Below are 139,078 nucleotides of genomic sequence, written 5' to 3' on the forward strand. Positions count from 1 at the left end.
TTTATGATTTAAAATGCTCATTAAAACATTGCTTATGATTATTTTTTTTTCTTTGCAGTGTATGCAGGAAAAGATGTGGCTTTCGTTTGCAAGATAGGACAGAGTTATGACGTTAATTGAGCAGTATGCATTGTTGCAACATGGTTCTGGTAAGAATTTTATTTTCTCTTTCTATAAAATAAGATTTTCACGCGTTATGACCCCAAAACAAAATGTTTTAACTTTTACCTTTTAGTTTTTATTGTAATTCCAGTAGAGGTATTTTTTATGCTTCTTTAAAAACTTTTGGAGCAAATTGTCAACATCGCTAAAACATTTTCTTCTCTAAACTGCCAATTTCAACAGACAAACACTTTGTCTTTAACTTCTACTCCAATAAACTTAAATTTTGATAAACATAATCTTTTTTTTAATTTTCATTAATTTAAAGAGAAATGACTCGAGCAGTTATTAAAAAAAAGTACTGAGAAAATCGCGTTGATTTTATGACGCTTCTCGAGTGATATGATCTGTAAATATTTTCTAAAAGTATTCGAATCAATATTTTCTCTCGTTAAATTCACGAAAAGTGTCTACTGATTGCTAGGAAACATAACAATTTTCATAGCAAACATACAAATATTTTCTTGATAGTTTATAAAATAAGTTTTAAATTACAGTAAATGTTGTAAGAAATTGTTAGTCCCCAGAAATTTTTATTTACCCTACTGCTAAAAAAATTCTGGACAAATAACTGAAAATTTGAATTTAATATCTTTATGTTATCCTTATTTAGAAAATCAGTACTTCAATAAATACTTTCGTTAATCTCACCACAAAAATAATGATAATAATACAATGCATATTATAAGTTATATTAATATACAAGTTTTAGAGCTTCATTGACAAAAGTAACCACAATATCAGTTTAGCCTTCAAACATAAGTTCTTTGTGTGACAAAATAATCCTTATAAGTTATTCGCTTTAAATTTGTCAAAGGAAAATGTTTTGAATTGATAAACTTTAAATATAATTTGACCTAGAAACAAGTTCATTTTTATCACTCTTAAGCTTTTCGTTTAACCTAACCGTCAAAAAAATATGGCTCAGGCAAGTTAATACGAATCTCTGTCTTGGAAACCGCAAGTTTGAAATTTTCCTCTAAACAAGTTTTAGCATATTTCTGTTTAAAAAAACAACAACATCAGTTTGAACTTTACCTCCAAACGCTAGCATAGTGTAGGGAATTACTAGTACATTCTAATGCAAATTAAAAATATTGTTAAAGAGTATGGCATGGCAAAAATAAGCTATAAATAATTGCTGTTCTTGCAACCTTAAATTCGAATTTTGCCTTCAAACATTAGTAGTAAGCCACCAGAATCTTTCCATAAATCAAAATGCTCGCTCTTATGCATTCGTTAGATCACTTGCTCAAGTGTAGTTGTTACTTTGAATGACAGAAATTGGTTGACTTCCACCGGTGAATGTTGACATTCACAATGTCCAAAATGTATACTAGGTCTAGTTAAGTGCCACTGCTCGGTATGCATTTTACCGGCACTCCGAATACTGGTGTTTCTCCCAATCTAACCTCAGCAGATATTAAAACATCGAATAAATATAATAATATCAACGAATAAATTAATATCAAATCAGATATAACAAATATTTCGGACATTCACCAAAGCGACTATGTGATTGTTGACATTCACCGGTAAAATAGAAATTCTATTGATTTAGGTCATGCACGGTAACATAGCTAAGACGAAAATTGGTTTTGCTTATTTTATGATTTACATAACATGCCTTTCAAAAATGGTCAAAAACAAGTTTTAATTACTCTTTGACTCAAAAACCACAATATTGAATGAGACCACAAAATGTTACTTTCTTGCGGAAAGAAATTTTGATACTCCAGAGAAACCCACCAAAAGAAGTTTGCCACGACAGCTAATATTTGATGAAGATTTGAACGAACGTTATCCTACTCGAAACGTTAACAAGAAATAACCTACCCTAATTTCTCGTCTACGAAAAAGAAAATTGTTGCAGTTTTTTATTGACTTAGAAACCACAAGTTTTGATTTTTTTCCGAACGTTAGATAATTGTAGAAAATAGTTACAGTTCAGAAATAACAATTTTAAAAACCAAAAACTAAGCATTTGAATTTTGCTTCTAAAAGTCCACTACAGATAGTTATTGCGATAGACACCCTACCGAAAAAAGTGTGGACCAAAACTACCTTTTGCTAATTTTTAATAAATCTAATAAGTTTTTTAATCGGAATTTCGAATTTTACAATGAAATCTATGTTTATAAAAGAAATGTGAGGCCCTAATTTTTTCTCTAGCTATCCCGTCAAAAAATTATGATAATGACTTATACAGCAAATTTTATTTTACAAACCACGAGTTTTACCTTAAAATTTAAGCAAAAATGTAGGAAATTTTAAACCTACCAAAAATTTTCGTTAGCCTACCAACTGAAAAGTAATAGTCAAAACAGATTTTAACTAATCTTTGTCAAAAATCTTCTAGTTTGAATTTTTCCATCGAAATTCGGCTTTGAATGAGCCTCTTCGTTTTAAACACTAAAATCATTTGAAATAAAATTCACAATAAAAAAAAAATTGATAAAGTTCACTGTCAAAAATTAAAGGAAATAATATGAGTTACTAACTCAAAAATAATTTATTTTTTAAATTTGAAAAGGACAAATTTTTATCTTATTCAGAATTCTGAGTTGAGCTCTGGTAATTAAAATATAATAAGTATCGAAATCATTTACAATGAGTGAAAAAAATGTGTCGGTCAGAAATTTATTTTTCAAACACAAATTTTTAAGAAATATTTTACCAAATTCTTTCCGTGTACAAATATTAATGTTGAAAAACTTTGTAGCGTAACTACCACTGCAATTATTCAACTCTCATTCATTAGTATATAAACATGTTTTGAGATTTTCGTTAACGTACTCCTCGCATAGGCCAACCGGCCTGTGTCAGGGTTAGGGAACTGCCCTTGCATCAGAAAGGTTCTGGGTACGAATCCCGGGCAAGGCCTTTCCTTCTCTGTACTATCTGTCCTTACTGTGGACAACGTTGGCTCACCTAATGTGGTGCCCTTGAAATAGTGACCCACAAGTCTGCCCTTCAGATGCCTGAATGAGGTAAGTCATTCTCCAAGTGGGCATTGGAGGAAAAAAGAAACTCATCGCATTGAAGACCTCCGGACGTGAACTTAACACGCCTATCTTGTCAGCAACGATCTAAACACGCCTGCTTGGAACAACACGTCTACCTCTCACTGAAACGATTTGAATACATCTAGAGTGATGGATAGAAGACAATGAACAGTTCACTTTTTATTTGTGATTGCGACATTATCCTCCTCGCTCTGTTGCTGCTCAGTCTCGATCACACGCAACGGGGATCCGTACACACTACTAATAGCAAGAGAGGAGCAATCCCGCACACACCAGTAATCTTATTACAGCTCTTACAATCAGCGCTCAAAATCTTGTGATCTTAATACAGTTCTTCTGGCCTCTCATAAAAACTGCAATAAATCATATAGTGATATCCATTCATCGAATTGTATGACAAATAAAATTCTGGTTGGGGAGTATTGTAGCGTAGCTACCACTACAATTATTCATACCAATTTACTGGTATAGAACTGTGCTTCCCAACCTTTTGTTTCAGTGCTATCACCAAGGTTAGGTCAACGTTTGATAATTATTACCACGGGAAGGAGGGAGCGAACGTTGTGTGTTATATTTTAGATGGTTTTGATTTAATAATTTTAATTTACTTTCTTTTAAACATCCTTCAAAACAACTACATTTGCGGTATGGGTGTGGCATAGGTGACTGATCTTAGTTTTGAGTTTAATACAGATTAGTGTGATCTCACCGCCTAGTCAACCTTAAGTTCACAGAAAGTCACACTAATCTGAGAGAAATACACAATAAAAAAGTGGAAGCAATTTTATGTTCCATATGGGGAGTACTATTTGATCCACGGACAGGAGGTTGCGAACGAAAACCGAGCTTATATTTGGAAGCAAAACTAACTAAAATTTGTCTCAGCTATAATTTTTAAAGTGTTTAATATAACAAAACAATTGATCAGGTATAGCTAATTAACCACAGTAGACCCTTAATCAAGTCTATCTGCAGCACCCCCTGTTAACCCACATGACGGATCATGTGATATGAAAAAATCCGTCATCTTTCTATTCATATAAATAAAAATTAATCGTAAAATGAAAAAACTCATTAATGCATATTAAAATATAAGAAAATATAGAAAACTAACCATTACGGGAACAGCACCAAAATCCCCATTAAAATATCAATTAAATCCCGATAATGAATTAATTTATATATTGATTTCTAAACGAGTTTGAGCAATTGCAGCTAATCCAAATATATCTAATTAGAATGTCTAATTAGTTTTAGTTCATAAAACAGTTACAATCTTAGGAAACTTTCTTTTTCCTCCCGAAACGATAAATGATAAAAAACACAATTGTTTCATTATCAGCATTTATTTAAAATAAATAAAACAGTCTTAAGCACCGTAATTTATTAATTTATGTAGGTATTTAGGTCGTAGATTCGATTCCCACCAGCCTATGACTCCCCATGTAGTAAATGGTGACTGATGCATTTTAAATCTGTCGATCACAATATCCTTAATATTCCCATAACAAATCATACCTCTGGGAGTACTGATCCAGGAGTTTCCTTGTCTTCTGGATTGGTTCAAAATTATAAGTGTTCGGATTTTATTACAAAATTATTAGTAGTCGTAGACCCAAAAATTGGGTCGGCTGTTCAACAATGGTTATCAAATATATTAACATGGTGCGTAGCATTTTTAAAAAGTGCTTAAATGTGCTTTTTTTACTTTAGTATTTTAAAATCCCTTATAGCTGCCTTTTTCATAGGGTGTTTTCAAAAATTTCTTAATTTTCCCTCTTCGAAAATGCGATTTTTTCTTCTTTACCATGTCGATTTTCGCAACTTATTATGCAAAAGCATGGTTTTCCAATTCATTCAACCACAATCCATCTCGGCGTACTGTCTGTCCGTAGCGTATGAAAGCGGCAATTATTTTATATGTTTGGTGGTTACTTATGTAGGTTACCAAAAATTATAATGGTTCATGATGGAATTATTGATGGTTACCGTCAAGATTATGTGGGTCCATCAATAGAAAACCATCAAAAACTTTGACTTTTGTATTCTCCGATTAGCAAACTGACCCCAAAAATTGCTTATTTAAATTAGAGAATAAATTATTTATTTCATGCCTACTATAGAAGACGGAAAATTTTAAAGTTCTAGGAAGAAATTCTTGAATATTAAAATAAAAAATTAATAGAATGCTAGTTTTAAACTGTTATTCTTTCTGAGTTCTTACCATAATTAGTTTATAGTAGCGGTTTGCGCGAAGTGTCCCTTGCACAGTAGATTGACCAATGAAAGGCAGATTGACCTTTGCCCAAGTATTTAGACAGGCATGCTGACATTAATCGTAGTAATTTTTATATAAAATTAATGCGAACACCACTGAATTATTTTTAACAATTATCTTAGAATTATGTTTGCGCAAAATTAAATACTTTTAACTACTAGATTTCATTTAAAATTAAAAAATTAAAAACTAATTTTAAAAAATATTCCTTTATTAAAATAAAGTACAGATCAATCGAAATAACTAAAACCCATAGGATGTTTTTAATTGCTTTACATAATAAAAATTTTCCATATAATTTTAACAATAAAAAAACTTTACTCTTTATAAAATTAAACTTAAAATGAATATGTTAGTAAGCAAAAGTAAATGCGTGTTAAATTCTTTAATTTACCTAGGATAGTTTTTAGGGCTTAAAATTATTAATTTTAGAACCAAATCATTGTAGTGCAAAATAAGTCTCAACATTTAGTGAAAAATATATTTCAATTTTAAGATATTTTTATTAAGTAAATTATAAGAGGTTTTACATCGCTTAAATATTTTTAAAGAAATTTCTAAGCTACAAATAATTTAAACGGAATCTATTTTTGTGAGTTGTAATAGTATTATGTTAAAATTTTAGAATTTTTGACACCATGTGCTCTCTTAAAATGAAAGAGTGATTTCCCCTACTCAAAAAAGAGTAAAAAATTTTAACTCAACTTGAGTGAAATACGCTTTTATTTGAGCGATTTTCTTGCTTTGCGTTCACTCAAACTTGAATGCTTTCTTTGAATTGCTTTTCACCAAGTTAAATTGCGTCCTTTGATAACAATTTGCAGTTGAAAAAGATCTCTCCTTTTCCTGTGTACTGCTATTTAAGCGTAAACTAATGGTGTGAAGGAAAAAAAAACTTTTGCAAGAAATATTTCTTACATTTTGTTTATATCACCGTGATTATTTGGGTAAAAGAAATGACTGAGATTTGTATTCAAAATTTAATTACAGACTGTATTTTTGTCTTATCAGTTATTGATTATGAATATCAAATAGCCGAGAGGTGGAATTAAGCAGGTTTCAGGCACCAGGCTATACCTGAATATCATTTGAGACACATACCTAAGGAGCGAGCATTCAAGTCACATAATCGTCGTGCTCCTCAATAAAAATTAGGGAAAATCTTCCGAAGTAAATCAGTAAAATGCTTCATTATAGGGAATAAAGGAAATCATTGTACTAATTGGTCAAGGGAAATTTAGCTTTCTCACGAGTTATCAAAGGGAAAAATGTCAAGGTTAATTAATGCATACTTGAACTAAAAATAGATTAAAAGACAGGTTTAAAAGAGAGTTTTAAAGTCTGAGAAAGAGAGTTTTGTTTTCATTAGAAAATTAAGAAAGAGATTTACAGAAAAGAAAAACAAAAAATGATTGGTTGAAGTTTTTTATGTTAAATATATATAGTAAATATTGTTGTTCTTTGAATTTAATAACTATTTTATTTAACTAGTTTTTGCAACGACTTTATTTTTCTTATAAAATTTTTTTTATCGATTTTAGATATGACAGCCTAAATTACAGACTTGCGCCAGCTTTTAGATTATTCTAGACTTTCTTCTAAGCTTGTTTTAACGCCATAAGAAGCTGGTAGCTCTCTACTATCTCGATCAACAGCTCCAGAAAGGTCTACAAACACAAAAAGCATGCATTGAAGAGACCTAGTTTCGATATACCTTTCTCCTACTGACACCAACAAAAACGATGTTAAAGTTGATGCAAATCCTACAGAATGATTAATGAGGAAATTCGTTTGTCGGAGGCTGAAATATCCATTATGAGAAAGATTCTAACGACCCATCTGTTAGTTTCATCCCATGAAGTTTTGCGAAAGAACGGTGACTCTGCTCTGTATTCAGTGAAAATTTTCGCTCCATCTGCCCGAAAATCTGTTAAGAATAACATATGCAATGGCCTTTTAATGTTCCCTCCAAGAGTCAAGAAAAAAACTCTTGCTAGCTGATCCCCCAGACAACATAATCGGACTGATTATGTTGACATAATCAGACAACATAATCAGCTTTCACTTTGCCTATTTTTATTTTCTATTTTATGACCGTCGCTGAACAGGCTACCCAATTTTCGGGTTTAAGACTACTAATGTTCAGCTACGTAGAACCCAATCTAGAAACAAGGGAACTCCTGGATCATGTTTTGGGAGAAATTTGCCTTCGTGGAGGACTTTTTGGTGGAACTAAACCGCATTTGCGTTACATGGAGAGAAAGACCACGCCATGGTTAGCTTGACAGCAAGGATACTCTAACCCATGATCCATCTACCACGGAGTATATTTCACGTCAGCACTGTGGTCGGTGCAAGCCAGATGCGGAATTCGTATCGACCGGCAATCGCCGGGGTTCGAGCCCGGTTAACCTCAGTGGAAGACAAACGCTTTATTCCCTGAACCATCACGGCTCTTTTGTCTAGTTAAGCAAGAACAGATCCGGACTTGCATCACCTACTTATGAGTTTGCCCTGCAGATTGGTGAGGTGGCGAAAAAAATGATGAAACATTTGTGAAGAGATTGAATTCCGAATGGCTGTTACAGGCGAGAACTTGCCAAGAGGTTCCACGATGATGGAGCATTTTGTGATCTGAACGCCTGGAAAAGTGTTTCATTGGACTGGGTAAAAGTGATTTTTCGATTTGGAAAAACTTTGAATTTTCGTTTTGGGTAAAGCTGAAGTCATGATTTCGACTTAGGGGCATCATAATCAATGTTCGCGTAATCACCGCATGGTGTCTAAAAGGTGTCAAATGATGCTGTTTTCTGCCAATTACTCACCTAATGTGTTTTGCAAAAATGATTATAACAGAACTCATAATATTGCAGCTGAAGACGGAACAATGGAGGCCAGAAAATGTCAAGCAGTTCTATGTTATGTGCCACACCTACGAAGGCAAATATTCAGAAGTGTCCAATATCTGTGGTTCCATATCAATCAATCAAGATATTATATTTTGCCGAACAAAAAGACCTGCCGCTTGGTTGGGAGCCAACTGACTGCTGATGGACATTCCATTGGTGATTTGTCCGGAGAATTAGAGCTCAACCAGTGACTGGGTGACCTGACTCGCTTCAGAGATGGGAAAGAAAAGGTACGTGACCTTTCTTTTTATCATTATTACATTATTAATTTTTCCCCTATTTGCTGGTAAGACAGTGAAATATCTTTTATTTAAATCTAAAAAATACACTTGATAACCTTTTTAATAGTTAAATTATTTCTAATTTTGAATAATTATTTTTTTACATAATTGTGTAAAATAATTATAATTTACAAAATAGAATGATCCTCTCAACATTGAATATATTTAAAACTGCGCATAAATTGTTTTTATGGTGGCCAATGTAATCAAGGAAAGAATTCCTTGTCAGAAACTAGTTATTTTATCGTGATCATGTAGCTTTCAAAATTATTTTGCATTTTGTTGACATAAATATAAAAAACTTTCAGCAATATGAAGGAGAAAAATTATTAGTGCACCTATCCTAATAATTAGATATTTTTTATAAGGTGCTTAAAAATATCTTTTGAGTTCTTTAAAAGTGCTTATTTTTTGTTGGAAAAATTTGGTTATTCACCCTGTATTAATAATGTAAATATTTATGTTTGGCTTTGTAATCATGAAAGTTGTAACATTTATTTTAACGTTAAAGTGAACGGTACAAATAAATTTACTATAACTTTTTTAAATTCTGTAATTTTCACGCGTTGATTTAACGTGCAGAATGCTCAAAATGAGGAACACAGTGTTCCAAAAGGTCGGTCAAAAATGAGTGTAGTAATTTATTAATCAAAGTACGTGGAAGTATTTCTAAATTTGTAACTACCTAAATTTACATAAATTTCTTGGCGTACTTATCAGATTTCTTTTTATATGAAAAGACTTCCTCAACTATTGTGGTGATCTAGAACATCTGGTGATAAATTTCAAAAAGCAAGAAACATCTTTTATAATAAGTATTTTGCTACGACTGAACAATTTGGATAGCTTTCGGAAAACATGGAAACTTTCGCAACAGCCAATTAATCTCTCAAAAACAGATAAAATTAAAAACATTCAGGCATGCTTGGTTTGTAAACAGCTTCAAAATTACATGAATTAAAAGATGGTAATTGCGATTTAAGTTGTAAAAATATTAAATTTAGAAGTAGTGACAATTTTATTTATTAAAATCCCTTCGTTTGAGAGCCTGCCCAACATAAAGCCTTAACATCTTCCGCGTTTGCGAACGCTTTATTTTTTTAATGTGTCTTTCCGTATGAGGGCTAAGCACTGTTAAGATTTAAGAAATAAACCCAATGCTTTCAAAGACTAACCTGTTTTTAAAATAATCCATTTAATATATTTTAAGAGCTTGAATAAGAGGCTTGAAAAGACGCTGAATTGATATCCGTTTAATTTTTTGCATTTTAAAAATCTTTATTCAGCTGCAAATAAAGATTTTGAAAATTTCACTTCCACGTTAGTGGAGCCCCATAGTATGAAAAGAATTATAATTTCTAGCTCATAATATGGAATTGATATTAACAATGTATTTCATGTCGCATTTCTAAAAGGCTAAGGGGATAAAAATAGGATAGACTGAAATACTATCTAGTATGATTTTTTTACGTTGAACGAAGAGACTAATAATATCGAAGTTATTTATGTTTTATGTATAAAAGTACAGTTTTTTTATTTATACCTATTTACGTATCTAACATAGCTAATTAGGCAAATAAGATATCGTTACCTATGCATATCATTACGCTAAATCGAATTAGAATGAAACCAAGCTGATTGATTTAATAGTTTAGCAGTTTGAAAATTTATTAAGGTTTTATGTGTAGAAAATACAATTTTTCTACTTTGACTTACACCACTTTATGCAACGAACACTGCTATCTAGACAAGTGAGGCATTGCTTCAAATTTAATTTTTTACTCTTAATCCAGTAAAATAGTCCTTTGATATAATTTTTTAGAAGAAATGAGGGTTTAATGCGTGAAATATAAAATTTTTGACTTACATTTTACTCATGAAATATTTAAAGCATTAAAACTATTAGATCTATCAAATCAATTCTAATTTTGTTTTTTAATTTGTCTAAAAAATACATATTATATAATGCTGGACTTGATTGTACAAAAATGACTCAAATTTTCATTGTTACGTAATTGTAATAAAATTAATTTACATTGCATTAGCTCTGATTATTATCAAAAATATCACATTTCCAAAAGACCAATTTTTAAAAAAGAAACATTTTTTAAATAAAAGAGGATTGGTTTTCATGAATTCAATGTCATACTTACAACTTATTATTGCAAAATTTAAGACATTAATTATTGGTATGAGATGATTTAATAAAAAATTACAGGATATATTTTGCGACAAATTTATTGTAACATATACTATATAAATTTATTAATAACTAGACAAAAATATGTTGTATTAAGAGAATTTTTTATGTACCCTATTTTTTTCTTATAGGCTTTAAGCGCATTTTACATTTTAAATAACACAAAAATCAGTGTAAAAATAAAACATTTACTATCAAGTGTATTTATTTTCAATTTTGAATTATTGTTTTTTAACTTCAATTATAAAAACAATATTACATCTCTTTCCTTTTACACCAGACAAACTTTACAGGGTTCCACAAAATACCTGAAATAAAAGAAATTACTATCATGATAAAATTTTACCAACACATTATTAGAATAAGTGAGATTAAATAGCACTAATTTGAAATCAGTTAAGCCTTCAGGTATCACTCAGAAACTCATTTTAAGTTTGATCGATATTTTGATGATAGTTCTAAGATTATTCTATACACTAATGAAAGATGGGAGGTATTATTGGTTTTATAGTTTTTATGATAGGACAGAAATTTATTTCATTTTAAAAAATAAATGGTATTTATAAATGAAGAGTATTGAAAATGAAACTATATTGAAAAATTAGTAATTTAAACTTACATTTTTACATTGTAGAAAAGTAAAGGATCAATAGATAAATGTAAAGTATAAATAAAAATTAAAATATGAATAGTTAACTTTGAAAAATAATGAACAAAATATTAAGCAAATCATCATACACCAATTAAAAGAGGGTTATGAATGTAAAAATAGATAGGGGTTTTGGGAATTTGTATTTTTAAAAATTACTGAAAAATGGGGTAACTTTGTGAGAGAGTAGGTAAATATTTGCCACACATGTTTCCTGAGTTCTCTAACTTGTTTTAAAATAAGCTTTTCTAAAATTAAAGTAATTCGTAAGAAAAAATAAATAATTATTTCACAAATTAAAAAAATTAAGCTTTTTCAAATAATCAAACACATGCTTTTACATTCAACAGGTACAAAAATTAAAAGCAAATATTAAAATTCTGAAAATAAGAAATACAATCTTCGTTATATTTTATACGTTATAACAATGCAACAAAAGTTTGTATTTATAAAACATTTTTCGTTCTATTGAAATGCTAAATGAAACTGTATTGAAAAATTAGTAAGGTAAACTTACATACTTGCTACCATTGTAGAAATGTAAAGTGTCTATAGATAAATGTATGTTAACTTTGAATAATATTAAACAAAATATTATGCTAATCAAAATATACCAAAATAAAGAGGAGATGAATGTAGAAACAGATAAGAAAATAAAAGGGAAAGGGATTGTGGAATATAGAGCAGTTTGAAGTGTGGAATCTTTTATTTTAAAAATTATTTTTATATAATATATTACTACCTTTTTTAAAAAAACTTTTCAATAATTACCGTAAAATAGGGTAACTTTGTGGGGGACAAGGTAAATGTTTACTAAACATGTTTTCTGAATTTTCTAACTAGCTTTAAAATAAGCGATTGAAAAATTAAGGAATTCTTAGGGAAAAATAAAATTAATACACAAATAAAATTTAAAAAATTCAAGCAATAGAACACATGTTTCTCTAATCAACAGAAATAAAGATTAAAAATTAAAATTAAGAAATGCAATCTCTTATGCTTCATATGTTAAAATAATAATGCAAAGTTTGGCTAGTTGCTTGGCGAATATTTTAATGTGAAATGCCCGAAAAATTCATCATCTATATTAATTTAGGAATTATTTCTCTCCAAAGTAAAGAAAATTTTGATTGGAACAAATTATAATAATAAGTTTTAATGTTATTAGTTTAAAGCGAATAAATAATTATTACATCATACTAATGAAACAAATTTGAATAATGGTTTTTTCTTATTATTCAAAGTTAACTATTGATACTTTACTTTTTATTTATACTTTACATTTATCTATTGATACTTTACTTTTCCACAATGGCAGTTAGTACGTAAGTTTACCTTACTAATTTTTCAATATAGTACTTTTCTTTTCAATAGTCTTAACTTACAAACACAATTTATTTTTTAAACGAAATTTCAGTCCAAACATAAAAACTACAAAACCAAATATACCTCCCTTCGTTCAAATCAAAATATCTATCTAAATAAATATCTATAATCAAAATATCTATCAAACTTAAAATTAGTTTTTAACGGATACCTGAAGGCTTAACTGATTTCAAATTAATGGTATTTATAATCTCTCTCATTCTAATAATATGTGGGTAAAATTTTATCATGATAGTAATTTCTTTCTTTTATTTCCGATATTTTGTGAAACCATATAAGATTTGTCTAGTGTAGAAGGGAAGAGAAGTAATATTGTTTTCATGATTGAAATTGAAAAATAAAATAAAAAATGTAAATGAATGAAGTTTTAAGTATTGATATTAAAAGTTTCATTTTTTAAACTGATTCTTGTATTATTTAAAATGCAAAACACGTTTAAAGAGCCTATAGCAAAAATAACAGGGTACATAAAAAGTATGCTATTAATAAAATATTGTTTTTTTTTCCTTCTAGTTACTAATAAATTTGAATTTATTTAGTGTGTAAACTAACATACAACAAATTTGTCCTAAAATAAATCGTGTAAATTTTAATTAAATTATCTTACATAAATAATGAATGTTTCAAATTTTACAATAATAAATTGTAAGTATGACATTGAAAATCTTGTATTTTTAAAAAGCAATTTTTAAAAAAAAATTGTTATTTCATGAAAGTGATATTCATGATAATATTTGTAGTTAATGACAATAAAATTCCGAGACATTATTGTATAGACAAGTCAGACATTATTTATTATATATTTTTTAGGCTAATTTAAAAAAAAATTAGAATTGATTTGATAGATCTAATGGTTCTGATGTTATAAATATTTTGTGACTTAAAGGTAAGTCACAATTGCATATTTCATACATTAAATCCTCATTTCTTCTAAACAATTGCTTCAAAGGACTATCTTATGAGATTAAGCATAAACATTTAAATTGGAAGAAAAGCCTCACTTGTCTAGATAGCAATGTCAGTTGCATAAAGTGGTATAAGTCAAAGTAAAAAAATTGTTCTTTCTACGCTGGAAACTTTTATAAATTTTTGAATTGCTAAAGTATTAAGTCAGACAGCTTGGTTTTATTCGATTTAACGTACACGATACCTCACTTGCCTAGCTAGCAATGCTAGATACGTAAATATGGATAAATAAACTTTACGTTAATAGATAAAACATAAATAACTTCTAGAATATTAGTCACTTGATTCAACATAAAAAAAAATACTAGATAGTATTAAATTCTATCCTCCTTTTACCCCCTTATCCCTTTAGAGATGCAACATGGAATTTATTTACATCTTAATGTCATTTTCATATAATGAGCAAGAAATCATAATCCTTTTTATACTATGCTGCTCCACTAATATGGGAGTGTAGTGTTCAGAATATTTATTTGTAGCTGAATAAAGACTTTTAAAATGCACAAATTTAAACGAATATCAATCAATATTCTACAGCGTCTGTGATTTCATTTTCCTCCTTTTAAAAAAAGAAATTGAAAAAGAATGAGATGATAGGATCACATGAAAAAAATAAAATGTAATTTAAAAGTTAAGATATGCAACAAAATATGATAACCGCTACCAACAAATGTTTTGGCAATTCAGCAACCCTATCAACAACTCTGCGAAATTGCCTTAAGAGTTGAGGTTCCGCTTATGGTTGCTCTTATTTTTCCCTTGTGTGATATCCGCTTAAGACACATTTAATTTATAATTATTTTGAAAAAATAATATCGTTGTAAATACTATTTCAACATATTTGTTTTTTAACGAACTCAAAGTGATAAAAAATCACTCATATTCTGTCAGAAAATTATTCCTCATAATTAGTAAGAAACTCCCTAGAATAAAACATATGCAGTCGGACCTCTATTTAACGAGGTCGCTAAATCCCGATAATGAGTTCGTTATAAGGAAAATTCGTTAAATAGAAAAATCACCTTTTGAAATACTTAAACGACTCAAAACGCATTTTAAATTCATAAACACTAGGCATAATTAAAAAAGCAATTGATACATTTTTATGTGGTAAACTAGTATCTACTGTTTTTTTCATAAATCTTAACCGCAAAATAAATCTGCATGGAAAGCAAGAATATAGCAAAACATAATCCAGTGTTATACTATCATTCTGCATACATTTTCAACTAAAAAAAAAGCTAAATTTATGTATAAAACTATAGCTGCATTTATTAAAGAGTAATTTTAAACATACATTACCACATGCGTTCATATAAGTTTAATGGCTACTGATAAAATCAGTTAATTTTATCTGCGTTTTTCGTTTGAAATGCAAACAAAAAAGGATTTCATTGCTTTCTCTAAAAGTTAAGCGGATTCAAAAATCAATTCAAGGTAATTTCCCCTATAAAATGCGTTAACAAGTTTAAAATGTTCTGAAATATTTTGGTAAATTGGGAAAGTGGATCTCGAAGAAAAGTTCGTTAAACAGAAAATTCACTTCGCTGTTTGGAAGTTATTTTTCGAAGAAATTTCCAAAATGTTCTTGGTTCCTCGAAAAAATTCGCAAAATACAGAAATTCGTAATGGAAGTTCGTTAAATAGAAGTCCGAGTGTAGTTCTAATTCAATAGAAATTAGGTCATTGTCTTTCTTTTTTTTAAAAAGCTAAATTTCATGCTTACTGAAGAAAACATCCTCTTAGTATAAATTCAATATTAATAGTATTTATCCATATATAAAGGTATATACCGTATAATAAAGGTATATTTACCAGATAATAAAGGTATGTACTTTTCTGTTTTACTATATACGAAGGTATGTACACAGTCTTCTCGGTGAGAAACAGGAAAGGTTTTACCTTCATTCTGACAAATCAAATGAGACTCATATTTATTTATTTATAAATTTTTTTCAAGCTAAGCGATAAAATATGAAGGGGAAAATAAGAATGAAAATATGAACTAAAATTATTATTTAATTATAAATGAAAACTTTGAAAACACACTCTTTTTCAAGCTCTTAAAATATATCAAATGGACTATTTCGAAAACAGGTTGGTTTTAAAAGCATTCAGATTATTTTTTAAATCTGAAAAGTGCTTATCTGACTTAAGAAAAGGGCACACTAAAAGAAATAAAGCGTTCGTAAACTCGAAAGGTGTTAAGGCTCAATGTTGGACAGGCTCTAAACGAAGAGATTCTTATAAATAACATTGTCACAACTTCTAAATTTAATATTTTGACTTCTGAAATCACAATTGCAATTTTTTGTGCAATATAAAAGCTGTATAAAAACTAAGCATGCCTGAATGGTTTCCTTCTAACTTTGTCCCATTTTCCTTTTAACTTTGCCTTTCCTTTTTTGAGTTTGCCCACAAAAAGAAACTAACGTATGGAAAATACCGAATTTAAAAAAGTGGTAATAAATTTATTTGTATCTTTCAGATTTACGTGAAAACAAATGCTACAACTTTCATGATTAGAAATATAAATTCGAATAATGATTTTTTTTTCACTTTTTTACTGTCTTTTAAGAAGACGCTAGGGCAGGAATGAGTTAATACGTTTGACAAGATTAGAGATAAATGAAATAAAATAGAAAGTTAAGATTCTTTTATCTGATCTTATGAAAATAATTTAAACTTTTATTTTCAGAATGTAATACTGCAGTTCTAATCATAAATACCTATATTCATTAATACATTACGGTGCGTAAGACTGCTTCATTTATTTTATATAAATGCTGATAATGAAACAATTTTGTTTTTATCATTTATCTTTTTGAGAGGAAAAAAAAGTTTCCGAAGATTATAATGCTGAGAGCTATCTGTTTTATGAACTAAAACTAATTAAACATTCTAATTTGACATATCTGGATTAGCTGCTCCCTTCTTCCGTGGGCCGTAGTAAAATTATCAAACGTTGACAGGACCGTGATGATAAAAAGGTTGAGAAACACTGCTATATACTAGTTAATTGGTATTGAATAAATGTAGTGGTAGCTACGCTACATTACTCTCCCGCCAGAATTTTATTTGGGATGGAATTCTATGAATAGATATCAGTGTACGATTTATTGCTGTTTTTAAGAGAGGCCGGGAGTGCTGTATTAAGATCGCCAGATTTTGATCTGTGATTTAAAGAGCTGTGTTAAGATCACAGTTGTGTGCGTGATCACTCATCTGCTGCTATTATCAGTGTTTGCAGCTCCCCGTTGTGCGCAATCTACACCAAGCAGCAAAAGCGCGAGAAGGATAACGTTGCAATCACAAATAGAAAGTCAACTGTTCACTGTGTTCCATCCATCAAACTAGACGTGTTCAAATCAAAGTGAATGCGACTATCAAGATAGGCGTGTTCAGTTCATGTCCGAAGGCGTCCAATGCGAGGAGTATGTTAACGAAAGTTTCAGAGTTATCTATCGAAACGAACCTCAGGATAGAATCGAGTTAACATGTTTTATATACTTGAGAATAGGTATTGAAAAATTGTAGTGGCAGTTAGTCTACAAAGTTTTTTAACGTTAAAATTTGTACACGGAAAATTATTGGTACAATTTTTTAAAAAAAAAATTGTGTTAGAAAAAAAAGCTTCTATGAAACGCAATTTTTTTCGCTGATTGTAAATGATTTCAAAACTTAATTATATTTTAATTATAAGAGTTCAACTAAATTCAGTAGCAAGAAGAAAAAAAATTTGCCTCTTAAATTTCTTATTAAAATTTTTTTGTTTACTTATTAAAAATTGAAGATTTTTAGAGCAAAATATATTTTAGATTTTACAATACCGAGTTAGCTTTATATGAGGATATAGGAAGCCTATGCTTGCTCACAAAAGCTTTTCATTACCCATCCCGCTAAAAAGTATTTTTTTAAAAAAATAGAAAACCTGCTATTTGTTTTTTTTTTTATCGAAAACACTTCTTTGCTAGGTAAACTAATTTTTTTAATTTTATTTTATAACCGGCGTTGAACAGCCGAGCCAATTTGTTGGGCTATCCATCACGACTACCAATGTTCAACTCCTTAGCCTTGTAATTTTGAACCCAATCCAGAAGACAAGAGAACTCCTGGGTCAAGTATTGGGAGAAATTTTGCCTCCGTGGAGGGCTTTTAAATGGAACTAACCCGCATTTGCGTTACATAGAGGAAAACCACCCACGGTTAGCCTGATGGCTAGGGATACAAGGGGATTTTTCCTCCTAGTTTAAGCTCTTTATTGAAAATGGTTAATCATCCAAAAGTTTTCGTTAGCCCTTGATCCGAAACAAGATTCGTCTTAAGAAAATTAGGGTTTAATTGTGAAATTGGCTACCACAAAACTAAATCTTACCTCCTAGTGTTAGTTCACCACGAGAAAATATTAGCCTACTCCAGAGTTCACAAAGTAGTCTATATAGACCCCCAGGGATCTTTGTAACAAAAGCGGGGGTTGATCTGAACCAGTGGGTCGAATGGGGGTCGATCCGAATCGGAAGGGTCGATTGGGGTCAAAGAAAAAACAGTTTTTAATACGCGAATCACACATACCTAAATCAGTATATAAAATTTGCGAATTTTTTTATAATTGACTTAATATCAGTTTCTTTATAAAACATAAATTAATAAACGTATATTTATTCGGGTGAAACAAGTATTTACGTACCAGTGGCACGAGCTCTGCACTATTATATTATACGAGCTCTGCACTAGTTTATAAGTCAATGTGCTCTTGTCCAAATGTCACGTGTGACGAACATTGACGTTACAAACGCAAATATCATACACAGTTTCAGTTATCTTTGCAAACTGTGTTGAATATTTGCAGTGTCATTATTAAAACTTTTATACATAAACAGGTAATCTTCAAAACTTGAGCGACGATTTTAAACTGCGCTTTGTTGATTTGGAAAACATTGACATCCCTGATTGGATTATTGTGCCATTTTCTGCTCAAATTGAAAACGTGGATATCAACCTGCAAGATGAGCTTGCTGAATTATTATCGGATCTTGAAGCAAAGACGCTTTTTAAAAGTTTAACAATAAGCAAGTTTTGGACAAATATAAATATAATGCAAAAATATGTAAAACTTTACGAAATAGCTCAGCCATTTATGCTAGAATTTACAAGTTCCTATAAGGTTGAAGCCGGTTTCAGTTACGCAAATTCAATCTTAACTAAGTACAGAAATATATGTGGAGTTTTGAGGGAATTTAAGATTAAAATTGACCAATTTTGAACCCACTATAGCGAACTTTGCAAAAAAACACTAGGCACACCCATCTCATTGATTCAGAAGCAATAAATCTGTAGTAACTTTACTTATTTTCTCATAAAACTATTGTTACACAATGTACTATTACTTTAATAAATGTTTAAAATAATAAAATAAATGTACAAACACCGTATCTAATAGAGTTTTATTTTAATTAACAGAAAATCACTTTTATGGGGGTCGATGGAGATTTCGGAAAATTATATAAATGCAAATAAATGCATATAAATGCAAATTCCATGATCAAAAAAGTTTGGCGAGCCATGGCCTACTCTAACCAAACAAAACCAAAAAGATTACCCAAGTCAAAATTTTTGATACTTTTCCCTTGATGGACCAACATAATCATGATGGTAACCAACGATAATTCCATCATCAATAACCATCAATAATTCCATTATATTTTTTGTTGGTAACCAACATAAGTAACAATAACCCCATTGTAGAAATTCTGATCGATCTATGATGGTCCAACACAAGAATAGCAACTTGTTTTGATGGTTTGTTCATCATAGTTTCTACCATAGTTCCTTAGAAATCAAATGTTGGAACGAACGTTTAACTATTTCAAGTATGGGTGTTGGGTGACTCGGGTCAATGAGAGAGAAAGAGAACCAGGGAGAAAAGGAGCTCCTTTATTCCAGGTGCACTATTTCTTGTTACCAAAGTAGCAGACTGCTGTAAACTTCGTGCCGAGGGGAGTTCTTTCTATAGTCAAACTATAAGTGCTAGTTCTTCACCTGACGGAGGATGTTTAACACAGAGTTGCCTTTCCCTCAAAAGTTATTCCCTGAGTCGCCGCGATGATTCAGGGAATAGAGCGTTCGCCTTCCAATTCGGCGAACCGGGTTCGAATCCCAGTCGATACGAATTACTTATCCGGTTTGTATTGTACCGACCACAGTGCTGACAGATCGGGTTAGAGTCCCCTTGCCGTCAGACTAACCGTGGGAGGTTCTCGTGGTTTCCTTCTCCATGTAACGTAAATGCGGATTAGTTCCATCAGAAAGTCCTCCGCGAAAGCAAATTTCTTCCTATACTTGATCCAGGAGTTTCCTTGTCTTCTGAATTTGGTTCAAAATGACAAGGCTACGGAGTTGAACATTAGTTGTCGTAAACCCATAAAATTGGGTGGGCTGTTCAACGATGGTTATAAAATAAAATTAATTAAAAAAAAACCTTTACTCGCCAAGCTGGCGGGAGTAAAAATACTGATGAGAGTGGCGAGCACTGCAAAGGAATAAATTAAGAAACTAAATATTTTTTTGTTTAAGATTATAAAAGCACATAAGAATGCAACTTTTAAATTATAAATGGAATTGTGACACACCATGCATTTTTTAGTGTGCGATATAGACTGCTTTTTTTGAAGTATGGTTCTACTATAGCACCTATTTTTGTTATAGGAAAGAGTTATGATGTCGATTGAGCTGAATAACGTAGAGCAACAAAATATAGGTAAGAATATAATTTTCATGTTTTATTTATTTTGATACCTTGACGTGTTTTGACCAAAAATTAAAATTTTTCAATATTTTTTTTTAAACTACAACACAAATGGGCAACTACTGCAGCTATTAACAAGAATTCGGATTTACAGTGTACAAAAAAATAATAAATGGACCACTCTGAATAATTTTTGATCTGATGATTGGATCTTCACTCTCTTGGTCTCAATATGAATGATTCAAGGGGGTCATTTCAAACATGCTAATTAATTTGTTCAAACAATAATTCATCCATTTTAAGTTACGAGATCAGACACAAAAACGTACTTTTTTTGAACGATCATATCGTCTGATTTGAAAAGGAGGTAAATCTTCCATATATACAGCTCGAAAGCCCAAGAGAATAGCCGGTAAGAAGGCTGACCAATGGTCTTGTGGCATAACTATAACTACGTTTATTAAGCATCAATTCACTGTAAGACATATTAACTCGATTGAATCTTGAGGTACTTTTGATAGATGAAAGCTGACATTGTCGATTTCTGCATTTCCCATATTTGTGACCTGCTGACGTGCTATGAAGAAGCATACCTTTATGTATGGTACGCATTAAAAAGTTGACTTTCTATTTATGACTGAGTCATCGTCCTCCTCGCGCTGTTGCTTCTCAGTTTCATTTACACACACAACGTGATCCTACACACTCTAGACCAGGGGTTTCCAACTGGGCCGCATCCGGCCTGTGGGGCCTTTTTTCGTGGCCCTTGAACTAAAATATATTAGTTGTCATTTTTTACGGACAATTTTCGTAAAAAATCTATGTGGGTTTAAAATACTTTTCTTGTTAATAAAAAACTTATTTCTTCGTTTCTGTGAAATTTAACATACCAACGGAGCAAAAAAAATTTATTTCTCAGGTTTTGCAACCAAGAAAATATTTATTCAAATGCAATATAAATATTTATTCAATAATTGTGTATGTTGCTCTTTTTTATTTAATTTCTTTTTTTTTTTTTGTATTTTGTGAATATAATTTAGCATGCGTGTATCAGAAATTTTCTTGAAGAAATTCTCCGATTTAACTTTTTGAAACCACTCATTTAGGACGAAAATATTTACACACACATTTGTAAATTTTAAATGTAAATATCTATTCTCTGCTGGTTGCAGCAGACAAACCTCAATTTTCTCATTGAATATTTTGTGTGCTACTATATAAGTTTTAATACTAACCTTTTTAAAGTTTTATATCTTAACAATTAGATATCTGTTGCACATAAATTGTATAATACATAGGTGCACATTAAAGTTAGTGTAGTCCGAATTTTTATGATTTATTTATTATTTTTAAAAATATTATTAATAACAATTAAATATTATTAAAAATCTACTTCTCATTTTAATTTGTAATTCAATACTTTTGTTTTGTACAACTTGGTAAAAATCTGACAGTAATATTTAATCTTCCTTCAAACATAAAAGAGTCCTGCATAAAATTATGTTGCGGCCCGCCAATTGATTTTTGCTTTTAATTGTGGCCCCCGGTTTTCATGTAAGTTGGAAATCCCTGCTCTAGACTGTTAATAGCAACACAGGAGAGACCACATACACTACCATGAACTGAATACAACTCTCACCACAAATGCTCAAAATCCGGGAAACTTAACACTGTCCTAGTAGTATCCATTCATCGAATTGTATCCCTGATAAAAGTCTGGTGGCGGCGTAGAATGGCTTAACTATTATTACGATTATCAAACATCAATTCAATAGATCCAATCTTGAGATACCTTTTGATAAATATGGGTTGGCATTGTCGATTTCTACTCTCCCCACAGTCTTTATTGTAGGCCTTGAGAGCAGCTGTCGAGGGTTGGTGCCATTGTTTGATCATTCCATTACTTTGAGGATGGAACAACTCTTTTCATGTCCACGAGATATACTAGAGTTTTGAAGAGTCTACTCTCGAACTGGTGACCCTGGTCGATCGTTATCACTGAAGGTCACCTAAACCGGGCAGTCCCGCAGATCGTAAAGATACCAGTACAACACCGAACTCAAGCATCACTCACTGCGTTCAGTAAGCGGGTGGGTGACCCATTTGACCTGCCTGCGTAGGAACCGAGGGTGTGCGGTATCGGTCCTCGTTAAACTGTTCTACCCTTAAGTGCTCTAGTTCGAGAGCAGGTCGTCGGGCTGCCAAAGCAGGAGAGCCACCAAATTTGTGATGGAATGTCTTCGGATCACCCTCAGAGAAGTTTTCCAGACCGTCGCCAATAGCTCGTTGTGAAGCTCTAGTGAGAGGTAAATAAAGTACCTACCTACCAAAGCGAGCAATACAGGTTTTAAAGAAAGCCTCAGTTACCGTCTTTTCTGTAATCAGCCTTAGACTGAGGATGTTTATCACAGGGTTACCTTTTCTTCAAAACCTTTACTCATGCGCCGCGATGGTTCAGAGGAAAGTGTTCGCCTTCCAATGAGGTGAACCGCGTTAGAATCACAGCCAGGGCTGGGTAATACGAACTCTGCATCCGGCTTGCACCGACCACGGGGCTGATCGATCATGAGTTAGAGTCCCCTTGTCGTCAGACTAACAGTAGAAGGTTCTCGTGGTCTTCCTCTCCATGAAACGTAAATGTGGATTAGTTCCGTCGAAAAGTGCAAATTTCTCCCACTACTTGATCCAGGAGCTCCTTTGTCGTCTGGAGTAGGTTCGAAATTACAGGGCTACGGAGTTGAACATTAGTTGTCGTAAACCCAAAATTGGGTCAGCTGTTCAACGATGGTAATAAAATAAAATGAAACTTTTTCTCGCCAAGCTTGCGGGAATGAAAATATTAGTGAGAAACTGGTTAAAACTGGTGAGAGTGGCGAGTACATCAAAGGAATAAGTAAATACATTAAGAAACAATATTTTCTTCTGAGCTTGAAGTTAGATAATGTAACTTTTAGATTATAAATTTTCATTATTCACATCATACATAATTTTGATAAAGTACTCAATGCAGTGTATAAAATAATTTGATGTTTAATTAGCATTAAATATACTTCTTCAGCAATAAATATATTTCATTATTTAATGCCCATTTAATTTTATCTATCTAATCCTATTTAATTCTATCTATTCCTGTTTTTGACAAAACTGTGTTACATTTGTGATATATTGCAAACACAGAAGAAAATTTGGTTTGAGAATTAATATTTTTTATTCAAAAATTAAAATTTTGTTTTGTCATTTTGCGCTGTAAGTAAACTGGTTAATACGTATACATACATAAGAACTTTTTTGAAATTCTTTCACGTGAAAGTTTGATTCTAAATGGTAATTAGGAATTGAAAATATTTAACATTTAGAATTTTAAGGAGGGTCAGGATATCCTGGTTGTTAGGACGTTGGGCAAATGTCCAAGTGGTCATGAGTTCGAGCACCGCAAGCAGAAGACTCCCCGTGTAGAAAATGGTGACTAATGCATGGTATATCTGTCGGGTCACAAAGTCTTCTATGTTCCCAAAACAAATCATACCTCTGGAAGTGCTGAATTCGAGATTGATCGTTCTCTGGTTCAGGTCAAATCTACGACCTGTGGATGAATAAATGCGTCCACTCTGTAATTGGGGTGTGATGTGTGTGTGTGATTGAATTCGTATCTTTGGCCATAAATGGCGTCACTGAAGCACAAGAAACGCACCTCTGCCTAAAATTCGCTTAGTTTTACCGCGCCGGCCTGTTGGTATTAGCCAGTAGCATTAGAAACAACAACAACAGAATTTTATGTTTTTTTACTGGCGATGCAAAAAATACTAAAAACTTTATTTATTTTTGCTTATCTTTTTTTTGATCCCTTCTGACTGAAAAGCTACAAAAAATAAATAAGTATAGTATAACCCGTAAGTATCACGGGCACGAGAAGTGGGAGACGAAAGCTGATCCCTTGATTTTGACGGGAAAGAGAGGGAAGGGGCTAAGCTAATTTTTGACCTAGGAACCACAAGTTTCGATTTTGCCGCTAAAGGTCAGTCCATTTTATAGTAAATCGTAAAAGCACGTTATCCCATTAAAAAATACCGTTTGCCTGACCGCTAAAAAGTTTTATATCCAAAATTAGTTTTAGCTCATTTCTGACCCAGAAATCACGAATGAATTACTCCTCAAAATGTTAAGCTTAGTATAAGATATCGTTAACCCATCAAACCGTTTCTCCAAAATTTTAATTTGGCCCATGCGCCGAAAAATTGTATGCCTAAAAAAATCTTACAGAATTTTTGTTCACTGCACCACAAGTTTGAGTTATGCCCTAAAATGTTAGCCCGTTGTATAAAATTGCTTTAAAAAAAATAACTTCCACCAGAATAAAAATTAGAGCCAAAATAGCTTTTAGTTTTTTTTAAAAAAATATGACACTTTGCCCTTAGGAAAATTTGACATAGGTTTGCCATAAGAAATGCCATAGCATTTTCCTATGGGGTTTTGCCTATGGCAAAATTTTGCCATACACTTTTGCCATACATGTATGGCAAAATTTTGCCATACGTATATGGCAAAAGTGTGTGGCAAAATTTTACCATAGGCAAAACCCCATAGGAATATCCTATGGCAAATTTTTTATATGGCAAATTTCTGCCATAAAACTAAGATGTGCTACAGCTTATGACGAAATATTTTTCCATAGGCTATGGTACACCTTTGCCATACAGCTATGGCAACATTTCTCGTTGATATTTTATCATACATCAAAAAATAGTTACTTACAAGAATCTTTCGCAATGGATATTAAAAATGCAAAACTTAATAATTGTAGAATAAATATATATCCAGAAAGCTTTTTTTTAAAAACATTTCTTTGATAAACTTCTCCTGTTTCACATGCAGCATCCTTTCTGAATGCTGTTCTAATTCAAATAAATTTTAAATGGTTAGTACTAACCGTTAGAAAATGGGTCCGGCCGTCGGAGCGAGTGGGGAAAGCATTGGTTATGTTGATTAGGAACAAAATATATTGAGTACAGGCAACCAATATTTGTTAAAACTGTAAAAAACAAGAAAATAGAAATTGAGTCTGGAGGTCGGAGCGAGTATAAAAAACGTTAATTTGGTTGATTGGTATCATAATTAGTTAGATAAGCGTCAGATATTATAGGAACCTAAAAGAAAGCAAATTTAAATAATGGTCCGATGGTCGGAGCGAGTATGAAGTTTTTTTAAATTTTGATATGTGATACTAAGCTAAAAATTAAACAGACTACTAAAACAATAAAATACTATGAAAACTCAAAAGATAAAGAGTGGGGCCGGTGGTCGAAGCGAAATTAGTTTAAAATAGACCAAACGGGACAAAAGCCGAATATGTAACGGTGCTACCAGTGGTGGCATGTGAACAAAATTTTATCTATAAAAAAGATGGTATTAGACTATGAAAGGCTAAGAATAGAAAACAGGCTAAATTAGTTGATCCCCTTCTAGTGAGGGATATAAAACTCAGAAAATTTATGTTGAGTTGTGTTAAGCACAGTTAGAAAAGAGAACGCAATATAGAAACATTGATAAATACAAAACATGTTTAAGACATGATTAAAATTGGTAAAATTAATAATTGCTATTGACAAATTGACACTTGGTCAGGGATAGTAAATAAAAATTAATTGAGTATAGGACATCGCTATGACGAAAAAGTTGTAAACTTAAGGAAAGATTAAATTGTTAAAAGCATTTTTGGTAACAGCAGCAGATGATATGGCCTGGGACTGTCCCGTTGATAATATTGTAGCAAAATAATTTTCAACCAGTAATCCAGCAAATCTAGTTAAGTGATGACCCTAAGCTATGTATAAATATGTAACAGAACATTGCACAAATGTATGTGGATAGTTAAGAAATATTAGTTGTAAGATAGTAAAACACAGATACATGATAAAAACAATTTAATGGCAAGCAAAAATTGAACCCAAAATAAAAATATAAAGCCCTAACGTATGTAAGATAATGTAAAAAAGCATTGCAAGAACCTAAGTGGAATTAAAATCAAAAACTAATAAGAATGTAAACACTGACTTTGATATTGATATATGACAGCAATAAAATGAAATTATCACCGAACAAGTTAAAAGAATTAAAAAATTTTAATTATTAAAGAAATGATGATCTGGCTTGATCATAAGCACTTAACCGCGTTTTTCATCATGAAGATAGTTTATAAATTGCTATGGGGAATAGAACACCATTAATAATGGAAAAGTGATGTGACTTTAAAAATTTATATAAAATCAGAGGGAGGGTGATAAAATAAAAAGAAAGACGTCGTTTAATCAGAAACAGTTGGGGGAAAGAAATATAAAAAATTTAGATAAAAATATAAACAGCAAGATATTAATTAAAGTGTACAAAGTCAACAAATGGCAAAATTTAACATAGCGAAAACCTATACCCAATCGCGACATATTTTAAAAAGATACAGATAATAAAAGTACCTGACTGCCGGAAATTAAAAACTTAATAAATTCAGAAGAATTGCAAACGCATCAGCAGAATTGCAAATGGCAAAATTTAACATAGCGAAAACCTATACCCAATCGCGACATATTTTAAAAAGATACAGATAATAAAAGTACCAGACTGCCGGAAATTAAAAACTTAATAAATTCAGAAGAATTGCAAACGCATCAGCAGAATTGCAAACGCATTTATTGCAAACGCATAGACGTTTGCAATAAAATGTTTTTGACCAAGAATGAGATTGAAAAAATATTAAAATAAGTCGCCAAAGTTAGCGAAAGATTCCACTTGAAGTGGATGACACGTTAACATGGCGGTCTGATACTCTAAGCCTAAAAGAATGGAACATCGGATTTCAAACACTCAAAAATAGCAAAATTGGCCACCCGGAAGCCGGAAAAGACTCACCAGGAATGCGTTGCGGGATTACATGTTGAATTTAATTAACTTCGGGGTGAAATAATGGATATTTATTTCTTTTAGAAGATGTTTTTGAAGACTCCATAGATGTTGTTGTTTCGTTGGTGGAGATCTAGATCAGCTTTTCTCTATGGTATACTGCCATACAAATCTTAAAGGCTACCATTGGCCTATGGTATACTGCCATACGAATTTCTGTGGTTGCCATAGGCCAATGGTGACGTGCCATACAAATAATCCTTATGGTTACCATTGGTCCATGGTATACTGCCATACAAATCTTTATGGTAGCCATAGGCTTTTGGGGTTTTGCCATACAAATCTCTATGGTAACCATAGGCGTATGGCATCTTGCCATACAAATTTCTATGGTAGCCATAGATTGCCATAGATTACCATAGGCTTCCCTATGGCAAATTTTCCTAAGGGGAAGCTCAAATTTTCTCCTCGTAGACCATTCCTTTTCCAAAACTTTTCAGCTTCTCAGTTTCATTTACACACAACGTGATCATGCGCACTCTAGACCAGGGGTTTCCAACTGGCGGCCCGGGGGCCGCATCAGGCCCACAAAGCCTTTTTTTGTGGCCCTCAAACTAAAATATATTAGTTGTCATTTTTTACGGACAATTTTCGTAAGAAATCTATATGGGTTTAAAATACTTTTCTCGTTAATAAGAACCTAATTTCTTTGTTTCTGTGAAATTTAACATACCAATGGAGCAAAAAAAATTTATTTCTCAGGTTTTGCATCCAAGAAAATATTTATTCAAATACAAAAATAATTGTGTATGTTGCTCTTTTTTATTTACTTATTTATTTATTTTTTCGTATTTTGTGAATATAATTTAGCATGCGTGTATCAGAAATTTTCGTGAAGAAATTCTCCGATTTAACTTTTTGAAACCACTGATTTAGGACGAAAATATTTACACACACATTTGTAAATTTTAAATGTAAATATCTATTCTCTGGTGGTTGCAGCAGACAAACCTCAATTTTCTCATTGAACATTTTGTGTGCTACTATGTAAGTTTTAATACTAACCTTTTTAAAGTTTTATATCTTAGCAATTAGATATCTGTTGCACATAAATTGTTTAATACATAGGTGCACATTAAAGTTAGTGTAGCCCGAATTTTTATGATTTATTTAATATTTTTAAAAATATTATTAATAACAATTAAATATTTTTAAAAATCTACTTCTTATTTTAATTTGTAATTCAATACTTTTGTTTTGTGCAACTTGGTAAAAATCTGACAGTAACATTTAATGTTCCTTCAAACGTAAAAGAGTGTTTGATAAAGTTGCTGCCCACCATTTGATTTTTGTTTTTAATTGTGGCCCCCGGTCTCATGCAAGTTGGAAACCCCTGCTCTAGACTGTTAATAGCAACACAGGAGAGACCACATACACTACCATGAACTGAATACAACTCTCACCACAAATGCTCAAAATCCGGGAAACTTAACACTGTCCTAGGTGTATCCATTCATCGAATTGTATCCCTGATTAAAGTCTGGTGGCGGAGTAGTATGGCTTAACTATCATTGCGATTATCAAACATCAATTCATTAGTATATAAGACCTGCTAACTCGATCCAATCTTGAGGTACCTTTTGATAAATATAGGTTGGCATTGTCGATTTCTACTCTCCCCACAGTCTGCATTGTAGGCGTTGAGGGCAGCTCTCAAGGGTCGGTGCCATTGTTCTATCATTCCATTACTTTGAGGATGGTAAGGTGAGGATCCCAGATGATGCCCACGAGATGTGCTAGAGTTTTGAAGAGTCTACTCTCGAACTGGTGACCCTGGTCGATCGTTATCACTGAAGGTGACATAAACCGGGCAGTCCCGCAGTGGACTGATCATAAAGATACGTTTCCCAGTAGAACACCGAACTCAAGCATCACTCGCTGCGTTCAGTAAGCGGGTGGGTGACCCGTTTGACCAGCCTGCGTAGGGACCGAGACTGTGCGATATCGGTCCTCGTTAAACTGTTCTATCGTTAAGTGCTCTAGTTCGAGAGCAGGTCGTCGGGCTGCCAAGCAGGAGAGCCATCCAATTTGTGATGGAATGTCTTCGGATCACCCTCAGAGAAGTTTTCCAGACCGTCGCCAATAGCTCATTGTGTAGCTCTAGTAAGAGGTAAATAAAGTACCTACCTACCAAAGCGAGCAATACAGCTTTTAAATAAAGCCTCAGCTACCGTCTCTTCTGTAATCGGAACAACTACCACCCATCTAGTAAGTCTGTCGATCATCGTTAAGCAGTATGAAAATCCTTTGGATGGTGGCAATGGGCCAACGATATCAAGATGAATAAGGTCAAAGCGGTTGGACTTTATTGGAAAAGAAAAAAAATAGGGGATTTAGTATGCCTTATGATTTTTGACATGGCATGCAGTAACTAGACCGCATATTGCAATCTCTACATAAGTTAGGCTAAATAAATCCATTAACAATCAGTTTATTAATTGCTTTCGTACTGGAGTGTGATAAGTAATGAATGCTATCAAATATTTGTGTACGCAATTGTCTTGGAATAAAAGGTCTAACATTTTTAGTAGAAATGTCGCAGTATAAAAAAAAGTGTTTGTATCAGCCATATTTACGTTTTTAAAATCTAAATCTTGGGAAATATTGATTAAACGATTAAATTCTTTATCATTTTCCTGAGCTTCTGCGATTTTGCTATAATCTATAGGATTTGGTATTGTTTATAGAAGCTATTTTTGATAACGCATCTGCTGTTATATTATCGGAACCATTTGGGTATCCTATATCAGTTGTAAACCGAGATAAAAAAATCTAATTGACGAGGGTGAACATTTATCTCACTTTTGCTTAAATGCATAGGTGAGTGGTTTGTTTTCTGTGAACAAAACAAAATTTCGAGCACTTAACTGAATTGCTTGATTACAACTCCCTATGATAAGCGCTATAGCGTTTTTCAATTTCGTATAGTTAGTACAAAAAATGCTAACAGTTGAAGAAGTACATTTTCTGTTTGAAATAAAGATTTTTCCGTTACAAAATCCGAGGCATACGCGCGGCAATTCTAAATTTGCATCGAGGTTAGGATGCGCAAGCTGCGAAGCGTTTGCTGAAAGGGTTTTGCAATTTTGAAATTCGCTCATGGCCTGTTCTGACCAGTTAATCACACGATTATCATTCCGCTCTTTGAGCCTTCCAAAAAATCATCTAAATAAGTTCAGGTAGAACACAAAAAATTAAGAAATCAGAGAAATCTTCGCAATTCTTAATTGCTTTTGTCTGCGGGTAACTTAAAATAGTGTATATTTTATCGGGTTGTGGTTTGTTGCTATCTTTAGTTATTAATTCTCCAAAAAGCGAAATTTCTGACACTCCAAACGGACATTTTGATACGCTTACCGTTAAAGCATATTCGTTTAATTTTTGAAATACGGCTCGAACATGCGTTTTGTGCTGTCAAGGTGCGTAGCGTTTTTAAAAAGTGGTTAAAGGTACTTATTTTCGTTTTTTAAAAGCCCTTAAAGGTGCTTTTTTCATTGGATATTTTTAAAAAGTGCTTCATTTTTCCTTTCGAAAATGAGATTTTTTCTTTACCATGTCGATTTCGCAGCGTATTATGCAAAGCCATGTTTTTCACATTGTTCTATTCAACATTCTCACAAATCATTCAGCCACAATCTCTTGTGATGTACCGTCGGTCCATAGCGTATGAAAGCGCCAATCATTTTACATGTTTGATGTAATACTTGCGAATCCGCATGTGCGTCTACTGAGCTGGGTTCGGTAAGATTATTGCACTCTTATGTGCAAATCTGCAACATTTTGCAAAATATTCCCCATTTCAGACATCATTTTCCACCTTCTGATATCGAACCGAAATCTATTTATCTGTTTATGGTATCTAATATAATCAAGAAAAGAGTCAGAAACTAGTTATTTTATCTTCATCATGTAAAGTCTTTGAAAATTATTTTGCATTTTCTTAAAGTATAGAGTGCTTAAAAATATTTTTTGAGTGCTTGATAAGTACTTAAAAGGTGCTTATTTTTTGTTGAGAGATTTGGCTACGTACCCTGGCTGTTCCTCTGATTCACTAAAAAAATAAAGATTTCACCGAGGTTAACGTAGCGATAAGGCAAATCTCCAAAAACGCAGATCTAATAAATTTTGCACTTATTAATGAACCTCTGAAAAGTTTGCGGCACAGACCAAAATTCGAAAAGCCAAAAAGGGTTCTCAACTTTTTGTTTGTCGTCTGGAGTGTACTGGAATATGAAAACAATCTTTAAAAAAATATTTGTTATGAAACGCGTGGGTGAAGTCTTATTGTTGGGGAATCGAGTACCGTCTTGTTGTTGCTGTGTTTAATTTCCTCTAGTCCCGAACTGGTTGAATATTTCCTAAGCTTTAAGTAGTAGAGACGACCATAGAGACACCGAGGGCTGGCGAATACCCTGCTCTAGCATAAACTGAAATTCTTGTTTTACAACATCCTATATTTTTGGACTAGGTTTACTCTGTGTAGGCGGACCAGTTGCATTGATGTAACGTGCAGTATACGCCTGCTTAATTTTTGAGGTTAATTTACTTATTCCCAGAAAATTTAATATGTGTCTCCTGAGACATGGTGGCTTAGGGAATAGAGCACTCGCCTTTCAACGAGGTGACCCAGGTTAGATCCCCGCAACAACTGGTTGATTCGAATTTTGCACGCGGCGCGATCGACCATAGTGCTGACGTAAAATATCCTCAGTGGTAGACGGATTATAGAGTTCCCTTGCCATCCATCTTACCAGGGCAGGTTTTCGTGGTTTTCTTCTCCTTGTAACGCAAATACGAGGTAGTTCCGTTAAAATAAGTCTGCCACGAAGGCAAAATTTCTCCTAATACTTCATCCAGTAGTTCCCTTGTCTTCTGGATTGGGTTCAAAATGACAAGGACATGAGTAGTCGTAAGCCAAAAAAAAATTGGGGTCGGCTGTTCAACGCCGGTTATAAAATAAAAAATATGCGTCACTTGAAATTTATTTTATTTAAAAAGTATCCATTTCGGTAGTTATGCCAAATAAAGAAAATGGACAATTAATTTACGCCATTTTTGGTCAATCAACAGCCCTAAGTGCTCTGAAAATAATTGGAATAGGCAACGGAGTAATTAAATTTTTTTTATTTGCAGTCCTTTCGTAATTCTGAATTACGAAGAACGATTAATGATGTTCAATAACTTACTTCCGTAGGTCAACATTTTTGAATTATTAGCTTTAAAAAATTCTAATGGTTACAAATTTCTAATCATTTTCGAGGCGGGCAAGTTACTCACGTCCAAACCTGAATCCACTAAAAAATTTTAATTCGTCTTTTTATCAAATACAAATAAACGACACGAACATCATTCGGCATTTAGATCACTTGTCGCCGTCCCAGCGACAACCGTTTTTAGTTCTTCTGGCTATTGTTGTAAGAACACGAGAAACCTAGCTTTTAACCTAGCTTTTTGACAAAATTTCGAATGATAAAAACTGAATTTAGACGTTTTTTCTTTTCCCCTATAGCTGGATCTATCTCTAAGAAAATTATTATATCTTGTTCGAGATCGATTGCGTGATCTCTCACGAGAAAATCTTTCAAATTGCTGTTATTTGCTGACGAAGTGTTATTACATCGATACCAGGTGTTACCTGTTATCGTTATCATCGATACGAAGTGTTGATATCCCAGGTTCGATGTTGAAAAATCTTTTCGTGGATTTATTTATTACACAAACATTTAGTAGGGGATCCGTTCTAAATTTGGCTATTTTATCAGCTGGTTGAGCTAAATTTTCGAGTTGCGCTAAGCTAACGGAAAGATTTGTTGGTATTGTATTTCTGCTGGCAAACGTTGTAGCCGTAAGGTTTTCAAAAAATGTTCATTTAAAGATGTACAGTGCACAAAAAAGGACCACCCTGAATAACTTTTGATCTACTGATCGGATTTTCACGTTCTAGCACTCAATCTTCATGGTTCGATGAGGTGACATCAAAAATGGTATTTAGTAAGTGCAGACGAATAGTTACGAAATTAGATACAAAAAACGTACTTTCAATGAATAAACATACCTTGTTAACGACGGATTCAGATTTCTGACCCCCAAAATATAGACGCAATTTTTGTCGTATGGTCCCAATAATTTGGTCAGGGAAGGGCTCCAAAGTTTGAACCCCTTAATGGCCCTTTTACTTTTAGCGTATTTTGCTATATCTCGAAAACTTTTTAAGTTAACTGAAATTTTCTTTGAATACAATTATGAAATTCGTTTCCGTATGTATAGTGAAATCCGCAACAAGTAAAATTAACATTAATTGGTCCATACCTTGGAGTGTTCTCCTGTCCAAGCTATGGGCCTCCTATATTTCGGGGATCAGAAATTCAATTCCGTCGGGAAAAAAGTATGTTTATTCAGTACGTATTTGTGTCCGATTTCGTAACTTAAAATATCGTCTGCACTTATTAATTAGCATGTTTGAGGTCACCCCCTCGAATCATCAAGATTGAGTTCTAGAATGTGAAGATCAATTACTATTAAAACTATACTATATTTATTACTATAATAACTATTAAAATCAATTATTACATTATTATCAAAAATTATTCAGGGTTGTCCGTTTTTTATTTTTTATTTATTGGCCTTCTGTGCCTGCAAGCGTTTGCATTTGTGACGGTTTTTGTCGTCCCCTAACTGCAATGCAGAAAGAAGTTTGCGAATTTGTTTATTTTCAGAGTCTGGAACCAAAGTGTGATATTATTCTGCCATGTTTAGTGGTAGTTTAAAAAGTATACTTGCAAATAGAGATTCAGTAAGATTCTGTTCAATTCCGTTTGCCATGTTCAACTTTAATATCAAGTTTAAACAAATTAAACGAATTAACGCACTAACGCAATTTTCACATGTATTTTCATTTTAGAATTAAATTTATATTAAAATTAATACTAACAATGAAAAAAGAATTTCTAAGGGGAACAAATTGCATAATTAAACCAAACGAATGACCTTAAAAACAAACTTGAACCGTCGCCACGTAGTATACAATCGCTACGTGAGTTAATTGCAATAACTCACGTAGTATAATCTAATTATTTTTCCAAGAAGGTTGCTTTTAGCGTGATGCGATGAACGCGGTCACCACTGGAGAGAATATAAAAGGTTAAACTTTCTCAGAACAATTTATTCAAAATATTAGTGTAACTTTATCAGAGGAATAAACATTTTTAACAAACTTAAACATTTTGCGTTCGTTATGCGACGAAGGTAAGTGCCAGTTATTAACTTCCCTGAGACTGAGGATGTTTATCAGGGGTTACCTTTTCTTCAAAATCTTTATTAATGAGCCGCAATGGCTCTGGGGATAAAACGTAAGGTGAACCGGGTTCGAATCCCAGCCACGGCTGGGCAATACGAATTCCGTATCCGGCTTGCACCGGCCACAGGGCTGATGGATCATGAGTTAGAGTCCCCCTGCTGCCAGGCTGGCAGTAGAAGGTTCTCGTGGTCTTCCTCTCCGTGAAACGTAAATGTGGATTAGTTCCGTCCAAAAGTACAAATTTCTCCCACTGCTTGATCCAGGAGCTCCCTTGTATTCTGGAGTAGGTTCGAAATTGCAGGGCTACAGAGTTGAACATTAGTTGTCGTAAACCCAAAATTAGGTCAGCTGCTCAACGATGGTTATAAAATAAAATGAAACTTTTTCTCGTCAAGCTTGCGGGAATGAAAATATTAGTGAGAAACTGGTTAAAACTGGTGAGAGTGGCGAGTACATCAAAGGAATAAGTAAATAAATTAAGAAACAATATTTTCTTCTGAGCTTAAAAGTAGCTAATGTAACTTTTAAATTATAAATTTTCATTATTCATATCATATATAATTTTCATAAAGTACTCAATGCAGTGTATAAAATAATTTGATGTTTAATTAGCACTAAATATATTTCTTCGGCAAGAAATATATTTCTTCGGCAAGAAATATATTTATTCGGCAAGAAATATATTTCTTCAGCAATAAATATATTTCATTATTTTATGCCCATTTAATTTTATCTATATTTATTTAAATAAAAGTAATTTTAAAATTTATTAAATGTGTACTTGTAAATACTTGTAACTTGTTGTCTACTTGTAAATAAGGAATAAAGACTTGTTCTACCAAGAAGAGTTTTTATTTAAAAATGTTTTCTCTTCTAAATTAATTTACTTTTCATTCGACAAGTTGGTTCTCTGTCTTTGCCATTCATTATTGCTTTGAGTTTGATTAAAAAAAAAATAACTGATTAAACTTATATATTCCATAATTAGTTTGCAATGAATAAATAATAAATTTTTTTATTGGTAATACTATTAAGAGTTTTAGTTGCAGTACCATTGTTAAATAATATTGAAAGTTACTTTTACATTTTGTCAGCGTTCTCTGATCGCTAAATGTGAAAACCTTTAAAAAAAATTAAAAAATATAATTGGAATTAAAAAAAAGACTTTTGTTTAATTTATACTTTGTTAAACAAATTCTGATTTTTATTAACCATGATAAAATGCCTCAATGTTTCTCTCAGAGCCGCTAAAATGTTTTAGTACGTTTCAGAATGTCGTAATATATTGAAAATATTTGAGTTTTAAATACCATGCAAACATGGTCTGAAAATTATTTAAACTATATAGATTTACGTAACGTGATGTGAGAAGAGGCAACTGGTACTAACATCACATCAAAATGTCGGAATTAAAACTTAATCCTGGCTGAAAAAAACTCGCTGACAAAATAAATTTCAAACAGTAATGGATTTCACGATGAATTTGGTACACTGATAAAAAAAGCGATTACCTAAATATGATATTTTGAATATGAAAACCCGAATGGGAGAATATTATCTATAAAAAGGTTATAAAAGCAGCAGAAAAACGATGTGGTTTTTCCATTAAATTGTCACTCATTGAGCTTGTAAAGTTATAATTTAAATTCATAGTATGCTCGTTATAATATCTTGGTATTGGAATTTGAAAAACATGAGGGAGTTATGTCTGGAGACGGAACCCAATCTTTTCCAACCCCCATAGGGAGTATAGTAGCATACCCTGAATTTTTAATAGTACTATTTAGACTGCTGTTATTTTTTAACTATGGTTTTACTACAGCAACAATTTTTCTTATAGGAAAGAGCTATGATGTGATATGAGCTGTATAACGTAGTACAACTAAATACAGGTAAGATTAAAATTCTCATTCTTATCAATTTTGAAATCTTTAAGTGTTTTGTCCAAAAATTTAAATTTTCTAATATCTGTTGCTTTTTTAATATCGCTATCTAATTTTCAATTGATAAACGGATTATGCCAAACCGAAACTTGTCTTACGGTAAAGTGATGCTGTTTACAGAGGTCTTTTATTCTATTCCTGTTTTTGACAAAACTGTGTTACCTTTTTGATATAATGCAAACACAGAAGGACACTTGGTTTGAGAATTAATATTTTTTATTCAAAAATTACAATTTTGTTACGTTGTTTTGCACTATAAGTAAACTGGTTCATACATAAGAAATATCTATACATGCATAAGAAATTTTTTTTAAATTTTCTTCACATAAAGGATTGATTCCAAATGGGAAATGGAAGTATTTAAGGTATAGAATATTAAGTACTGCCAGGATAGCCTGCTTGTTATGGTGATGGATCCATGTCCAAGTGATCATAAGTTCGATCATCGCCGACCGAAGACTCCACGTGTAATAAATGGTGAATGGTGCACGTTAAACCTGCCGGGTCACACAGTCATCTATGTTCACAAAACAAATCATATCTCTGGGGTACTGAATTAAAGATTGATCGTTCTCAGTTTCAGGTTAAAATCACGATCTGTGAATGAATAATTGAATATATGAATGTGTCCGCCGTGTAAAAGAAATGCGACGTACGCGTGACTGAATTAGTATTTTTGGCCATAGATGGCGCCACTGAAGCACAAGAAACGCACTTTTGCCTTAAATTCGCTTAGTTTCACCAAGCAGGCTTGCTGGTATTGTCAGGTGGCATTAGAAACAACAACAGAATTTTAAGTTTTTTACTGGAGATGCAAATAATTATTAACCCTTTATTTATATATTTTTGCAGAGATATTTTTTTTTTATTTTTTGAAACCTTTCCCAGTAAAACACTGCCAAGAAATGAATACTTATTGATTTATAATAAACTTTTCTTACGTATAATATTGAATCTAATCGGGCAGTAAACTGAAAAAGAAAGTTGTATTTATAAATTCGATGCTATTATTAGCTAAAATATGTTAGCAAATTGCATTTTGCGAAATAAAATTCACGCGAAATTTTTTTTTTAATAAATATAAAGATAGAATAGCAATTTTTTATCTGTGTTTATATCATAGATAGTTTAAAGAATTTAAAGAGTGACTTAAAAAAAAATACTACGTCTTGTAGAATTAAAATAAAGTATGATTTTTAAATTTTCCTTTTTCAAAATTTAAATATTGTTAAAACTGCAAATTTTGTTTTGAAATTCGCTGGTTTATCCACAAAGAATATATCATTGAATTTGATTTTGTAAAATTTCTAAAATTATGGAAACAAATTTGAAACATGGTTTTTGAAAGATTTTTTCCGGTTGAATAATTTTTAATGCTCACATGATTGTTACTAATATTGTTTAAGCGGAATTTATCAACTATATGTTTATTGTAAATCAATTCCAATAACTTAAAATAAATTGACATTTGATAGAAAATATTTCATTTACCGATCAATATACGAAATGCACCGTAAAATTGGCTATTAGTATATCACACTCGTTTCAAAAATATTTTACCAATTTAGTTCAATACCAAAATAACTTGAATGAAGTAAAAGTATCAAAACAAATTATTTAATACAAATTTTAAAAAATGCTTTTAAAAAAACCCAGAAGCAATACTTCTTTATGGTTATTTTTTTATGCATATTCTACAAAATTTTTTAATTTTTTTATAACCGTCATTGAAAAATTGACCCAATTTCGGGTTTACGACTACTAATATTCAACTCCGTAACCTTGTAATATTGAACCCCATCCAGAAGACAAGGAAACTCCTGGATCATGTATAGGGAGAAATTCGCCTTCGTGGAAGACTTCTCGATGAAACTAACCCGCATTTGCGGAACATGGAGCGGAAAAAAACGAAAGCCTTTCAAGATCCCTTGAACCCATTATCCGTCTACCACTAAGGATATTTTTACGTTAGCACTGCTGTCGGTGCAAGCCGGGTGCAGAATTCAACCAGCCACTTCATATGAGGGTGAGCGCTCTATCCCCTCAACCACCACGGCTATCCAAGATTTTGCAACATTTAATATTCACAGTTTTTTTACATAAAAAGAAATTAATTTTGTATTTTAGCAACATTAAACTTAAATCGATTCTAACGCGAGCATGTCTGATATTTTCTTAATTGATACCGGCCATTTGATAAGGAATAACGGAATCTTAATTTTAGACTTAATTATTGAATGATAATTCTAAATTAATATTGGAAATGCAGAAAAGAAATATTTAACAGAAAATAGTTTATTTACTATTTATTATATGATATATAACATGATTTAAATAACTATATTTGCACCTTAAATTGAAAACACCAACTAAGAGCAAAACATGATTTATTTTAATAACGCATAGGTTTGCAATTAATCTAAAACAATACTAATTTAATGGGATTTGAAAATCAACTATGAATTAAATTCAAGCGACACTAAGACTAATAATAAAACTAACTTCAAAAGATCGACATACTTTAAACTAATAAAGGAAACCCGCTTGACCTCATAAATAGAAATATATTTATCATATAAGCAGCGATTTCAATTTCGTTTCGTTCCTACATGACTACATTTTAATTTATAACTGTCGTTGAACAGCCGACCAAATTTTATGAGCTTACGACTACTAATGTTCAACTCCTTAGTCTTGTAATTTTGAACCCAATCCAGAAGACAAGGGAGCCCCTAGATCGAGTATTGAGAGAAAGAGTCATCTGTGGTCACGAATTCAACTTCTGCCACACCCATACGTCACACCCGTTTATAGAGCTGACCTATTCATACATTCATTCATTCATTCATTCACATACAGTAATTTTGATCTGAACCACAGAACGATCAATATCCAATCCAGTACCTTTGAGGCATAATTTGTTATAGGAACTGGAAGGACTTTGTGATACGACATATTTAACGTGCACTGGTCATCATATAACTATACAAATTCGTTGTTATACTAATGACTTGAAAATAAAATAAAAATTGAATATATATTCTGAATTAATAAATAAATTTTTAATATTTAGTAATGTTTATGCATACAAAAAGTAGAATTCGTATCTTTTTTTATCGAATAATATCGGAAGTATTATGATAATAAACCAAAAAATAATAATAATAAACCACTTTGTTCATATTTTTCACGTTATTATGAGTCATATCTGAGCTGATTTCTTACACAATTTTTATTCATTTGATCCCGTGTTAGAAGTTTAAAAAACTTTATTTAGATGGAGCTGTTCTCAGAAAGAGCCTAAGAAAGCATAATTGATTAGTTAACTAAAATATAAATTGATTAGCGCTGAAAAGAAAGACATAAATTTTTCTACTTCTACTTTTAAAACTCTTGTATTGTTCCAAAACCTTTAGATTAAGAGGAATTTCGGGGATGTAACAGCTAACTCTGGATGTTTCTGCATTTTACATTAATGGCTTTACAGTAATAAGAAAGCTATGTATTTATATATAAAAAAAATTATTTTATATTGCTCCCACTATTTAACTGAAATTTCTGAAATTTAATCAAAAGTCATTAAAGCAGAAAAATTTAGAAATAATGATTTGTTCAAAAACATTTAGACTATGATGAATTTCGGGAGTTATCTTAATGCGCATATTTCTAAAAAAATATTACCTATTAACTTCAGAAAATAATCTTTCAATTGGATTCTTAAATACTTATGTCTCTTTGTGTGACTCTGTCTTAAAATTAATAAGAGAATTCTTTTTTAAGCTTTTATAAATGTTTTTATAAAAATTATTTTTTTTCTAAATTTATTTTAAAATAATTAATAAATTTTGAGTTTTAAAGTATGCAAATCATTTTAAAAATTTACTTTATTTTAAAGTAATTTCAAATGAAAAAAAAATGGAATAAAATCGGTTGAATAGTTTCTGCAAAATCCAATCTTTAAAAATGCTTCGTTGAAATTTCTTAAATTTTGTATTCTAACATTTAAAATTAAATACTTCAAAATTATGTGAAAATCAGTATACCTTGCAATTCGAACGTTTTTAAACTGCTATTAAATAATATGATAAAAAATACTTAAAATTATTCTTTACATGCAATTATTTACGGATAAATTCGTTTTATATTTATGTGCAAAAATGTGCAATATGCTTAAAAAAATTATCGTGATTTATCGAATTATGCTAAGAAGTGAATCTGTATTAATGAGTCTTAAGTTTTTATTGTTCCCCTGTGAAATTATTAGGAGCAGTGTACTACTACCCCCATATTTTGGACGTCAAAAATCCAAATTTGTTTTAAAAAATACCTCTAAAGTTTTAAGTACTAAGGACCCGTTCATTGCAAATTCTAGCGCAATCCTTCTTATTTGCCTTAATTCGCTTTTAAATTTTTTTATCACTTTTAATCCTCTTAATTTTGTTTTTACTTTTCCCTAAAGTTTCGTGTGGTCTACACTTATATTCAATTAATTTTTACCCATTTTCTGCCAAAGTTGTGCAAACGCACCGTTTTAATAAATATTTTTTATTATCACTATGACGTATATTTCTCACTAATTTTATTTTTCTGCTATTATCAAGGATTCTTAAGAACCCCAAAAATTAATTGTAATTCAATTGGAGTGAACTCTTTCTGTTGGGAAATTTTTAAACTATTAAAGTTTTTTTAAACATAAAATGGTTATTGACAAATGAAATTTTTTGAAAAAGTCTAATTATTACTTTTGAGATAAATTATTATGATTTTATGATGGATTAAAGTTGCAAATCAGTAAATGAAAAAAATATTAAAAAATAAAAAAATTCATAAGAAAACAAGCATTCAACAAATGGTTCGTTCATTGGTTTGGTGTATAGTGTCTATACGCACCATTTTATTTCTTAAATAAAATATAATTAAGATATCCTAATGAATGTAATGTAAGCGTTCGACAGATTCCCTTAATTTTTAAACATAAGACTTTTTCAAACAATACGACTTATGCATTTTTAAAAAAATTCTCAGGAATTCGAATGATTTTCCTAAATTTTGTATTTCGTCATTTTAAATTGCATTTTTTATAACGATGCAAATATTGTATACCTTACAATTCATTCATTACATTTTATTCAAAAATTGCAATTTTATATCATTTTGCATTATAAGTAAACTGGTTTATACATAAGAAATATCTATAGTATCTATAAGAACTTTTTTGAAATTTTTTTCACAAAAAGGTTTGGTCCCAAATAGGAAATAGAAATATGTAAGATTTGGAATTTTAAGTAGGGCCTGTATAGCCTGGTAAACAATGCGTTGGGTTCATGTCCAAGAGCAAGAGGTCGTGAGTTCTATCACCGCCGACCGAAAACTCCCCGTGTAGTAAATGGTGAGTGGTGCACGTTAATTCTGTCGGGTCACTAAGTCTTCTATGTTCACAAAACAAATCATACCTCTGGGATACTGAATTAGAGATTGATTGTTCTCGGGTTCATCTTGAAATTACGATCTGTGGATGAATAAGTGGATATATGAATGTGTCCGCCCTGTAATAGGCTGTGACGTGTGTGTCATTGAATTCACAGTTTTGGCCAGAGATGGCGTCACTGAAGCACTTCTTCCTTACATTAGCTTAGTTACACTAAGCAGGCTTGCTGACATTGGTAAGTGGCATTAGATATAGCATATGGCAGCCATTATTTATCATATAGCATTATTTATCATGTAGCCATTATTTACAATAGAGCAGGCATTTCAATTTCATTTTTATAGATAACTATTATTTTTGTTATTGTCGTAGCCATTAAGGCACTGGGGGTGTGATCTTGTTCTCCAGTTTCGGCATCTATGGCCAAGAATTCGACAACTGCCACACACATACGTCACACCCACTTATAGAGCGAACCCATTCATACATCCATCCATTCAATCAATCATCTACAGGACGTAATTTTGACCTGAACTAGAGAACGATCAATCTCCAATCCTCAAAGGCATAATTTGTTAACGGAACATGGAGGACTTTGTCACCCAACAGATTTAGCGTGCACTAGTCACCACATAACTATACTAATTCATTGTTATACTAATTATTTTAAAGTAAATTTATGTAACGAAAAAATAATTAATATGTATTCTGATTTAATAATTTAAATACTTAGTAATTTTGATGCATACAAAAGTGGAATTCGTATCCTTTTATAACATAATAATATCGGAAGTATATTATAATTATAAAAAAAATAATAATAATAAAGCACTTTGTTCATATATTTCTCGTTATTATAGGTCGTATCTGAGCCGATTTGGGTCGGAGTTTTAATTCATTTAATCCAGTGTTAGAAGTTTTAAATCCTTTATTTAAATAAAGCTGTTCTCAGAAAGCGCCAAAGAAAGCATAAGTGATTAGTTAACTAAAATATAAAGTGACTAGTGCTGAAAAAAAAGATATAAATTATTCTACTTTTGCTTTTAAACGGCATTTTGGAATTCATATTTGCCCCGACAAAAATAAAATTATCTTTATGAATCTGATGAATATGAAGCATTTGATTAATATGAATCTGATTAATATGAATCCCTTGATTAATATGAATCCCTTCATTAATATTACAACTAATCTAGATATTTTAGTTTCAATATCTTATGAAATTATTACTGATTCAAAAACAACGGTATTTTTATATTTATCATAAATTATTTACTTTTCGTGTATATCTTAAAGTGAAAGTTTAATATTATGTTTGATAGGGACCTATTTTATTGGTAAAAAAGTTTTAAGTACTAAGGGCCAGTTCATTCTAAAGTCTAACGCAGTCCTTCTTATTTGCCTTAATTCGCTTTTAAATTTTTTTATCACTTTTAATCATCTTAATTTTGTTTTTACTCTTATCTAAAATTTCGTGTGGTCTAATTTTAGATTCACTTCATTTTAACCCATTTTCGGACCAAAGTTGAGCATACGCGCCATTTCAATAAATATTTTTTTATTAACATTGTGGGGTATTTTTTTCACTAATTTTATTTTTCTGCAATTGTCAAAGGCTCTTAAGACACCCAAAAACTAACAGTAATTCAATTGGAGTGAACACTTTCTGCTGAGAAAATTTTTTATGCTATTGAAGTTTTCTTTTAACTTAAAACGTTAAATGACAAATGAAATTTTTTGAAAATGCATAATTATTCCATTTGAGATTTATCATTATGTTTTTATGATGGATTAAAGTTGCAAGTCAGTAAATAAAATAAAAAAAATTAATAAAAAACAAGCATTCAGCTAAATGGTTTGTTCATTGTTTTGGTGAATGGGTGCCTATACGCCCCATTCTATTTCTTAAAAAAAAATTCATGCATGAAATTTTTTTGTGTCTTAATGAATGTAATGTAAGCATAGTTCAATGAAAATAACACCAAATTTTATAGAATTTCTTTGCTTTGCCTAAAATAGGAGAATTGAATGTGGTGTTTGTGGTAGGATAAGAAGAAATGTCTCATTCAGTTAAAAGAAATCTTCATTTGTTAAATAATCACACAAGCAAACTTTAATGCATACTTTTCAATTTATTTCAAAAGAAAATTGTCACAATTGGGGAAGCATAATACTTTTTTGGCAATGTATTTTTTTATTGCTGCTTAAAAACTCTTCATAAATTTATATTTATTGAACGTTGAAATTATAAATATTTCAGTTTTTTTAATTTTGAAAGTATTGCCCAAACGGGGCTATGTAGTTACTTTACGAGCATTGTAATGGTATACCGGACAAATGTAATCCAGGCAATGGCACTTGATCTTTAAAAATAAACATCATTGAAGGATATATTGAGCAAATGTCTGACCAAATCATTTAAAAAAAATTTTTTTTAATTGTTTTAAGTAGAGGGGCACAGCATACGACCTGTACAGCCGTATGTATAGCCTGCGGTAGCAACCTAAACATAATTTTAAAAATTAGCAATTTTAAAAAATAAATAAAAAAAAGTTCGGAAATTTTAACTTGCGCAATCAGGCTGGGATAGCCTGGTTGGTAGGGCACTGGGCCCATTTCAAAGAGTTCTTGGGTTCGATCCCAGCCTACAATGGTTACTGGTGCACATTAAATCTGTCGAGTCACAAAATCCTTCATGTTCCCATAACAAATCATACCTCTGGAGGTACTGATCCAGGAGTTTCCTTGTCTTCTGGATTGGTTCGAAATTAGGAGTTGAAGATTAGTAGTCGTAAACCCAAAAAACTGGGTCGGATGTTCTACGACGGATTTAAAATAAAATAATATTGCGCAATCAAATTTTTGATGCACAAAATCTCAACCAATGTAGTTTCTCAATGGTTAATGCTACGGATTTGCGCATAGTTTTGTAAATCCCAATACTTTAATTCGACATTATTATTGACCCTCTTCGTGTGTGGTGATTTCGTCGAAAATTCAATGACTTTTCGATAATTATTGCTACCCATTTTCACGTAGTTTCTGAAATCGCGATATTTTTTTTTTATGAAATCGAAATATGTTCGAAAGTCTTGAAAGTTATGAGACGCTTTAATTGAGTAAACAGCATCGTAAATCTAAATGACTTTTGATCATTTTTTCGGCAGTTATTGCTAGTTTTCAAAATCGCGATATTTTTAGCACGACATTATTGTGAATTGCGAGTAACGATTCACTCATTGAGCTAACCATTTTTTGAAGTGGTTTATTTGTGACGATTTTATCGCAAATCAAATTATTTATGAATCGTTATTTTGGCAATTATTATTGCTACACATTTCAACAAGGTTTCGAACGTCCTAATATTTTTTACGTGAATCCCGGGCATTTAAATACATTACTTTTTGACGCTAGTTATGCCGATTTCATCGTAAATATAAAGGGATTTTAATAGTTTTTTTCGGTAGTTATAACTATTAAAATCCCTTTTTATTTACGATGGGAACCTACGCCTTTCCCCACAGTTCAAAACATCCTCATATCTTTATCACTATATTTTCACGGCATGCGAGTTTTGAATCGCGCATTAAATTAATCACTCACTTGCTCTGTGTCGATATCAACCCAAATATAAGTATTTTTTCGCACGTTTATTTTTTGACAGTCGCAATTTAAAAGTCACACATCGTAATTCGTCTTCTCGCGGTCTGAAAATTGCATTTCATAAGAACATTAACGAGATTTCATACTAACATTAAAAATCATCTATCGCGATTCGTATTCTTGAGATTTAAAATCACAAATCGCGATTCATATTTTAGCGTTTAAAAAATCATGCGTTATTACTCTTCTCGCAATTCAAAAATCACACACCACGATTTATATTCACGTGATTTAAAAACCACATATCGCTATTCATGTTTACACGTTTTAAAAATTATATATTGTGAGTCTTCTCGCAATTTGATCACATATCTCGATTCGTATTCTCGCAATTTAAAAATCTGGAAAGGAAGAGCTCCATATGGGACAAATTCCCAAACTAATTAAGTTATATGCCCTAAAATTAATACTGACCACAACAGCTTCTGTATAAATGAATTTGTCATGTTCAAGGTTAAGGAGCAGTCTTTAAACAAAATCATTAAATTTTCATTTAATTACCCGAAAAAGCTATCACATGATCAAGTAGATCAAACCATCACAATATTTTAAAATGTTTCAAATTGTGGAATATGCCATTAAGAAAATTTTTTAACCATTTTACATCATTTATAATTATATGCTGAGAAATGATTTGTATATCATTAAATTTTAACTGTAAAAAAAAAAATAATAAATTTAAGTATCATAAAGTAATGCAAATTTTAATTTATTGCTAACACACGTGAATTAATTGTTAATAGTGTTATGCTTAAAAAGTATGGGTCATAAGGAATTGTAAGCAAGTATCTTATAGTTTTTTTATTTATTAAGGAAATAGTTCCTTCAAAATTAATGTTTTCTTTCTTTCCTTTCTCAGCCCTTTGCCCCTTTCTCAGCCAAAAATAAATCTTTCAAAGTTTAAGTATATTCCTTAATAAATGTTGAATCTTATTTTAAGCTGCAAGGGTTTCAATTTTAATCATTTTTAACGCTAAGAACTTTCTTTAAATCAAAGTATTTAATTTTCATTAATGTTGATAACTAGAATATTAATTTTTTTTTTATTTTTTATTTATTTTTATATATTTTTTATTTATTTTTTTTTATTTATTTTTTTTTTATAATAACAAATTTTTTATGTTAAAATTTATGATTAAATGGACTTAAGTATTATATAATGTGATTAAAACAAACATGAATATTCCCATTGTTTTTAATTTTAATTTAATCTGAATTTTTTTCCTGATAAGTTTATTCTGAATGTATTTTATTTTCTAAGTAATCAATTTCAAAGTTTTTATTTTTATTTTAAACGTTTAAAAATATTTAATTTTATACCAACGTATTATTACAAGGTTAACTGATAAAAATAATTTAGTGCCTTGAACAATGATGTTTATATAGTAATCACTACTTACAATTACTAAACATGTTTGTCTAAGTACTTTGGCTTGCAGCTCTTCGTTGGTTAATCTGCGGTCCATGTGGCCCTTCGTTCAAAAAGATTGTGCACCCCTACTAATATAATTTGAAGATGCTCATTTGTTATAAAATAAATTGAGTGAAGACGTATTTTCGGCTAATTATTTATCAAACTTTTTTTATGCATTATTGTATAGTTAAAAGTAATGTGAACTTTCCATTTTTGAATTATAACAAAGATTTTACAAGATTAAAAATTTCGTTCGCTTCAAAAAACATATTACTGGGAAATGACAGTCGGCATGTTTCAAGCGCTCAAAGCAGGCGCCCGTTTTCAAGACAAGCCGAACATGAATGATAAGAAACGTAAGTTTAAAATAAAACAAAAAGTTGTCCACGAAAAATGGAAAAAATAAAAGTGAGAAACAGAGCTAGAAAAAAACCACAGTACTCGAGAGAGATAAAAGATCCACAGAACAAGAGAAACCACAGTGACCGTGAGAGACAAATCAAGGAAAAATGCATTTCCACTCGTTATGGAGAAGTGGTGAGGATCTGATATCGTTGAGAGGGGAATAAGCATTTATTTGAATAAAATAAGATTCCAAGATGAGCTTATGTGGCAGTGATGGAAATAATTTCGACATCGTCGAAATTGAATTTATGCCCATAATTCCAACAGTTTGCTGCAATGGATGATGTTTTGATAGCAGGCAATTATGTTTCTTTAAGTCTAAATTTTAAAGCGCGTCTAGTTTATCCGATATAGCCAATCTCTCACTGACAATGAATATAGTAAATACCACAGTGATCATTAAAGCTAATAGAATCTGTAAGAGATCTAAATTTGGTTTTTGTTAAAAGGCCTAATTTTATAACGAACGGGGAAAAAACTGTTAAGTTCTTAAAGAAAGATCTCTGTAAGGATTTGAAGAAGTTTGAGTCTAGTTAGTTTAGCCAAGATGAACCCACTATAGAAGCGATTAAATCCACTGTCAACATCAAACGAGCGGAAGATGGTAAGTTCGGAGGTTAAGTAAAGTTAGAAGGTTGTAAATATTAAATGTGTGCAAAACGGAAATATGGAATGCAGAAATGTTATGACAATTATGGTGAATAAAATTAATATGAGGTGGCAAAAAGGCGACTATACGCTTATGAGAAACAGGGGTGGAAAAATGGTCAGGGTATCTTTTTTTTTTCTTTCTTTTTCTTTTGGCTTCTGTGGGTTTTTTTAACTTTTGTATCTTCCTGCTATTCATTCCATTTTTCATAAGCAGCTCTTCGTTTTATAATTCAAATCGCTTTTGTTTCTTCCGATTCACATCTGGCAAGTTTTGAAAATGGGAGCCTGTTTTTGAGTGTTTGAAACATGTATACTGTTATTTCTTGTTTGAATATTTTTCGAAGCGAACAAAGTTTTTAATCGAGTAATATTTTGCCGCTTTAGTTTCCTGAGATTATTTATTTAATGTAACAAAAATGTTTAAATTTTCAATATGCAATAATAAAAATTTACGTTTAATTTTTAAAATGAAAAATAAGTACAAAATTCTGGGACTAAAAATAAAACCATGCGTGCATAATTTAACTCTAATTTATTAAATAAATCAATTTGTTGCCCAATGCGAAGATTACATGCAAAGTATAAATACAAATATTGAATTGATGCAAATATTTGCTTACCACCAAATGAATCAATTCATTTTAAATGTTTAGTATCGAACAAAATGTCACAACTTATTTTTAAAAAAGATTAATTAATCAATGCAAAATGCGAATAAAAACTATTGCAAGTAAATATTAAAACGCATGATTAAAAAAATTTATTATATTATGTACTAAATATTCTTATTATTAATATATTATAATTGATAGAACTACTTTGCTTACGCAAAATAATTCCGAATAATGGAAATTTTTACAATCTTTTAAGAAGGCGCTAGAGCAAGACTGTTTCATTTATTTTATATGAATGCTGATTATGAAACAATTGTGTTTTTATAATTTATCTTTTCGAGAGGAAAAAGAACGTTTCATAAGATTGTAATGCTAGGAGCTAACTGTTTTATGAACTAAAACTTATTAGATATTCTAATTAGATATTAGATATTATATCCGGATAATAGATCATTCACCAGGAGTTGGCAGTTGTTTCCGCCTTCATCACGTGGTATCCGACGATACTATTTCTCTATCTTTGGGAGAAGGAAGTGAACAATCCTGACCAAGCTTGCTATTTGGCAATCGGATGACAAAAATATTTATTTAGCAATCTTTACGTGCATTTTATTAACATTAAATATTTCATAAATTTCATGATATTTCTCTCTTTTGAGTCTATAGTTTGTCCTTTTTGAGACATTTTGCTGTAATATATTTCATTAGAGTAACGAAAGGTAGAATTATAGATGATGAAGCGAAGTAAGTGACTGAAAAAGAATTCACCCTTTACGTTTGGCATGCATTAAGGGTTGTCTCAATTCCAAGCGCGGAGACTTTTCTCCTCTTATGCCTGCGCCGGAATAAACTCTTCGTCAGAATCGGTGGAGCCAAGTGCCAATTCCTGGTGAACGAACTGTAGCTACTCCCTCCTTTAGTGGGCCCTGGTAAAATTGTCAAACTTAGACCGGACCGAAGAAGGTTGATGAACGCTGTTATATACTAGTAAATTGGTATTGAATAATCGTAGTGCTACATTACTCTTACACCAGAATGTCATTTTGGATAGAATTCTATCAATGGATATCGCTGTATGATTCATTGCTGTTTTTATGAGAGGCCGGGAGCGCTGTATTAAGATAACCATATTTTGAGCGCTGCTTATGAGAGATGTTTTAATATCATGGTAGTGTGTTTGATCACTCCTCGGTTGCTTTTATCAGTGTGTGCAGCGTCACGTTGCGTGTGATCGAGACTGGGTAGCAACAACACGAGAAAGATATTGTCGCAATTACAAATCACAATCGTGAAAATCGATTTTTACATCAAATATTATTCAGGATGATCCGTTTTTTTTCGCACCGTACCATTCAGCGTTTGCATTTGTGACGGTTTTTCGTCCGATAATTATAATGCTGAAAGAAGTTTGAGAATTTGTTTATTTTCAGAGTCTATAAATTCCGCAATAAGACTTCCTATAAGAGTATTATATTTGTTAGCAGCTGGAAGATGAAACAAAATATCTGAAACTGCCGTTTAAGTCTGTGTCTATAGCTGCTATAATATTGCTATATTTCGTTTAGTCGTTAGTAATTCCTGATAAATCAAAATTCCTTAACAAACCAAAGTTTGATATTATTCTTCCATGTTAGTGGTAGTTTAAAAAGTATACATGCAAATAGAGATTCAGAAAGAGTCTGCTCAATTTCGTTTGCCATGTTCAACTTAAAATAATAAAAAGTTTAAGCAAATTAAACTAATTCATGTGCTAACGCAATTTTGACACGTATTTTAATTTTAGAAATAAATTTCTATTACAATTAATACTAACAACGAAAAACTTAGTTATTAAGGGGAACAAATTGCATATTTAAACAAAACGAAAGACCATTAAAACCAACTTGAATCGTCGCCACGTATTATACAATCTAATAATTCGAATAATTTTCCCAAAAAGATTGCTTTAAGCCAGCCACTGAAGAGAATATAAAAGCTTAAATTCTATCAGAACAATTTATTCAAAATATTAGTATACAGTCTTTAGCTACATTATTCGACGCAGTATTAAGATTCTGCCGCATCTTTTCTTTCTTTTCGGCCTCAATTGGTCTCCTGACTCAATTTTCTTTTCTATGCGTCGTTCGCTAACTTCAGAAACCTTCAATCTTCGAGATATTTCGAGGTTTGGAAATATTTTAGCATTCACGAGGGCCTTTACTTTAGCTTTTTTACTTCGCCTTTTTTTTCCACGAGTGACTTTATTTTATTTTATATCCGTCGTTGAACAGCAGACCCGATTTTGGGTTAACCATTGCTAACATTTAACTCCGTAGCCTTGTCATTTTGAACCCAATCCAGAAGACAAGGAAACTCCTGGATCAGAACCCCCAGAGGTATTGCTTTGTTATGGGAATATGGAGGACTTTGCGACTCCACAGATTTAACGTGCATCGGTCGCCATTTACAGCACAAGGAATGTTCGGCCGGTCAGGATCGAACCCACGAACTCTTGGACGTGGGCCCAGTGCCCTACCAACAGGCTATCTCGGCCTTTTTTTTCTTTACACGTGATTGAAGTTTTTCGATTTATTATATAAACACTGCACAAAATAAGCAAATAACTGCGTATTACAAAACTGTAAATCCTATAAGTACAGCACATAAAGTCACAGAAACACAACCGCAACTGACACAAGCGATAATGCACTAGAGTGCCTTCAGTGAACAAAATAAACAAGTAAACAGGTGAACAAATAAACAAGTGAAGGCACTCTAGTTTGCACTTGTTTACGGTCGTGTATCAATCGGTGTATATAAAGATTTCCGGAATAATCACATGTAAGTTTAAATATATAATTATTGCATACACATGTAATTATTAAAACACTACAGTGCTTTCCTGGGACTTTAAGAAAAGAATAAACATTATTACAGGCTTAAACTGGAGATCGTGCCGAGCACCCCAAAGGAATAAGTTAATAAATTAAAAAACAAAATTTTTTCTGTTTTGCTTAAAAGTGGATAAGAATGTAACTTTTAAATTATAAATTTTCATTATTCATTTCATATTTTAAAGCACTCATTGCAGTGTGAAAACTAATTTGCCGCTTCATTAGCAATAAATATATTTCATTTTATATACATTTATTTAAAATGATTAATTAATTATAAAATTTATGGAATGCTTAGTTAGACTATCAATGCTTGTAAATAAAGAATAAAGACGTGTTCTAAAAGAATAATTTGTATTTAAAAATGTTTTCTCATCTAAATTAATTAACTTTTCATTCGACAAGTTGGTTCTCTGTCTTTGTCATTCTTTAACAGGGGGTGTAGCGTTTTTAAAAAGTGCTTAAAGGTGCTTATTTTTGATTTGAGTATTGTAAAAGCCCTTAAAGGTGCTTTTCTTATTCAGGATTTGTGATAAGTGCTTAATTTTCTATCTTTTATAAAGATTTTTTTTTTCCTTTGCTGTGTCGATTGTCGTTCTAAATTACAAAAACTGCATGATTTTCACAATTTTCTCTGCAATATTTATCAGAAACTAGTTATTTTATTATGATTATGTAAAGTCTTTGAAAATGTTTTTGAATTTTATTAATTTTATGTTTATAAATTAAGAACTTAAAACGATATGGAAAAAAATATTCCTGCACAGATCCTAACTATGATTTTCTTTTTTTGGAAAGTCATAAAAAATGTTCTTTGTGTGCTTAAAAAGAACTTAGAAGGTGCTTGTTTTTTGGTGGAAAATCTGGCTACGCATCCAGTTTAATGTTTTGAGTTTTATTTGGAAAAAAAAATAACTGGCTAAGTAAGCTAATTTATTCAGTAATTAGTTTGTAGAGAATAAATAATAAACGTTTTTTATTATTATTACAGTTACGAATTTTAGTTAAATAATATTAAAAACTATTTATGCATTTTGTCAGATTTTTGATCGTTAAATACGAAAACAGTTTTAAAAAGTAAAAAAAAAATAATTGGAATAAAAAATTCTTACGTTTAATTTATTCCTTGTTAAACGAAATCTGATATTTATTAACCATGATAAAATGCCTCAACGTTTCGCCCGGAGTCGCTTAAGACCTTAAGTATGTCCCTGAGTGTCGTAATAAGTTTTATTACCATGTGAAAATGGTCAAAAGATTCTTTAATATTCTTTAAAGATTCTTTCTTAGATTCCTTTCGTGTTTTTAGCATGTCAGAATATGGTCAGCACTCAATTTCGAAGCGTCACATCATCATCATCATCACATCAAAATTTCTGAATTAAAACTTAACCATTTCTGAAAAAAATTAGTTGCCAAAGTAAATTTGAAATTGTAATGAATTCTGCGATGAAGTTGGTACAATGAAAAAACAGCGATTACTTAAATGTGATATTTTAAGTATGAAAAACCGAAAGAAAAAAATTGTCAAGAAAAGGGTTATAAAAGCAAATGAAAAACTATATGGTTTTTCGATTAAAATTTTACGCAGTGAGAGTGTAATTTGATAAATATGGAGTATGTGTTTTATAATATCTTATATAATGTCTTAATCAAAGTATCGGAATTTGAAAAACACGTAGGGGGTTACGTCTGGTCTAAATTTTTCTCAACCCTGGAAGGAGTCATTACATGTCCTGCCTTTTTGATTGTACTATTTATACTGCTGTTTTTTTCTTTCTTTCTTTTTTTTTTTTTGAACTATGGTTCTGCTAAAGCAACTGTTTTTCTTATAGGAAAGAGTTATAATGTCAATTGAGCTAGTACATCAAAATACAGGTAACATTATAATTCTCTTGTCTTTTCAATTTTGAAATCTTCACGTGTTTTGTCCAAAAATGTAAATTTTGTAATACCTGTTGCTACCTGTTTCATTTGCTGGATTTTTTTTTCTTTCAAAAATGCAACACAAATGGAAAACTTCTGTTGTATAAACAAGAATTTTGATTTGCAGTACACAAATATATATATTAATGGATTAACATAAATAATTTTTGATCTAATGATTGGATCTTCACGTTCTAGGGCTCAATCTGAATGCTTCGAAGGGGTTATATGTGTTTATTAATTTGTGCAAACGATATTTTAAGTTACGAAATCAGACACAAAAGCGTACTTTCTCTGAATAAACATATCATTTTCTTGGCGGATTCGAATAGGAGGTAGCGCAATCTGAGAAATAAGGTTTTAGTGGTTAGAACAGGAGAGTGGTCCTGAATATGGACCCCTTAATATTAACATTACTTTGTGCGTATTTCATCATAGCTTGAACTTTTTAAGCGAATTTTTCACACAAAGCTTCACATGAGCTTCGTTTATCCAGAAATAATTTCAAGCAAAATAAAACTCTCAGTAAATACTTTTTATCTTTTATTATTTTATTTAGTAGTAGTAAAGAAAATTGAATTCGTATACAAGTTTTGCATCAATTTGCAATTTTAAATGGTGAAATACGAAATTTGAAAGATATCGTTCGAATAGTTACTGAGAAATTAATTCTTAAACATAAGACTTACGCTGTTTTGAAAAAAAAACGACGTTTTCAGAATAATAAACTGAACACGAAAGTTGTATTTTTAAATTTTATGCTATTATTAGCTAAAATATGCAACCAAAAATGCATTTTGTAAAATAAAATTCATACAATTTTTTTTAAAAATAAATATACAATCACAATAGCAGTTTTTTGTGTGTGTTTATATCATAGGTAGTTTAAACTATTTAAAGTGCGGCGTAAAAAAGAAGTACTACTACTAAAGTAGTAAAAAAAACAAAGTATGATTGTTATATTTTCCTTTTTTAAAGTTTGAATATTGTTAAAATTGTAATTTATATTTTAAATTTGCTGGTTTATTGACAAGGATTATGTAATTGAAATTGTTTTTTAAAACTTCAAAAATTACGAAAATAAATTTGAAACATGATTTTTGAAAGATTTTTTTCCGGTTGAATTACTTTTTAATGCTTACATGGTTGTTGCTAATATTGTTTAAATAGAATTTCAACCATACTTTTATTGTAAATCAATTCCAATTGCTTAAAATAAAATTAAGAATGCAAAATTGACATTTGATACAAAATACTTCATTTACCAATCAATGTACGAAATCCAGTGTAAATTGGCTGTTAGTACATCACACTCGTGTAAAAAAAATTTTTTACCGACTTCGTTTAATAGCAAAATAACTTGAATAAAGTACAGGCATACAAACAAATAATGACATAAATAAAAGAAAATGCTATTAAAAAAAAACCTTAAGCAAACTTCTGTACAGTAATTTTATCATACATATTCTATAAGATTTTTTTTAATATTTTATATTATTTTATAACTGTCTTTGAACAGAAGACTCAATTATGAGCTTAAGACTACTAATATTAAACTCCGTAGCCTTGTAATATTGAACCCAATCCAGTAAACAAGGATCTCCTGAATCGAGTATTGAGAGAAATTTGCCTTCGTGGAGGACATTTTAATGGAACTAACCCGCATTAGCGTTACATGGAAAGGAAAACCACGAGAACCCCACACGATTAGCGTGACAGCAAGAGAATTCTAACCCATAATCCATCTACCGCTGAGGATATTTTACGTCAGCACTGTGGTCGGCGCGAGCCGGGTGCGGAATTCATATCGACCAGCCATCGCTGGGATTCGTTCCTAATATTTCCTATTCACATTTTTTGTTTGAACAATAATCTTAAATCGATTCTAACACATGACATTTCTTAATTGATATCGATAACTTGATAAGGTATTACGGAATCTTAATTTTAGACTTAAAGATAGAATTTTAATTTTAAATAAAATTATGAATAAAGAAGGTAAATAATTGTCAGAAAATATTTTATTTTCTATTTATTATGTGATTCATAACGTAAATTAAATAAATGTATTTGCACTATAAATGGAAGAGAACTAACTAAGAGCAAAAACATGATTAATCCTGATTAATCATAGGTTCGCAGTTTGTTTTAAACTTCTAAGGCCGTACAAATTTAAATGAATTTTTGAGACTTTCAAATCAACTATGATTTAATTTCAAGTGACACTAAGACTAATAATGGCCACAGTATATCACATTTAATATTCTAAAAAATAAAGATGATCCATTAAATCTTAGGTTGGCACAGGAATTTTTCATTGGGGTGGGGAGGCCACAAAACAAAATTTTCATAGAGATAGACATGAAATTTAAAAATTTTGATGTATGCATCGTATTAATAACTATTCGCTATAATATTATTAACTATTCATTTTAATTCTCGCATTAATAACTATTCGTATATATTTCATCGGTTATTTTTATTTTAAATTTATTTAAAAATAATAATTTTGAGTTGTACGGTATGCAAATCATTTTACAATTATGCATTATTTCAAATAGCAAAAATATTTGAATGAAATCGGTGAAAAAACTTTTGAGAAATCCATTTAAAAATGTATAGTTGAACTTTATTTCTCTATAACTTTCCAACCGATTTCCTTTAAATTTTGCATTTTGTCATTTGAAATTAAATACTTCAAAATTATGTAAAAATCCAGATTCCTTACAATTCAAACATTTTTAAACTGCTGTTAAATAATATAATAAAAAGGTATTTAAAATTATTCTTTACGTGTAATTATTTTCAGATAAATGAGTTTTATATTTATGTGCATTATGCTTAAAAAATTATCGAGATTTAGCGAATTATACAAAGAAGTGAATTTACATTAATGAGTCTTAAATTTTGATTGTTCCCCTGCGAAATTAACTGGAATAGAGTACGGCTACCCACATATTTTAGCAGTCAAAAATCCAAATTTCTTCTTAAAAAATACCTCTGCTCTACGTAAGAATACTACGTTAGGTAGGAAAGTGCTTTTTCGCATCTGATTTTGTAACTTAAAATATCGGGTTCTCTATATAATCAGCTTATTTAAAGGTAGACTTTCGAACCATTAATATTGAATCTTTGAAGGCGAGTAACCGATCATTAAATCAAGAGTTATTAAAGGAGTTCATTTTTTGTGTGCACTGCTTACAGTACACACCTCTATACTGCTTACAGTATAGAGGTGTCTGTGATAATGATGTTTTTTTTAATTACACAGTCAGAGTTATGAATGCCAGTGTAGTATAAAAAAAAGAAGTTTTGTTTCATATTAAATCCCACTGTTTAATATGAATCTGATCAAAATGAATCCCTTGATTAATATGAATCCCTTGATTGAAATGACAGCTAATCGGGATATTTTGGTTTTAATAGTTTATGAAATTATTACTGATTCAAAAACAATGGTATTTTTTTATCATAAAATATTTACTGTTCCGCTATATCTTAGAGTAGATATTTAATATTTTTAATAGGTACCTATTTTTGGTTAAAACGCTTTAAGTCCTAAGCACCAGTTCATTCATAAGTCTAGCGCAATCCTTCTCATTTGCCTTAATTCGCATTTCAATTTTTGTATCACTTTTAATCGTCTTAATTTTGTTTTTAATTTTGCTTTAAATTTCGTGGGCTCAAGATTTAGTTGACTTCAACCCATTTTCGGCCAAAGTTGCGCAAACGCATCATTTCAATAAATATTTTTTATTAACATTGCGACGTATTTTTTTTCACTAATTTCATTTTTCTGCTATTGTCAAGGGTTCTTAAGACTTCCTAAAATTAACAGTAATTCAATTGGAGTAAATACTTTCTGTTGAGAAATTTTAAAACTTAAAACTGTTATTGACGAATGAAATTTTTTGAAAATGTGTATTATTCCTTTTAAAATTTATCATTATGTTTTACTGACGGATTAAAGTTGCAAGTCAGTAAATAAAATAAAAGAAATTCATAAAAAAACAAGCATTCAACTAAATGGTTTGTTCATTGATTTGGTAAATATTACTCATACCCCCCCCCCCATTTTATTTCTTAAATAAAATAAGAAATTTATACACGACATTTTTTTTGTGTCTTAATGAATGCAATGTAAGTATATTTCAATGAAAATAATACTACATATTATAAAATTTCTATGCTTGTCCTAAAATGGGTTAATTGAATTGAATGTGGTGTTTGGTAGGATAAGAAAGATGTCTCATTCAATTACAAGAAAATTGCATTTGTTAAATAATCACACAAGTAAACGCTTAATGCATACTTTTCCATTTATTTCAAAGGCAAATTTTCACAATTATTTTTTTTTGTTAATGCATTTTTTTATTGCTGCTTAAAAACTCTTCTTAATTTTATATTATTTGATAAACTTTTAAATTATAAATATTTACGTTTTTTTAATTTTGAAATTATTGCCCAAATGGGTCTATGTAGTTACTTTACGAGCTTTGTAGGGAATACCGGGCAAATGTATGCTAAGCATCCTTCGAAAAAACATCATTGAAGGATATATTGAGCAATTGTATAATACACTCGTTTAACAAAATTTAATTTCAATTGTCTGAAGCAGGGGGTACAACATGCTCTCTATGTGCGACCCGCGGCAGCAGCCTGAGCAAAATGAAAAAAAATATTTATAGATTTTTTTTTTTAAATTGTATTTTTTTTGCGCAAGAAAGTTTTTGGTGTTCCCAATTTCAACCAGTGTACCTTTTCGATCGTTTTTTTCTCCGATGGTTAATGCTGCGGATTTACGCATAGTTTTAAAAATTCCAATATTTTTGACGCCCTTCGTGTGTGCCGATTTCGCGGTAAATCCAATGACTTTTCGTAATTATTGCTACCCATTTTCACGCAGTTACGGAAACCGCAATTTTTTTTATGAAATCGAACTAAATAGGGGAGAGCAGGGTCAATTGTAACAGTTTTTACTTAACTATTTTTAACTAACAAGAAATCCAATATATTATTAGTATTAATTGACAGACGAGTAAAGTAGACTATCCTCTACTAGGAAAAAAAATACCTAATTTTAAATGTTATTATATTAGTTATTAACAATTTTTGACAGTCGAGCACTTGTTACAACTGTCCCCACTTACGGGGTCAATTGTAACAGTTCATAAATTCAACTAAAACATAGTTAATTATACATATTATCATAGTTGTGATATATTTCTTTATTGATCAAAATAGTAGTGATATTTTAGGAGTAAAAATAATAATGAGCAGAGACCTAAAGGGTTAAGCTTTTAACTTTAAGGGGTTAAAAATTTTAATTTATGCTGTGAAAGGTGACAAATAAAATAATGCACATGCAACATAATATAAATGATATAGGAAACTATTGGTGGTTCTTAAAGACTTAAGTAATGGTTTGTAAACATAAGATTATTTATTTTCAGCTGTTACAATTGTCCCTTTACTTATTGTTACAATTGTCCCCAAGACTCCATTTCAGCTTCATTTGTTAAAAACAATGCTAGTTAATTAGCAAAACTAATCTTTTTTTTTATTGAAATGTTAATTAAGGTGTCCACTTACATATTCGGTTACTAATTTTTATTTGCTTAAACAAAATTACTTTGTTACAATATAATATTCTAATACCAAAAAAAGTACTTGCGTGGCGTGAAAATATCTTTTGTGATCTAACTCTTTCAAAAGTACATAAAAATGATTGCCATCAGGGGTGTACATGTAGATTTATTAAATACACCTTGTGCGCCACCTAGGAACCAAATCTAGAACCCGACACTCGAAATTTTTGCTCTGTTACAATCGTACCCTGTTACAATTGACCCCACTCTCCCCTACTAACGTCTTGAAAGTAATGAAAATGCTTTATTAAAGCTAAATATGCTTTATTATCGATTATTCTTTATTATTAAATGCTTTATAATGAAATGCTTTATTTGCGCAAACTTCATCTCAAATCTGAATGATTTTTAATCCTTTTTTCTGAAATTATCGCGACACATTTCGTATGGTTTTTAAACTTTGGATATTTTTAGCACGATATATTATTATGAACAGCGAATAACGAATCGCTCTTTTAGATAATCATTTTTAACATGGTTTATTTATGACGATTTTATCGCGAATCAAATTATTAACGAATCGTTACTTTGGCAATTATTGCTACACTTTTCTTCAAGGTTCAGAAAGTCCCAATATTTTTATACGCTATTGCGACACTTTAATTTTCGAATCAAGCATTTAAATACATCTCTTTTTGACTCGCTATATTTATGCCGATTTCATTGTAAATATAAAGGGATTTTTATAGTTTTTAGGGAAGTTCTTTCTACGATTCTCCCCACGGTTTAAAAAAATCCTTATATTTTTATTACTATTGTTTCAAGGCGCGCGAGTTTTGAATCGTTCATTAAAATAATAACTTAACTGCTCTGTGTTGATTTCAACACAAAAATAAGAACTTTTTCGAACTTTTATTTTATTTTTTTGGCCGTTAATTCTAAAAGCCACATGAATCGGAACTAATATAAAAGTCACACATCGCAATTCGTATTCACACGATCTAAAAATCGCATTTCGTATTCACATTAACGAGATCTAAAAATTATCCCTTGCGATTTGTATTCACGAGATTTAAAATCACAAATCGCGATTCATATTTTGGCGTATACAAAATCATACGCTGTTATCGATTCCCAAACTCGTTAAGTTATTTGCCTTAAGTTTAATACTGCTCATAATAATAGCTTCTGTCGAAAGACTGTTTTCCAAAATGAATTTGGCTTGTTCAAAATTAAGGAAAAGTCTTTTAACAAAATCATTAAATTTTCACTTAATGGTCCGAAAAAGCTATCACATGATCAAGTAGATAAAACCATCACACAGTTTTAAAATTTTGCAATTTGCAGGATAAGCATTAAGAATATTTTTAAACCATTTTTTTACCTACGTCGGCCATTTTATGCCAATTATGATGATGTGCTGATTTGTATATCATTAAATTTTAACTGTAAAAAAATGTAATCAAGATAAGTAACATGAAGTAATGTAAATTCTATTATATATAATTCTCTTACGTGGCTCCCAAATTTTAGCTGTATTTCTTTTCCGCCGGTGGCAACGTTTGCTTTGTTTTGTTTACGTTTTGAAAACACCAAAGCATTCTGCCTTTTAATGATGTGTTTCTGATCTAATATATATAATTCTTTTACGTGGCTCCCAAATTTTGGCTGAAGTACTTTGCACAACTAAATAAGATTCTTTTCACAACACTTAAATATTTACTTTATTTTCCTCATATATCAGTCAGCAAAGAATTCTGTTAGGTTAAAAAATATTTCGCTAAAAAATAACGAATTCTAAAAGAAATAAAAATAAACAACTTAAAAAATAAAAATGCTGTTGCCAGCCATAGAATTTTTTGAAAGTTAACTTAGCAACATAAATCAAAATGACATAGAAGCGCAACTAGATCAAAATTATGATACCTGAGCGCTTGACGTAACAAATCCTTCAATTCTATAAGTGTTGTATCGCCAAATGCCCAAATTAACAATTGTATTTTTAAAGAAATTCTATAAAAAGTTTTAAATAAACAACCTACTTCTACAACTGCTTCTTGAAGAACTTGGCTCATTGATTAAAAATATTGTTTTAATTTTACAGTACTAACTTTACTTCTACTTTCATTATTGCTATGACCCTCTTTCATTACATTTTATAACTTCATGCTAAATTTGAGGACTTTAAGTTGTTTTGTGGTTGAATACTGACATTTAGAAATGTGTACATAAAAAAGTAATATTTAGAGGTAAAGAGTTGCCTCAGAAAAATTTGAATTGTTAGAAATGACTTAAACAAAAAGTGTTATTTTAACTGACAAATACTATATTATAATTTTAACTTTTTCTATGACTATACTCATTTACTTACTCTTTTCTTTGTTTTTTATACATTTTATATTTTTGTGATAAAATAAAAAACTTATAGTTGTCCTGCTTTTAAACAGTGGTGAAAACACCAAATGATGGGCTTCATCAACAATCAAAAACATGAGTATTAATTCTAAATAGTGTTATGTAAAAGCATTGGTCCCAAAAAGTTGTAAACAAGTATCTCGTTAGTTTTTTACTATTAAGGAAAATAGTTCCTTCAAAATTAATGTTTTCTTTCTTTTTTTTTTCCTTTCTCAACCCTCGCCTCTAATAATTTAGTTAAAATAAATATTTTAAAATTTAAATATATTCCTTAATAAACGTTGAATCTTATTTTGAGCTAAAAGGGGTTTTTATTTTAATTTTAATCATTTTTAACCTTATGAACTTTCTTTAAATTAAAGTATTTAACTTGCATTTATTTTAATAACTAGAATATTTATTTTCTTGAATTTAATTTTATGAACAAATGCACTTTTGTATTATGTAATGTGATATAAAAAACATGAATTTTCACATTGTTTTTAATTATTTTAATTTGTTTAATTTTTTTCCTGAAAAATTGATTCTGATTGTCTTATATTTTCAAAGTAATCAGTTTTGAAGTTTTTTATTTTAAACGTTCAAAAATATTTGATTTTATGCCAACATATTACAAGGTTATCTGATGAGAATTTAGTGCAAACATTATTAAGCATTATTTAGTTGAAAGTAACGTAAACGCTCCATTTTTGAATTGCAACAAAGATTTTACAAGATTAAAAGTTTCATTCGCTTCGAAAACCATAATAATAGGAAAATGTTTCAAGCGCTCAAAACAGGAGCCATTTTCTAGACATGCCAAACGTGTATGAAAAGAAACAAAAGTGATTTGAAATATGAAACGAAAAGTTGCCAACGAGAAATGGAAAAAATAAAGATGAGAAATAAAACAAGAAAAAAAAATCACTCTAGCCGAAAGAGATAAAAAAAAATCCACAGAACAAGAAAAACCGTAGTGGCCGAGAAGAGCAAATCAAGGTAAAATGCATTTCCACTCGTTATGGAGAGGTGGTGAGGATCTGATATCTTTAACAGGGGAATAAGCATTAATTTTTATTTTATTTTATAACCATCGTTGAACAGCGGACCCAATTTTTGGGTTTACGACTACTAATGTTCAACTACGTAGCCTTGGTATCTTAAACCCAATCCAGAAAACGAGAACTCCTGGATAAAATATTCGGAGAAACTTTGTGAGGCTACTAACCCTCGTTTGCGTTACATGGAGAGGAAGACCACCGAGAACCTCCCACTGTTAGCCTGACTCATGATCCGTCTACCACTGAAGATATTTCACATCAGCGCTGTGGTCGGTGGAAGCCAGATGATTAATTCGTATCGACAAGTCATAGCTGGAATTCGAACCCTGCTCACGTCCATTGGAAGGTGTTAAGCGATCGCAGCTCAAGCATTCATTTGAATTAAACAAGATTTCAGGGCATCAAAATGAGCTGCTGATGTGACAGTGGAAATAATTTTGACATCGAAATTTAATTTATACCCATAATTTCCACACTTTGCAGCAATCGGTGATTTTTTGATAACGGACTATCGTATTCCTTAAGTCTAAATTTTAAAGGGCGTCTGGTTCCGATGTAGCCAGTGTCACGCTGACAATGAATGTAGTCTATGCCCCCAGTGATCATTAAAGCTAATAGGATCTTTAAGAGACCTAAATTTGGTATTTGTTACCTAAAAAGGACTTTAAAATCTTAGTTGTTATGTTACTTAGTTAGATGTTAATTTCTTAGGTTAAGTAAAGTTAGAAGATTGTAAAAGTTAAGTGTGTGCAAATCGGAAGTATGAAACGCAGAAATATTCTGACAATTAGGGTGATTAGAATTAATATGAGATGCTAAAACGCTTATGATAAGCAGAGGTGGAAAAATGATCATGCTATCTTTTTTGTTCTCTTTTGGCTACTGTGGTTTTTTTCTAGTTTTGTATCTTCCCTTTATTTATTTCATTTTTAAATAGGAGCTCTTAGTTTTATATTTCAAACCATATTTGTTTCTTCTGATTCACGTCTTGCAAATGGGCGCCTGTTTATGAGCGCTTGAAACCTGTATACTGTTTTTTCTTGTTTGAGTATTTTTTGAAGCGAACAAAGTTTTCAATCGGATAATAGGTTAATGCTTTAGTTTCTTGAGATTATTTATTTAATGTAATAAAAAATGTTTAATTTTTTGATAGACAATGATAAAAATTTACGTTTAATTTTTAAAATCGAAAATAAGTAAATTTTGGGATTAGAAATGAAATCATGCATGTATATTCAATTATATTTTATTTGATAAATCAATTTGCTTCCCAATGCAAATATTACATGCAAAGTATAAATACAAATATTGAATTAATAAAATATATTTTTTACCTCCAAATGAATCAATTCGTTTTAAATGTTTAGTATCTGATGAGATGTCACATTTATTAAAGAAAAAGATAAATTAATCAAAATATATAATGTGAATAATAACTATTACAGGTAAATATTAAAACGCATAATGAAAAAAACAGTTTCAGTTGAAATATTTAATAAAAAAATCAAATGATGGAAACTCCCATAAGAAAAAGATTTCAAACTAAAGATTTGAATTGGAAATGTTAAAGTTTACATTGAAAAGGTAAAAAAAAATCATCTCTTTTCAATGACAGAAAAAAATACGGACAGAATAGTTTTATGTTTTTAAAAAGTTAATAGATCTGTAGTTCTAGAAATTCTAGATGACTATCAATGAGATCAAATTATTAGCGTAAATCGAGCAAAGAATTAATTCCTCCTAAATTTTGAAAGGCCATAGATGGCAGTAAAAAAAAACTAATCCAAAGCCATATTGACAATAACTGTGACAATTTATCGAAGTAAACAAGATATAATGTAATATGGGCCGGCTTCTGAATAAAAGGGTGGTCGATAAAATTACATTTTCTTTGTAGTTAATTACAACTACTTAATTACAATTGTAGTTAACTCTAACTACTTTTCTTAAAAATATAGTTACTACTTCAATACTTTTCGCAGACATACGTACGTTACTGATTAGCATAATTCCCATAAATGTTTAAAATGTTTTGGAATAAAAAATTGGCCTGCATGAGAAGTTATTATGAAATGGTGATTCATCTATTACATGAGATAATTTTTTATTCTAAAGTACTTTTGACGAATTTATTTTTTTTAGCCTTTGAACTCTAAGTTCTTCTTGACAGTGAATATTTAATTAAGGAAATGAAAAGAAATCGTGAAATATCGTGAAATGGAACACCCTGAATAACTTTATATCTAATGATCGGATCTTCACGTTCTAGGACTCAATCTTAATAATTCGATTTCCAATTATTCCTTTGCTTACAAGATTTACAATGATAATGAACGAAATAATTTAAGAACATGAAAAAATAACTTCCGCCCACAAAAATAAAAAAAGAAACTTGCTTTGGAACATCAAACGAAGCAATTTTCAGGGGATAGAGCGTTCACCCTTTCAATGAGATGAACAGGGTTGGAATCCCAGCGATGGCTGGTTGATGCGAATTCTGTATCCGGCTTGCACTGACCACAAGGCTGATGTAAAATATCAGCAATGGTAGACGGATCATGGGTTAGAGTCCCCTTGCCGTCAGGCTAACCGTGGGAGATTTTCGTGGTTTTTCTGCTTTATGTAACGCAAATGCGGGTCAGTTCCACCAAAAAGTCCCCCATGATGAAAATTTCCACCCTACAAGAGTTCCCTTGCCTTTTGGATCGGGTTCAAAATTAGAAAAGCTACGGTATTGAGCATTAGTAAACCCAAAAAAAATTGATTTGGCTGTTCAACGACGAATGTAAAATAAACTTAAAAATACTTTTGCCAGAAATCGCTACAAACTGTTTTTTTCCTCTTCTTTTTTTCTCTATCGCACTTCACGCTACAACTTCCGTATTTAAGAAGTAGTGCACTACACTACAAACTACGAAAATAAAGTATCGACTACAGTAGTTTCGCTACTTGTAGCTCACTTTTTCCGACCACCGAGGGTGCATTATTTTGATTTTCTTACCTCTTTGATGAATTTTCAAAGGAAAAGAAAAACTGCTGATTGATGCAACGGTGATCAAAGGAATGGATTCGCAATTCAGGTTGTAAACATACATAGTTGGGTACGCTGCTTATTTCCAACCGCTATTTTATTCTTTCTTTCTTTTGAACTACCATGTTAAAATTTCAATGTTAAAATGTGTTAGCAGATTTAACTAACATGGGAGATATAACTGTATTTTCAACGAAAAATATTAACAGTAGAGTACTGCTTATTAATTGTGTAAAAATACAGAACAAACCAACGATAAAAAAAAATTTTAAAAAAAACTTCTGTTCCACAATGCTTCACTATAGCTCATTCACCGAGAGTTGGCACTTGTCTCCACCTTCATCACGTGGTATGCAATGGTACTTTTTTGCTATTTTTGAGAAAAGTTTATGAGCAATCCTGAACAAGGTTGCTATTTAATTTTATAATCGCCTTTGAACAGCCGACCCAATTCTATGGGTTTACGACTATTAATGTTCAACTCTGTAGTCTTGTAATCTTGAATCCAATCCAGAAGACAAGGGAACTGCTGGATCAAGTACTGGAGGAAATTTGCCTTCGTGGAGGACGTTTTGGTGGAACTATCTCGCATTTGCATTACATGGAGAGAGAAACCACGAAAACCTCCCACGGTTAGCATGACGCAAAAGGACTCTAACCCATGATCAGTCTACCATTGAGGATATTTCACGTCAGCACTGTGGTCAGTGCAAGCCGGATGCGGAATTCGTATCGACTGGGATTTGAACCCGGTTCGCCTCATTGGAAGGCGAACGCTCTATCCCCTGAACCATCGCTGCTCAGTCTTGCTATTTGGCGCGTTACGGCAAAAATATTTATTTCTCAAACTTCATGTTCATTTTTTTAACATTAAATATTTCCTAAATTTGATATTTCGCGCCATTATTTTAACGATATTTCTCTCTTTTGAGTGAATAGTTTGTCTTTTTTTGAGACATTTTTCTGTGAAAACAGCAGTTTTTAAATTTAAAATATATTTTAATTAGCTAGAGAAACGACAGCTGTAATAGCAGATGATAAAGCGAAGTAAGTGACTGAAAAAGAATTAACTGTTTGTGTTTGACTTGCATTAAAGGTTGTCTCAATTTCAAGCACGGAGATGCTTCTCTTCTTACTCCCGCGCTGAAATGAACTCTGCTTCCGAGATGGTGGAGCCAAGTGTCAACTCCTGAAGAGTGAACTATATTCCTAGTATTGGTTAAGAGGAGAGGATGGTTCAAACTCGTTTCAAAAACCTCTGCTGCTCTACCCCTAAATGTTGTTTTCTCCTTTATACACAAGAAGGCACCTAACATTGGGGAACTTGTTTACATCATGTCAATGAAAGCTAGAGTTCTTTCCCTATGTATATTCTTTGATACAACTACTCGTTCAGATTATTGAAATAGTTTATTTTCATGACATTGTTTTATATAATTTAAATTACTAAAAATGAACTCAATCTTTTCCCTAAATGTTTTTTTTAATTTATTGTGATACTTTACACTTTTACCAATTGACTTATTGGACGGAAGATACTTTTATATAATAATAAATAAATGGATTTTAAAAAATTATTTTTAATTTCTAATGCAAAAAAGAGAAAAAAAATCAACATTTTTATTTTTTTTAAATAGTTTTTAATTTTTTTACAGGTTATCAACAGAAGTTTAGAAAGACTATATGAGAGGATGATTCCATGTCCACACATACCAATGATTGGAGTTCTTTCTAAATGAGCGGTAATTCCAATATTCTTAGCTCCTTAAATAACCATTAGTTTATCATTTACCACTTGGTTGATCGTGTGACACTGTTGATGAAAAACTACGCGGTACTTTTCTTTTTACAGACAAAATTGAGTTTTAATTCATCTAAAAAATCAACGACATATATTTCTAAAATTATTATTTGCATTTTTGTCGAGGATAAAAGATTTTTCTTTAAGAAATAAGGACGTAATTTTTGCAAGTAGTATATCGAAATTTTTAACTGTGTTATAGTGATAGTACAGGGAGTTACATAGCATAGAGGGAGTTACGTTTAGTAACCCTCACCCTCGGTAGTGTTAACATATCTCGGAAGTAATTTTTAACATAATAAAGTGTTTTCTTTTAAACATGTTGGTGTAAGGTCATAAGATAACAATTTTTTTTTTAATTTCCTGATAAAGGAGTAATGAAATATTCACGAAAGTTTGAATGCTAAAAATGAGAGGAAAATTCACAAGTATTTTGCCCAGAATTTGCATATTAGAAAATATCTGCACTTAAAGCGACAATGGACTTTCAAAAAAATTTTTAGAAATTCTCAAGGGAATTTGAAATTTTTAGTATATTGAAATTCTCAGTATATATCTATATTGTAAAAACAATTTATATACAAAATTTCAAAAAAATATTTCAAAATTTCCGAAATTAAAAAAAAAACACGTCTGAAATTTTGTTAAAATGACAAAATTCCTTTAAAATATTACATATTAGGTAATATAAAAAATTGTTGGGAGTACTTTTTTTTAATTTTATTATTGAAACAAATAACAGAAAAAAAGCAATAAAAAGAACATCATTTTTAAAAAAAAATCATCTTACCGCTATAAAATATCATGTATAAAAATAATACTATTTACTTAATTCAAGAAACTTTTCCAACGAAATGTTAATAATATTCATAAATGTATAGCATCAAATTCTCAGGTTAATAGAATAAAAATTCATTTCGCTGGAGGAGTTTGAAATTTGTAAAAAAGACATTTTGAGAAAAATGACTTTTACTACTTTTTCATTGCAAGGCGCCAAAGGGGCGTGGTCAAACCAGAAATGGCCAAGACTTCGTCAATTTTGCTCTAATTCAAGATTTTTTTTTTCTAATGTTCAGTTAAATGCCTAGGTTTCGAAAATATAAAAAGTGAAAAATAAATTTTCTTGGCAAATTTTTGCTTATTTGAAAGTTCCTTGTCACCTTAACTGCTTATTTTGAATGTAATATAAAAAGAAATTTTTATCACACGAGACATTAACAAATTTAATCAAATTTGATGCATGCGTACAGACTTTTGCACCATACTTCAATACTTAAAAGTTTGAGAACTTTTTATCGTAGTGCATATGACTCTCCAAATAAGCATTACATCTTATTTATTCAACACAAGCAACACTTCAAAAACTTTTTCTTTTCATTGGTAAATTTTGTTCTGAAACTAAATTACAGATTTGAGATTGATAAAATGAAATAAAAAGAATAACCAAATTTATCAAGGCAATTCATTGTATTAAAAAGAAAGATTGTGCTAGGGAATTAACAGAATTCTGGAAGGATTGAGTAGTAAAGCCCGACCCTCATCGCCTCCTATAGTTCCGACGTCACAGCTATGGAGAAAAAGCAGGCGTTGCTGTATCCGTCCTCAGACTTTCTTGCGTAACAAGCAAAAATCTCTTTTACAGTGGATATATTAATTGCAACCTCTTTATAAAAACTAATTATTATTATTCGATACATCAGATCCGTTAGAGAAATTGAATCTTGGAAATTATTTACTCCAAATATCCTTGAAAATCATCGAATGTGAGGTAAAAGTCACGAAAATATTCGTGATCGGTAAACGCACTGGTCCTGCACATTTTAATTAATAACTTATAACCGTTGTTGAACAGCCGACCAGTTTTTTTTTCTTTTTTTATGGGGGGGGGGGGTTACAACTACTAATATTCAACTCCGTAGCCTTGTAATTTTGAAACTAATACAGAAGACAAGGGAACTCCTGTATAAAGTATTGGGAGCAAATGTACTATCTTGGAGGGCTTTTTTGGTGAAACTAACCAGCATTTGCGTTACATTGAGAGGAAATCCAAGAAAACCTCTCACGGTTAGCCTGACTGATATAACATTTATATTTCCTTAATGAAATTTATATCAAATACCATATAGCGATTTAATTTCAGAATAATCGATCCTTTAGCAATATTTTTTATTTCACTTTATAACCTTCTTTGAACAGCAGACCTAATTTTAACTTTACGTCTGCTAATGCTCAGCTTCGTAGCCTTGTAATTTTGAACACAATCCAGAAGACAAAGGAACTCCTGGATCAAGTATTGGGAGAAATTTGCCTTCATGGAGGTCTTTTTGATGGAACTAACTCGCATGTACGTTACATGGGGAGGAAAAACACGAAAAGCTCCCACGGTTAGCTTGACGGCAGGGGGACTCTAACCCATGATCCGACTACCACCGAAGTTAATTTACGCCAGCACTGCGGCATAAAATATCGGTGCAAACTAACCGGTCTGCGCAAGCCGGATGCGGAATTCGTATCGACCAGTTGTCGCTGGGATTCGAACCCGATTTACCTCATTGGAAGGCGATCGCTCAATCCCCTAAGCCATCACGGCTGAAATAAAGTATTATGAAAATTTTTAAAAAGCAACTTTTTTATGCACTAAAAAGTTATATTACGCGCAACTTATAAAAATTGAGATTACATTGTCTCGGCTGATTTTTTAAGGTATTATGTTAATTTCATATAAAGTTCGTCTTAAAATATGTTGCAAAAATATTTTATAAAATCTTTAAAGGAAGCAGATGAACGTTGGTGGGTTTTTTGCTTCATCAGCTTTTTGTTGGCCATCGTTCAAAATAATGGTTATAGTCAAAACAAGTGTTAGCTAAATTCTAGAAAACACAAGAGAGAAATTGTTAGCACACGCTACAAAAATTTCGGTCTGTACATGTTTTGACCGCTTTATGATTTAGAAAGATAAAAGTTTGAATTTGAACTCAAAATCAAACCGTTTTGACTATATCTAACAAAAAGAGAAGGTCATAAAAGGTTTTCACTCATTTTCGACCAAACAACCACGTGTTTAAATTTTTCTCCAAATATTACAGTTAATAGGAAATCGTTAACCTAACAATTTTTGTTGTTGCAAATGCCAAAAAGTTACGGCAAAACATTCTGTATCCAACTTCAGATAAATGGATTATGTTTGAGAATTAAAAATTTTGATTTGAAGCAACATTTGAAATCATTCTGCGATATGTAAGCACACCGAGGAAAATCTTTATCCAGCTAAACTTTTTCCTCAGTTAACCCTTAGAAAAAAGTTACGGTTGTAACAAGTTCTAGAGAACTTTTGATCAAATAAACCAGAGAACATATTACACATCGGCATCTGGAACTATACCTAACAGCAAAAGAAAATCTACACAATCCTGTATGTCATCTTTTTACGTGTTTTCCTTTTTTAATCAATCAGATGCAGGAGCTAAGTGAACGAAATACATATATATGGTTAGTGCTGAAATCACGTTTAAAATAAGCTGTTACATTGAAGATAATCTGGTGCAGCCATCTTGTGTGTAATAAAAGAATTTAAAAAAATTCGGGCACAACAGACGGATATGTTTAAACCTTTTTAGTGCTTTACTTTTGAACGCTCTATCCCGGAAGTATCACGGGCACGAGAAATGGGAGACGAAAGCTCACCCCATGATTTTGACGGGAAAGAGGGGGAAGGGACTTTGACCTAGAAACCACAAGTTTGGATTTTGGTCAAAAGGTCAGTTTGGTCTAAAGATCAGTCCATTTTATAGTAAATCGTAAAAGCACGTTATCCCATTAAAAAATACCGTTTGCCTGACCGCTAAAAAGTTTTATATCCAAAATCAGTTTTAGCTCATTTTTGACCCAGAAATCACGCATGAATTATGACTCAAAATGTTAAGCTTAGTATAGGATATCGTTAACCCATCAAACCGTTTCTCCAAAATTTTAATTCGGCCCATTCGCCAAAAAATATTATGCCTAAAAAAATTTTACAGAATTTTTATCTACGACGCCACAAGTTTGAGTTATGCCCTAAGACGTTAGCCCGTTGTATAAAATTGCTTTAAAAATAAAAATAAAAAAAATAAAAAATCTTCCACCAGAATAAAAATTAGAGCCAAAATAGCTTTTAGTTTCTTTAAAAAAAAATATGACACTTTGAAAGAAAGCTAAATTTTCTCCTCGTTGTACCATTCCGTAATCCCATGTTTGTGCACAAAATTGTTTCGTCACCGAATTAACACAGCTAATTTTTCAACCACATTTACAAATTTAATTTACAATTATTAACCTATTGAGCCTCTCATGTTTACCCACTAAAGAGTCAGCCAACCCTCTTCCCCCCCCCCAAAAAAAAGAAAGCTACGTCAAAAACTGGTTTTCAATAACAACAAAAATCAGAAGTTAGAGTTTGTGTCTCAAAACGTTAGCCTATTGTAGGAAATCGTGATCACTTTCGATCACCAAAACTTTTCAAAACTAAAATAAGTTTTAGCTAATTATTGATTAAAAACTTAAACTTTTAATATTGCCTTTAAAGTTTGGTCAATATTAAGACAGTAAATGTCCACGGTAGATAACCTATTCAAAAACAATAATGGCCAAACCAGCATTTTGTACACATTTGATTAATCTAAGCATTTTTTTTAAATTTAAAATATTAAACCAGTACCGTATTATACACCCAATTTAGAAAATCTTTAGCCTACTTAAACTTTACAACGACGCAAGTTGTCTGAAATATTACCAAAAAACGAAACATTTCCATTCTACCGCTGTTGATCCATGCTCGGAAATCGTTACCCCACCTTCTAAAAAATAATGATTAAGACAAATATTAGCTACTTTATAAACTGCAAACAAGCTCGAATTCGACCCTCTAAACCTTAACCCATAAAAAAAATTTTAATCCTGCGTTGAAACATCCACCAAGATAGGCTACAAAGCAAGTAAAAAGACTTGTCTGAATTTTGTTCCCCCCCCCCCTAAAAAAATCGTTAACTTTTCCACCAAAAAGTAATTATGGCCAAATAAAGTTTAATCTTTATTTTTTTACCTGAAAAACACTATTAAAATTTTCCTCTAAACAATTGCTCTTTGTTTCTTCATAGTTATTCCATACCGCAAAAAAATGGAAATAGTTTAAACTAATTTTTAATCAAAAAACTAAGAATTAGAATTTTCCCTGCTGACGTTAGACTTTTATAGGAAATCGTTAACCCACCCAATTTTTGTTAGCCTGTCAGACAAAAATCGAAAATTCTAATCAAAATATAGTGAGAACTTAATCTATATCTCTTTCGAGTTATCCTCTTTCTCAATTTCTTTAGGGAATTTCTAAAATTAAGCGCTTTAAAATACTTATTACAATATTTGATTTCTAACTATTTCCTTTGCTATTCCAGGTTTTGGCCTTTAGTTTTGTAAGAGGGAAGATACTGATAGCAACTAAAATAGGACTATTTGCTACTAAGTTCGAGGTAAGGCGATTATAGCTATTATTTTTTTTTAAAAAAATTAGCTCAAAAGTGACAATTTTTTAAAAAAATTGCAACTTTATAAAAATATTTATTTAAGAAAAACTGTTGCCAAATTAATAATTTGCCCCTTAATTTATCAAATTTATATATAAATATCAAATTTCGAAAAATTATCTGGAAATGGCGGAAAAAGCAAACACTCAAATTCCAAATTGCGTCTCGTAATAATATCCAATCATACATCAAAATATCGGAAATGAAACGAAACAGAATGGACAAAAACAATCAAGATGTGCTGCTAAGGAAATATGAAAGCGTCGAGGATGAAATCGGTGCATTGTGGGTAAAAAAAAAGTGATTTATTAAATGTGATATTTTGACCTTGAACCTATTTTTTGTACCTATTTTTGAAAATGACCAAAAATAGATACAAAAAAAAGTGGGTTTTTCAATGAAACTGTCGCGCTTTGAGTGTGTGAAAAAAGTGATAATTCAAAACTCGCGTATCATAACATCATATTCAAAATGCTGAAATTTCTTAAACTGCATTGAAATAACCAAAAAGCAATCAAAAATAAATATTGATTCCCAGGGAGTCGGTGTGAATAGACCGATAATTTTTTTTTATTACGCATGTATATACAATGTGAGGGTTATAGGTTAGAAGGTGATAGAACACAACTATACAAGCACGAATCACCATACAATCCTTGATCGTAAATCGCTAGAGAACAAAACATTCTGTGTCACGAAATGATGGGAAACAAGATAGGCGGAGATTGGAATAAAAAAATAACCTATAAAATGAAGAAAAGTATTTTTAACCAAACGAAATTAAACAGTAAGACCCCCATCACGAGAACTGCTCTAACTTGCAACCGACAACATTAACGCAGGGATTAGCGAAAACACCACCTAAGTCAAAATTTTTGATAGTTTTCCATTGATGCACTAACATTGCCTTTGTGTTGATGATCAATAATTCCATCATGAAACATTATACTTTTTATAGTAACTAACATAAGTAACCATCACCTCAATGTGACTGATTTATGATGATCCAACATAACAACTTGTTTGGATCGTTTGTTCAGGTTGAACCAGCACGAATTTCCATCATAGTATCCTAGAAATCAATTGCTAGAGCGATCATGAACCACTATCATCCCAATGTAGGAATTCAGATTAATTTATGATGGTCCAATATTACAAAAACACAAATTGGTTTGATTCCTGAGAACCAACAAGAATTCCAATCAAACCATTATGGAAATGTACAGTTGGAACCATCGAGGATCATCATGGATTGTTGTTTCATGAGAATAAAACTTCTCTTGATGGTTCACCATCATAAATTTAAGTAGCAATTTTCATCATGGATTGATGGAAGCTTGTGGACATATCAAAAACCATGAACACATAATAAAAAATATTGGATGATGGTAACCATCATGAGTCGCACTGAAACCAACATAAACCACCAAAAAAATTTGATGAAACCATCAAGAATTTAGACTTGGGTATGCATTTCTCTTGTGGTGTCAGAAGTTACTGATATCAGAGGAAACAAGGACTTCAACAAAATCCATGGAACCATCGTCGTAGATGAGGCTCACTTCTTATGACGCTAGAAAAAAAAGTGCGCAAATGAAAAATCAGGTATCAATCAGATGATTGGACCGCCACGACCTATTCGTCATCTCCAATACATGATATCTAAGGCGTTACGCACATCTACAATATAATCAGGAGTCCCGTCGTATTGAAACCACATGCGTTGTTTGATTTGTAATGGAACGCAAGTAAACAGTTCTGCTAACACCTCTCGCAAATACACAAGGTATGAATCTCTCTCCAGGCGTGTTTGCAGTAGGTACGGCCCAATCAGATGATCGTACACCATTCCGCCAAACATTTAGCCTGAAAACATTGTTGGAACAGACTTGGACGCAATATGTGCGGGCTCTCAGTTGCCCAATCATGATAGCTGTAGATATTTGAAATACCATAGCATGTAAATGTCCATTCCTCAGTGAACAACACTTGTGCACAACGACTTGGGGTCCACAGACATCTGCTGGAGAAACCACGTGGTAAAATTGATCAGTGCCTGATAATCTAGGCCCTGAACTCTCTGCGCATGGTAGAGATGTATTCCTTGATCTCGTAGTATTCGCCACAACGTATTGCGGGAAACATAAACGGCCTGAGACATTTGCCTCGTGCTAGATTCAGTCCTCGCACTGATACGATGCGCAATTGGGTCCGTTACAGATCTTAGAGCTTCTCTTGCAATGTCGTCTGCAGTTCCGTACATGAAATGAATATCTGCCTTCTCCTAATTCGAGTCAGCATTCATCTGATCGGAGATCCACAGAGCAATTAAAAATAGTTACTCTGTCATGCAGTTTTATAACCGACATTGAACAGCCAACCCAATTTTTGGGTTCACGACTACTAATGTTCAACTCAGTAGCCTTTTAATTTTGAATTCAATCCAGATGATAAGGGATTTCCCGGAGCAAGTATTGGCAGAAATGTGTCTTCGTGGACGGCTTTTTGATGAAACTAACCCGTATTTGCGTTACATGAAGTGGAAAACCACGAAAACCTCCCACAGTTAGCGTGATGGCAAAGGGACTCTGACCCGTGATCCGTTTATCACTGAGGATTTTTTAAGTCAATACTGTGGTCTGTGCAACGCGGATGAGGCTTTGATATCTATCAGCCACTGCTGGGATTCGAACCCGGTTCACATCATTGAAAAGCGAACGCTCTATCCCCTGAGCCATCACGGCTTTTTGCCGAGCAATTGAAAATACAACGATTGATTCCGAGAAAAGTGGATAGACAACTGTTTTTTTCTATTTTCAATGCTATGAAAGCTAAAATAGAATGCCAAAAAACTGATATATATTGTTCTGGCGATAAGAAGTTTACTATGTTATGTAGTTCCTGTTGCAAGGATATTTTAACGAAGACCCCAACAACTCGGCTAGAGGTTTTTTAAAGTTACATGCAGGATACTGGACGTGGCAGGTATCTAAGAACGCCATCTGTAACGGTGACGAAATTGTGCATCGTATCAACGCGAGAACTGAATCTTGCACGCGGGAAATATCTCAGCTCATTTACGTTTCCCGTAATGATAATAATGGCAAGGTTCTACTTAATAACCATACATTGATTCCAAATGCATAAAATTCTAAGTTTGATTTTTTTTGACTGCATGACAGTACTGTGAACCAGGGCTAAAGAGAATAGAAGGGCTAGTTCACTCCGCTCTTAGAGCTGAAGCTACGATTTCCCTCCTCATGACGTCACTGTGTCCACAGATCTCGGAGATCGCAAGCAAAGATATGATAACTTTGCATCTTTCTCTTTGTAAAAATAAGTTAGACTTTTTCTGGTTATGAGCCTTCAAACTTTACGTAATTAACACATTATTTCCGTTCATAAACATAGTTCAAAAAAAACTTTCTTGGTTAATATATTAAAAAAAATACCATTGTAAACTTATAAAAATGTTTTGCTAGTTGGTGAAAATGACACGATAAATACTTTATTTTAAAAAGTTCAGTTTTAACTTTAATTATTAAGAAAAATGAAGGCATATATCGACACTTTTTTTATCTACATATTCTTTTATAACGATAAGTTAAGTTAAATTTAGAATTCCTGATTTTAAAATATGTCGTTAATCGCAATTTGTTCATACTTAATCATTAGGAAACATCAACCTTAAACGCTAATTACTGAAACAAAATAATAATTTAGGTTCATAATGACATTAGAAATTTTACAATTGTTTATAGACATTTAAATTTACGATGATATAATTTATAGATAGTTAAATTGAAGAGAATATAATTTTTGAAAAATGTCATAAATATTTAGAATAACTACATTAAAAAATATGTTATGAAATTAGGAGAATTTCAACTATATACTATATATTTTATTTATACTTTTTACTTACATTTTAATTTTCTTTGACTTTATCTATTTCTTAATTCTTTTCACCTGTCTTTCTTTATGAAGTAACGAGGCGGTTTCTACTTAGATAATGAATTTTTATAAAAGTTCTTTACGACAGAATAAACGTATTGCTGTTTTATATTAACTGTGTCATTTCGGAATCCATTCTTTACATAGTTGTTCATTTACTTTAGGGAACACGCGAAAAATTATACTTTTTCCTTTTGTTTTTATATCAGAATTGTTGCAAGTTGCAATCGCGCAAACTGGCATTTCGATAATAGTTTTAAATTCTTGTAAATTCACTGCAAAAACTGAGGAAAGTTATTATAGAAAATAACAAATGTCTTAGAATATCTCGCAAAAAGAAATAATCCAATATTAGTTAGAGCTAGTAAGGCCAAACGCTCCGTTCTTGAAGTAAAAGTGCGAGCTTTGCGCCAAAGTGACGTCACTGGAGTGACGTCGCAGGATCGGCGCGGCGAGAGATACTTCAAAGGAGTGAACCAGCCCTTCTATTCTCTTTAGCCCTGACTGTGATCAGCCTTCTTATAGATCGCTGGGAGGCTCGCTCTAGTGAGTTGCGACTTACGTTCGAACCATATATTCTACTAGGATTTACTGTTCTGTTTAGTTCTGTTCTATCCTCTCCTAACGTAAGTACCATGAGTTTTGGGACATCTGTATATAAAGGAACATAATCAAGATTAACGAACATACGATGGGAATCTTTTATACCAAGCTCAAACTGGTCAGCGCTTGACACATTTTTCAAATAATGAACCCTATTATTACTCTTTATGTAATTTTTTTAATTTATGTGCTACTTTTATTAATCGAGACAAAGTTGTCTCGAATAATAGTAATAACGCATAAATTAAATGGTAAGGTGATATGCAAGGTGAGAAACAAATCCATCCTGTGTTTGAAAGGCTTATCAACAAATTTTACTTGATAAATAGACTTTTTTTAAAAAACGTTCAATTTGTGATTCTTTGGTGATGCGGCAGAATTCGAATTCTTCCCACACTTGCTACAATATAGCGCTATAAATGGTAGTGGATGTGGTTTTTCATCGTAATCCTGCTAAATAAAAATCACTTTGATGCAATCTCATAAAAAATCACAGGTATTTAAATCTGGAGATCAACAATTTAGACTGCTTTTTTTAAAATATGGTTCTACTGACGTAACTATTTCTCTAATAGGGAAGAGTTAGGAAGTTAATTGAGGGCCGTTAAGACCCTAAGTTCGTTCCTGAATGTCGTAGTGTATTGAAAATAATTGAGTTTTTAATACCATGTGCAAATGGTATAAAAATTCTTTTATATAGATTTGATTTGAGCACTTCAATTTTTTTTGAACTATTATTTTGTTAAAGCAACTATTTTTTTATAGGAAACAGTTATGGTGTCAGTTGAGCTGTATAACGTAGTACAACAAAATACAGGTAAGATAATAATTCTTATGTTTTATTAATTCTTAAATCTTCACCTGTTTTGATCAAAGATTTAAATTTGTCAATGCCTGTTACTACCAATTTAATTTGCTGGAGTCTTGAAAATGGGTGCTTGTCTTTGAGCGCTTGAAACATGTATACTGTTATTTCTTGTTTGAATATTTTTCAAGCGAACAAAGTTTTAATCGGATAATAGCTTAATGATTTAGTTTCTTGAAACTATTTGTTTAATGCAAAAAAAAATTGCATTTTTGATAGGCAATGATAAAAATTACGTTTAATTTTTAAAATAGAAAATAAGTGCAAAAATTTGGGGCTAATAATAAAACCATGCATGTACATTTAAGTCTAATTTATTAAATAAATCAATTTGTTGCCCAATGTAAATATCACATGCAAAGTATAAATACAAATATTGAATTGATACAAATATATGCTTACCTCCAAATGAAACAATTCATTTTAAATGCTTAGTATCTAATGAGATGCCACAATGTATTTAAAAAAAAAATTAATTAATTAATCAATCTAAAATGTGAATAAAAACTAATTCAAGTAGATATTAAAACGCATGATTAAAAAAAGTAGTTTCAGATAAAATATTTAATAATAAAATCAAATAAAAGAAACTCCCTTAAGAAAAAGATCTCAGACTAAAATATTACATTTTACACTAAAAAGCTGAAATATTATAGCTCTTTTCAATGATCGATTAAAAGACTGGCTCTGACACAAACAGAATGATTTTATGCTTCTAAAAAATTGATACATCTGTAGTTCAAGAAATTCTTAATGATAAGGCAATTTTAGTGGAGAGAATAATTCACACAAATGTTCCAAAATGGTTTTGAATAAAAAAAATTGACTTAGTTAAGCATGAGAAGTTATTAAGAAATGTTAATTCATCTTTACATGAGATAGTTATTTATTCTAAAGCACTTTTTGCGAATTTATTCTATTAACCTTTAAACTCTTATGTTTTTCTTGACAGTGAATATTTAATTAAGGAAATGATAAGAAATCATCTAATATTTGGGATTGAAGGATTAATGCTTTTTGATAGCCCTCTAGAAATGAAGTACAAGTGCACAAAATAAAAATAAAAAAATGGAACACCCTGAATATCTTTAATGATCTGATCTTCACGTTCTAGGACTCCATCTTAATGCTTCGATTTCCAATGATTCCTTTGTTTACAAGATTCCCAATAATAATGAACGAAATAAATTAAGAACATGAAAAAATAACTGCTGCAAAATAAAACTTTAAAAGAACTTGCTGCTCTGGAGCATCAGACGAAAAAAAAATTTTTTTCAGTGATAGAGCTTTCGCCTTCCAATGCTGTGTCCCGGGTTGGAATCTCAGCTGTGGCTGATTGATACGAATTTCGCATCCGGCTTGCACCAACCACATTGCTGGCGTAAAATATCCTCATTGGTAGACGGATCATAGGTTAGAGTCCCCTTACCATCAGGCTAACAGAGGGAGGTTCTCGTGGTCTTCCTGTCCATGTAACGTAAATGCGGTATAGTTCCACCAAAAAGTCCCCCACGAAGGAAATTTCTACCAATACTTGATTCAGGAGTTCCCTTGTCTTCTGGATTGGGCTCAAGAATTCAAAGCTACGGTGGTGAACATTATTAGTCGTATACCCAAAAAATTGGGACAGCTGTTCAACGACGGTTATAAAATAAACTTCAAAAGTAGTAGCCAAAAATTACTACAAACTACTGTTTTTTTGTATCACATTACACGCTACACTACAAACTACAAAAAAGGTAGCGACTTCAGTAGTTTCGCTACTTGTAGCGCTCTACTTCCGACCCATGAGGGTGCATTATTTTGATTCTCTTATCTCTGTGATGAATTTTCAAAAGGAAAGGAAAACTGCTAATTGATGCAACGGTGATCAGGCGGATGGATTCGCAATTCAGGTTGTTGGACAACTCTACATGCATAGTTGGGTACGCTGCCTATCTCCAACCGCTATTTTATTAAAATTTCAATGTTAAAATGTGTTAGTACACTTAATTAACATGGGTGATATAGATGCATATTCAAAGAAAAATCTTAATAGTACAGTACTGTTTATCAGTAAAGTAAAAATACAGAACAAACCAATGAGAGAGAAAAAAATAATGAAAAAAAATTTCTTTCCCACAATGCTTCACTATTCCCAGTATTGGTTAGGAGGAGAGGAGGGTGCAAATCTACCGGGTCACAAAGTCCTACATGTTTCCGCAGCAAATCAGTACCTCTGGGGGTACAGGATTGGAGATCGATCATTTTCTGATTCAGGTCAAAATTACGATCTGCGGATGAATGAATGGATGTATGAATGGGTCCGCCCTATATTTGGGTGCGACGTATGGTGTGGCAGAAGTCTAATTCTTGGCCATAGATGGCGCCACTGAAAAGCAAGAAACGCACACTCTGCGCAAATTTGCTCGGTTTCACCAAGCAGGCTTGCCCGTGTGGCAAGTGGCATTAGCGACAACAACAAGAACCTCTGTTACTGTGCCCCTAAACGTTGTTTTCTCCCTTACACACAGGGACCATGCCTAACATCGGGGAACTATTTTGCATTATGTCATTGAAGGCTAGACTTGTTTACCTATGTACATTATTTGATAAAACTACTCGTTCAGATACTCGCATGAATTATTGAAATAGTTTATTTTAATGGCATTGCTTTTTGTAACTAAAAATAAGCTCAATCTTTTTCCTGAAATTTTTTTTATTACAATGCAGCAAACGGAAAAAGTGTAAAATATCATAATTAAAATTAATATATTTTACACTTTTTTCCGATCAACCTATTGGACGGAAGGCACTTTTAGATAATAATAAATAAATGGATTGAAAAGAATTATTTTTAATTTCTAATGCAAATACAAAAATGCAACATTTTTATTTCTTAAAATAGTTTTATATTCTCTTACAGGTTGGAAAGACTATTTGAGGGGATGACTCACCTACCTATGATTGAAGTTCTTTTCAAATGAGCGGTAATTTCAATCTTTTAAATATCTATTAGTTTATCATTTACCACGTGGCTGATCATGTGTAACACTGCAGATGAAAAAACTAAGCGCTGATTCTCTTTATACGGACAAAATTGTGTTCTAGTTTATTTTAAAAATCAAGGTCATGTATTTATAAATTTATTATTGCGCTTTTGGCATAGATAAAAGATTTTTCTTTAAAAAAAAATAAGGACGTTGTTTCTGCAATTAATATACCGAAATGTTTCACTGTGTGATACAGGGAGTTACATAGCATAGAGGGAGTTATCTTTGATTAACCTCCCCCCACCGTAGTTCTTACATATCTCGGAAACTTTGCAAGTAATTTTTAACGTAATAAAGTGTTTTCTTTAATACTTGTTTGTGTATGCGTCACAAGACATCAAAAAATAAATTTATTTCCTGATAAAGAGGTGATGAAATATCCACAAAAGTTTGAATTCTAAAAATAAGAGAAGAATTTTCAAGTATTCATCTCAGAATTTGCACTTAATTGTTCATTTTTAATATAATATAAAATAAGACACTTATATCACTGTATACATAAACAGATGGAATCAAATTTGATACATGCGTACAGACTTTTGCACCCTATTTCAGTATTTAAAATTTTGTGAATTTCATAAACGCATTGCATACGATTTTTACAATCCAAATAAACATTACATCCTTATTCAACTCAAACAACACTGCGAACACTTCCTTTTTTCATTGATAAATTTTGTACGTTAACTAAATTGTAGATTTGCGATGTATAAAATGAAATCATTTATATATTGAAGTCATACTTCAATTAAGCTTGCAAGTAATTCAGCCTAGAATTTGCCTATTAGAAAATATTTGCGCTTTAATGTTTATTTTTAATATAATGTAAAAGACATTTTTATCACACGAAGCATTAAGACATGGAATCCCATGCTTACAGACTTTCGCACCATCCTGTAAAACTTAAAAACTTTGTGAATTTTTCATGTGCAGTGCATGTAATTTTTTCAATCCAAATAAACATTGCATCTTATTTATTCAACTCAACTCTGCAAAAAAAAATTTTTTCTTTCGTTGGCGAATTTTGTTCTTCAACTACATCAAAGATTTGCGATATACAGTCCGTGCCCAAACTAATAGAGGCACAATAAGATTCTATGTAAAATCTTAATTATCAGGTGATACTCTACAGCTTTATTGTTTTTTGCACGACTGAAACCGGTTTGCACTTGTTTACGTTCGTGTTTCAACAGGTTAACATTGTAATGCAAAACGTTAAAAAAGAATACAAATAGGAAGAATATAAAAATATCTCCTGAATGAAAACCCATTACATGTATGCTTAAATATAAAAGTATTGCCTATAAACTCGTGCAAAACATGTCATTATTAAAACACTACAGTGCGTCTAGTGATTTGGTCTAATTATTAAAATATAATTATATCATACCTGATATAATAAATATTATATATTTATCTAATAGATCGTCTAATTTATTCAACTGCCGAATTTATATTATATATCGTCTAATTTTACCAATTGATACACGAACGTCAACAATTTCAAACAGTCGTTTAAAAACAATAAAGCTGTATCACCTGAAGATTGAAATTTTACATAGAATCTTAGAGTGACTCTAATAATTTAGCCAGGCACTGTTTAAAATGAAATCAAAGAATAACCACCTTTATCAAGGAAATTAATTGTATTTAAAAAAATGTTTGTTCTTGGGAATTAATAGAGCTGAGGAGTAAAGCCTCATCGTCTGCTCCTGACTTCACAGCTACTGCGAAAATCAGATTTTTCTCAAGCAGGCGTTGTTACATCCGTAGTCGGCAAAATCTCTTCTTACAGTGGATATATTAATTGCAATTTCTTTAGAAAAACTGATTATTATTTTTCGATACATCAGATCCGTTAGAGAAATTGTATCTTAAAAATTATTTACACCGAAAATTCTTGAAAATCATCGAATGCAGAATAAAAGTCACGAAAATATTCGTGATCGGTAAACACACTGGTCTTGCACATTTTAATTAATAAATAAAATATTTTATTTTATAACAGCAGACCCAATTTTTTTGAGGTTTACGACTACTAATATTCAACTCCGTAGCCTTTTAATTTCGAAAATAATCCGGAAGACAAGGGAACTCCTGGATCAAGTATTGGGAGAAATTTGCCTTCATGGAGGACTTTTTGTTGGAACTAACCGCATTTGAATTACATGGAGAGGAAAACCTCGAAAACCTTCACGGTTAGTCTGACATCAAAAGGAAACTCTAACCCATGATCCATCTACCATTGAGAATATTTTACGTCAGAACAGCGGTCGGTGCAAGCCATTGCTGGGATTGGAACCCGGTTCACGTTTAATTTCTGATTAAATATTCTGGTTAAATTATTTCTTTAATGCCTATGATAGAAAATAGAGAATTTCGAAATTTTTGTAAGAAGTTTTTTAATATTAAAATAAGGGTGGGAAATTTCTTTAACAGTGGAAGAAATTACTTTGAAAAAATAGGTTTCTTCTAATCCAAGTGGAAGAAACTCTTTCCAATAAGGAAGTCCCGCAGTGGACTGATCGTTAAGACACGGTTCCCAGCAGATCACCGAAGTCAAGCATCACTAGCTACGGTCAGTGTGCGGGAAGGTGACCACTTGGATCAGTCTGCGTAGGGACCGAGGGTGTGCGGTATGGGTCCTCGCTAAACTGTGCTACCGTTAAGTGCTCGACTTCGCGCGCAATTCGTCGGGCTACCGAAGTGGGGGTGCCATCCCCTCTGCAGAGGATCAAAATTGTGATGGCATGTCTTCGGATCATCCTCCGGGATGTTTCCCAGACCGTCGCCAATAACCCATTGTGCAGCTCTAGTGCAGTATCTCTTTTATTTTTTTTTAAGAATTTAATTCTTAAAATTTATTGTATTTTAGAAACTTAAGTCTAAGAAAAATTTAATTATAAAAGTTCTTTATGATATATCACAAGAATGTTTGTATTTAAGTAATGTCTGTGCTTATGTTAAAGTCCTGAAAAAATAAACTCTGAATCCTGAGTACAATTTTGGATAATCTGTAGCAAGTTGAAAAAGAAATCGTACAATAATGCGTTTTTGATGAAATTAAAAACAACCTAGACCTCATTAAACAAAATGTTTAGAAAACTGAAAATAATATAAGTACACAATTATTTAGATATAGATAAACTTTGTTAGGAACATAAGGACAACCCAAATCAAAACACAAAATAAATTATTATAATAAGCTAAGAGTTTAAAATTATATTTGAAATTAAAATAAATAATATAAAAATAGTAATTTAATAGAAATAATTAAACCTTAAAAATTCTAGTTTTGAATTATTTATTAGTTATTGTTAAACAATTATGCAAAATCCCAATCTTGGTAATAATATAGTATCAAAATATAAGAAACTTTTAAAACACATAAAAAAGCGTACAACTGCCGAAAAGACGATTAAAAGATCACTAGCATTTACGATGAAATCAACACAAATAAAACCTATCAAACAGTGATTATTTAAATCCGCGATTCAAAATTCGAGGGCCGTAATAATAGCGTATTTAAAATATCGGAACTTTTAAAACCATTTAGAATTGTTTATCAATAATTTATGAAATAACCTTTAAAAGATAATTAGCAATTATATCGGCACGAATGAAGCACGTCGAAAAGTTGTGGTCTAATATCCATCATAATATTCTGCTAAAAGTATCGAAATTAAAAGTATCGAAAATTAAAAGTATTGAAAGTAACGAAGTAGAAATACAAAGTAGCAACTGCAGAAAAAACAACAAGAAAAAAATTTTCATCAGTCATTTATATTGATACTAAAAATTTGACTGAATATTCACATACATGAAAATGATCGCAAAGTCACATGAATTTAAGATAAAGTCAGGACATATAAAGAGCGTCAAAAGTGAGTACTAAAATTCGAAATTCGTGTATCGTAATAACGTATCGTAATAATATAATCAGACGTAGCCGAGAGGTGGAAATAAGCGGGTTTCAGGCTATACCTAAATATCATTTATTGAGACACATTCCTAAAGAGCTAGCATTCAAGTCACAAAATCGTTGTGCTCCTCAATAAAAATTAGAGAAAATCTTCCGAAGTAAATTAGTTGAATGTTTCATTTTAGGGAATAAAGGAAATCATTGTAATTGGTCTATGGGAACTTAGTTTTCTCACGAGTTAGCAAGGGGAAAAAATTTCAAGGTCAATTAATGCATACTTGAACTAAAAATAGATTAAAAGACAGCATGTGAATTTTAAAATGTGAGAAAGAGAGTTTTATTTTCAATAGAAAATTAAGGAAGAGATTTACAGAAAAGAAAAAACAGAAAGATTGGTTGAAGCTTTTTATGTTAAATATATACAGTAAATATTGTTGTTCTTTGAATTTAATAACTATTTCATTTAACTAGTTTTTTTAACGACTTTATTTTTCTTATAAAGCATTTTTTTTTTAATTTTAGATATGACAGCCTAAATGACAGAGTTTCGCCAGCTTTTAGAGTATTATAGACTTTCTTCTAAGCTCATTTGAACGACATTGGAAGATGGCAGCTCTCTACTATCTCGATCAACAGCTCCAGAAAGGTCTACAAACACAAAAAGCATGCATTGAAGAGACCTAGTTTCGATATACCTTTCTCCTACTGACACCAACAAAAAAGATGTTAAGTTGACGCAAATGATGATTATGATGAAATTTGCTTGTCAGCGAGTGAAAGATTCTAACGACCCATCTGTTAAATTCATCCCATGAAGTTGAAGTTTTGCGAAAGAACTCTGCAGTGTATTCGGTGAAATTTTTCGCTCCATCTGCCAGAAAATCTGTTAAAAATAGCCTTTAATGCTCCTTCCGAGAAGAAACTCTTGCATCTTTGCTAGCTGATCAACATAATCACACAGGTTAAACTACAGTTTTCGTTTTGTCTATTTTTATTTTATAACCGTAATTGAACAGGCGACCCAATTTTCGGTTTTACGACTAATATTCAACTACATAACCTTGTAATTTTGAAAATAATCCAGAAGACAAGGACTCCTGGATCAAGAAATTGCCTTCGCGGAGGAAGTAAACCGCATTTGCCTGACATGGAGGGGAAGACCACGCCATGGTTAGCATGACTGCAAGGGGACTCTAACCCATGATCCATCTACCACGGAGTATATTTCACGTCAGCACTGTGGTCGGTGCAAGCCAGATGCGGAATTCGTATCGACCGGCAATCGCCGGGGTTCGAGCCCGGTTAACCTCAGTGGAAGACAAACGCTTTATTCCCTGAACCATCACGGCTCTTTTGTCTAGTTAAGCAAGAACAGATCCGGACTTGCATCACCTACTTATGAGTTTGCCCTGCAGATTGGTGAGGTGGCAAAAAATGGCTCAATTTATCGAAGGGATTGAGTTCCAAAGGACTGTTAGAGGCGAAAGCTTGACAAGAGGCTCTACAATAAAAGAGAATTTTGTGATCGGAATGCCTGGAAAAGTGTTTCATTGGACTAGATGAGAGTGATACTTCGATTTGGATAAGCTGAGAATTTTTGTTTTGGATGAAGCTGATGTCATGATTTCGACTTAGGGGCATCATGATCAATGCTTGCGTAATCACCGCAAGGTGTCTAATAGTTGTCAAATGATGCTGTTCTCCGCCACTTACTCGCCTGATGTGTTTTGCGGAAATGATTATAACTGAACTCATAATGTTGCAGCTGAACTATGGAGGCCGGAAAATGTCAAGCAGTTCTATGTTATGTGTCACACCATCGAAGGCAAAGATCCAGAATTGTCCAATATCTGTGGTTCCATATCAATCGGTCAGGCCACTATATTTTGAAGAAGACCTGCAGCTTGGTTTGAAGCCCGACTGACTGCTGATGGACGTTCTGTTGGTAATTTATCTGGAGAGTTAGAGCTCAATCAATGACTGGATACACTGACTCGCTTCAGAGAATGGAAGGTACGTGACCTTTCTTTTTATCTTTATTACATTACTAATTCTTTTTCCTTATTTGCTGGTAAGGCAGTGCTTAAATAACTTTCATTTAAATCTAGGAAAATGCAATTGATAACCTTCTTAATAGTAAATAATGAATTCTAATTTTGAATAATAATTTTTTTACCTAATTGTGTAAAATAATTGTTAAATTAAAAAATAGAATAATCCTCTCAATATTGAATATATTTAAAATTGCGCATAGATTGTTTTTATGGTGGCCAATGTAATCAAGAAAAGAATTCCTTGTAACTTTCAAAATTATTTTGCATTTGTTAAAATATATATAAAAAATTTTCAACAATATGAAGGAGAAAAATTATTTGAGCGCATATCCTTATCAGGGGTCTGTTTAGAAGAAATTTGGGTCCGTTTACGGACCCTTCACAAAATATCGTTTCATAAAAACGGACCCTTCACAAAATATCGTTTCATAAAAACGGACCCTTCACAAAATATTGTTTCATAAAAACGGACCCTTCACTAATTTATCTTTTAATCCGACCCTTCACAAATTTGTTTATCTTCATTATTGTTTTGCTGATCGATTAAACCCTTCCCAGGAAGGGAGGGGGGAAAGAAAGATAGATGTAAACGAACTAAATTTTGTCTTCGGCAGACGCTTCTTCCTTTATTCGTCCGAAATGAATATTCTGCATTCAGCAGTATAGGCTAAATACCAAATATTTATATGTCGCATCGTTAATTTAATAGCTGCAATTGCTGGTTATTTTTTAAAATTTAATTTTTTTAATTATAATTTTACTGTGTTGAGCATAATCGTGTATGTCTTTACAATTTAAAAACTCCTTGAAAAAGTTTTTATTATAACGGACCCTATTTGCACAAATTCACAAAAGCGGACCCTGGTTGAAAGAATGTGACTTAACGTTTATTTTATATTCACAAATTACGAGTAATTTTTTCACAATTTTGCGAAAACGGACCTTTTACAAAATGTCTGGACAGACCCCTGCTAATGATGTCATTCTTTTACAGTGTTAAAAAAATACTTTTTGAGTGCTTGAAAAAACTTATTTTTTGTTGAAAAATTTGGCTGCGCATCCTGTATTAATAATGTAAATATTTATATTTGGCTCTGTAATCATGAAAGTTGTAACATTTATTTCAACGTTAAAGTGAACGGTATAAATAAATTTACTACCACTTTTTTTAAATTCGGTATTTTTCATACGTTGGTTACTTCTGGAGGGAAAACTTAAAATTTTTAGTTTTTGAAACACTTTTTAAATAAAAATTTTCTGGGAAACTTCTCACTGAGAATGAGGAACTCTGGATTTCGAAAGTTCTGCCAAAAAACGAGGATAGTAAACTGTTGGTCTAAGTACGTACATATCAAAGTACGACTTGAAGTTTTTCTAAGTTTGTAACCGCCTGAATTTACATAAATTTCTTGTCGTACTTATCAGATTTCTTTTTACATGAAGAGACTTTCTAAACTATTGTGGAGATCTGAAACATCTGATGATAAATTTTAAAAAGCAAGAAACATCGTTTATGATCTAGATTTTGCAACGACTTTAAACAATTTGTCTGGGGTTCGGATAACCCGGAAACTTTCGTAACAGCCACTTTATGTCTCAAAAACACATAAAATTTGAAGGAAAACATTCAGACGTGCTTGGATTTTATACAGCTTCCGAACTACATGAAATAAAAAAAATGGTAATTGTAATTTTAGAAGTAAAAATATTAAACTTAGAAGCAGTGTCGACTTTGTTTGTTAATGAGAACCTGTCCAACATGGGTGAAAGCCCTTATATAGCAAGACGGAAAACAGAAAAACCTGGTACGTAAAACATTTCATTCCAGCATTTTTTTCGAAAAAAATGAAATATCTGTAACTATCAAGATTTCTTTCATAATTCTGGCATATATATGGCACTGCTTCTTTCCAAGATGAAGTAGATATTGTTGAAAAACTCCCCAAAACTAGCTATAACTGAAATGGTTTTACTACCAGCCTTTCCTCTTTTCCGTCTCGCTTTCACCCCTGCTGTCCAATATTGAGCCTTAACATCTTTCGAGTTTACGAACGCTTTTAGGATTTTAAAAATAAACTGAAGGCTTTAAATGACCAACCTGTTTTTGAAATAATCCATTTAATATATTTTAAAAGCTTGAAAAACAGTTTGTGGAAAGACGCTGAATTGATACCCGTTTAATTTTTTGCATTTTATAACTTCTTTATTCAGCTGCAAATAGAAATTTTGAAAACTTCACTTCCGCGTTAGTGGAACTCCATAGTATAAAAAGAATTATAATTTCTAGCTCTTAAATATGGAATTGATATTAACAATGTATTTCATGTTGCATTTATAAAAATAGGATAGTCTTAAATACTATCTAGTATTTTTACGATTTCTTTAAATTGAATGAAGTGACCAATATTATAAAAGTTACTTGTGTTTTATGTATAAAAGTACAGTTTTTTATTTATATCTATTAACGTATCTAACGTAGCTAAATAGGCAAGTAAGATATCGTTACCTATGCATATCATTGCGCTAAATCGAATGAGAATAAGACCAATCTGTCTGATTTAATAGTATAGCAGTTCGAAAATTTATTAAGGTTTTATGTGCAGAAAGTACAATTTTTCGACTTAGACTTACAACACCTTATGCAACTGACATTGCTATCTAGACAAGTGAGGCATTACTTCAAATTTAATTTTTTACTCTTAATCCGGTAAAATAGTCCTTTGATATAATTTCTGAGAAGAAATGAAGGTTTAATGCGGGAAATGTAAAAAAAAATTAAATAAAAGAGGATTGGTTTTCCTGAATTCAATGTCATATTTACTTATTATTGTAAAATTTAAGAATTTAATTATTGGTATAAGATGATTTAATTAAAAATTACAGGACATAATTTAGGACAAATTTATTGTAACACATACTATATAAATTCAAATGTATTAAGAACTAGAAAAAAAATATGTTGCATTAGGAGAAATTGTTTTATGTACCCTATTATTTTTCTTATAGGCCTTAAGCGTATTTTACATTTTAAATAACACAAGAATCAGTGTAAAAAGTAAAACATTTACTAACAAGTGTATTTTCAATTTTGAATTATTGTTTTTAAATTTCAATCTTAAAAACAATATTACATCTCTTTTCTTTTACACCAGACAAACCTAACAGGGTTCCTCAAAATATCTGAAATAAAAGAAAGAAATTACTATCATGATAGAATTTTATCAACACATTATTAGACTAAAAGAGATTAAATGCCTTTAATTTGAAATCATTTAAGCCTTCAGGTATCCCTCAGATACTTACTTTAAGTTTGATAGATATTTTGATTATTGTTCTAAGATTATATTCTATACAACTAATGAAAGATGGGAGGTATAATTGGTTTTATAGTTTTTATGATTAGACTGAAATTTCTTTTAAAAAATAAATGGTATTTATAAATGAAGACTATTGAAAATGAAACTATATTGAAAAATTAGTAATTTAAACTTACATACTTACTTACATTGTAGGATAGTAAAGGATTAATAGATAAATGTAAAGTATAAATAAAAATTAAAGTATCTATAGTTAACTTTGAATAATAATGAACAAAATATTATGCAAATCATCATACACCAAACAAAAGAGGGGATGAATGTATTAAGAATTTGTATTTTTAAAAATTACTGAAAAATGGGGTAACTTTGTGAGAGATAAGGTAAATATTTGCCACACATGTTTTCTGAGTTTTCTAGTTTTAAAATAAGCTTTTCTAAAATTTAAAGTAATTCGTAGGAAATATAAAATAACTATTTCACAAATAAAAAAAATTAAACTTTTTCAAAAATCAAACACATGCTTTTACATTCAACAGGTATAAAAATTAAAGGGAAATATTAAAATTTAAAAATAAAGAAACACAATCTTTATTATATTTTATACTTTATAATAATGCAACAAAATTTTGCATTTATAACACATTTTAGTTCTATTGAAAATGAAACTATATTGAAAAATTAGTAAGGTAAAATTATGTACTTGCTACCATTACAGGAAAGTAAAGTATCTATAGATAAATATGTCTTAACTTTGAATAATAATAAACAAAATATTATGCTAATCAAAATACACCAAAACAGAGAGGGGACGAATGCAGAAGCAGATAAGAAAATAAAAAGGAAAGGGATTGTAGAATATAGAGCAGTTTGAAGTGTGGAATTTTTAATTTTAAACATTATTTTTATATAATATATTCACTACCTTTTTTTAAAAAAAAACTTTTTAATAATTACCATAAAATGGGGTGACTTCGTGGGGGACAAGGTAAATATTTACCGAGCATGTTTTCTGAATTTTCTAACTTGCATTAAAATAAGCGATTCAAAAACTAAAGAATTCTTAAGGAAAATTAAATTTTTTTCCAAACAATAGAAAACATGTTTTTTTAATCAACAGAAATAAGGATTAAAATTTAAAATTAAGAAATGCAATCTCTTATGTTTTATATTTTAAAATAATAATGCAACAAAGTTTGGCGAGATGCTTGGCTATTATTTTCATGTGAAATGCCAAAAAAATCCTTCCTCTATATTAATTTAAAAATTATTTCTATGAAAAGTAATGAAAGTTTTGATTGGAAAAAATTATAATACGTTTTAATGTTATTAGTTTAATGTAGGGTTGCACAAAGTTTTTTGAGTAAAGGGCCACTTGCACAGCAGGTTGGCTAACGAAGGGCCGCAGATGTATTTAGACATGTTAATGACAAATGTAGTAATGTTTATTTAAACATTAGCGTTCCATTTTTTTTTATCAATTAACTTAGTAATATCAATAACTTAGTAGTGTTCCATTATTGAAATTCATTCAAAAATAAAAAAACTTATACTTTTTTTTACAAAAAAAACAACTTCCTATTTTTATCATATGAACAATATATTTATCAAAATAAATAAACATTGAAGAAAAGAAATGTTTTTTCTATCATATCATGCAATACGAAAATTCATTTTAGAATTAAATTCGAATAAATAAAAAAAACTGCAATGACACAGAATGAAAGTAGGAAAAAGTTTAGTCCTAATTAAGTAATATAAATTCAAATTAAATATTTTAATTGAAGAAAATTTATGGGTTTTAAACAAAAGCCTAAAATAAAAACAAAACTTTGATAGTTCAAAATAAAATTCAATGCTTATTTTGCAATGTACTTTATTATATTATTAATTATTAGATTTTCTTAAATCGTAATCATTTTCCTTTTTTTTTATCGAAAAACATCACTTAAGCAACAAAAAATTGAAATCTAAACTACAAACAGTGAGTAGTTTAAAAATTCACGTTTTCCGTCATTTTATGAATTTCTCAAGTTGCAATAACATTGCATTTAAATTAGGGAGGGATGTAACGAGTATTTGACCCTTCTTAATATTTTTTAAAAATGTATTTTTCCAAGTTTTTTTTCATTTTTGAATTTTTATAGATATTACTTTTTTTTAAATTTATAATCAGACAAGTCAATTTTGTCCTTTTTTCGATACTTTGAGAATTGAGAAGGATTTTTTTCCATATTTCGCTGTTTTTATTATAACCCAGCATTTTAACAGAACGTCTCATACTATTAATTTATTATCACTATTTCCCTGTACTGTAATGTAAATAACCAGTAACATAGAAAAGTATGATTTTCAGTATTAAAGTTTTGTTTCAGGAACTAAGAAAAATTTGTTTTTTCTGTTTTTCTTTTTTTAGGTATTTTTAATATGACGTAGCATTTTCTTTGAAAATAAAGTTACTAATAAAATTTATTTTATAGCAATTTTGTTTCTTCTAAAATTATGGCAATGAGAAACATTTAAATTGAGATTTTCGGCATAAAATTTTCTTTTAAAAAATTAAGAACGTTTTTTTTTCTATCTTTTTGTTTTCTTTAAATAAAAAAAAACTTTTTTTAGACGTTTTCTTTATAACGCAGTAATTTTTAATAGCATTTCTGTTAACTTAATTCTTTTTTCTTGGCTTTTTCTGGTAATTGAAAAACTGAGATGTTCAGCTTTAAAATTTTTTTCCAAAAATTAAGATCGATTTTTATGTTCTCTGTTTCGCTTTTCAACATTTTCAAAAACATTCCTGATTGACCTTATTTTTTGGAGTTAATTTATGAATACATTTTTCCAGGAAATATTATTCTGAGAATTGAAATTTTAGTTTCAGTGTTGCTATGCTGCTAAAAGATTTTGCTATTTGGCCCCAAGTGTACGGCGTTCAGTCGATTTTTTCTTTTTTTTGCCGAATATTTGATTTTTGATCAAATCACAATTCATTACCATATTCGACCAAATCATATTCGTTGCGGAAATAAAAACGAAGGAGAAATAACTAGGATTTACGATGAAACTGTACTGAAATACCGTATCAAAAAGGGATTATTTAATTGCGCGATTAACAGTCACGTGTCGTAATAACATCTAGTTAAATAACAGGATCGTCAAAATAACGTGGAAAAGTATAGAAATAATTGGGAAAAATATATTTATGCTGAACTCATCACAAATAAAGCGTGTCAAAAGCATGATTTAAAATTTGTATGTCGTAATAGAACAATTGGAATTTCTTATAATACGTGGGAACGCATAGCAATAACTGGCGAAAAAAATTGTTGAAAAAAAATAGCAAGAATTGCAGAAAAAAAGATAAAATATCTCTTAGATTTGCGATGAAATCGTTACAAATAAAGTGCACAAAAAGTGATTATTTAAATTTGCGATCTGAAACTCGCGTCGTAATAAAAATTCCGGGTTTTCGAAATCACGTAGAAAAGCGGAAATAACTGTTTAAAAAAAATCATTTATATTTACGATAAAATCGGCTATTTACTAAAGAATCTGTTAAAATTGATTGTGTCAAAACGTGATGACTTAAAAATGCGATTAAAAATTGCCATTTTTAAATTCTTTTTTACTGTGCTTAGAAGCTCTCGCGGGCCGCACTTCAGCAGTCTAAGGGCGGCATTTGGCCCTTGGGTCGCAGGTTGTGCACCGCTAGTTTAATGCGAACAAATAATTGTTACATCATACTCATAAAACAAATTTGAAGAATGTTTTTTTTTTATTATTCAAAGTTAACTATTGATATTTTACTTTTCTTCAATGGCAGTTAGTATGTAAGTTTACCTTATTAATTTTTCAATATACTTTCATTTTCAATAGTCTTCATTTATAAATACCATTTATTTTTTTAAAACAAATTTCAATCCAAGCATAAAAACTACAAAACCAAATATACCTCCCTTCTTTCATTCGTGTATAGAATAATCTTTGAACTATAATCAAAATATCTATCAAACTTCAAATAAGTTTCCGAGGGATACCTGAAGGCTTAACTGATTTCAAATTAATATATTTATAATCTCCCTCATTCTAAATAATGTGTGGGGAAAATTTTATCATGATAGTAATTTCTTTCTTCTATTTCTGATATTTTGTGGAAACATGAAAGGTTTGTCTGGTGTAGAAGGAAAGAGTTGTAATATTGTTTTTATGATTGAAATTGAAAATAAAATTAAAAATGAAAATGAATAAAGTTCTAAGTATTGACATTTTTTAATTGATTCTTGCATAATTTAAAAGGCAAAATACGTTTAAAGAGCCTATAACAAAAATAGCAGGGTACATAAAAAGTATGCTATTAATAAAATATTGTTTGTTTTTCTAGCTATTAATAAATTTGAATTTGTTTAGTGCGTAAATTAACACGTTACAAATTTGTCCTAAAATAAATCCTGCAAAATTTTAATTAAATTGTCTTACATAAATAATGAGTATGTAAAATTTTACAATAATAAATTGTAAGCATGAGATTGAAAATCTTCTTGTGTTTTTGACAACAATTTGAAAAAAATTGGTATTTCATGAAAGTGATATTCATGATAATAATTGCAGTTAATGCAATGTAAACCATTTTATGACAATAAAATTCTGAGACATTATTGTATAGACAAGTTCGTCATTATTTATTATGTATTTTTAGGCTAAATTTTAAGAAAAAAATTTAATTGCTTTGATAGTTGATTCGTTCTGATGTTATAAATATCTTATGACTAAAAGGTAAGTCTAAAGTTGTATATTTCATACACTAAATCCTTATTTCTTCTAAACAATTATTTCAAACGACTACTTTACGGGATTAACCATAAAAAATTAAATAGGAAGAAAAGTCTCACTTGTCTAGATAGCAATGTCAGTTGCATAAAGTGGTATAAGTCAAAGTAAAAAAATTGTTCTTTCTACACAGGAAACTTTTATAAATTTTTGAATTGCTAAAGTATTAAATCTGAGAGCTTGGTTTTATTCGATTTAGCATATACGATACCTCACTTGCCTAGCTTGCAATGCTAGATACGTAAATATGTATAAATAAACTTTACTTTTATACATGAAACATAAATAACTTCTATAATATTAGTCACTGTTCTGGCATTCATAAGCCTGGAAAATGACAGCCAGGATAATGACAAATTCGCCATTTTATAGCATATAACTTAATTTTAATTTAATATTTTGGCCTAAGACGTTTATATTCTGCAGAAAACAACAGGGTTTCTTAAAATAACTCAGATAAATCTATGTAGTTTATGTTATCAATGATTTCACGAAAACAGGAAAATGACAACACTAAAACCTACTCACCTTGAAAAACTTTTTGAAATAGATTTTGAACCAGAAAATTGGTTCTTAATTCATGCAACAAGATATATTCATATAGGAGGGCATCTAATCACTCTATTAACATAAGATATTGATCGCTGGCTCTATCTATTTTGGTTATAAACCACTAAATAAAAGTAGCCAGGAAAATGGTATTTTCTTGGGACAAAAAAATTATTGACAGAAAAAAATATTTAAAACGAAGTTTTTGTAAATAATACCCTATGCGGATATTCTGGAAATGCTTACACCGGTTGAGATAAAAAAAATAGATATTGAAAAATTTATGGGAAGTTTTGAAGCTAGTTATTACTGGAAACATTGTTTGGGACATACCAAGAAAATTACATTTTGAATTTCAATTAAATTTTTTAACTATACAAAACAGTCAATACTAGTGCAAAGTCATTTTAAAATGCTAACAGAAAAACTATTTATAAATTTCGTTAAAAACAGTTTTTTTAGTATTATAGTATTAGATCTTGGAGTAAGGGAAAGTGAATTGTCATATTTCGTGAGAATCACCCATATACCGTCTCCTCGGCGAGAAACAGGTAGGGTTTTACCTTCATTTTGACAAAGCAAATGGGACTCGTGCTTAGCGATAAAATATGAAGGGGAAAATGAAATAAAAAATGTGAAATAAAATAATTATTTAATTATAAATAAGAACTTTTAAAACACACTCTTTTTCAAGCTCTTAAAATATATTAAATGGATGATTTCGAAAACAGGTCGGTCTTTAAAAGTATTCGGTTAATTTCTTAAAAGTGCTTAGCTGACTTAAGAAAAGGCACACTAAAAAAATAATAAAAATAAAGCGTTCGTAAACTCGAAAGATGTTTAGTCTCAATGTTTGACAGGGCTCTCAAATGAAGAGATTCTTATAAATAAAATTATCTCTACTTCTAAACTTAATATTTTTACTTCTAAAATCACAATTGCAATTTTTTTGTACAATACAGAAACTGTATAAAAACTAAGAATGCCTGAATGTTTTCCTTTTAACTTTGCCTTTACTTTTTTAAGCTTGTCCACAAAAAGAAACTAACGTATAAAAAATACCGAATTTAAAAAAGTGGTAGTAAATTTATTTGTATCGTTCACTTTAACGTTAAAACAAATGTTACAACTTTCATGATTAGAAAGCCAAATATAAATATTTATATTAATACATTCTCGTTGGTAGAACTATTTTGTTTACGCAAAATAAGTTCGAATAATGCAATTTTTTTTACTGTCTTTTAAGAAGACGCTAGGGCAGTATTCGGTTTATACGTTTGATAAGATTAGAGAGAAAAGAATTAAAATAAAAAGCTATGATTCTGTTAGCTGATCTTATGAAAATAATTAAAATTTTTATTTTCGGAATGTAATACTACAGTTCTAATCATAAATACCTATATTCATTATAACATTACGGTGTGTAAGACTGTTTCATTTATTTTATATAAATGCTGATGATGAAACAATTTAGTTTTTTTTATCATTTATCTTTTCGGGAGGAAAAAAACTTTTTTAGAAGACTAAAATGCTGGGAGTTAACTGTTTTATGAACTAAAACTAATTAGACATTCTAATTAGATATATTTGAATTATCTGCTCCCTCCTTTAGTGGCCTGTGGTGATAAAAGTTTTGAATACTTATGTACTAGTGAATTGGTATTGAATAATTGTTGAGGTAGCTACGCTACATTACTCCCCCACCAGAATTTTATTTGGGATAGAATTCTATGAATAAAAACATGAAACAGCAATCTCATAAAAACAGCAATAAGCAGTGTATGATTTATTGCTTTTTTTATGAGAGGCCGGGAGTGCTGTATTAGGATCACCGGATTTTAAGCGGTGATTTAAAGAGCTGTGTTAAGATCACTGTTGTGTCGCTGATCACTCATCTGTTTCTATTAGCAGTGTTTACTGCTCCCCGTAGTGTGTGATCGAGACTGAGCAGCAACAAAGCGAGGAGGATAATGTCGCATTTGCAAATAGAAAGTCAACTGTTTGTCTGTCTTCTATCCATCAAACTAGAAGTACTCAAATCGAAGTGAGTGTTTCAGTGAGAGGTAGACGTGTTGTTAGAAGCAGGCGTGTTCAAATCGAAGTGAATGCGACTATCAAGATAGGCGTGTTCGAAGGCGTCCAGTGTGAGGAGCATGTTAGCGGAAGTTTCAGTGTTATCTGTCAAAGCGAACATCAAGATAGAATCGAGTTAACATGTTTTATATACTTGTGAATCGGAATTGAAAAATTGTAGTGGTAGTTAGTCTACAAAGTTTTTTAACATTAATATTTGTACACGGAAAATTATTGGTACAGTTTTTTAGAAAAAATTGTGTTGGAAAAAAAGCTTCTGTGAAACACATTTTTTTCGCTCATTGTAAATGATTTCTATACTTATTATATTTTAATTAACAGAATTCAACTAAATTCAGTAACAAGATCAAAATTTGCCTCTTAAATTTCTAATTAAAAGTTTTTACAATTCCGAATTGGCTTTATATGAGGATATAGAAATCCTATGCTTGCTCACAAAAGCTTTTCATTAGCCTACCTGCTAAAAAGTTTTTTGTTTTTTTGAAAGAAAAAAAAAGAAAACCTAAGTGTTTTTTAGCGAAAACACTTCTTTGCTAGCTAAAATAATATTATTTTTTTTTATAACCGTCGTTGAACAGCCGACCCAATTTTTTTGGGCTATCCATTATGGCTACCAATGTTCAACTGCGTAGCCTTGTAATTTTAAACCCAATACTGAAGACTAGGGAAGTCCTGGGTCAAGTATTGGGAGAAATTTTGCCTTCGTGGAGGCCTATTAAATGGAACTAACCAGCATTTGCGTTACATAGAGAGGAAAACTACCCATGGTTAGCCTGATGGCTAGGAGTACAAGGGGATTTTTCTCCTAGTTTAAGCTCTTTATTGAAAATGGGTAATCATCCAAAAGTTTTCGTTAGCCCATGATCCGAAACAAGATTTGTCTTTAAAAAATTAAGGCTTAATTGTGAAATTGGCTACCGCAAAACTAAATTTTACCTCCGAGTGTTAGCTCACTATGAGAAAATATTAGCCTATTCCAACCAAACAAAACTTTTTATCCAAAAAGAGTTAGCCAAGAGCCCAAGTCGCAATTTTTGATAGTTTTCCCTTAATGAACCAACATAATCTTGATGGTAGCCATCAATAATTTCATCATGAATCATTCTATTTTTTGTTGGTAACCAACATAAGTAACAATCACCCCAATGTAGAAATTCTCACCGATTTATGATGGTCCAACATAAGAATAGCAACTTGTTTTGATGGTTTGTTCATCATAGTTTCTACCATAGTTCGTTAGAAATCAAATAGAGCGTTTGCCTTCCAATTCGGCGAACCGGGTTCGAATCCCAGTCGATACGAATTACATATCCGGCTTGTATTGTACCGACCACAGTGCTGACGTGAAATATCCTCAGTGGTGAACAGATCGGAGTCCCTTTGCCGTCAGACTAACCGTGGGAGGTTCTCGTGGTTTTCTTCTCCATGTAACGCAAATGGGGGTTAGTTCCATAAAAAGTCCTCCTCGAAGGCAAATTTCTTCCAATATTTGATCCAGGAGTTCCCTTGTCTTCTGGATTGGGTTCAAAATGACAAGGCTACGGAGTTGAACATTAGTTGTCGTAAACCCATAAAATTGGGTCGGCTGTTCAACGAAGGTTATAAAATAAAATTAATAAAAAAAAACTTTTACTCGCCAAGTTGGCGTGAGTAAAAATACTGGTGAGAGTGGCGAGCACTGCAAAGGAATAAAATAATAAATTAAGAAACTAAATATTTTTTTGTTTAAGATTTTAAAAAGCAGATAAGAATGCAACTTTTAAATAAGAAATGGAATTGTGACATACCATGCATTTTTTAGTGTACGATTTAGACTGCTTTTTTTGAAGTATGGTTCTACTATAGCACCTATTTTTGTTATAGGAGAGAGTTATGATGTCGATTGAGCGGAATAACGTAGTGCAACAAAATTTAGGTAAGAATATAATTTTCATGTTTTATTTATTTTGATACCTTTATGTGTTTTGACCAAAAATTTAAAATTTTCAATATTTTCTTTTCAAAACTGCAACACAAATGGATAACTACTGCAGCTATTAACAAGAATTCGGATTTACAGTGTACAAAAAAAGAATAAATGGACCACTCTGAATAATTTTTGATCTAATGTTTGGATCTTCTCTCTCTTGGTCTCATTCTGAATGATTCGAGGGGGTCCTTTCAAACATGCCAATTAATTTGTTCAAACATTAATTCATTCATTTTAAGTTACGAGATCTGACACAAAAACGTACTTTCTTTGAACAAACATATCGTCTGATTTCAAAGGGAGGTAGATCTTCCATATGTACAGTCCGCAAAAAAAAAACGAATCACCCTGAATAACTTTCTTTCTAATGATCGGATTTTCACGAACTAAGTGTCAATCTTAATGGTTTCTGGGGGTGACCTCAAATATGTTAATTAATTAGTGCTAACTATTAATTAAGTTACGAAATCAGACACAAAAACGTACTTTCTCTGAATAAACATATATTTTTTTTTACATATTTGGAATCTAGACACTTGGATTAGGGGGGGTAGACAAAATTTTAAAAAAATTGGGTGGTAAATTGGGCCGTAATAAAGGTTTATATATTTGGCGATAGTCCAGAAAACCGCCAAAAAAAGTCGCCTGCGCAAATAAATATTTTAAGATAACCCATTGACTAATTCAAAAGAGGAGTGCTTAGTTTTACTAGGTTGCTACGCAACCAAGTTTTGATAGTAAAAAAATTGAAATAATGTTCAGTAATTGCTCGGAGAGGTTTAATTTATTGTTAATAGAAAATATCTCGAAGTTTCTTGGCAATAAACAATTTTTTTAGGGGATTTCTGTCCAAAAAGCAAAAAAAAAAATTATTTTAATCTCCTTTGAAAAGTAAATTTGAATCGATTTATAAATTATTTATGATAGTTTTTAGAATTTACATACATGAACTTTTTATCTGATATTATTTAGATTACTCTGTTTTTACTATATTTATTCGAGGATTTTATACTAAAATCAAATGAACATAATTATAGCTATATACAAAATTTTAGGGATAATCATTTTTACAGCTTTAATCGAGTCTTCTAGGCAAGAAAGTGTGAAGAAAAAAAAAGTGCTTGAAAAACAAAATGTAGATTGTATAATAATTCTAAAGCACATTCACAAGGTTTTCTATAATTTACGATATTTCTTTTTTCTATAACTCAAGGAATTGCTGAATGTTTAGTGGCATTTTAAAAAGATTGAAATATGTTATGTTTAAGAATAAGATATTGAAATAATATGTTGCATATTGTAGGATTCATTGTTTAAAAAATCGCTTCATTCTACTAGATATTTAGGTTACATCGTTTTCTTTGGATAAAGATGATTAGCAAATAGCATCCTCATGTTTCGATACATTCTGAAACTTATACGTTCGCAAATTTATCATAAATTGTCGCACAGCATATTCTTCATTTACGATAAGCTACATTTACCACCAAATACTGCTACTATGGTTATTTTTGTTTTCTTATATATATCTGATGCTCTCTTTTTAAACAGAGCTCGTAAGATCCTTAAGATACTGAAATGGGGGCACAAAAACTTAAAAGATAAAATATTTAATTTCATTAACTCAAAATATCTGGTGTCAAATTGTTAATTTTTAAGTTAAATATAACTTTTACAATATTGATGTTCTTACGTTTTTAAAGACCACATGAATCCTGATAAAATATTAAAATGCATATGTTTACTTTAACGAGTGTAAAATCCTTATCAAAATAATGATCAAGATCCAAATGTAAAGCAGTATAATTGACGATAAAAACTCAAATGGCTTCAAAACATATGAAGAGGGAAGTAAAAGTCGACATGTTTCGAGATTTCAAATATAATCGCCCATTCTCAAGACTTGTCAGGCTTGGATAACTTGTGACTTTTATTATTGGACGCTGAAAACATGTCTATTTTTATTATCATCTATTATTTCTTTTAAATCAATGAAGTTTTTATATTTTCGATTCAGTTTCTTGGGATTATCCATTTAGTTACACAACATATTAAATTATTTCACTCGATATTAAAATAAGTTTTACATATGTTATAGGCACTGGTTCTTAGATTGAAAAAATAATAATTCACTACTTTGTAAAAAAATCAATGCAGTAAAAAAAAATTATTTTTTTTTTGCTGCAAGCCTTAACATTTTAATTTAAGATCATAAAAAAATTCCGTTTACAATTGAAATTTCAAAAGTCAAATGTGAAAATGGAATGTCCCCTAGTACCAGGTATCGAAATTAAATAGTTACCAGGACAACTTTTTTAAAAATAGCGTTTCCGTCCTACTCGAAGTTGTTTGAAAAGGTATTTTTTATATATCGATTCCAAAGTTTATTCTACATATATTTCAGGGTATACTTTCGGAGTATTTCGATCGAGTTTAATTTTACACCCTTATTTGCTTAAAATTATTAAATAATTTACTTAAAATAAATTATTCAAGCTACATGATTTAATGCATTTATAATATAATAATAAACGGAGCTTCCAACGCATATCCTTAACCTTAATACCGCTATCATTAAATAAATGGAATAAGCTTAGATAAATAATAAAAGTTAATTTTTCCCTCGCTTTAATTTTCAAGGAATAATATGTTTCGATCAAACAGATTTCATTCTGGAAATAGCGAAATTATTGAGTAGGTCCCTTGGAGCAATATCATTCTTATCCTCTTTTGACAAAATATAGGAAAAATTAGTTTTCACAGTTTCTGTAAAAAGTATGTTAGCCAACTTGCCACGTTTTTTTTAAAAAAAATTTTTTATTAAAATAAGTTCGAAAATTGTGTATTTTTTATAGCACTTTTTTTAAAAATCAGATGACTCTAAAATTGGCACAGCTTCGGAATCCTTACAAATTTCAATTTTTAGTATTTCCTGCTTAACAAAATAAGGCATTTTCCTGTTAATAAATTATACTACAATAATATCTTGGAAATCATGCTAAAGTAAAAAATTAAACAAAATTACCGTTAAATATAATAATTAATAATTAAAATTAGTATATTATCAGAAAAAAAATCTAGTTGGTATCATAAAGAGTAAAAGATGTAATGAAATAATTAGTGAATCACACGTGGTCAGATAATTAAAAATTTAATTTCACAACCAAGATAGTAGGACGACATTTAAGATACTGAGATATTTTAAGACACTAAAAAAATTGGCTACGTATTCCACAGCTGTTCGGTATCTTTATCCTCTTTGTAGTGACTTATAAAACATCAACACTATTTTAGATAATCTAAGTTGAAGTCACAAGAAACAAAAAAAAAGACAATCAATAATTTATATTCTTTTTTCAAAAAAAAAATTGTATGCTAAGTAAATAATCAGCTGTTTTGCCTTAAATAATTTTAAACAGCTAAATGTTTTTAATTTCTTAACAAGGTATTATTCTTAGCTAGCAGACAATAATTCTTTAAAAAAAAACTTGACTATAATTTAAAAAGGAAACCTAAATTAAAGAAAATGTAAATTAAAGTTCTAAAAACATTTTTTAGTATATTAATCAAATAATAAACGTAAAATGGTAAAGAATAAGATTTTTAAAATGTCAAAATTTAATTAAATAGTTGGTAAAATAGTTCTGCGATACACTTCCAGAAATTTCTTTTAAGATTAGGATGATATAGGGTAAACCAACAAATGAAGGAGCATTTCATAGATATTTCTTAGAAATAAGATTTTAAACGTTTTAATTTAGACTGATTGGTAACAGTAGCTTACTACCTAACAATAGGAAGTCATCTAACAATGCATTTAGTTACCTGGTCTTTGAGTCTTCTCTGGAAAAAGTTTTTGAATTTGTTAGTATCTGTTCAAAGCCTTGTTTCTTTGACAAAATTATAAGGTCAGTGTTTGTTGTTATCCGTTTAAACTACAATTAATTGCATATAATAATGTTTTTTTTTCTCATTGTGAAAAAAAGAATTCAAAATATGGTCATTGAAGTTACGTTTTATTTATTTTAAGCATCAGAACATAAGCAAGTACTGAGATTAGGGGGTGTTTATTAACTAGATTACCGAACGATGAAAAACCAATGAATAAACAAGTGTTCCTTTACTGGAATTTTTTCAAGTTAATGAAAATAAAGGAAATTTTTAATTTTCTTGTACCTTTTGTCATATTATAAATCAAAATTATGTTAAAAATAAAAAAAACAACTTCTAACCAGTGAAGGAACAGGCATGTTCCTTCACTGAGAATAGATTTCCCAGTGAATGAATAGTATGTGTGAAATATGATTTTACATGGATAATTAGTAGTTCAGCGAAATAGAGGACTCCTAAAATTCAGTTAAATGTTGTATGAATAGTTCCTATAACAATTTCATTTAAATATGCAAATTTAATTGCTAAATTTATTTAAAGAATTATAATAATAATTTATTTATTATTTATCTTTATAAATGTAGTGATTAGTTATTACATCATACCTTAGACACCTTAATAAACTATGTTTATTAACTAAATATAACAACTAAATATAATAATAAAAGCTTGAATGGAAAATTTCCTTGCAGGATTTTGTGCCAATAATTAGCTAAATTATTATCTTATTGCCGTCTTTAATGTCCTAACGGGAACTGGTAGGAAAAATCCATTTAAAGACAATTATCTAGGTGAAAAATGGATGAAGTTTTTTTTTAAGGTGATATCCACCGATAACTCAGTGCAATGCGAAGATAATTTCAAAAGGCAAAACTTCCCTTAGAGAATAATATTCGAAATACTGGTTTTAAGAACTTCAGAAGAATCTTCAGGAGGGCTTCCTTTTATAAAGTGATTGCATTTACAATGCGAATGAAACAAGAGTTAAATACTGCCCTTAAACGGGAAAAATCTTCGGCCTTAAAAATTATAAGGATTTATATTCTAAAGTACCTAGGAAGGAAAAAGTACCTCCATTGGTAGTTTTTCCTTACAGAAGAATTCGTTGAGATATTACAGAATCAGTCCCTGCTACATATTTCATTGGAAAAAGCTATTCATGAAATGAAACGATGACCGCAGCAACATTTTACAAATGTATTGCAAATGTTTCTACCCATGGCCAATTAAAAATGCAATCAAATTCCATATTTTGCTTCTTCTGGATAAGTATAAATCTTATATCAATTTGTTACTGAGCAAGTTTTGTTCCTCAAAACAAATTTTCTGGTTTAGTTTTCTATACTATTCATGGAAATCTCTCGTTAGATCTTGAAAACAAAAGAATTGTAAAACAATATGTCTAGAAAATTTTACATCCATTTTTAAATAAGATTTGAGGCATCAACTGATGAAGTTAAAATGCTTTTATGAAATGCGATATTTTTCCATTCGATGTAGAAAACGTTGACTGTAACAAATGCATGCAAAACAGACACCAAGAGTTAATGAGCAAGACAACTTATCATTAAAACACATGCTTTGAGAGTAACGATGCGCTATTTCTTCAGAAGCTTGAGAAGGAAATCTCGCAAGTTATGTTGCAAATTTTTAAAGGAACATTGACAGAAAAGTTTAATCTCCCAAATATCCAATAGCCTGTGCTTTCTTCAGTAATGAAGAATTTATTTCAAAAAGAACAATTGCATAATCAAATTTTGGCTCTGAAGCTGAGACAACTAACATTAATAATGAAAGTATCTTGAAAACTGATTTTGAGATAAGTCCTCTTGAGGCATTGTTAGTTGCAAAAACAATTGGTTTTATAAGTAACTACTAGATATAAGTCAATGAGAGATGGGTTTTACTCAAACTTCGAAACTCCTTTTTCTCATTTATTATCCAGTGAGGAATTCTGGAAATGGAACTGGAAAATCAAAAGAAATTTTGGAGATACATTTACATTGACCCAAAATTTGGAAAAAAGAGGAAGGTTAAATCAAAAGAAAAAGAAATAAATTACTCATGACGAAGAGAAAAAAAAATACTTAAAAAGATTTTTAAAAAAAAGCTTAAAAAATATGGGGAAAAGAGTAAACAAAAAAATGACCGAATTATAATAATAATAAAAACATCATCGGATTACACAATGATAAACATTCATAATTTAGAACGGACTATTAAACTGTGAGAAAAAAATGAAAAACATTTTTTTAAAATTATGTATTCAAACATATTTTACTTTCCATTCCATGACTGAAAAAAAAGTAATATTTTCTACATTAACTATGGTTATATGTCGTAATTCCAAGAAAAATATTGTTTTTTTTATACATTTGTGTGGCCTATGGATTCCTAACGAGCATCAAACATTCTCAAAATCAAGTGTTCATTCACTGGAAAATTTAGTGTTTATTCACTGGTAAGAACTGTTCCTTCACTTGGTCATCTTACTACTTATTATTTAAACCACCAAAAGCTTAACACAATATTATGTAAGTTATCTAACTTTTTTTTACATAATTTGCATTTAATAACAAATATGTCGACACCATCATTTAGCTAAAATTACAAATTTTGAAATTTTTATGAATTTTTTTAAAGGCAAGCTAAGCTTATGTGTTCCTTCATTGTTTAGTTTACCCTATAAGATGTTGAGAAACTTGCGATGTTGTGAGAGATGTTTAAAAATGTTGACTACGTATTTTTATTAATATTTATGAAATATATATTCCAGAAATTGATAAATTTATTATTCCAAATCTATGCATACGTATGTATATTAATGAAATTGTATCAGTTATTGAAAAACAAAATAAGAAAAATAAAAAATAATCACATTAAATAATCACAATCTGGTGTATTTTATCAGAAGCACGCTTTTTTAAAAATAGACATTTGTTGAATAAAGTGTTTTTTATTCAAAATTCTTTACTAAATTGGAAATAAATTATTAAATGACTAAAAAAGAAACATCGTATATCATAGTGTGAAAGAAATAAAAATAAAAAGATTAGCAAACGATTATTAGCAAAAAAAATATGAATGAAATTTTACGCTACGCGCGCGAAATCAAGTTCCTCCCAAGTTTATCACATTTTAATATTAATCGCCCCAATCAGTTATTTCTTTATTGTCGCCAAATTATTTTTTTAAAAATAATTAATTTTAATTTTTCTCAGCTTCTAATAAATAAAAACAGTTGAAACTTGAGATTTTTCAATTGAAAAATATGTAGATTAATATGGTATAAAAAAATTCATACCTTATAATTCAATATTTTTTCATCCCCACTTTAATTAAATAATAAAAAATAATAAATAATTATTAAAAATAATTTTTTGCATGAAATTAGCTTTGGGTAAATGAGTTTTATGAGTGGGTGGAATTTTTTTGGAATTGCTTCATTAGTTTTGAAAATATGACTGAAAACGCAAAAAGCGAAATTAACATTAAGGGGTACGAACTTTGAATCGCTCTCCTGACCAAACTATGGGGACCACATTTCCCAGATTGCGGCTACCCCCTATATTTTGAAAATAAGAAATCCAAATATGTAAAAAAAAATGCATGTTTATTCAGAGAAAGTACGTTTTTGTGTCTGATTTCGTAACTTAATTAATAGTTAGCACTAATTATTTAGCATATTTGAGGTCACCCCCAGGAACCATTAAGATTGACACTTAGTTCGTGAAAATCCGATCATTAGAACAAAAGTTATTCAGGGTGATTCGTTTTTTTTTTGCGGACTGTACAGCCTGAAAGCCTAAGAGAATAGCCGGTAAGAAGGCTGATCAATGTTCTTGTGGCATAACTATAACTACGTTTATTAAGCATCAATTCACTGTAAGACATATTAACTCGATTGAATCTTGGGGTACTTTCGATAGATGAAGGTTGATATGGTCGATTTCTGCTTTTCCCTTATTAATGTAACTTTTAAATTATAAATTTTCATTATTCATTTCATATTTTAAAGCACTCATTGCAGTGTGAAAACTAATTTGCCGCTTCATTAGCAATAAATATATTTCATTTGTGTCCATTTCATTTTATATACATTTATTTAAAATGATTAATTAATTATAAAATTTATGGAATTCTTAGTTAGACTATCACTGCTTGTAAATAAAGAATAAAGACGTGTTCTAAAAGAATAATTTGTATTTAAAAATGTTTTCTCATCTAAATTAATTAACTTTTCATTCGACAAGTTGGTTCTCTGTCTTTGTCATTCTTTAACAGGGGGTGTAGCGTTTTTAAAAAGTGCTTAAAGGTGCTTATTTTTGATTTGAGTATTGTAAAAGCCCTTAAAGGTGCTTTTCTTATTCAGGATTTGTGATAAGTGCTTAATTTTCTATCTTTTATAAAGATTTTTTTTTCCTTTGCTGTGTCGATTGTCGTTCTAAATTACAAAAACTGCATGATTTTCACAATTTTCTCTGCAATATTTATCAGAAACTAGTTATTTTATTATGATTATGTAAAGTCTTTGAAAATGTTTTTGAATTTTATTAATTTTATGTTTATAAATTAATAACTTAAAACGATAGGGAAAAAAATATTCCTGCACAGATCCTAACTATGATTTTCTTTTTTTGGAAAGTCATAAAAAATGTTCTTTGTGTGCTTAAAAAGAACTTAGAAGGTGCCTTTTTTTGGTGGAAAATCTGGCTACGCATCCAGTTTAATGTGTTGAGTTTTATTTGGAAAAAAAATAACTGGCTAAGTAAGCTTATTTATTCAGTAATTAGTTTGTAGAGAATAAATAATAAACTTTTTTTATTATTATTACAGTTACGAATTTTAGTTAAATAATATTAAAAACTATTTATGCATTTTGTCAGATTTTTGACCGTTAAATACGAAAACAGTTTTAAAAAGTAAAAAAAAATAACTGGAATAAAAAATTCTTACGCTTAATTTATACCTTGTTAAACGAAATCTGATATTTATTAACCATGATAAAATACCTCAACGTTTCGCCCGGAGTCGCTTAAGACCTTAAGTATGTCCCTGAGTGTCGTAATAAGTTTTATTACCATGTGAAAATGGTCAAAAGATTCTTTAACATTCTTTAAAGATTCTTTCTTAGATTCCTTTCGTGTTTTTAGCACGTCAGAATATGGTCAGCACTCAATTTCGAAGCGTCACATCATCATCATCATCACATCAAAATTTCTGAATTAAAACTTAACCATTTCTGAAAAAAATTAGTTGCCAAATTAAATTTGAAATTGTAATGAATTCTGCGATGAAGTTGGTACAATGAAAAAAAAGCGATTACTTAAATGTGATATTTGAAGTATGAAGAACCGAAAGAAAAAAATTGTCAATAAAAGGGTTATAAAAGCAAATGAAAAACTATATGGTTTTTCGATTAAAATTTTACGCAGTGAGAGTGTAATTTGATAAATATGGAGTATGTGTTCTATAATATCTTATATAATGTCTTAATCAAAGTATCGGAATTTGAAAAACACGTAGGGGGTTACGTCTGGTCTAAATTTTTCTCAACCCTGGAAGGAGTCATTACATGTCCTGCCTTTTTGATTGTACTATTTATACTGCTGTTTTTTTCTTTCTTTTTTTTGAACTATGGTTTTGCTAAAGCAACTGTTTTTCTTGCAGGAAAGAGTTATAATGTCAATTGAGCTAGTACAACAAAATACAGGTAACATTATAATTCTCTTGTCTTTTCAATTTTGAAATCTTCCACGTGTTTTGTCCAAAAATGTAAATTTTTTAATACCTGTTGCTACCTGTTTCATTTGCTGGATTTTTTTTTCTTTCAAAAATGCAACACAAATGGAAACTTCTGTTGTGTAAACAAGAATTTTGATTTGCAGTACACAAATATATATATATATATATATATATATATATATATATATATATATATATATATATATATATATATATATATATATATATATATATATATATATATATATATATATATATATATATATATATATATATATATATATATATATATTAATGGATTAACATAAATAATTTTTGATCTAATGATTGGATCTTCACGTTCTAGGGCTCAATCTGAATGCTTCGAAGGGGTTATATGTGTTTATTAATTTGTGCAAACGATATTTTAAGTTACGAAATCAGACACAAAAGCGTACTTTCTCTGAATAGACATATCATTTTCTTGGCGGATTCGAATAGGAGGTAGCCGCAATCTGAGAAATAAGATTTCAGTGGTTAGAACAGGAGAGTGGTCCTGAATATGGACCCCTTAATATTAACTTTACTTTTTGCGTATTTCATCATAGCTTGAACTTTTTAAGCGAATTGAAAGATTTTTCACACAAAGCTTCACACGAGCTTCGTTTATCCAGAAATAATTTCAAGCAAAATAAAAGTCTCAGTAAATACTTATCTTTTATTATTTTATTTAGTAGTAGTAAAGAAAATGGAATTCGTATACAAGTTTTGCATCAATTTACAATTTTAAATGGTGAAATACGAAATTTGAAAGATATCGTCCGAATACTTACTGAGAAATTAATTCTTAAACATAAGACTTACGCAGTTTTGAAAAAAACGACTTTTTCAAAATTCAATTTCTCAGAAACTATTTGTCTGATTTTACCAAATTTTGTATTTCGCCATTTTAATTTAGATTAATGAAAACGATGCTAAAATGTAAACCTTACAATTAAATTTTTTTCGGCTTTTATTAAATAAAATAAATTTTTATTATAATTTTTAATTAATTTTTATGGAATAAAATAACTATAAAGTTTATAATAAATAATTATTAAAATTTTAACTTGGATTTATCTATACATAAAAAAATTTATAATTTTGCACAAAAATTTTTTAATTTTCGTTAAAAGTTCTTGTGATATAGCGGAATACTCAAAGAGGTAAAATTAATATTACGAACGAGCAACCTGCATGCTTAGGGTAATCGAGTAATGTTGATTATTTTAACTAGTCTATAACTGAAAACTTTCAAAAATCAACTGATCATTCTTCAAAATTAATCTGAATTTTTTAAAATTATAACTCAAAATTAGCTTAAAATGTCTTCACGTGACTCAAAAAGAGGCGGGATTGATTATGACGTTAAAATTCACTTTCTGGACAAGAGGATTTAGCTGAACCAAAATTTGTCATAAGGTTAAGCGATGTTGTTCACTAAGTTGTTTTATTCTAATCTTATTTTTGACAAAAATGGGTAAACTTTTTGATATAATGCAAACAGAGAAGGACATTTGGTTTGAGAATTTTTATTCAAAATTTGCTATTTTTATTCAATGTCATTTTTTATTAAAAGTATACTGGTTTATATATAAGAAATATGTATACATACGTAAAATCTTTTTTGGTATTCTTTCACCTGAAATTTTGATCCGAAATAGGAAATGGGAATATTTAAGATAATTTTAAGTAAAGCCAGGTTAGTCTGGTTAATAAGGCGTTGGGCCCATGTCCAAGAGGTCGTGGGTTAAATCACCACCTGCCGAAGACTTCCCATATAGTAAATGGTGACTGGTGCTCGTTATATCTGTCGGGTCACAAAGTCTTTTATATTCAAAAAACAAATCATACCTCTGGAAGTACTGATCCGGGAGTTTCCTTTTCACTGGATTGGTTAAAAATTACAAGGCTACGGAGTTGAACATTAGTAGTTGTAAATCAAAAAACTGGATCGGCTGTTCAACGACGATTACAAAATACAAAAAATGAATTGGAGATTGATCGTTCTCTGGTTCAGGTCAAAAATACGATCTGTGGATGAATAAATGGATATATGAATGGGTCCGCCCTGTAAATGGGCTATGACGTGCGTGTGACTGACTTCGTATTTTTGGCCATAGATGGCGCCACAGAAGCACAAGAGATGCACTTTTGCCCTAAATTCACTTACTTTCACGAAGCAGGCTTGCTGGTATTGGCAAGTGGCATAAGAAACAACTGCTAACGGTGGTTCATCTATAAATCTAATTCTAGAAATTGTATTAAGAAGTGATCAATGTAGGTCTAAAAACTCTATTAAGAGGAAATCGACGCAATTCTAATTCAACAGTCAAATCTAAGAATATTTTGAATATTTAATAAAAGAAAAGAAAGTGTTTACATTTCAAATTAAAGCTCAACAGCTACATGAAATTCTACATATCGACTGACGATTAAAATTCAGTTCTTTTTCTTTTTTGTTTTAAGCAGTGCGCATGCTCGTCGTTACTTCTACGTTCAACCAGAGTGAGAAAGAGAAAAAATGTTACTTGACGGGAACAACAACAACAACAGAATCTTAAGTTTTTTACTAGAGATGCAAATAATTCTTAACCCTTCATTTATTTACTTTTGCTTACCTTTTTCCTTATTTTTCAACCTTCTCTCTGAAAAACAGCAAAAAATAAATACTTATTCATTTATAAAAAATTTTCTTAAGCATAATATTGAATTAATTCAAGATAATAAACTGAACACGAAAGTTGTATTTTTAAATTTTATGCTATTATTAGCTAAAATATGTAACCAAAAATGCATTTTGCAAAATAAAATTCATACAATTTTTTTTAAAAATAAATATACAATCACAATAGCAGTTTTTTGTGTGTGTTTATATCATAGGTAGTTCAAACTATTTAAAGTGCGGCGTAAAAAAAAAGTATTACTACTAAAGTAGTAAAAAAAAAACAAAGTATGATTTTTATATTTTACTTTTTTAAAGTTTGAATATTGTTGAAATTGTAATTCATGTTTTAAATTTGCTGGTTTATTGACAAGGATTATGTAATTGAAATTGTTTTTTAAAACTTCAAAAATTACGAAAATAAATTTGAAACATGATTTTTGAAAGATTTTTTTCCGGTTGAATTATTTTTAATGCTTACATGGTTGTTGCTAATATTGTTTAAATAGAATTTCAACCATGCTTTTATTGTAAATCAATTCCAATTGCTTAAAATAAAATTAAGAATGCAAAATTGACATTTGATACAAAATACTTCATTTACCAATCAATGTACGAAATCCAATGTAAATTGGCTGTTAGTACATCACACTCGTGTAAAAAAATATATTTTACCGACTTCGTTTAATAGCAAAATAACTTGAATAAAGTACAGGCATACAAACAAATTATTTGACATAAATAAAAGAAAATGCTTTTAAAAAAAACCTTAAGCAAACTTCTGTACAGTAATTTTGTCATACATATTCTATAAGATTTTTTTTAATATTTTATATTATTTTATAACTGTCTTTGAACAGAAGACTCAATTATGGGCTTAAGACTACTAATATTAAACTCCGTAGCCTTGTAATATTGAACCCAATCCAGTTAACAAGGATCTCCTGGATCGAGTATTGGGAGAAATTTGCCTTCGTGGAGGACATTTTAATGGAACTAACCCGCAATACCGTTACATGGAAAGGAAAACCACGAGAACCCCACAGGATTAGCGTGACAGCAAGAGAATTCTAACCCATGATCCATCTACCGCTGAGGATATTTTACGTCAGCACTGTGGTCGGCGCGAGCCGGGTGCGGAATTCATATCGACCAGCCATCGCTGGGATTCGAACCTAATATTTCCTATTCACATTTTTTGTTTAAACAATAATCTTAAATCGATTCTAACACATGACATTTCTTAATTGATATCGATAACTTGATAAGGTATTACGAAATCCTAATTTTTGACTTAAAGATAGAATTTTAATTTTAAATAAAATTATGAATAAAGAAGGTAAATAATTGTCAGAAAATATTTTATTTTCTATTTATTATGTGATACATAACGTAAATTAAATAAATGTATTTGCACTATAAATGGAAGAGAAGTAACTAAGAGCAAAAACATGATTAATCCTGATTAATCATAGGTTCGCAGTTTGTTTCAAACTTCTAAGACAGTACAAATTTAAATGAATTTTTGAGACTTTCAAATCAACTATGATTTAATTTCAAGTGACACTAAGACTAATAATGGCCATAGTATATCACATTTAATATTCTAAAAAATAAAGATGATCCATTAAATCTTAGGTTGGCACAGGAATTTTTCATTGGGGTGGGGAGGCCACGAAACAAAATTTTCATATTTTCATGAAATTTAAAAATTTTGATGTATGCATCGTATTAATAACTATTCATTTTAATTCTCGCATTAATAACTATTCGTATATATTTCATCGGTTATTTTTATTATAAATTTATTTAAAAATAATAATTTTGAGTTGTACGTTATGCAAATCATTTTACAATTTTACATTATTTCAAATAGCAAAAATATTTGAATAAAATCGGTGAAAAAACTTTTGAGATATCCATTTAAAAATGTATAGTTGAACTTTATTTCTCTATAACTTTCCAACCGATTTCCTTTAAATTTTGCATTTTGTCATTTGAAATTAAATACTTCAAAATTATGTAAAAATCCAGATTCCTTACAATTCAAACATTTTTAAACTGCTGTTAAATAATATAATAAAAAGATATTTAAAATTATTCTTTACATGTAATTATTTTCAGATAAATGAGTTTTATATTTATGTGCATTATGCTTAAAAAATTATCGAAATTTAGCGAATTATACAAAGAAGTGAATTTATATTAATGAGTCTTAAATTTTGATTGTTCCCCTGCGAAATTAACTGGAATAGAGTACGGCTACCCACATATTTGGGCAGTCAAAAATCCAAATTTCTTTTTAAAAAATACCTCTGCTCTACGTAAGAATACTACGTTAGGTAAGAAAGTGCGTTTTCGCACCTGATTTTGTAACTTAAAATATCGGGTTCTCTATATAATCAGCTTATTTAAAGGTAGACTTTCGAACCATTAATATTGAATCTTTGAAGGCGAATGACCGATCATTAAATGAAGAGTTATTAAAGGAGTGCACTGCTTACAGTATAGAGGTGTACGTGATAATGATGTTTTTTTTTAATTACACAGTCAGAGTTATGAATGCCAGTGTAGTATAAAAAAAAGAAGTTTTGTTTCATATTAAATCCCACTGATTAATATGAATCTGATCAAAATGAATCCCTTGATTAATATGAATCCCTTGATTGAAATGACAGCTAATCGGGATATTTTGGTTTTAATAGTTTATGAAATTATTACTGATTCAAAAACAATGGTATTTTTTTATCATAAAATATTTACTGTTCGGCTATATCTTAGAGTAGATATTTAATATTTTTGATAGGTACCTATTGTTGGTTAAAATGCTTTAAGTCCTAAGCACCAGTTCATTCATAAGTCTAGCGCAATCCTTCTCATTTGCCTTAATTCGCTTTTCAATTTTTTTATCACTTTTAGTCGTCTTAATTTTGTTTTTAATTTTGATTTAAATTTCGTGGGCTCAAGATTTAGTTGATTTCAACCCATTTTCGGCCAAAGTTGCGCAAACGCACCATTTCAATAAATATTTTTTATTAACATTGCGACGTATTTTTTTTCACTAATTTCATTTTTCTGCTATTATCAAGGGTTCTTAAGACTTCCTAAAATTAACAGTAATTCAATTGGAGTAAATACTTTCTGTTGAGAAATTTTTAAACTTTTAAAGTTCTTTTTAAAACTTAAAACTGTTATTGACGAATGAAATTTTTTGAAAATGTATATTATTCCTTTTAAAATTTATCATTATGTTTTACTGACGGATTAAAGTTGCAAGTCAGTAAATAAAATAAAAGAAATTCATAAAAAAACAAGCATTCAACTAAATGGTTTGTTCATTGATTTGGTAAATATTGCTCATACCCCCCCCCCCATTTTATTTCTTAAATAAAATAAGAAATTTATACACGACATTTTCTTTGTGTCTTAATGAATGCAATGTAAGTATATTTCAATGAAAATAATACTACATATTATAAAATTTCTATGCTTGGCCTAAAATGGGTTAATTGAATTGAATGTGGTGTTTGTGGTAGGATAAGAAAGATGTCTCATTCATTTACAAGAAAACTGCATTTGTTAAATAATCACACAAGTAAACGCTTAATGCATACTTTTCCATTTATTTCAAAGGCAAATTTTCACAATTATTTTTTTGTTAATGCATTTTTTATTGCTGCTTAAAAACTCTTCTTAATTTTATATTATTTGATAAACTTTTAAATTATAAATATTTACGTTTTATTTAATTTTGAAATTATTGCCCAAATGGGTCTATGTAGTTACTTTACGAGCTTTGTAGGGAATACCGGGCAAATATATGCTACTCGTTTAACAAAATTTAATTTCAATTGTCTGAAGTAGGGGGTACAACATGCTCTCTATGTGCGACCCGCGGCAGCAGCCTGAGCAAAATGAAAAAAAAATATTTATAGTTTTTTTTTTTTTAATTGTATTTTTATTGCGCGATAAAGTTTTTGGTGTACCCAATCTCAACCAGTGTAGCTTTTCGATCGTTTTTTTTCCGATGGTTAATGCTGCGGATTTACGCATAGTTTTCGCCGTAAATCCAATGACTTTTCGTAATTATTGCTACCCATTTTCACGCAGTTACGGAAACCGCAATTTTTTTTATGAAATCGAACTAAGTACTAATGTCTTGAAAGTAATGAAAATGCTTTATTAAAGCTAAATATGCTTTATTATCGATTATTCTTTATTATTAAATGCTTTATAATGAAATGCTTTATTTGCGCAAACTTCATCTCAAATCTGAATGATTTTTAATCCTTTTTTCTGAAATTATCGCGACACATTTCGCATGGTTTTTAAACTTTGGATATTTTTAGCACGATATATTATTATGAACAGCGAATAACGAATCGCTCTTTTAGATAATCATTTTTAACATGGTTTATTTATGACGATTTTATCACGAATCAAATTATTTACGAATCGTTACTTTGGCAATTATTGCTACACTTTTCTTCAAGGTTCAGAAAGTCCCAATATTTTTATACGCTATTGCGACACTTTAATTTTCGAATCAAGCATTTAAATACATCTCTTTTTGACGCGCTATATTTATGCCGATTTCATTGTAAATATAAAGGGATTTTTATAGTTTTTAGGGAAGTTCTTTCTACGACTCTCCCCACGGTTTAAAAAAATCCTGATATTTTTATTACTATTGTTTCAAGGCGTGCGAGTTTTGAATCGTTCATTAAAATAATAACTTAACTGCTCTGTGTTGATTTCAACACAAAAATAAGAACTTTTTCGAACTTTTATTTTATTTTATTTTTTTGGCCGTTAATTCTAAAAGCCACATGAATCGGAACTAATATAAAAGTCACACATCGCAATTCGTATTCACACGATCTAAAAATCGCATTTCGTATTCACATTAACGAGATCTAAAAATTATCCCTTGCGATTTGTATTCACGAGATTTAAAATCACAAATCGCGATTCATATTTTGGCGTTTACAAAATCATACGCTGTTACTGTTATCGATTCCCAAACTCGTTAAGTTGTTTGCCTTAAGTTTAATACTGCTCATAATAATAGCTTCTGTCGAAAGACTGTTTTCCAAAATGAATTTGGCTTGTTTAAAATTAAGGAAAAGTCTTCAAACAAAATCATTAAATTTTCACTTAATGGTCCGTAAAAGCTATCACATGATCAAGTAGATAAAACCATCACACAGTTTTAAAATTTTGCAATTTGCAGGATAAGCATTAAGAAATTTTTTAAACCATTTTTTTTACCTACGTCGGCCATTTTATGCCAATTATGATGATGTGCTGGGAAACGATTTGTTTATCATTAAATTTTAACTGTAAAAAAATGTAATCAAGATAAGTAACATGAAGTAATGTAAATTTTAATTTATTCTTAATACATGAGTATTAATTCTAAATAGTGTTATGTAAAAGCATTGGTCCCAAAGAGTTGTAAACAAGTATCTCGTTAGTTTTTTACTATTAAGGAAAATAGTTCCTTCAAAATTAATGTTTTCTTTCTTTTTTTTTCCTTTCTCAACCCTCGCCTCTAATAATTTAGTTAAAATAAATATTTTAAAATTTAAATATATTCCTTAATAAACGTTGTATCTTATTTTGAGCTAAAAGGGGGTTTTATTTAAATTTTAATCATTTTTAACCTTATGAACTTTCTTTAAATTAAAGTATTTAACTTGCATTTATTTTAATAACTAGAATATTTATTTTCTTGAATTTAATTTTATGAACAAATGCACTTTTGTATTATGTAATGTGATATAAAAAGCATGCATTTTCTCATTGTTTTTAATTATTTTAATTTGTCTAATTTTTTTCCTGAAAAATTGATTTTGATTGTCTTATATTTTCAAAGTAATCAGTTTTGAAGTTTTTTATTTTAAACGTTCAAAAATATTTGATTTTATGCCAACATATTACAAGGTTATCTGATGAGAATTTAGTGCCTTGAACAATGATTACATAGAAAACACTACTTACAATTAATAAACAAGTTTGTCTAAGTACTTCGGCTTGCGACCCTTCGTTGGTTAATCTGCTGTCTATGGGGCCCTTCACTCAAAAAGGTTGTGCACCCCTACTAAATATAATTTAAAGATGCTCGTTTGTTAGAAAATAAATTGAGTGAGGACGTATTTTCGGTTAATTATTTATCAAACATTTTTAAGCATTATTTAGTTAAAAGTAACGTAAACGCTCCATTTTTGAATTGCAACAAAGATTTTACAAGATTAAAAATTTCATTCGCTTCGAAAACCATATTAATGGGAAAATGTTTCAAGCGCTCAAAACAGGAGCCATTTTCTAGACATGCCAAGCGTGTATGAAAAGAAACAAAAGTGATTTGAAATATAAAACGAAAAGTTGCCAACAAGAAATGGAAAAAATAAAGATGAGAAATAAAACAAGAAAAAAAATCACTCTAGCCGAAAGAGATAAAAAAAATCCACAGAACAAGAAAAACCGTAGTGGCCGAGAAGAGCAAATCAAGGTAAAATGCATTTCCACTCGTTATGGAGAGGTGGTGAGGATCTTTTACAAGGGAATAAGTATTAATTTTTATTTTATTTTATAACCATCGTTGAACAGCGGACCCAATTTTTGGGTTTACGACTACTAATGTTCAACTACGTAGCCTTGTCATTTTGAACCCAATCCAGAAAACGAGAACTCCTGGATAAAGTATTGGGAGAAACTTGCCATCATGCAGGACTTTGTGAGGCTACTAACCCTCATTTGCGTTACATGGAGAGGAAGACCACCGAGAACCTCCCACTGTTAGCCTGACAGCAAGGGGACTCATGATCTGTCTACCACTGAAGATATTTCACATCAGCACTGTGGTCGGTGCAAGCCAGATGATTAATTCGTATCGACCAGTCATAGCTGGAATTCGAACCCTGCTCACGTCCATTGGAAGGTGTTGAGCGATCGCAGCTCAAGCATTCATTTGAATAAAACAAGATTTCAGGGCATTAAAATGAGCTGCTGATGTGACAGTGGAAATAATTTTGACATCGAAATTTAATTTATACCCATAATTTCCACACTTTGCAGCAATCGGTGATTTTTTGATAACGGACTATCGTATTCCTTAAGTCTAAATTTTAAAGGGCGTCTAGTTCCGATATAGCCAATGTCACGCTGACAATGAATGTAGTCTATGCCCCCAGTGATCATTAAAGCCAAGAGGATCTTTAAGAGACCTAAATTTGGTATTTGTTACCTAAAAAGGACTTTAAGTAACATAACAACTAAGATTTTAGTTAGATGTTAATTTCTTAGGTTAAGTAAAGTTAGAAGATTGTAAAAGTTAAGTGTGTGCAAATCGGATGTATGAAACGTAGAAATATTCTGACAATCATGGTGATTAGAATTAATATGAGATGTTAAAACGCTTATGATAAGCAGAGGTGGAAAAATGATCATGTTATCTTTTTTGTTCTCTTTTGGCTACTGCGGTTTTTTTTTCTAGTTTTGTATCTTCCCTTTATTTATTTCACTTTTAAATAGGAGCTCTTAGTTTTATATTTCAAACCATATTTGTTTCTTCTGATTCACGTCTTGGAAATGGGCGCCTGTTTATGAGCGCTTGAAACCTGTATACTGTTTTTTCTTGTTTGAGTATTTTTTGAAACGAACAAAGTTTTCAATCGGATAATAGGTTAATGCTTTAGTTTCTTGAGATTATTTATTTAATGTAATAAAAAATGTTTAATTTTTTGATAGACAATGATAAAAATTTACGTTTAATTTTTAAAATCGAAAATAAGTAAATTTTGGGATTAGAAATGAAATCATGCATGTATATTCAATTATATTTTATTTGATAAATCAATTTGCTTCCCAATGCAAATATTACATGCAAAGTATAAATACAAATATTGAATTAATAAAATATATTTTTTACCTCCAAATGAATCAATTCATTTTAAATGTTTAGTATCTGATGAGATGTCACATTTATTAAAGAAAAAGATAAATTAATCAAAATATATAATGTGAATAATAACTATTACAGGTAAATATTAAAACGCATAATGAAAAAAACAGTTTCAGTTGAAATATTTAATAAAAAAATCAAATGAAGGAAACTCCCATAAGAAAAAGATTTCAAACTAAAGATTTGAATTGGAAATGTTAAAGTTTACATTGAAAAGGTAAAAATAAATTACCTCTTTTCAATGACTGAAAAAAATACGGACAGAATAGTTTTATGTTTTCAAAAAGTTAATAGATCTGTAGTTCTAGAAATTCTAGATGATTATCAATCAGATCAAATTATTAGCGTAAATCGAGCAAAGAATTAATTCCTCCTAAATTTTGAAAGGCCATAGATGGAAGTAAAAAAAAACTAATCCAAAGCAATATTGACAGTAACTGTGACAATGTATCGAAGTAAACAAGATAATGTAATATGGGCAGGCTTCTGAATAAAAGGGTGCACAGTGGTCGATAAAATTACATTTTCTTTGTAGTTAATTACAACTACTTTATTACAATTGTAGTTAACTCTAACAACTTTTCTTAAAAATATAGTTACTACTTCAATACTTTTCGCAGACATACGTACGTTACTGATTAGCATAATTCCCATAAATGTTTAAAATATTTTGGAATAAAAAATTAACCTGCATGAGAAGTTATTAAGAAATGGTAATTCATCTTTTACATGAGATAATTTTTTATTCTAAAGTACTTTTGACGAATTTATTTTTTTTAGCCTTTGAACTCTAAGTTCTTCTTGACAGTGACTATTTAATTAAGGAAATGAAAAGAAATCGTGAAATATCGTGAAATGGAACACCCTGATTAACTTTATATCTAATGATCGGATCTTCACGTTCTAGGACTCAATCTTAATAATTCGATTTCCAATTATTCCTTTGCTTACAAGATTTACAATGATAATGAACGAAATAATTTAAGAACATGAAAAAATAACTTCTGCCCACAAAAATAAAAAAAGAAACTTGCTTTGGAACATCAAACGAAGCAATTTTCAGGGGATAGAGCGTTCACCCTTTCAATGAGATGAACAGGGTTGGAATCCCAGCGATGGCTGGTTGATGCGAATTCCGTATCCGGCTTGCACTGACCACAAGGCTGATGTAAAATATCAGCAATGGTAGACGGATCATGGGTTAGAGTCCCCTTGCCGTCAGGCTAACCGTGGGAGATTTTCGTGGTTTTTCTGCTTTATGTAACGCAAATGCGGGTCAGTTCCGCCAAAAAGTCCCCCATGATGAAAATTTCCACCCTACAAGAGTTCCCTTGCCTTTTGGATCGGGTTCAAAATTAGAAAAGCTACGGTATTGAGTATTAGTAAACCCAAAAAAAATTGATTTGGCTGTTCAACGACGAATATAAAATAAACTTAAAAATAATTTTGCCAGAAATCGCTACAAACTGTTTTTTTCCTCTTCTTTTTTTCTCTATCGCACTTCACGCTACAACTTCCGTATTTAAGAAGTAGTGCACAACACTACAAACTACGAAAATAAAGTATCGACTACAGTAGTTTCGCTACTTGTAGCTCACTTTTTCCGACCACCGAGGATGCATTATTTTGATTTTCTTACCTCTTTGATGAATTTTCAAAGGAAAAGAAAAACTGCTGATTGATGCAACGGTGATCAAAGGAATGGATTCGCAATTCAGGTTGTAAACATACATAGTTGGGTACGCTGCTTATTTCCAACCGCTATTTTATTCTTTCTTTCTTTTGAACTACCATGTTAAAATTTCAATGTTAAAATGTGTTAGCAGATTTAACTAACATGGGAGATATAAATGTATTTTCAACGAAAAATCTTAACAGTAGAGTACTGCTTATTAATTGTGTAAAAATACAGAACAAACCAACGATAAAAAAAAATTTTAAAAAAAACTTCTGTTCCACAATGCTTCACTATAGCTCATTCACCGAGAGTTGGCACTTGTCTCCACCTTCATCACGTGGTATGCAATGGTACTTTTTTGCTATTTTTGAGAAAAGTTTATGAGCAATCCTGAACAAGGTTGCTATTTAATTTTATAATCGCCTTTGAACAGCCGACCCAATTCTATGGGTTTACGACTATTAATGTTCAACTCTGTAGTCTTGTAATCTTGAATCCAATCCAGAAGACAAGGGAACTGCTGGATCAAGTACTGGAGGAAATTTGCCTTCGTGGAGGACGTTTTGGTGGAACTATCTCGCATTTGCATTACATGGAGAGAGAAACCACGAAAACCTCCCACGGTTAGCATGACGCAAGAGGACTCTAACCCATGATCAGTCTACCATTGAGGATATTTCACGTCAGCACTGTGGTCAGTGCAAGCCGGATGCAGAATTCGTATCGACTGGGATTTGAACCTGGTTCGCCTCATTGGAAGGCGAACGCTCTATCCCCTGAACCATCGCTGCTCAGGGTTGCTATTTGGCGCGTTACGGCAAAAATATTTATTTCTCAAACTTCATGTTCATTTTTTTTAACATTAAATATTTCCTAAATTTGATATTTCGCGCCATTATTTTAACGATATTTCTCTCTTTTGAGTGAATAGTTTGTCTTTTTTTGAGACATTTTTCTGTGAAAACAGCAGTTTTTAAATTTAAAATATATTTTAATTAGCTAGAGAAACGAAAGCTGTAATAGCAGATGATAAAGCGAAGTAAGTGACTGAAAAAGAATTAACTGTTTGCGTTTGACTTGCATTAAAGGTTGTCTCAATTTCAAGCACGGAGATGCTTCTCTTCTTACTCCCGCGCTGAAATGAACTCTGCTTCCGAGATGGTGGAGCCAAGTGTCAACTCCTGAAGAGTGAACTATATTCCTAGTATTGGTTAAGAGGAGAGGATGGTCCAAACTCGTTTCAAAAACCTCTGCTGCTCTACCCCTAAATGTTGTTTTCTCCTTTATACACAAGAAGGCACCTAACATTGGGGAACTTGTTTACATCATGTCAATGAAAGCTAGAGTTCTTTCCCTATGTATATTCTTTGATACAACTACTCGTTCAGATTATTGAAATAGTTTATTTTCATGACATTGTTTTATATAATTTAAATTACTAAAAATGAACTCAATCTTTTTCCTGAATGTTTTTTTTTAAATTTATTGTGTAAATTTATTGAGAGACACTTTTACCGATTGACTTATTGGACGGAAGATACTTTTATATAATAATAAATAAATGGATTTTAAAAAATTATTCTTAATTTCTAATGCAAAAAAGAGAAAAAAAATCAACATTTTTATTTTTTTTAAATAGTTTTTAATTTTTTTACAGGTTATCAACAGAAGTTTAGAAAGACTATATGAGAGGATGATTCCATGTCCACACATACCAATGATTGGAGTTCTTTCTAAATGAGCGGTAATTCCAATATTCTTAGCTCCTTAAATAACCATTAGTTTATCATTTACCACTTGGTTGATCGTGTGACACTGTTGATGAAAAACTACGCGGTACTTTTCTTTTTACAGACAAAATTGAGTTTTAATTCATCTAAAAAATCAACGACATATATTTCTAAAATTATTATTTGCATTTTTGTCGAGGATAAAATATTTTTCTTTAAGAAATAAGGACGTAATTTTTGCAAGTAGTATATCGAAATTTTCAACTGTGTTATAGTGATAGTACAGGGAGTTACATAGCATAGAGGGAGTTACGTTTAGTAACCCTCACCCTCGGTAGTGTTAACATATCTCGGAAGTAATTTTTAACATAATAAAGTGTTTTCTTTTAAACATGTTGGTGTAAGGTCATAAGATAACAATTTTTTTTTTTAATTTCCTGATAAAGGAGTAATGAAATATTCACGAAAGTTTGAATGCTAAAAATGAGAGGAAAATTCACAAGTATTTGGCCCAGAATTTGCATATTAGAAAATATCTGCACTTAAAGCGACAATGGACTTTCAAAAAAATTTTTAAAAATTCTCAAGGGAATTTGAAATTTTTAGTATATTGAAATTCTCAGTATATATCTATATTGTAAAAACAATTTATATACAAAATTTCAAAAAAATATTTCAAAATTTCCGAAATTAAAAAAAAACACGTCTGAAATTTTGTTAAAATGACAAAATTCCTTTAAAATATTACATATTAGGTAATATAAAAAATTGTTGGGAGTGCTTTTTTTTAATTTTATTATTGAAACAAATAACAGAAAAAAAGCAATAAAAAGAACATCATTTTTTAAAAAAAATCATCTTACCGCTATAAAATATCATGTATAAAAATAATACTATTTACTTAATTCAAGAAACTTTTCCAACGAAATGTTAATAATATTCATAAATGTATAGCATCAAATTCTCAGGTTAATAGAATAAAAATTCATTTCGCTGGAGGAGTTTGAAATTTGTAAATTTGTCAAAAAAGACATTTTGAGAAAAATGACTTTTACTACTTTTTCATTGCAAGGCGCCAAAGGGGCGTGGTCAAACCAGAAATGGCCATGACTTCGTCAATTTTGCTCTAATTCAAGATTTTTTTTTTCTAATGTTCAGTTAAATGCCTAGGTTTCGAAAATATAAAAAGTGAAAAATAAATTTTCTTGGCAAATTTTTGCTTATTTGAGAGTTCCTTGTCACCTTAACTGCTTATTTTGAATGTAATATAAAAAGAAATTTTTATCACACGAGACATTAACAAATTTAATCAAATTTGATGCATGCGTACAGACTTTTGCACCATACTTCAATACTTAAAAGTTTGAGAACTTTTTATCGTAGTGCATATGACTCTCCAAATAAGCATTACATCTTATTTATTCAACACAAGCAACACTTCAAAAACTTTTTCTTTTCATTGGTAAATTTTGTTCTGAAACTAAATTACAGATTTGAGATTGATAAAATGAAATAAAAAGAATAACCAAATTTATCAAGGCAATTCATTGTATTAAAAAGAAAGATTGTGCTAGGGAATTAACAGAATTCTGGAAGGATTGAGTAGTAAAGCCCGACCCTCATCGCCTCCTATAGTTCCTACGTCACAGCTACGGAGAAAATCAGTTGTTAGGATTTTTCTCAAGCAGGCGTTGCTATATCTGTCCTCAGACTTTCTTGCGTAACAAGCAAAAATCTCTTTTACAGTGGATATATTAATTGCAACCTCTTTATAAAAACTAATTATTATTATTCGATACATAGATCCGTTAGAGAAATTGAATCTTGGAAATTATTTACTCCAAATATCCTTGAAAATCAGTGAATGTGAGGTAAAAGTCACGAAAATATTCGTGATCGGTAAACGCACTGGTCCTGCACATTTTAATTAATAACTTATAACCGTTGTTGAACAGCCAACCAGTTTTTTTTTTCTTTTTTTTTATGGGGGGGGGGCGGGTTACAACTACTAATATTCAACTCCGTAGCCTTGTAATTTTGAAACTAATACAGAAGACAAGGGAACTCCTGTATAAAGTATTGGGAGAAAATGTACTATCTTGGAGGGCTTTTTTAGTGAAACTAACCAGCATTTGCGTTACATTGAGAGGAAATCCAAGAAAACCTCTCACGGTTAGCCTGACTGCACGGTTAGCCTGACTGATATAACATTTATATTTCCTTAATGAAATTTATATCAAATACCATATAGCGATTTAATTTCAGAATAATCGATCCCTTAGCAATATTTTTTATTTCACTTTATAACCTTCTTTGAACAGCAGACCTAATTTTAACTTTACGTTTACTAATGCTCAGCTTCGTAGCCTTGTAATTTTGAGCACAATCCAGAAGACAAAGGAACTCCTGGATCAAGTATTGGGAGAAATTTGCCTTGATGGAGGTCTTTTTGATGGAACTAACTCGCATGTACGTTACATGGGGAGGAAAAACACGAAAAGCTCCCACGGTTAGCTTGACGGCAAGGGGACTCTAACCCATGATCCGACTACCACCGAAGATAATTTACGCCAGACCTGTGGCATAAAATATCGGTGCAAACTAACCGGTCTGCGCAAGCCGGATGCGGAATTCGTATCGACCAGCTGTCGCTGGGATTCGAACCCGATTTACCTCATTGGAAGGCGATCGCTCAATCCCCTAAGCCATCACGGCTGAAATAAAGTATTATGAGAATTATTAAAAAGCAACTGCTCTGTGCTTTAAAAAGTTATATTACGCGCAACTTATAAAAATTGAGATTACATAGCCTCGGCTGATTTTTTAAGGTATTATGTTAATTTGATATAAAGTTTGTCTTAAAATGTGTTGCAAAAATATTTTATAAAATCTTTAAAGGAAGCAGATGAACGTTGGTGGGTTTTTTGCTTCATCAGCTTTTTGTTGCCCATCGTTCAAAATAATGGTTATAGTCAAAACAAGTTTTAGCTAAATTCTAGAAAACACAAGAGAGAAATTGTTAGCACACGCTACAAAAATTTCGGTCTGTACATGTTTTGACCGCTTTATGATTTAGAAAGATAAAAGTTTGAATTTGAACTCAAAATCAAACCGTTTTGACTATATCTAACAAAAAGAGAAGGTCATAAAAGGTTTTCACTCATTTTCGACCAAACAACCACGTGTTTAAATTTTTCTCCAAACATTACAGTTAATAGGAAATCGTTAACCTAACAATTTTTGTTGTTGCAAATGCCAAAAAGTTACGGCAAAACATTCTGTATCCAACTTCAGATAAATGGATTATGTTTGAGAATTAAAAATTTTGATTTGAAGCAACATTTGAAATCATTCTGCGATATGTAAGCACACCGAGTAAAATCTTTATCCAGCTAAACTTTTTCCTCAGTTAACCCTTAGAAAAAAGTTACGGTTGTAGCAAGTTCTAGAGAACTTTTGATCAAATAAACCAGAGAACATATTACACATCGGAACTATACCTAACAACAAAAGAAAATCTACACAATCCTGTATGTCATCTTTTTACGTGTTTTCCTTTTTTAATCAATCAGATGCAGGAGCTAAGTGAACGAAATACATATATATGGTTAGTGCTGAAATCACGTTTAAAATAAGCTGTTACATTGAAGATAATCTGGTGCAGCCATCTTGCGTGTAATAAAAGAATTTAAAAAAATTCGGGCACAACAGACGGATATGTTTAAACCTTTTTGGTGCTTTACTTTTGAACGCTCTATCCCGGAAGTATCACGGGCACGAGAAATGGGAGACGAAAGCTCACCCCATGATTTTGACGGGAAAGAGGGGGAAGGGGCTTTGACCTAGAAACCACAAGTTTGGATTTTGGTCAAAAGGTCAGTTTGGTCTAAAGATCAGTCCATTTTATAGTAAATCGTAAAAGCACGTTATCCCATTAAAAAATACCGTTTGCCTGACCGCTAAAAAGTTCTATATCCAAAATCAGTTTTAGCTCATTTTTGACCCAGAAATCACGCATGAATTATGACTCCAAATGTTAAGCTTAGTATAGAATATCGTTAACCCATCAAACCGTTTCTCCAAAATTTTAATTCGGCCCATTCGCCAAAAAATAGTATGCCTAAAAAAATTTTACAGAATTTTTATCTACGACGCCACAAGTTTGAGTTATGCCCTAAAACGTTAGCCCGTTGTATAAAATTGCTTTAAAAATAAAAATAAAAATAATAAAAAATCTTCCACCAGAATAAAAATTAGAGCCAAAATAGCTTTTAGTTTCTTTAAAAAAAATATGACACTTTGAAAGAAAGCTAAATTTTCTCCTCGTTGTACCATTCCGTAATCCCATGTTTGTGCACAAAAGTGTTTCGTCACCGAATTAACACAGCTAATTTTTCAACCACATTTGCAAATTTAATTTGCAATTATTAACCTATTGAGCCTCTCATGTTTACCCACTAAACAGTTTTTCTCAGCCAACCCTCTCCCCCCCCCAAAAAAAAGAAAGCTACGTCAAAAACTGGTTTTCAATAACAACAAAAATCAGAAGTTAGAGTTTGTGTCTCAAAACGTTAGCCTATTGTAGGAAATCGTGATCACTTTCGATCACCAAAACTTTTCAAAACTAAAATAAGTTTTAGCTAATTATTGATTAAAAACTGAAACTTTTAATATTGCCTTTAAAGTTTGGTCAATATTAAGACAGTAAATGTCCACGGTAGATAACCTATTCAAAAACAATAATGGCCAAACCAGCATTTTGTACACATTTGATTAATCTAAGCATTTTTTTTAAATTTAAAATATTAAACCAGTACCGTATTATACACCCAATTAAGAAAATCTTTAGCCTACTTAAACTTTACAACGACGCAAGTTGTCTGAAATATTACCAAAAAACGAAACATTTCCATTCTACCGCTGTTAATCCATGCTCGGAAATCGTTACCCCACCTTCTAAAAAATAATGATTAAGACAAATATTAGCTACTTTATAAACTGCAAACAAGCTCGAATTCGACCCTCTAAACCTTAACCCATAAAAAAATTTTTAATCCTGCGTTGAAACATCCACCAAGATAGGCTACAAAGCAAGTAAAAAGACTTGTCTGAATTTTGTTCCCCCCCCCTAAAAAAATCGTTAACTTTTCCACCAAAAAGTAATTATGGCCAAATAAAGTTTAATCTTTATTTTTTTACCTGGAAAACACTATTAAAATTTTCCTCTAAACAATTGCTCTTTGTTTCTTCATAGTTATTCCTTACCGCAAAAAAATGGAAATAGTTTAAACTTATTTTTAATGAAAAAACTAAGAATTAGAATTTTCCCTGCTGACGTTAGACTTTTATAGGAAATCGTTAACCCACCCAATTTTTGTTAGCCTGTCAGACAAAAATCGAAAATTCTAATCAAAATATAGTGAGAACTTAATCTATATCTCTTTCGAGTTATCCTCTTTCTCAATTTCTTTAGGGAATTTCTAAAATTAAGCGCTTTAAAATACTTATTACAATATTTGATTTTTAACTATTTCCTTTGCTATTCCAGGTTTTGGCCTTTAGTTTTGTAAGAGGGAAGATACTGATAGCAACTAAAATAGGACTATTTGCTACTAAGTTCGAGGTAAGGCGATTATAGCTATTATTTTTTTTAAAAAAATTAGCTCAAAAGTGACAATTTTTAAAAAAATTGCAACTTTATAAAAATATTTATTTAAGAAAAACTGTTGCCAAATTAATAATTTGCCCCTTAATTTATCAAATTTATATATAAATATCAAATTTCGAAAAATTATCTGGAAATGGCGGAAAAAGCAAACACTCAAATTCCAAATTGCGTCTCGTAATAATATCCAATCATACATCAAAATATCAGAAATGAAACGAAACAGAATGGACAAAAACAATCAAGATGTGCTGCTAAGGAAATATGAAAGCGTCGAGGATGAAATCGGTGCATTGTGGGTAAAAAAAAAGTGATTTATTAAATGTGATATTTTGACCTTGAACCTATTTTTTGTACCTATTTTTGAAAATGACCAAAAATAGATACAAAAAAAAGTGGGTTTTTCAATGAAACTGTCGCGCTTTGAGTGTGTGAAAAAAGTGATAATTCAAAACTCGCGTATCATAACATCATATTCAAAATGCTGAAATTTCTTAAACTGCATTGAAATAACCAAAAAGCAACCAAAAATAAACATTGCTTTCCAGGAAGTCGGTGTGAAAAGTCCGATTATTTTTTTATATTACGCATGTGTATACAATGTGAGGGTTATAGGTAAGAAGGTGATAGAACACAACTATACAAACACGAATCACCCTACAATCCTTGATCGTAAATCGCTAGAGAACGAAACATGTTGTGTCACGAAAGGATGGGAAACAAGGTAGGCAGAGACTGGAATGGTAAAAAACCTATAAAATAAAGAAAAGTATTTTTAACAAAATGAAATTAAACGGTAAGACCCCCATCACGAGAACTGCTCTAACTTGCAACCGACAACATTAACGCAGGGATTAGCGAAAACACCACCTAAGTCAAAATTTTTGATAGTTTTCCATTGATGCACTAACATTGCCTTTGTGTTGATGATCAATAATTCCATCATGAAACATTATACTTTTTATAGTAACTAACATAAGTAACCATCACCTCAATGTGACTGATTTATGATGATCCAACAAAAGAATAACAACTTGTTTGGATCGTTTGTTCAGGTTGAACCATCACGAATTTCCATCATAGTCTCTTAGAAATCAAATGCTAGAGCTACCATGAACCACTATCATCCCAATGTAAGAATTCAGATTAATTTATGATGGTCCAATATTAAAAAACACAAATTGGTTTGATTCCTGAGAACCAACAAGAATTCCCATTAAGCTATCATGAAAATGTACAGTTGGAACCATCGAGAATCATCATGGATTGTTGCTTCATGAGAATAAAACTTCTCTTGATGGCTAACCATCATAAATTTAAGTAGCATTTTTTCATCATGGATTGATGGAAACTTGTGGGCATATCAAAAACCATGAACAGATAATAAAAAATATTGGATGATGGTAACCATCATGAGTCGCACTGAAACTAACTTAAACCATCAAAAAAATTTCATGGAACCATCAAGAATTTAGACTTGGGTATGCATTTCTCTTGTGGTGTCAGCAGCTACTGATATCAGAGGAAACAAGGAATTCAACAAAATCCATGGGACCATCGTCGTAGATGAGGCTCACTTCTTATGACGCTAGAAAAAAAGTGCGCAAATGACAAATCAGGTATCAACCAGTTGATTGGACCACCACGACCTATTCGTCATCTCCAATGCATGATATCTAAGGCATTACGCACATCTACAATATAATCGGGAGTCCCGTCGTATTGAAACCACATGCGTTGTTTGATTTGTAATTGAACGCAAGTAAATAGTGCTGCTAACACCTCTCGCAAGTACACAAGGTATGAATCTCTCTCCAGGCGTGCTTGCAGTAGGTATGGCCCAATCAGATGATCGTACACCATTCCGCCAAACATTCAGCCTGAAAACATTGTTGGAACAAACTTGGAAGCAATATGTGCGGGCACTCAGTTGCCCAATCATGAAAGCTGTAGATATTTGAAATACCATAGCATGTAAATGTCCATTCCTCAGTGAACAATACTTGTGTACAACGACTTGGGTCCACAGACATCTGCTGGAGAAACCACGTGGTAAAATTGATAAGTGCCTGATAATCCAACAGTTCTAGGCCCTGAACTCTCTGCGCATGGTAGAGATGTATTCCTTGATCTCGTAGTATTCGCCACAACGTATTGCGGGAAACATAAATGGCCTGCGACATTTGCCTCGTGCTAGATTCAGTCCTCGCACTGATACGATGCACAATCGGGTCCGTTACAGATCTTAGAGCTTCTCTTGCAATGTCGTCTGCAGTTAAGTACATGTAATATCTGCCTTCTCCTAATTCGAGTCAGCATTCATCTGATCGGAGATCCACAGAGCAATTAAAAACAGTTACTCTGTCATGCAATTTTATAACCGACATTGAACAGCCAACCCAATTTTTGGGTTCACGACTACTAATGTTCAACTCAGTAGCCTTTTAATTTTGAATTCAATCCAGAAGATAAGGGATTTCCCGGAGCAAGTATTGGCAGAAATCTGTCTTCGTGGACGGCTTTTTGATGAAACTAACCCGCATTTGCGTTACATGAAGTGGAAAACCACGAAAACCTCCCACAGTTAGCGTGATGGCAAAGGGACTCTAACCCGTGATCCGTTTATCACTGAGGATTTTTTAAGTCAATACTGTGGTCTGTGCAACGCGGATGAGGATTTGATATCGATCAGCCACTGCTGGGATTCGAACCCGGTTCACATCATTGAAAAGCGAACGCTCTATCCCCCGAGCCATGACGGCTCTTTGCCGAGCAATTGAAAATACAACGATTGATTCCGAGAAATGTGGATAGACAACTGTTTTTTTCTATTTTCAATGCTATGAAAGCTAAAATGGAATGCCAAAAAACTGATATATATTGTTCTGGCGATAAGAAGTTTACTATGTTATGTAGTTCCCGTTGCAAGGATATTTTAACGAAGACCCCAACAACTCGTCTAGAGGTTTTTTAAAGTTACATGCAGGATACTGGACGTGGCAGGTATCTAAGAACGCCATCTGTAACGGTGACGAAATTGTGCATCGTATCAACGCGAGAACTGAATCTTGCACGCGGGAAATATCTCAGCTCATTTACGTTTCCCGTAATGATAATAATGGCAAGGTTCTGCTTAATAACCATACATTGATTCCAAATGCATAAAATTCTAAGTTTGATTTTTTTTGACTGCATGACAGTACTGTGAACAGCCTTCTTATGGATCGCTGGGAGGCTCGCTCTAGTGAGTTGCGACTTACGTTCGAACCATATATTCTACTAGGATTTACAGTTCTGTTCTGTTTAGTTCTGTTCTATCCTCTCCTAACGTAAGTACCATGAGTTTTGGGACATCTGTATATAAAGGAACATAATCAAGATTAACGAACATACGATGGGAATCTTTTATACCAAGCTCAAACTGGTCAGCGCTTGACACACTTTTCAAATAATGAACCCTATTATTACTTTTTATGTAATTTTTTTTAATTTATGTGCTACTTTTATTAATCGAGACAAAGTTGTCTCGAATAATAGAAATAACACATAAATTAAATGGTAAGGTGATATGCAAGGTGAGAAACAAATCCATCCTGTGTTTGAAAGGCTTATCAACAAATTTTACTTGATAAATAGACTTTTTTTAAGAAACGTTCAATTTGTGAATCTTTGGTGATGCGGCAGAATTCGAATTCTTCCCACACTTGCTACAATATATCGCTATAAATGGTAGTGGATGTGGCCTTTCATCGTAATCCTGCTAAATAATAAACACTTTGATTTAATCTCATAAGAAATCACAGGGATTTAAATCTGGAGATCTACAATTTAGACTGCTTTTTTTAAAATATGGTTCTACTGACGTAACTATTTCTCTAATAGGGAAGAGTTATGAAGTTAATTGAGGGCCGCTAAGACCCTAAGTTCGTTCCTGAATGTCGTAGTGTATTGAAAATAATTGAGTTTTTAATACCATGTGCAAATGGTATAAAAATTCTTTTATATAGATTTGATTTGAGCACTTCAATTTTTTTGGAACTATTATTTTATTAAAGCAACTATTTTTTTATAGGAAACAGTTATGGCGTCAGTTGAGCTGTATAACGTAGTACAACAAAATACAGGTAAGATAATAATTCTTATGTTTTATTAATTCTGAAATCTTCACCTGTTTTGATCAAAGATTTAAATTTGTCAATGCTTGTTGCTACCAATTTAATTTGCTGGAGTCTAGAAAATGGATGCTTGTCTTTGAGCTCTTGAAACATGTATACTGTTATTTCTTGTTTGAATATTTTTTGAAGCGAACAAAGTTTTAATCGGATAATAGCTTAATGATTTAGTTTCTTGAAACTATTTGTTTAATGCAAAAAAAATGCGAAAAAAATGCATTTTTGATAGGCAATGATAAAAATTACGTTTAATTTTTAAAATAGAAAATAAGTACAAAAATTTGGGGCTAATAATAAAACCATGCGTGTACATTTAAGTCTAATTTATTAAATAAATCAATTTGTTGCCCAATGTAAATATCACATGCAAAGTATAAATACAAATATTGAATTGATACAAATATATGCTTACCTCCAAATGAAACAATTCATTTTAAATGCTTAGTATCTAATGAGATGCCACAATGTATTTAAAAAAAATTTATTAATTAATCAATGTAAAATGTGAATAAAAACTAATGCAAGTAGATATTAAAACGCATGATTAAAAAAAGTAGTTTCAGATAAAATATTTAATAATAAAATCAAATAAAAGAAACTTCCTTAAGAAAAAGATCTCAGACTAAAATATTACATTTTACACTAAAAAGCTGAAATGTTATAGCTCTTTTCAATGATCGATTAAAAGACTGGCTCTGACACAAACAGAATGATTTTATGCTTCTAAAAAATTGATACATCTGTAGTTCAAGAAATTCTTAATGATAAGGCAATTTTACCGGAGAGAATAATTCACACAAATGTTCCAAAATGGTTTTGAATAAAAAAAATTGACTTAGTTAAGCATGAGAAGTTATTAAGAAATGTTAATTCATCTTTACATGACATAGTTATTTATTCTAAAGCACTTTTTACGAATCTATTCTATTAACCTTTAAACTCTTATGTTCTTCTTGACAGTTAATATTTAATTAAGGAAATGATAAGAAATCATCTAATATTTGGGATTTAAGGATTAATGCATTTTGATAGCCCTCTAGAAATGAAGTACAAGTGCACAAAATAAAAATAAAAAAATGGAACACCCTGAATATCTTTAATGATCTGATCTTCACGTTCTAGGACTCCATCTTAATGCTTCGATTCCCAATAATAATCAACGAAATAAATTAAGAACATGAAAAAATAACTGCTGCGAATAAAAATTTAAAAGAACTTGCTGCTCTGGAGCATCAGACGAAGAAAATTTTTTTTTCAGTGATAGAGCTTTCGCCTTCCATTGCTGTGTCCCGGGTTGGAATCTCAGCTGTGGCTGATTGATACGAATTTCGCATCCGGCTTGCACCAACCACAGTGCTGGCGTAAAATATCCTCATTGGCTAACCCCCATCCCCATCAGGCTAACAGAGGGAGGTTCTCGTGGTCTTCCTGTCCATGTAACGTAAATGCGGTATAGTTCCACCAAAAAGTCCCCCACGAAGGAAATTTCTTCCAATACTTGATTCCCTTGTCTTCTGGATTGGGCTCAAGAATTCAAAGCTACGATGGTGAACATTATTAGTCGTATACCCAAAAAATTGGGACGGCTGTTCAACGACGGTTATGAAATAAACTTTAAAAGTAGTTGCCAGAAATCACTACAAATTACTGTTTTTGTGTATCACACTACACGCTACACTACAAACAACGAAAAAAAAGTATCGACTACAGTAGTTTCGCTACTTGTAGCGCTCTACTTCCGACCCATGAGGGTGCATTATTTTGATTCTCTTATCTCTGTGATAAATTTTCAAAAGGAAAGGAAAACTGCTAATTGATGCAACGGTGATCAGGCGGATGGATTCGCAATTCAGGTTGTTGGACAACTCTACATGCATAGTTGGGTACGCTGCCTATCTCCAACCGCTATTTTATTAAAATTTCAATGTTAAAATGTGTTAGTACACTTAATTAACATGGGTGATATAGATGCATATTCAAAGAAAAATCTTAATAGTACAGTACTGTTTATCAGTAAAGTAAAAATACAGAACAAACCAACGAGAGAGAAAAAAAATTTCTTTCCCACAATTCTTCACTATTCCCAGTATTGGTTAGGAGGAGAGGAGGGTGCAAATCTACCGGGTCACAAAGTCCTACATGTTCAAATCAGTACCTCTGGGGGTACAGGATTGGAGATCGATCATTCTCTGATTCAGGTCAAAATTACGATCTGCGGATGAATGAATGGATGTATGAATGGGTCCGCCCTATATTTGGGTGCGACGTATGGTGTGGCAGAAGTCTAATTCTTGGCCATAGATGGTGCCACTGAAAAACAAGAAACGCACACTCTGCCTTAAATTTGCTCGGTTTCACCAAGCAGGCTTGCCCGTGTGGCAAGTGGCATTAGCAACAACAACAAGAACCTCTGTTACTGTGCCCCTAAACGTTGTTTTCTCCCTTACACACAGGGACCAAGCCTAACATCGGGGAACTAGTTGACATTATGTCATTGAAGGCTAGACTTGTTTACCTATGTACATTATTTGATAAAACTACTCGTTCAGATACTCGCATGAATTACTGAAATAGTTTATTTTAAAGACATTGCTTTTTGTAAAAATAAGCTCAATCTTTTTCCTGAAATTTTTTTTATTACAATGCAGCAAACGGAAAAAGTGTAAAATATCATAATTAAAATTAATATATTTTACACTTTTTTCCGATCAACTTATTGGACGGAAGGCACTTTTAGATAATAATAAATAAATGGATTGAAAAGAATTATTTTTAATTTCTAATGCAAAAACAAAAATGCAACATTTTTTTTTCTTAAAATAGTTTTATATTCTCTTACAGGTTGGAAAGACTATTTGAGAGGATGACTCGCCTACCTATGATTGAAGTTCTTTTTAAATGAGCGGTAATTCCAATCTTTTAAATATCTATTAGTTAATCATTTACCACGTGGTTGATCATGTGTAACACTGCAGATGAAAAAACTAAGCGCTAATTACGGACAAAATTGTGTTCTAGTTTATTTTAAAAATCAAGGTCATGTATTTATAAATTTATTATTGCGCTTTTGGCATAGATAAAAGATTTTTCTTTAAAAAAAATAAAGACGTTGTTTCTGCAATTAATATACCGAAATGTTTCACTGTGTGATACAGGGAGTTACATAGCATAGAGGGAGTTATGTTTGATTAACCTCCCCCCACCGTAGTCTATATATATTTTGGAAACTTTGCAAGTAATTTTTAACGTAATAAAGTGTTTTCCTTAATACTTGTTTGTGTATGCGTCACAAGACATCAAAAAATAAATTTATTTCCTGATAAAGAAGTAATGAAATATCCACAAAAGTTTGAATTCTAAAAATGAGAGAATTTTCAAGTATTCAGCTCAGAATTTGCACTTAATTGTTTATTTTTAATATAATCTAAAATAAGACATTTATATCACACTATACATAAACAGACGGAATCAAATTTGATGCATGCGTACAGACTTTTGCACCCTATTTCAGTATTTAAAATTTTGTGAATTTTTTATACGCATTGCATATGATTTTTACAATCCAAGTAAACATTACATCTTTATTCAACACAAACATAACTGCGAACACTTCCTTTTTTCATTGATAAATTTTGTACGTTAACTAAATTGTAGATTTGCGATGTATAAAATGAAATCATTTATATATTGAAGTCATACTTCAATTAAACTTGCAAGTATTCAGCCTAGAATTTGCCTATTAGAAGATATTTGCGCTTTAATGTTTATTTTTAATATAATGTAAAAGACATTTTTATCACACGAAGCATTTAGACATGGAATCCCATGCTTACAAACTTTTGCATCATCTTGTAAAACTTAAAAACTTTGTGAATTTTTCATGTGCAGTGCATGTAATTTTTTCAATCCAAATAAACATTGCATCTTATTTATTCAACTCAACTCTGCAAAAAAAAAATTTTCCTTCGTTGGCGAATTTTGTTCTTCAACTACATCAAAGATTTGCGATATACAGTCCGTGCCCAAACTAATAGAGGCACTATAAGATTATATGTGAAATCTTAATTATCAGGTGATACTCTACAGTTTTTGCACGACTGAAACCGGTTTCCACTTGTTTACGTTCGAGTATCAACAGGTTAACATTGTAATGCAAAAGGTTAAAAAAGAATACAAATAGGAAGAATATCTCCTGAATGAAAACCCATTATATACTTTTTTATATTTAAACATACATGTAAACTCGTACAAAGCATGTCATTATCAAAATACTACAGTGCGTCTAGTGATTTGGTCTAATTATTAAATTATAATTATATCTTACCTGATATAATAAATCTATATATATATTTCTCTTACACGGCGACAAAAAAAGCCGTAAAATGATCCACTTCGCGCGCAGGTCGTCGGGGGATCAAATCGGTGGAGCCATCCCCTATGCAGAGGATCAAAATTACGATGACATGTCTTATTCCTCAGGGATGTTTCTCAAACCGTCGCCAATAGCCCATTGTGCAGCTCTACTTCGACTTAAGTAAAGTACCTACCTATTTATTTATTTTTGGTCTATACGGGAATTAGATCGCTGACTCGCTGGCAAAACTTGGCACAAATGAACCTCTGCCGGAAAGTTTGGCACTCACATCCTCGGAAATTCACTCCATTAGAAAGAAAGGTGTCCAGCTAGTCTGGAAGACTCCCCCGGTGCATATACGGTACTCTGGGGATAAGCCGGAATGTGTTTTGACCTTCAGAGGTAATAGAGGCGATCAGACCGCGCTCACTAGATTCATCAGTGGTCGCATAAAGTGCATGAGGTATCAACAGCAGCGAAAGGTCTATCCCACCTGCAACAAATGTTTTTCCAGTGCAGCCAGCCCGGCCCACCTCCTTAACTGTGTGGATTTTGAAAAGGAGGATTTTCTGCCCGGTCCTGTTTTTTGATTTCCTGGGGGTGAATGGACTCATGGACCAGTGGGGATGAGAAATAGCAATAACACCTACCTATTTAGCAATTTTTTTTATAACATTAAAAAATTTTAGAGGGATTGGCTTATTTTTGGGAGAGTTATCGCTGTTTTTGTAATTTTTCCTTAATTTATGATAGCAAGTATTATTGTGGAATAATATAATTCTGAAGAAAGATACTTTTGAAGAAATTTTAC

At 31.0% G+C, this 139,078-nt stretch overlaps 1 long non-coding RNA gene across 1 annotated transcript; it reads left to right on the plus strand.

Annotated features, from left to right (window-relative positions):
* The first annotated feature begins 7,031 nt into the window (after positions 1 to 7,031).
* LOC147801954 (uncharacterized) lies at positions 7,032 to 100,354 on the plus strand. The gene is made up of 10 exons (XR_015430186.1): positions 7,032 to 8,605; positions 20,563 to 20,614; positions 36,691 to 36,742; positions 53,677 to 53,719; positions 67,497 to 67,583; positions 73,072 to 73,146; positions 78,523 to 78,574; positions 81,528 to 81,591; positions 86,099 to 87,589; positions 100,278 to 100,354. It is a non-coding gene; the product is annotated as an uncharacterized LOC147801954 (long non-coding RNA).
* Positions 100,355 to 139,078: the final 38,724 nt, after the last annotated feature.

Source organism: Parasteatoda tepidariorum, chromosome 11 (genome assembly GCF_982258835.1).
Source record: "Parasteatoda tepidariorum strain Cologne lab strain chromosome 11, Ptep-v5.0, whole genome shotgun sequence".
Taxonomy (NCBI): Eukaryota; Metazoa; Arthropoda; class Arachnida; order Araneae; family Theridiidae; genus Parasteatoda; species Parasteatoda tepidariorum.